This window comes from Hoplias malabaricus, chromosome X2 (assembly GCF_029633855.1).
Source record: "Hoplias malabaricus isolate fHopMal1 chromosome X2, fHopMal1.hap1, whole genome shotgun sequence".
Taxonomy (NCBI): domain Eukaryota; kingdom Metazoa; phylum Chordata; class Actinopteri; order Characiformes; family Erythrinidae; genus Hoplias; species Hoplias malabaricus.
In genome coordinates, this window is record NC_089819.1 from 10,441,213 (window position 1) to 10,562,869 (window position 121,657).

At 40.2% G+C, this 121,657-nt stretch overlaps 3 protein-coding genes across 4 annotated transcripts; all 3 read right to left on the bottom strand.

The window, feature by feature from the left end:
• Positions 1-238: 238 nt before the first annotated feature.
• Positions 239-36,236, bottom strand: LOC136677319 (methylcytosine dioxygenase TET3-like). 2 transcript variants are annotated; one of them, XM_066654833.1, is made up of 11 exons: positions 36,150-36,236; positions 35,254-35,313; positions 14,335-17,236; positions 12,157-12,247; positions 8,421-8,514; positions 6,531-6,739; positions 5,413-5,563; positions 4,376-4,465; positions 3,436-3,573; positions 2,888-3,236; positions 239-2,366 (listed from the first exon to the last, which is right to left on the bottom strand). In XM_066654833.1, the coding sequence occupies exons 3-11, from the start codon at positions 17,186-17,188 to the stop codon at positions 679-681; spliced, it is 5,664 nt and encodes a 1,887-aa protein (XP_066510930.1). In that variant the 5' UTR covers positions 17,189-17,236; positions 35,254-35,313; positions 36,150-36,236; the 3' UTR covers positions 239-678. The 2 variants fall into 2 exon arrangements, with proteins under 2 accessions (XP_066510930.1, XP_066510931.1); XM_066654834.1 differs by lacking the exons at positions 35,254-35,313; positions 36,150-36,236 and adding an exon at positions 20,318-20,558.
• A 24,991-nt stretch (positions 36,237-61,227) lies between these two features.
• LOC136676718 (AP-3 complex subunit mu-2) lies at positions 61,228-73,474 on the bottom strand. The gene is made up of 9 exons (XM_066653904.1): positions 73,380-73,474; positions 71,184-71,473; positions 70,092-70,263; positions 69,032-69,169; positions 68,604-68,689; positions 68,289-68,422; positions 67,355-67,562; positions 65,200-65,344; positions 61,228-63,725 (listed from the first exon to the last, which is right to left on the bottom strand). Exons 2-9 carry the CDS (start codon positions 71,454-71,456, stop codon positions 63,625-63,627), a joined length of 1,257 nt encoding a protein of 418 aa, XP_066510001.1. The 5' UTR covers positions 71,457-71,473; positions 73,380-73,474; the 3' UTR covers positions 61,228-63,624.
• A 663-nt stretch (positions 73,475-74,137) lies between these two features.
• On the bottom strand, positions 74,138-115,148 carry LOC136676477 (histone acetyltransferase KAT6A-like). The gene is made up of 16 exons (XM_066653536.1): positions 114,315-115,148; positions 99,657-99,765; positions 97,947-98,062; positions 97,690-97,771; positions 96,554-96,668; positions 96,009-96,349; positions 91,607-91,722; positions 89,363-89,478; positions 87,906-88,047; positions 86,406-86,567; positions 85,578-85,671; positions 84,043-84,274; positions 83,037-83,232; positions 82,223-82,918; positions 81,220-81,472; positions 74,138-79,701 (listed from the first exon to the last, which is right to left on the bottom strand). Exons 1-16 carry the CDS (start codon positions 115,011-115,013, stop codon positions 76,469-76,471), a joined length of 6,702 nt encoding a protein of 2,233 aa, XP_066509633.1. The 5' UTR covers positions 115,014-115,148; the 3' UTR covers positions 74,138-76,468.
• Positions 115,149-121,657: the final 6,509 nt, after the last annotated feature.

The following is a 121,657-nucleotide window of genomic DNA, read 5'->3' on the forward strand; positions in this document are numbered from 1 at the left end:
GTAGGTCATAGACACAAGCATGGCTCGCAGTTATGTGAAGGTGCCGTAGGCTATGGAGAAGTTAATGGGGGAGGAAGGCAAAGAGAAAGAAAATACAACACTCAACAAAAGCCAAAAAAAATCAAAATAAAAATTATGATTAGCTTGTTCTCACGTTCATATCGAACAAGCAAGACTGACAGAGACAAGGAAGTCCCTCATCATCAAGAGAGGAAAAGAAAAGGTAAAAAGCCCTCAAAACAATCATTGTAATAAAACAACATTGATGAAAAACAATACGATTAAAATAAAAAATAGTCATCTTCATAATATAATAACAATACCTGTAATATCAACGTCAACAGTAACAATAGCAATCATAATATTGATAATAGCAATAATAATTAGAATCATTAAATTCACTTAGGGAGGGTAAACTATAGAATCCCTCCCACGTTGGAGAGAACAAGAGCACCATAGGCAGCGTGTCCATTTGGGGGACTCCCAAACTGCCACCAAAACTTGAGGTAAAAAAAGAAAAGAAAATTTGAGAAAAGTGCCCCTCTTTCTCTCCTCTCTCCTGGGGGTCTGAGAGGGGATAAAAAGCTGGGAGAGGTTCAGGATTTAAGGAAAGGGTGAGCTTCCTTTTTCATTTGCCTCTTCTCTCCTGGCCACAAGGAGACACCAGTCTGCAAGAGCTTACATAAAGCGACTGTAGGGCCCTGTGAGCTGCGTGAAAGCATAGGGTGACACAGTGGCCGTGGTGGTGGTGTGCTGTGTGGGGGCCATCCGTGTCACCACTCCTTCCCGTTTGTCCTTGGTTTGCCCAGAAGAAGTACTTGAGGCGCTGTCGGCCCACTTGCGCTTCTTGGTGTAGGCCTTGATTTCTTCCTGCGAGAGGCCCAGAAGTGCCGCCTCCTGCTGCCTCTGCCTCGCTCGCTCAGCCAGCAGCTTCATCTTGGCTTCCCACAGCGCCAGGCCATGGCTTGGCTGGTTCAAATTCTTGTGCTGGTAAAACACTAGGGAGATACGGGTCGGATGACTGCGGTCTGGCTTCTTCAAGGGTGTGGTGGCATGTAGCTCCCGGCGGGCACATTCGATAAGAATGGAGCAGTGACCTGGAGCCACCGCTACTCCTCCGATGTTTGGGTCTAGGAAGTTGTGCTCGCTGTCTGACCACACCTCCTCCTCATGTTCTGGTTCTCCCTGGCTTTCCACCTCACTCTCCCAGCAAGCTTGCCCGTCCACCTTCTGCAAGGCATCTGGAAACAGACGACCCTCAGGAGCAGGAGATGGAGTGCTTCCTGCTGCTGAAGCTCCACCAGACTTCCAGGCCTTCTCCTGGAGCCCCAAGGGTGTTGAGCCTCGACTCTCTACTGCTTGGGAAAGCATCTTGTCTGGGAATGCTCCCACTGGGGTACCTTGTCTAAGTGCCCCAGGACCATAGCCTGCAGACCCTATAGGACCCCAAGACTTGGGCTGAGGGCTGGGCGCAGGGCTATCCCAGTTATGTGGGGACGGAGCTGGAGATGGGCCTGCTTTCAAGGCTGGAGAGTGAGAAGGAGCAGGAGAGGCCACTGGGGTGCCAGGGTAGGACCACTGCTGCTGTGGATGGGCATACTGAGGATGCTGAGGCTGGGCACGGTGCTGCTGGTGGAGCATTTGCTTGTCTGGAGTGAAGGGTGAATGAGCCAGACCTGGTCTGAGATTTCCATCCCAGCCTTTGGAAGCCAAGCTGCCGTTGGGCTTGTGCCCAGGCCAGGCATTAGGTTGAGGTGTGACACTAGGTGTGGTGGGGCAACTGCGGACTTGCCCTTCCGTCCGGTTTTCATACAGTGACATCTCCATAGGCTCCTGCTTGATGACTGGTGTGACACGGTGTTGCTCTGGAGGCGCAGACGGGGCACGATTAGGGGGAGCTGGACTCTGGGAAAGCTCAGACTGGCTCAGATACCCAGAGTTGGCCAGTTCTGCCACTTGTCGCTGTTGATCGGGTCGGTTAAAGTATGCTTGTGCCAGCCTGGCCTGGAGACCCTGGACGTCAGGTTTCTGTTCTGCTTTGGGCCAAGTGCCATTACGACCCTCACAGCCCAAGACCTCAGGGGGCAAAAGTGCATTGGGGGGGTAGTTGTAATAATTGTATGGCATGCCTTGAAGTTTTGGATGGAAGCCATTAACAGGGCTGGGTGCAGACGGTTGGGCACCACAAGGCAGGCCACCTCTTGCATAGGGACCAGGGAAGGAGTAGGCACCGTTCATCCCGTAGGGATCAGGACACATCTTGCCATTCCCAAGGGCTGAGTAGCCATCCAAGTCTCCGTTCATAGCCTGAAAGCGGCCAACCAGCTCTTTTTTGATGGTGGGCTTCACCTCTTGTTTTGGAATTGCTGAAAGGAGATGGAGAATAGTAAAATGAGTATAAAAACATTAACAAACAGGTAGAAGAAGATTTGAAGGAATACTGAACAAAGAAGCACAAGTGAAAAAACAAAAGACACCTAACAATCAACAAATGATTTAAAACTTTCACGGCTTATATTTATCATGATGCGCTCACAGATTTATTTAAACTAATTTATGGAAAAATATGCATCTTAACAGAACAATGTCTTGTATCTCCCATTAACCATCTATTAATCTTCAGTAACTTCATCTTACCCAGAATCATTTTGCTCAAAACAGGAACACACACTGGACAGAGTGGCAGTTCATCACAATTCACTCACATCAGGGGACAATTGCACAAGGCTAATCCTCCTGCTAATAGGTGTTTTGGACTGTGGATCGAAGTGTAATAACTATCTTCATTACTTCACTGGTTTTTAAGATTTACTCAGATGGAACTTCCTAAGAAAGTCGTTACTATTCCCTATTATTCCACATGCTTGTTTGTGCAGTGCATTCCTACCTTTATTGCCTTGCTGTGGGTGTGGGGAAACTGCAAGCTGTATTTCCTTCTTGATCATCTTCTCTGGTGTCTCTGCTAGCTGCTGCTTCTTGTTCTTCTTCTCTGATGCAGCCTTCTTGGCCTCTAAACGCCGCTGCCGGCAGGACTTGGCAGGTTCCGGGAGTTTGCGGACCTCTCGACGGAAGCTGTTGAGTACCTGGATGGCGCCTGTCTTAATTTTGAGGCGCTGATTCTCCTCGCTGCCAAACTCGTCCACTGGGGAAACCTTATAAAGCGGAAGCACATGAAGCTGCTCGTCGTCTGGGATAACCCCGATCTGCCGATTGTCCTCTTTTGTAAGAGTGCAAACCTGAAAACAAGAGGACAGGATTTAATAGGTTTACGTGGTAGCTGTGTTAAACCCTTACAATCTGTGGGCAGCTTTATTCTGAACTAATACCTTGTATAATATATATGCAAGGTATATACGATATATATACAAGGTATATATTGTATACATGTAGGCATTTGCCCACTTTTTCACATGCACACATACACATCATACATACCACAGTGCAGCCGTTGTGGAGGTTATGCTGGTCTTTGTGAGCATGGGCACAGAAGTCCATACATGCAGTGATGCCTGAAAAGGGCCTTCCTTCTTTCAGACCCAGCCTGCAGTCCGTTGCCACATCTTCATGTGCACACTGTTGGGGGGGGTAAACAAACACAAACCTAGATCAGAACTACTTCACTTATCGTATTCTTCATAACAACCTTATATTTTCAACATGTTTATCAAATAAAATGTTACATCTCATATTAGAGGTTAGATTCAGTATGACTTGAAACGAATCCTCATGGCTCTTTCGATTACAGCATTCATCAATAAACTACACGTGTGGTATTTTCTGAATTTCAGCCACTTGTCTCTGTGCTCATTTTCTCTTTAAGCTACCAGGGTGGCCTGCCTAACCACCCGCAAAATAGCCTTCAGGATACAACACACTGTGCTGCTGTGGCGTATCTAGATTTCCTCTATGGTATCATTTTTAACAGCAGTGCATAATTTCTGGATCGCAGATTACGCGTACAATTTTCCTACCAAACTATTGTACACTAGATTATGGGAGGGTTGAATAAATCTTCCATTTTTCAGTTAAAGCAATGGCTAGGAAAACAGTCACAAATATACACAATTAAATGCCCCTAAATATATAACAACGGAAAAAAAGTAAAAATGAAGGCAAACTTGATGGCTGGTACAACATATTTTAGCTAAGCAAGGAAACTTTGTCCATTTTTACAAATAATGGTATGTTGTATAATGTCCAAAACCACATAAGCAAGTCAACTTGTGTTGAAAACCCAAACGCAAAGTAATTATTGGTGAAATACATTAGCCATTAATTGTTAAATACAGTAGTCTCATACTTCCAAAGCCAAACTAACGTAGCAAACGTATTGGCTGATTGGCTACATCTGAGATAAGTGTAAATTGTGGCTTACTTGGTTGCTGTATGCCTTGGGGGCCAGCTTTTTATACACAGGTGCCACCCTGGTGGCCAGGTCCTGGAAGTTATCCCTGAGAAGCTCCTCCTGCATCAGAAAAATTCCATTAACATATTTGGGATATAAAACCAAAAATAGTGGTGATCAGGTGAAAAACTCATCAAAAGGAAATGTATAAGATTGCTTTTTGGATACAGAATTTTGTTGTAGCATTGGCAACATTTAAAAGTTGACAAATATATTTAAGATTGGCATGTACAAGCAACGAGTGTGTTAATTATATAAATTATATGTCCAAAGGTTCGTAGGCACGCCTTATAATTAGTGAATTCTGCTACTTTATATTTCACCCACTGTGAACACAGATTTAACCGTGGCTCTGCATAATCTCTGCAGAAAAGCATAATATTAAATGAGACACTCTCAAGCACTTTTCATATATGAACACAGGGGAAACTCTTAACAGCTTATCAGGTCCGTACATGTCCTGGAATGGTCCTATCACACATGTAATGCATAGCAGGAGATTTTCTGTATCAGGCATGTTCTCACAGAAGGGAAATGTGTGAAAGGGGTTTAATGTCACCATGCCCTGTGCCAAGTGTTGGCTAGAGAGGTTTAGAAATCTCCATCACTGAGCTGCAGAACAGTGGAATTGTGTTATCTGGCGTTAAAGAGCACCATCCAATACCTCTGAGCTTGAGTGACTCAGAACTAATCATCCAAAATCAAGAAGCAATTTCACTAATACTCTTGTGGTTGACTGCTGCCAAATCCTCACAGCAATGTTGCAAAATATAACAAAAAGCATTCACAGAAAGGCAGAGTCTGTTATTGCAGCAAAGAGAACCAGGGTACCTAATAATACCTGCCAAATATTGGATTAAGGGTCTACAAACTTTGGCTTTATAGTGACCCCTGAATACTTCAGATCATGCAAGATACACTGCACAACAATGTTTGTAATTTTACTTAAAGATAAATGCAACTTTATAATTTGTAATTAAGGTGCGATTCTTGCTGAAGTCACTGACCTCTTTGGGGTGATCTCCCTGCAGTCTGAACTTGCGGGGGTTCTTGCTGCGGGCGTATTTACAGCCATTAAAGTACATGCTCCAGGAACACCCGAAAGAGAAGGAAGCACCATTTTTCTCTGGGTCTTTCCCCTGGCATGCACACGTACGACTGTGAAGAAAACAAACACGATATAATTATACAAACCCAGTCCATTTTAAAACCAGAGCTGCCAGTTCAGTGGTTTCCCTAAACTTACAATCTTCACTCAGTGTCCATGAACTGATTTAGATTTGTTAGGCTTATCACCACAACTCAGGGTGAGAGAGATGTGAGAGCATGACCCCAGGTTAAATATATGAGCACATTATGAGGTAGCTAAACTAACCCACCCCTGTTAGTGTAATCCCAACATTATTCTCGGCACTGCTGATATTGATATTGTCTGGTAAGCACCACTTAGAAACTAAGAAGTAAAGATACACAAAAATGCTCACAAATGTATCAGTTTATTACTCTAGCTTTAGCAAATAAAACTAAAGGCTCCTGAATGGCAAATCTGTGTAAAGGTCTGCAAGTTTAACCCTGACTATTGCCTCAACCATCTGCGACCAGGTGTCCAATACAGCATAACTGACCTTATTCTCTGGGTGGGTGGCATAATGCAAGCCAGTGATAAGCTATCTTTTGGTAAGTTAACAGAATAGGCACTGAATATTAGCCAGTGTGAGTGTCTGTTAGATACAAGGACATGCTGCTAGCAACACGCTGAAAAGCAGTGGTGGTAGGCTTCAGAGAAACGATGCATTGCCCTTCACCCTCAGGGCTTGGTTGGATTGTGATTGTGATGGGGGAAAATAATTTTAGCTAAAGATATGTAGTTACATCACCTATATGCACATTGGACAGAGGGAGCTCCAAGTCAAGCTATAGCACAGTTTAATGATTACCACATCTTAGGTTATCAGCTTAGGTTTAAGTCAGGCTTTCAACAGCAGAAGCAGGTGTGTCAGAACTGGGAAAACTCTCAATTCTGCAGCTGTGGAGTTACTGAGTTTCTTTACAAAAGATTTCCTTTCTTGGTTTTCCTTGGAGTTAATTATTATTAGGATTTTGCAGCAAGTAGTTTGGTACTTACTCCTCGTTGAGGCCACAGCGGCGGCTGGTGGGGTTTCCATATTTGGTGATAGTATCGGAGACCTCTTGGTAGAGTTTGTCCCCCACGGATCGCGGGACACCATCCCAGGCCATGATGAGGATGATGATGACGGCATTAGCACAGTGGTGTCCTGCACGGTGCCGCACCAAACACAACAGCTTCTCTCTCTCGCTACTGCGCCTGATCACCTGCAGACAGAGTGAGTGAGAGAAGAAGAGAGTACAGATTAATCAATAATACTCACTACATCCCAAAACATTGTCTACCTGACCTGTCCGTGACTCAATATAAATGAGTGACACACTGAAATCCTACTATGCAAAGACTGAGAAAACAACACAGCGCTCTTCCCGTCTCCCGCAGTATCACTACAGTCTTTATCAGTCTAAAACAATTCATTTTCATTATTGTCTCAAAATCATTGTTATTACAGTAAGTCAGAATTGCAAGCAAAAGGTAAATATGCAATTTCCCTATGGACACAAACACAGAATGAACAAAGAAAAGAATGATCCAAAGATGCTCTATGTATGTGCAGGGAAATGTTTCTACTGGAGCAGTAAGGATTATCTACCATCAGCACATATGCTTTCAACCATAAACCCATTAACTGTGAGAGTGCGAGTGTGTGCTAAGAGGCAGTGTGGCCCCCTGCTGCTTTATAGCCTCTGGCTAATGATAACAGGTTGCCTCTCACTGAATGGGTCATTGCCATCTCCCTTCTCACAAACACACAACGGGTACATGAAAATACACATTGTACCGGTTCCTTCATGTTTAGCCCATATATCTATACAATCCTAATCCAATATGCCTACAGTTAACAACTTTGGCTATTTCCAGTTTTAAATAGTGCTGTGAGCGTAACACACACTTGAATAGATGATTTCCTTCTTTCAGAGTCAGTGTCTGACCTTGATCTCTTGCAAAATTTGGCTGTGAAACACTTTTAAAATTTTATAGGCAGAGAGATTGCAGCTTGTCCTCCATTAACGCATTTCTAGATATGAGTAACTAGCAGGTCAAAATACATAATGGCAATGTCTAGTGTTGACCCGTGGAGGGCGCTGTGGCAAATCTTACAGCTCAGACTTGCAGGCTACTGGATAATAAGGGTTTAATATTATAAATATCTGGGTCATCAGCAGCAAGTGGCAACATTGATTACAAGATTATAATTAACACTGTCTGGATCACATTGCTGGCAAAGGCACTCTACACAGCAGGGCCAAAGTTATTTGTCAACTGCTCATCCAAAAATCTACTACTAATAATAGCATGTGCCACCTGCTTTAGGTGCTTTAGTGACAGATTCTATTCTTCTAGGAAAGCTTTACACTAGATACATGAACATTGCTCTCAGGATCTGACTGCTGAAATTATGCACTGTTTTTGAATGATTCATACGGGACAACAATCACCACTCCAACTCATCCTAAAGGTTCTGGATGGATCTCCATCACTTCATAGAAGACCCAGTTTTATGGCAGGGTGCTTTAGACACTCCTAGCCCATGCATCGCGTTGTGCCCTTTGGTTCATGCAAAGGTGCCCTAGAGCATATTTGGTTTCATAATCTCTGTCAAGAATGTCAACCTGTGTGTGCATAGTTACCCATGATGGATATGGCATATAATACAGGTAATACAGACTTCCATTACTTGTTAGTGACATTAGCATAACAGCTCTATTACAGAACTAAATGTGCCCTCTAAGGATATTAGTTGGTTAGCTCACTACAGGAAGGAAAACTATATCCGACAGCTCAGTGAACCTATTAATTTAAGTGTAGTTGATATACACTGACAATGTGGGTAACAACGGGAATTTTGTTCATCTTGTGTCCTTTCATGGGATGCTTCATACTCACCCATTTCGCAATGGGACATCCTTGTGAACTCTTGCCTTCCCTCCCTGTGTACACAACCTTTTCTATACGGATGGCGTCCCCTTTCTCTCCAAATCTGCAATGAAAAACACACAAAACCGTTTACACCAAAAATGTTCAGCAGGGAGGGAATTAGCGGACTGGAACATGCCCAGAGCTTTCACATCAAGAGCTTTGTGATGGGGTCAGAGCAGCAGCTATTCAAACAATTAATCTCAACAAATTACCAGTGGCACAGTCATCAGCCAAAAAAAACTGTAGCTGAAACTTTTATTAGATTCAAATTGTGTGCTACTAATACACACACACACACACACACACACACACACACACACACACCTGTTGTTTTATGTAGCTCTCTGGTCCTGAGCAATGTTCAAATCTCCTGTTAAAACTGGGTGCACCCAGGGTATTCACACATTGCACAGCTTGTATAATCTCCATAGAAGACCATTAACTGAATTAGGACTCCCCGGAGCAGCTGCACATGAGTCTTAAGTCACTGATGGCAGCTTTGCGCTGTGGAGCAGTGGCATTGCATTCTTTGCTTTTTGGATGAGCTTGAGGGGCGTGTTGATCTAGAACTTATCACTCAATTTATCATCAGCACCAGACCTCACTAAAGCTCTCATGACCGGATACAATCAGTCCTTAGTTAAATATTCCAACGGACTCCTGAGTGGCACAACTCTTAGTGTTGGGTCTGTCATCGGGAGATTTAATTCTGTCCAATGCAGCCTTGTTTTAGCTAATAAGGAATATCCCCCAAGTACGTTCAGTGTTTAATAACATTGTTTGATGGAAGTTTGAAAAGAAACTCAGTGGAAGCATGTGCTAGTCTTCATCCCACAAGCTTAGGAAAATCATGTGATAGAGGGACAGGTGGATTTGGCCATGAATAAACTGGGAGAGAAAAACTAATAGAGGCTGTTACTGCAACAAAGGAGAACAATCTATTTGTTAAGTTCAGGTATTTTCTAAAACAAGTTTTATTAAAGAATTCTATTTACATATTGTTCAGACATTAAACGCGTGTATCTAAGTAGCTAACCCCTGACCTTTCTCATCAAATGACCTCCTTATTGGTCACTGCTGTCAGTGGTCAGAGCCCAGAGACTGTGAACCATGGAGGTTAAAAAACCCCATGCTAAACCCCCCATTCAGCTACAATCACACACTCCAGCGGAGACGCACCGCACTCCATGGGGTGGCCCTGCAAGGGCCAAAGGTCATATTAGGATGAGGCTTAGATTCAGAAAGTTTTAGTTCCTACGTCACTCTGGAAAACACAAACAAAGGGATGTGTCCCCCCTCCGCCGACCCCACTGGCCTGTTGAGCTGCGATGACTCAGCTGTGTATGGAAGCTTTAGAAACTCATCCACATTGTGGTTAATCACTCTCCCCCAATCAAGCCGAAAAGAGCGGGAGAGTGGAGGGGTTCTGCCGGAATGGAGGTGCTCAGAAAGTGTGTGCAAGCTCCCTGAGAAAGGGCTGATGATACTAGAATTTCATGACACCTTGCACTTTACACTGTATTCTGGAAGACTGCGGTAAGCATCTGATATCATTTAGCAACCAGATGCATTAATGTAGTCAGTTATTGATGTTGGATGACTAGATCTGAATCATAAATGTCACGCCAAATCATCCTAAAACTACTGACTAAAGAAGTTCAATCTAGAAAACAGTTCAACTGCTCCACAACTCAGTTTTGAGACCAGGCATGATGACCTTAAGCTTCTGTGCTCTTATAGAATAACATTAAATATTTTGCTCTTCGAAGGATTATTATAAAAATCAACCTGTGTCCAAAATGGATGCTTCTTAAAGTTAAATCTGGTTTGATCATGAAGGGTGTCTACAAATTTTACAAAACAAAAAATTAAACAAAAAGTAAGCTATAATTCTTATATTAATCAAACGACCAACAAGAAAAATTACACAGCTAACGATATCACATCACACAATCTGAGTGTGTGCTATTTCAGCACAGATTTGTTTGATCAGATTCTTTTTTTTTTTTTTTTACAACTTAATCTGCAATCCAGAGTTTTATGCTCAAATATTCACCTGATAGAGCAACCTCTAATCAAAACACCCACAGGAACACTCATCTGAAGCTGTGGCTGCACACAGTAAAAAGATCGCAGTCTTTCTCACTCTCTCTTACTCTCCATTACTCAGCTACTTTTTTCCCTTTGTTTCCTCCATTCTCCCTCTCTCCAGTGTGAATCAGATGGAGATAATTTCCTCTTTGCTCCTCTTGCAGTGTGAGTCAGGGATTGGATCACAGAGACGAAAGAGGAGGCCAAAAAGTGAGAGGAAGAGTAGGAAGGAGGAGAAAAGAAGTAGAGTAAACAGTAGAGGAGAAGAGAGATGCTTATCCACAGCTGTGCAAGTGTCTGGTGCCAGGATCCTCCAGATACGACTTCACTATATCCCTCACCAGAACACACACAGGGGTGAAGTCTGCACAGCCGTGAATGTTGCTGTATCCTTCCTCTGCCCTTTCAAGTCACAGCATTAGAATTTTTTATCAATTATTTCTCATGACTCACTGAAGTTAAGTGGAGTACTTCAGTGGAACAAAAATGAAGATTCTGTAAGTGCCATACCACATTTGTGTTTGTGAAATAGTAAGTTGAACGCGACAGAACATTTCAGTCCCAGGAAAACCATACTTTACATTTTTTGCAAGATGATTATCTTTTTTAAAAACAAACACATGGAAAAGGCTCGGCCTTTTAGCCAACACAACAGAAACGGACAGTAAGTTTTCATATTTTAGGGTGTTCCTGTGGCTTTGGCATTAGCGGGAGATCAAAAAGAAGTGTTGGGTTACTTCTCGTGTTGGGGGAAGTTTGTGCTAGCCTAATTACATTTAAATAATTCATCAATGTAAGTGCAGTGTATAGCAAAACGATGCTTACTAAACTTCATGGGATTAAAAATCAAAACAACAGATTGTCTTTCAGATGTTCATACTGCTTCTTGATTTTGTTTTTAATTGTATTAATGAGGTTGGCAATATGGTCTAGACTGGTGAGGTGTTAGCTTACATGCAAAATAACCTTTATAAAAGTGCATGGAAATCTAATGAGCTATCACTAGTGTTGATGCCTGGCTCAAAAATTCAGAATCAGCTCTAGATGCAAATCAAGGTGAAGAGAAAATTTGGTTTTGACTGAAATGGGATTTTCACTGCATCATTCTTTTACACTTACCTCATTAGTCATTTATTATATTTAAACAGATAACTTTTCTGAACAACGGAATATTGTGAGTACATTAATCTGTCTTATATGTCACCTCTGTCCAAAGAAAAACACGCATCTCCGAAATAGTAACTTTACAGGAGAAGTCATTTTGGAGCATTTTTTTTGGTACATTCATCATTAAATTTTCACACAATGTGAAGGACAGCTGTGTTCAAAATATGTAGTGAATAAACATCCACAAAAAATGAGATTATTTTCTCAGTATCCAGTAGTTAAATTTTCTATATTATTCCTTCATTCATTGTCTGGAACTGCTTATCCAGGGTCACAGTGGAATATTCAATACCTGACACATCATCTGTACTTACTGTGGTTGGTTAACCTTCTGTATAATAGTCACACACAACTACAGTTTATTCCCCATAAAGAAAATGGTCAAAACAAATAGGGACAATAGAAAGTGCATGAATGTTAAAGGAACTAGATTTGAGTTTCTCACCTGCTTTCCATTAGTTCTCTAATTGAAGCCACAGTGGGGCCTGATCCCAAATGATTGTAGTAGGGTCCTTCATCTTTCTCTATGATTTGCTCTGATGAGAAAATGAGGGGGGAAAGGAACAGGAGAAGGTTGAAATGTTACCACAGCTGTTCATCTAACATTTCTTTTGAAATCAAGGGTATTGATAGTGTTTAAGCTATTAGACCGCATGCATCCTTGAGAGTGATCTCATGTACTGATGATTGATGATTAGTTATGGATTATAAATGCCACTCCAACTTGCCCAACTTGTGCAATTGGACATAATATAAGGAGTGTGTGCTGTATTACTTGTACGTACTTCATTTTGGACACCATTTGTAGAAGATATTCTGAGCCTAATAAGAAACTAGACACACCCTGGTGCCAATATTACTCTAAGATGACATAAAGAAAATCCCAGATGGTTGTGTTGTTAGCTAGGCTTAGCTCATGAGAGCGTGAGTGAGTCAGAATGTCTGTGTGCAGGAGAGAGAGGGAGAGCGAGTGAACATTTGTATAGTAGAGGGAATTTAAGGTCATACTCCACTTTGGGCGTTAGTGGGGATATAGGCGGTGTTAGTGAAAGGAAATGACAAAATGAAGGATAAGGCTGCTAACGCAACCTCCAATTGAAAGTATTTCTAGAGGGTGAAGAAAGGAAAAGCAGGAAAACAAACAGATAGAAAGAGGCAGACAAACTAGAATAAGAGAGTGTGTTTAACAGCTGAGGATATAACATCTGTTAGCATGTGTTCATGCTGTCTATAAGTATCAGATTACACCGTGTGTATATCCCGAACTGTTGACGGTGGAATGTGTGGCCGGGTTTTACTATGGCGACTGGTTGCTGGGTGAACTTCACACTTGGTGATGGTTAAATGCCAACAAGTGTTCAGCTACAGCTGCCCATCCTCAGCAAACACACATATTTAGTGTATTTTGGTGACAATAAAGATGTTGGACTTGCAGTCAGAGCTTCTCTCCAAACTGGTGACATATAGGAGAAGTGGAAATTAATGTGTATAGGTTAAAATTCTGTACCATTCTCACTGGGCAACTGGAGTCTCCAAATAGTTTTCAAAAAACCTTAAAACGGCCAATTTGTGTTCTGATGTCAATAATATTCTGACAGTTTGCAGCAGATACTCTGTGTCAAAATAAGTACATTAGTACTTGGAATCTTGCATGCTCTTCTGCCTAAAGAAAAAAAGGAGGGCAAATGAAAGATATGTGGAGTAGGGGGAGGTTACAGTCTATCTCCTCTTGCCCTGTCCTCCCTACCACCTCCCAGTTTTAATGTCTAACCACTGTACACACAGCATCACATGATATATGAGCACAGTCACTTTATCATGTCCACAGCCCCTGTGGAGGCCCAGCCAGGTTCTGTGTTTGCTGCTTTGACTGTAAAACAGAGACAGAATGGCTTGGGGAGCACAGGACCGTCTGGCTGCCCCTGGTCTGACGCGACACAATGGACCCCTTCTGTAAGGGCCATTGTTCCTGCTGCCTCCCCCAGAGAGAAGCACTAGAGAGACGAGAGAGGGACCCTGAGCATGCATTCTCAGACGTGGGCCGGCACTGCCTGGACAAACGTGCCGAGGCAGAAATGATACAGACCAGTGAAAGGGAAAGGCCTGTTTTGATATAGGTCCATGCTGGTTTGGATGGTAATAATGGATTTGTGATAAGGGTTGTGACAATGTAGCAGCAAGTGAAGGAGCACTTCCCACAGCAAAGCTAACATGGAAACACAGGAAAGCTATTGTGAACCATATGTTGTCTTCTGTGTAATATCTTCAATATTTCAGTTATTGTTAGACACTTTAAAATCATGTTTCTAATATCAGTTAAGCTTCAAAATGGTGTGTAGGGCTTTGTTTTAAAATATCATACTTGTAAATGGCTTAATTACATATGAATGTAAGGTTTTCTGTGATGCAATGACTATAAAAATGATTGTTGTTATTGATGTAACTGTGATGGTATAAGGCTTAATTTACTTGGCACTTATCATATCTCGCTTTAAACAACCAACATCACATAAAAATGTCTTTAATGGTTCAGAGATGTTTCTGATGAGAAATAATGAAAACATTTCAATAGGCTGAGAAGAGGATAAGAAAACTCCAGGAGCCAGTGATCTACTATACTCACCGACACAGTCACAGAGGGGGAACTCTGCTTGGCTGTCCTTCCCTGGTGTGTCCAGAAGGCTCTTGGTTGGGGTATCCAAGTAGCGCAGCGGAGACTCCAGGAAACCTTTCAGCGAAGGGCCTGAGGGAAACCCCTCTTTCGTAGGAGTAGCTAAATCATCTCCTGGGGTGGAGAAACAGCCAGTGGTGGATAGCACCGTTACGTGGCCTGATGACTCAATTTTCATGCGTTTCGTTGGAGTTGTGCAGGACATGGTGAAAGGATCCTCTAGGACTCTGTGATGCTGTTGCTGCAGATATGCCTCCTGCATTTGGGACAAAAGCTGGCTCGAGGGCTTGACTTCCATGCACTCCTCAACTTCCTTCTTAATCGCAGGAACCTGGCTGTTGGACACGTCTCCTTTCATATTTTCAGCCTGGTCTACATCTGGCTGCCTTTCGTTTCCACCCTCTTGCATTGACTCTGGCTGGCTTGACATGTCAACGAGGGGTGTGTTGAGCTGCTCTGTGGATGGTGACTGGGGTCTGGCTTGTCCTGAGTTAGAGTTTTGTTGTGACTCAGTCACCACAGATGGAGCAGGGCCCTCTTCTGAGCCATCTGCAAGAGGAGCATTGGGCAGAGCATCCCCAAATTCCTCCTCAAACTGGCGAATCAGCTCCTCAAATTTTGGGTCAAGAGAACTGAGGCCAGCTAACGAGGGAGTGGGTTGGGATGTAGGGGTCTGAGGTGTGGAAGTGGTAGGCCCACCTGTCATAGCTAGGCCTGAGCTAGTCAATCCCTCCTGGGCAGGGGATGCAGGGACGGACACAGGGTTGAAGACGGCGGGAGTGTTTCCAGAGATAGGGTTACTACTGCTGTTTAAAATGGATTCCTGAGTATGGGCTGGAGCTGCCTGGCTCATAGCCACCTGAGAGGGGTTATATGGGGGTATGCAGTTGGGGGACCCAGCCTCAATGCCTGGTATACATGGTGTAAGGTGTGATATGGATGAGACACTCATTGGAGGGGATTTCTGTACTGTGATCTGGTTTTGTGGGAGGAAGATTGGTTGAGAGGCCTTCTGCTTATGCTTCTTGATGACGATCTGCTTAGGTTTAGGAAGAGGCGGGGCTAATGCACCTAGCAGTCCACCCATTGGCTGCTTGAGTATAGGCGAACTCTGTGCATTCTTTTTTTTCTTGGGTTCCTGTTTGATGGCTAGAGCACTATCTTGCACGGTTTGTGGCCACCACTTGCGTAAGGTTTGGCATGTCATGGGTGTCCGCGGACTGAAGGGTGGGGAACTGGAGAAGAGGTTACGTTTGTGATGAAGGAGTTGATGCAGTGCTGCCTGAGTTGACTGCTTAATGGACTGAGGAAGCTGCTGACCCTGGAATTGCTGTTGCTGGCCATTGACCATCCCAAACTGGCCCATTGTTACACAAGCCTGGTACTCCCCATTATCTATCTCTTGCTTGACATAGGGCATCACTGAGTGGCCACCCTTGTGGCTATCCTTCAGATTCTGAGGCAGCGCAGGAAACTTGAAGGCAGCATTGGCGTACTTTCCGCTGGTGTCTCCCAGGAGCTGTTTCAGCTCCGACATTGGATCACTGCCACTATGGGAAGGTTGTGGAAAATGAGGCCCAGGGTTCATCATCATCCAGGGGTTCCTAGGAGAGCTTTTCTCACAGCTTGCTCCAGTGCCCTGCTGCCATTGCTGGGGAAAGGGGCTAGCAGTGGATGATTGTGAGCTTGAGAATGAGGAGGAGCTGTACTGGGAGGAGTGGGGGGCAGAACCTTGTGACTGAGGTCTATGCTGTTCCCATGAAGAAGGGTCTTGTTGAGGGAAATGCCCAGGAGGGACAGACTGAGGCATTGGGGAGGCAGAGGATGTGTCAGGTGATGAAGACAACAATCGCATCCCATTTTGGGTCTGGGAAGGAGTCTGAGGGGAAGCATGGTGGTGGGAGTTCCCCCTGGCTGATTCACTAACAGACTCACCTAGTTGGGTCAGTGCCTCAATGGCGATAGCTGTCTGTAGGCTGACTTTCCTCTCTTTTGCAATAGATAACACACTTGGGGAACAGGGAATTGGTGCTGCAGGTCCATAGGGCCTTGCGACCATGGGCTGGTTAACAGGATCCTGCGACTGAGACTCTGATCCACAAGAGGGCTTAGCATCAGTGGATTGTGGTTGGGGATGAGACTGGTAGTGCTGTTGCTGTGTTGGTGGAGCACCTGACATCTTGCAAGGACCCTTGTCCTGGTCAGTGGCTGCCATTTTGATCTTTTTCTCTAACCACTCCAGGTAGTCAGGACACTCTGGTCCATCACAGTCACAGTTTGGTGGCTTCTGGCCATTGCGGGCTTGAGTCAGCGCCATCTGAAGGGTGTTCAGATCGTCCAGAACGCAGTGTTCACCGTCACCACTCCATCCTTTCTGCTTAGCATCATCCATCAAACCACCCATCTCCTGGATGAATTTCTCATACAGCTGTGCAGTAGGGTTCTGAGAGGGCTGAGACATGTTGCAAGTGGCCAAGGCATCTGCATTAGCTGAGAAATCCACCAGCTTCCTTGCAGCCTCCATGTCCACATTGTTCACTGAACTACTGGTGGTTTGGTCATTCCATCCAGCCTGTTGCTGCTGGGGTTTAGGGGCCCCATTGTAATGGCCAGAGCCCCAGCCCTGTGTCTGGGGAAGACATGCAAATGTCTCAGAATGATGGTGGCTCTGCTGATGCTGCTCACTGGCCAAAGCTCCACCTTCATTGACATCCGTTTCATTTCCATTTCCTGTGTGCTGGTTCACCCCATTGGTCTGTTCCTGGTTCAACACGCCTTTCTCCAGGCGGTCATGGTCAATTTCCATCTGGCCACTTCCTCTGGGGCCATCCACTGAACCCACCCCTGAAACAGTCTGCAGAAGATAAAAAGGGATCAAAATATTAGATTATAGGTTCATACCATAATTAAGAATATACACAAGCTCATGCAGGTATAGTTACAGGTGCAACTTCACTGGCACTTTTATGCTGCCATTCTCTCTCTCTCTGAGAGTAGCCTAACCTTATAGAGAAACTGAAATGGACAACATTCACGAATTTTGAGCATCTCACCTTCACTTCCTCTAACATCATGGTTCTCAAATATCTCCTGATGTCTTTTGAAAATGTTCCCAAGAACACTGGATCACTGAAAGCCCCCTTTTTTCCCCCTTCCTTTAAATGTTCACACAACTTGCCCAGTGCTAATTTGGATGGAACACTGATAAATAAAATCAGATAGATATGAACGTATGTTGTTTTTAATTCAATAGTTTTGAACTGGAACCCTGAACGTTTCAGACTAGTTATTAAGAAAATGCTTTGAAGCTTTTAAGCTTAGGAGCAACTTACAATGCTGTTTTTCAGTCAGTGTGTCCAGGCTTATAGCTTATACACAAGGTCAGTAGTACACTTGACCTAAATCAGTGCTGAAGTTTGCTAACGCACCTTATTTACACTGAATGGTGTTGGTAAAAGAGGCTCAGTCTGTGTTTCTATAAATGAACTTTTTGTCCTTGAGAAATTAACTGGTCAGTGGGAGTAAGATGGCATGGGGCTTTGCAGCTGCTGTTTTTTCTTCTTCTTTTTTTTTTAACCATGGTTTTAATGCTTTAAAAACATCATATTCACGAGTTACACCACACTATTCTGTGATAATATTTATACACATATCCACAAATTTAGGCTTGGCACAGAACGTTTGAAAAGCAGTTGTGGTTTCCTAGCAATGTTGTTAGGAACACTATTCGCAAATGAGCAAGAGTGCAGCCATGCAATGCAATGACACTTCATTATGACTCAAAAAAGCACTGGAGTTTGTCTTTAACATTTTCACATTATGAACATACAGGATCCAAGGCACGTCCAATCGAGCTGCAGACGTGGGGTGGGGGATTCTGAGAAAGCCTTTTGTCTGTAATGTGGAGAAGTGCTTCACGAGGGAGGATCCTGTGGCTGGGCTCTGAGGGTTTCAGAATGTTTACTGAGCAGTTTCTCTCAGTTCTCACAACACACAAGTGAGTCGTGCACTTCAGCTGACATTTAATGGCAGTGGTACAAGTAAAGACTTACTAGTGCTGCTGGAGCATGTGAAGTCTGTGAACAATTTTGACATTCAGTTAAACTTTCAAGCCTTTGTCCAACAGATCAGTCAGAGCAGACTAACTGATATACAGAAATATACATATACAAAATAATGTAATATTTTAAATATGCTCAAAAAAAGACAACCACAGTGATATAGATGAACATTAAACTAATATAAAAGTGATATATTCATGTATGTCAGAGTGCCCAATTACTCATTTACTAACCTCCCTTCATTTACTACAGATCACCAAATGCTGGGTTTGGCTAATCAGAACTTCTTTACCTTAAAACAAGTGTACTGGTGATGGATTTGATCAAATAAATACATTGTCCATTGCAGTGTCCATTTATTAAAATACTGAGGCTAACCTTGTATGTCAATTGGCTTTCTATGCAACAAAGAGGCTAAACATACGTGAAAACCCACGCGAGTTCTGTTCACGCTGATAGACGCTATAGTGATGTGCTCCATTAATGAGATGGGCCTCTTTGAATTCACCTTCTGTGCATGGTGTCTGCCATGGGGCCCATGTGATGGCTGCTAAACTGCGTCTGTAAGCGCTGGAACCCCCCACCAGTCACGAGTCCCTGGTGCTTTTGAAACAACTAAACCACACAACTCTTATGACAGGCTTCACACTTTCCTCTTTTTGGCGGCAGAAAGCTACGCAATACACATACACACACACATTTGCCCAGTGAGAAGTAATGCCTCAAGACAAGCAGCCACACATTGTAAATGTAAACTAGCTACTGCAAAGGTACCAGACTCTTTTCATTCTCTTGCTCTGTGTCATTTACGCACCTTTCCTGTCATTGATGACATCAACAGTGGAATACGTTTAAGGACACGTTTCTTGCTCGTTATTGCGTCTGCAAGATACAATTGTTCCAAATTTAAAAAAAGATCTGAATGGCTCGTACAGCTAGTGAATCATTCATTTCTGTGAGGGCATTTTGAAGAGTGGCATACCTAAAACTGAATAATATGGGAATGCAAAACTGAGGGACACAATATTTCAAGATTTCCTATTTTTAAACCTATGCACACCATAAAACTGATGTAACGAAACTCAGTTCTGTATGAGTCTAAGCAAGCAATCGGCGCATGACTTTTTACCTTGTCTATTTGAAGTTGTCTCATGGAAATAGTCTAACTGCCTTTTAAAAGACATGCATTCAAAAAGTAACTTATATTACTGCATAGTGTTTTGTATTTTTCGCATATCACAGAGCAGTAACCCCTTTGGTTAGTTGGCGAATTCTATTTTTTCAACAGCTAATCAGTACTCTGTACAGGAATAGACATTTAAAGCTACCCTCCCAAGCCCTAGAGCACGTGCTCTTCCAACTATTTGCGGCTTCTACTCTTCCACTCCGGCACAACCAAAACATCAACACGCCCAACCAGAAAGGGCTGCCTGACTCGTTTTACCTGGCTTTCATAGCAATTGCCTCTACACAAGCGTGAGGGGGAGCCTTTTAAACAAAAACGTGCAGGACACGAGTTCTGTCATGGAGCCAGGTCTCATAAACACATACACACAGGCACACACTACAATACACACTCATATACACACACAACAGATGCCTAGAAAAGATGACAGCACAAAGCAGAGGGAGAGAGAGAGCGAGAGAGACCGGCAGGGGGGTTGAGGTGGGGGTGCCTGGGAGCAGACAGCTGAACACAAATCCACACGAATAGACACACGACACCACACACACACACACACATACATACACCAACACCCCCTCCGTTGCCTGCAGTCCAGTGTACTGGATCACAATACAAGGCCCAGTCCAAAGAAGACAGCTGAAAACTGGGTAAAAAAAAAAGAAAGAAAGAAAGAAATCTGGTTACTTACGCAGAGTCTGTCCGGTCCGTATACAGTATAGACAGTGGAGGGTGGAGTGGACAGGAAAAGTGCATGGAACGACAAACAGTGATACAGTGCAAAGCCGGTAGACAATCTGTTCTGGGCTTCTTTTCCTTTTCTATTTCTTTCTCTCTTTCTCTCCCTCTTTCTTTCTAGCCTTCTGTTCTTCCCTCCGTCTTAGTCAGTGCGGCAAACACACACACACATACACACACACACACAAGCATACACGCACACACACACAAGCATAGACATGCACGCACACACCCGCACGCACGCACTCACTCACTCACTCACTCACACACACCTCCCCCACACTCGTTCATTCGCTTGTGTTTTCTTGCTCTCTTCCTCCTTTTGCCACCACCAATGCCGCTCGCTCTTACACTCTCTCTCTCTCTCTCTGCCTTTTCTCACATTATGTCTCAGTGCTCCTCCCTTCAATCTCTCTATATTCCCTTTTTCTCTCCTTTTTGTCGTTCTGCGCTTCGCCTTCACAAACCCCTCCTCTCTCTCTTTATCTCTCTCTCTCTCGATCGCTCACTCCCTCCCCCCTTCTCTTTCTCTCTTTTGCTCTCTCTCTCTCTCTCTCCCTCCCTTTTCCTCCTCCCCTCTCTGCTTTTCAGCTAGCGCAGTGCGAGAGAGGCCATTATCTGACTCACACTGGGCACGTACTATGGAATGGAGGAAAGCGCACACACGAACGAGGGAAGCGGGTGGACGAGCGCTAGCGGCAGACGCAGCTGAGGAGCGGAGAGAGAGAGAGAGAGAGAGAGAGAGAGAGAGAGACAGAGAAAGAGAGATATAGAGGGAGAGGGACATAAATCTCAACATCAATTTATGCTTTTTTTGTGCCCCCCTGCACATCATAGAGAAGATGAAACTAAAACAGCATTTTGCAGCTCTGTGACATTACGAAGTATGATTCTGTTACTGGTTTTCTGGGGTTGAATTTTTTTTTTTTTTTCATATGCTGCCTTTGGCTCAACAACATGGAGGCTGCAGCTGTTTTGCTGACTTCACTGCAGCCTACTCCCTCTCTCTACAAGCTTTCCACCACATTCCAGCTGCGATCCGCTAAAAATAATAACACAGAATCAAAGCTTTAATGCAATCGAGGCAGCGGCTCAAGCCTAAAAGCCCCTTAATTCATAACGTAGATATATATTCCTGTCTTTATTTTATTTTAAAAAACCTTGTCCTTTGTACGGATGCATGTTTCAGTCCTAACGGTAATACGCTTTACTTACAAGTACCACCGCTTATTTTTCCAATCGCATACTGAGAATTATTTGTCCGTTCCCGTTTCCGACTGTGCACGCCTTCATCTCGCTTAGTGTCAGCACTGTAAAGAAGGGCATTTTGTTGGAAATTAATAAAAAATATCGAGGCAGAATGGGAGCAAACAGAAGCAGAGATGCTGACACATGGCTTGAGTGTTTCTATCTTATATTACACAGCACATTCGGTTTGAGAGATCACACACACACTCTGGGTCCTACAGAAACAAGATGCGTCAGTGTATATGTGAGCGGTTTGGAGATGCAGAAGACAGGACACTGGCACAGAGAAAGTAGAGCATGGAACAGAAAGCAATGGGAAGAAAGAAAGCGAGATATATAGAGAGAAATAAAGCAAGAAGAGAAGGGTCTGAGTAACTGTAGAAGCGCAATCGGCACACGCACTCTTAAAAACAGAACAGTCCTCGCTTAGTAAGCCTGTCTTGTCCTCGCCACATGAGAGTGAACGAAGGTGGAGAAGAGACTAGTGGAGGAAGGAATGAGGGACTCCAGAGGAGAGAAGAGCAGGAGACACAGAGAAAGACATGGCGTATGAACCTTTCCTCCAAATAAAAACAACCTCCAGCCTACTTTGCTCTTTAAATGTTCTTTCCTTCCCAGTGCTAGGCTCCAAGAGCTCCAGCTCCAGCTAGCTGCCTGTCCAAGCTCAGTTTCTTTTCACTTTTGCTTTCTATCCCTCTTTCCTTCTCTCACCCTTTCCCTCCATCGCTAGCTGCTGGCTGGGTTTGTTCTTTCGGACTCCATAGCAGCGCGGCTCTCTTATTTACCGCCCGGCGCATTGCGGACCCAAATGATCTCTCACTATCTCTTGCTTTTCGCTCGCTCTTTCGCTGCTTCTTTCTCTTGATACTCTTTCGCTCCTTCTTTCCTGATGCTCTCTTGCTTTCTCTCCCTTCTTTTTTCCTGGAACTGTCTCGCTCTTTCGCTCTCTGCTGTGCCTGGTTTGGACAAGCAGAAAGACTGAGTGCGTCCTGTCACTCGGGTTGGCACAGTCAACGCTGGCATGTGTACAGCGGAGGCAAGGCATCTCTAAACACACACACACACAGAGGCAAAACTGCTCAGTCACTGTTGGTGGGTAAGTGGGTAAAGGCAGAGGGAGCATGAGGAAGCGAAAAGAAGAGAACCAGAAAGAGAGAGAGAGAGAGAGAGAGAGAGAGCAGTTATGACATCACAGTTACATCACCAGAATTCCGCCAACACCCCCTCCCTCCATCTAAAGCGAGTGCAAGCGGGGTGGGCAGATGTGTCATGCCACACAACACGAAAGTGCCCACCCCGCACACTCACACACAATCATTTGCTTGCTCTCCCACCTTCCTCTATATCTTTCTTTCTCTCAATCTTTCCATGAGTGACACAGCACTTCTGGTAATGTAGCTTAGCATATGCTTCTGGCTGCTAACAGCTAGCACATGCACTAATCACAAAGAACGTGTCTCACTTCAAAGATCATTTGTGATTTAGAGATATCAGTAGATAGATATTATCTGTGGCTCAGCATGATTTCTTTTAATGGTATTTCCGCACTGGCAACAATACTAATAACTGGTAGGAGATAAGTAGGCCACCTTACTTCTATGGTAGGGCTCAAAACACGCACACGCTTGATGTGTGGGAACTGCCATCTCCCAGACATCTCCTTACCCCAGCGTGAGAAAATGACGCAATTGAGATGTGAACCTGTTAGCACCTACATACTAAAAACAGCACCCAGTGCCTCAATGCACTAATACTAATACTCCAGCCCAAAGCTTTTACACTCCTATTCCTCCAACACTCAAGTCCAATACTCCAGTACTCCAAACTAAAGCTTGCAACCCATTAGCCCATTACCCCTACTTAATGCTTAATCTTATACTAAAATACCCTGCTCTATTACAACCCAATGTTGCAGTCTAAATGCAGCAAAGCTCTAAATTTGTGGTTTCCAACTATGCTTCTGTGGTATCCACTGGCCTGCATTACAAGGCTTTAAAGCTGGTGAAGCTTACAGAAAGAACACATGAAACTATGTAGGACAGGTAGTTCTCTGAGATCAGGTGTTGAAGAACCTCTACTTAAGCCAATGCTCCAACACAACACACCTCCCTATACACCAGGGCAATCCTCTAGGCCAGTGCCTCCCAGCCCTGGTCCTTGAGATGCATAATCTGCTATAACACACCCACTTCAAAGTCCAGTGCTATAGATCAGTACTCTTGCTGAACGCTCTAGTTTCAGATTTCAGTTTAATTCTTTATCCATTGCGCTAGCTCAGTACTCCAGTTCAATGCTCTAGGTCAGTGTTTCTCAACCCTGGTCGTGCAGGCACCCTGCCCTGCACATTTATTGCTTTCCCTTTTCCCAGCACAACTGAATCAACTAATCTGTTTATGAACAAGTCCTTTCAGAGTTGCAGTGGGTGTGTTAAAGCAGGGAAACCTCTAAAATGTGCAGGGCAGGGTGCCTAAGGTCTAGACCAATACTAGAAAGTCCAAGACTTCAGACTGGAATACAAATCTAAGGTCCAAAGCTCTAAATCAAAGTTCTAACCCAGTGTTCCAGTCTAGTATTTCAGTCTAATGTTTTAGTACAATAATCAATCAGCTCAAAGAGAACGTGTTTTTGTGGCTTCGCCAACCTTGTTATTTCCAGCGGCCACACAGGCAAACTCTGAAATATACAAAGAAAGACAAACAAATAAATCTGAAGCTACTAAATGTAAGAACCTGTTGGAAAATCTACCCTTATCTAAACACCTTATTGGAGACTAAGACTGACTGTTAAAACCGCAAAAGAATCATTTCAACTGAGGCCATTGTTGAGCTAATAAAAGATTCCTATGTATATTTTAATATCTCTCTCTATGTCTCATATATGCCCTGTGAAGGACAGGTGCCCCCTCCAGGGTGTGTTCCCGCCTTGTGCCCAATGATTCGGGGCAGGCTCCCGACCCACCGCGACCCTGAACTGGATAAGCGGTTACAGACAATGAATGAATGAATGTTTCATATATTTGTTTATGTCTCAGAATTCTCTCTCTCCTCCTATCGATCTGTTTTTCTCTATACTATGGCAGCTAGTTTTCATTTGTCTAATAAGAATATGAATGGGTTAATAAAAGTATTGGGGGTCACACACGTCACTGACATGTTTTAAAAATTATATATGACAGCAACTTTTCCAATAATTGCTTAGTTGTTTTGGAGATGATGTGTAGTGTTTTGGAAAATGGAGTTTGAACACAAATGACCAGAAAGTGTAAAACCCAAAAACAATCCAGCGAAATCAGGTGGACAAGACATTTTATGTGTCAACATAACACTCATATATACGACCAAAAACAGCCACACCAGAAAGTCCAGTTTCTACCTCACACATTAAAAACAAAACAACAGACCTAGCAGTGACATTTGCATTTCCTTTGAACAGGAGGCAATGCCAGTTCATTTGCAGAACTACCAGCTCAACCAAGTATGGAGATTAGGCAATAATACACAGTATAAGGCTGCGGAAATGATATTAAAAACAAGCAGGAGAGTTTGGATTTTCAGTGCTACTTTTCATATTGCTGACTGAATTTGCTTAACCAGTGTTATTACACGAGGAACTAAGAGCATGAAGTTCCTGAGCTTTTGTTCGATGTAAGCGCTATCACTGCTATACATAACTTGGCATCAGTTCAAAGCCAAAAGGGAACGAGATACATTGCTGTAAACGTTTTTAAGGTTCAGAACAAGTCTGAAAAGAAGACATGAAGGCAAATTCTAACACACGCACAGAGCCACAAACCTCAGGTCACAAGACTCTGTCACATTACATCATCAGGAGAGATGAACCTAGATGTGAAACCAGGTCTTTACATACTGACCTACACACACGGACACAGAATTCAACACATACAGACCTTCACACATAGGTTTCTGCTCTCTTTCTCTCTCTCTCTCTATAGCTGGGTTTCATTTATCTGTAAAAAAAAATTCCATTGCTCTTTTATGCTTTTGCACTTTAGCAATAACCTTTTAACCTTGTTTGAGTGTAAAACTCTCTTTTTTATATATATTTGAGAGTTTTTGTGAATTTTGGGCCTTTTCCATTCAGTTTTTAGGTCTCTCTCTCTCTCTCTCTCTCTCTCTCTCTCTCTCTCTCTCTCTCTCTCATGCACACACACACCCACACCTTCACACAAACATGAGCTGTCAAACTGCTATAATATAAATGTTAGTAGTAGTTTTTTTAGTAATTTTTATAATTATATTTACACCTTTGAACATCCATATTTAACATATATACATTCATACACACAACCAAAAATAAAAAGTGAAAAGCTACCAATGATGACTGGCATGGTAGCTCTATACTTTACTTTTAACTTCACCTTTCACATAAACACACACAGTACTAGAAACCTAAACAAATTTTTTACATGGTTGTTTTTCCTATTTAATTAATAATAAAGATACAAACAGATACAAACTAATATTAGTGCATTCATTAAAGTAACATACATTTCTTGTTTTAAAAAGAGCAGACATTTTCTAAGCTCGTCAGTTCCAGATATCCTGAATGTCCCTGGTCCCTACAAATATGTGGATGTGTTCAGTACCAGTGCAACTACAAATAATACCTCTGCCACAAGGAGACAATTGAAAACAGATGAAAAACACAGTCTTTATAAATAAATAAAGTCTTTACTATAACATTCCTTATGCACATACCACTGTACTTATCCTAATCTTAGTGCATTTAGTCTTTGTAATTAACACTAAAAATTAACACTTAAATCTTGCCAAATGTGTTAAAAAGCAGATATGTCTATAAAGTCAACCGTCATGTAAGACGAATATAAAACGTATGTACAATGTATATTAGATGTATATAAGATAGCTGACCTCGTGCAGTACCATAGTGACCTGTGGGAAGCTCTCCATCAGTGAATTCTCTGAAGTGTGTTGATGAGCGATGGCTTAAAGCTCAGTGTGTGACTATCTGTTTTTCTCCTTCAGTTTAACACTCAGTCCTGAGTCATCATCCTCCACTCATCTCCTCATCTCTCCCACACACACATACTGACACACACAAACACACACACACACTCTGACACAGCAAACACTGTCAACCACCTCCAGCCAAACCCACACACATATACATTAACACAAACACACACATACAAACACAAAGAACATTCAGACCACTACAAACATTTTTGTCAATGTAAATTTAGTCAAAGTACAGTGTGAGACAGTGCCAATAACAACATAGCTAAATTTAAGAAATAACATCCTCCATTTCCATCTGTTAGCCATGTCTCCCCCAGTCACACAAATGGTGCTTTTCCGCTGCATGGTACACGCTGTACTCAGATCTACATGTTTGGTTTCTGGTTGGTTTCCACTATACAGCCCCCTTCCCCAAAATGTAGCCAGTGACATCACAAAACACTGTGCCTAACGGCAACCGCAAGCTTTGGAAACAAGTGGTTATTTTGTGCTGGAGGTCTGCATTTCACAATTTAAAAAAGTCTCTCTCTCCAATCCGCAATGGTCACACATCAAGTTTAGTACCTACTTTGCTCGCTTGGCACCGTGATTAAGCAGGGACTAAAACAGCACCCATTTTCAGAGAATAGATTTGTCTAATGGAAACTCAAAAGTGCCAAAAGATATCCAGCTGGGAGAGTGAAGGCTAAGACAAGCTTTCTCTGAGACATGTGCTCAATTTTGTAATGTTAGCTAACAGAGGTCGGCATTGGCTAGCGCCACGGTGACTGATGGGGGAGAGGGAGGGCCAGTTGTGCTGTCTTGAACCCCTGGCTGACTCTTGCAGTGAGGTCATATTTTTGCTTACCTGGATTTGGATGTAGAGAATATCAATCTTAACATATGACTTCAGACGTGTTTAGCTACAATATACCAACACGGTGATGAATAATGTTCCTTTACTCTTTCATTCTTTATAATTTTAGGAAAATGTGCTGTATATTTTCTTCAAAATAAGGAATGGTCTGACCATAAACATTATGTAAATAACTACACCATTTAAAAACCCACAAAGTAAAAACAATATCAAGGTGTTAAGCTCAAAACTTGTTAAAGAATCTATTACACGAGACCCTAATCTTAACTGGATCACAAAACCTAAACCTACCTTACTAATATGTCATAAGTAATCAACTACATAACAACAAAGTATGTTAATAATTAACATCATTTGTAAATCATCTGCAAGGAACCATTAAAAAAATGTGATCAACACGTTGGACCAAAGAGCTGCAGACACAGAAATTAGGGTCAGGGAAGTAATTGGAATAAAGCTTTAGCTTTCCTTTCTTCCTTCTCTCTCTCTCTCTCTCTCTTGATTTTGTTCACTTACATACTATCCCTCTCACTCTTCCCCATCTAATCTATTGTTTTGCTATTTTAACACCTCCATCACTCTCTCTCTCTCAGCCTTTGTTTTCTATATGTTTTCACTTACTCTTACATTTCTTTCTATCTGTCTTTCACTCCTCTTTTTTTCCCTCAGGTTTTTCTTTTCAGCCTCCCTCTGGTACCGTGTATTCCTGACCTGGCGTGTTCCTTCTGTGTGTGTGTGTGTGTGAATGAGTGTGTTGCCTTGGCTGACACACGGCACGTGCGAGTCGGCACGCAGCACTGAACCACCTCCCAGCCCCCACTACACTACCCACAAAGAGAGAAAGAGAGAGAGAGAGAGCGTGAGAGAGAGGCAAACACTGAGATGCATACAGTAAGTGAGGTACAGAGGAAAGAAAGAGAGGGAGAAAAAGAAAGACACAGAGAATATAAGTCAAGCAGTGAGATATAGACAGATAGAGACAAATGAAAACAATAAAAGAACAAAAAGAAAGAAAAAAGAGAAAGGCAACAAGGAATGAAACACAGAAGAAAATAAAGATAGTAAGATATAGACAGAAAGAAGAGAGTAAGTTCGAGATAAAAGTAGTTAAACAGAAAACAGTAAGACACAAAGAGAAAGAGAAAAAAGAGCAATACAAAAAAATCAAAAGGGAAATGAGAAAGAACCAAAGCACATTAACAGACAGAGAAATAGAAAAAGATGGAGAGGAAATATAACATGAGAGAGAGACCCAAAAAGAAGTAGAAGAGAGGTATAGAACGTGTAAGACAAGCAGGAGAAGAAGAGGAAGAGAAAAGTAGAAACCGGTAGAACTGGAGACTGGAGAAAAAGGGAAAGAAACAAGGCGAGCCAGAGAGATACAGATATAGGGAGACACAGGAAGAGATAACGAGAGGAGCATGAGAGATAAAGAGCAATAGAGTGGCAGGAAAAGAGAGAAGGGAGATGGAGAATGAGAGAGGAAAAGGGGAGAGTAGAGAAGAAAAAAGAGACAAGAGGTGGAAAAGAGAAGGGGGAGATATACAAAGAAAGACTGAGAAAGAGAAGAAAGAAAAGGATGAAAACAAGGAGGGGAAAAAGATAGAGGGGCCAAGAGAGAGGAAAAAGAGAAAGAAAACAACAAAGGAGGCATAGGAGACAGAGAAAAGGAATGAGAGGAAAAACAGAAAGAGAGACAGAAGGAGAGAGAAAAAGGGGAACAGAAGAGAGGAAGAGAGAAAGAGGGATGGGGGAAGGGTGGAGTCGTTCTCATCACTCAGTAAGTCAGTAAATCGGTGGGACTGGGGGAGGAACCTGCAGAAGAGAAACAGAGTACAGTGCAAGACGAAAAAAAAACAGAGGAAATTTGAGGAGAGGGACAGGAGAGGGGGGAATGGAGAGAATAACCGGGCCAGAAGAGAGACCAGGAACAATGATGCTGGGGGCTGAAAAGAGGGGGAACAGAAAAGGAAGGATGACAGAAAAAGAGAGGATGGAAATGCAGCAGGTTTCCAGAAGGAGCACTGGGTTTAATTAACCGGTGTTTTTCAATGCAGCTCCATAAACGGAGGGATTACAAGTCTGGCTGAGAGAAAACAGAATACACGAATGGGTTAATCTTGATGACAAAAACACTCGAGAGAAAACAATGTTCAAAAAAAAAAAAACATTAACACCCAACTACGTCAAACCCACGAGCCTATTCTCCTGTTTCTGAATAAAGGAAGAGGCTGGAGAGTGAGACGGAGAGCTGTGCACGGTGGCTTGTTGCCAGGTTTCTCTCTCTCTCTCTCACCCTCTCAGGAGTCAGGCTAAGATTAGCTCCCCATATGTTCAAGTCAGACATAACCACATTTAAAGGGCCAGCGCCTCCACTCTCTCATCATTGCACTGTGGACTGCAGTATTGCGTGAGTTACAGACCCTCAGTGACAACCAATACGTTCCTATTAGGTCGCTTGATGCCACAATCAACACTAGAGGAGCAGGTGTCCTCAAAGGTTTGTAGTGAATGAGTCTTACAATGAGTCAACTGATCTACTTTAAGCTTCACCCACTGAGGATCAATTGTCATGCTCGGCTTGTATAATCTCCACAGAAAAGAACGAACAAAAAATGGGACGCTCCCAGGTCACCGTGCTCAATGCCAGCTGTCGGTTAGAGGAGTATGGAGCACAGGGCTGTGGAGGAGTGAAAGAGTACACTCTGCAGGAAGATACCTTTTGGCAGAGGTTATAGTGCTGTTTGTGACCCAGAACTAATCGTCTAACATCAGTATCTGAGCTCACCAATGCCCTTTTAGTTAAGTGCTATCAAACACGGCAACGATATGTGATCACGTGGCCTTCTCACTACATATACACTCGTTTGAGAGACAATTCTAATGCGAGTTGGCATCTCATTTGCAGCAATAACGGTCTCCACGGTTTAGGGGAAAATATTTAGCAACATTGTGATGTGTCTGTGGGAATTTGTGCCCATTCAACTGAATGAAGTGAACCTAATTTGATGAATGGACCAAGTGCTAAAGAATGGGGAACTTAAGCTCTGCATCTTCATGTATTAAGCAATGGCATATTTTTCATTTAGTCATTCATTGACTGAAGCATTTTGATCGCTTTTAATGCAATATTAAACTTTGATTCCTAGCTCTATTTATAAGTGACAATACTAATCTATGTACTTAATAGAAATGCTTCCCTAAATGCAGACACTCCATCGCTATCTGGCCAAATGATATTTAAGGCTTCACCCTGCGTGTGGGATTAATGTGACATAATGAGCAGTGGCAAGTAAAGTGGCACTGCTTTGCCACCCCTGGGCCAGCGGAGCCACGGAGACTCAACTCCATTCATTTTTCATTAACTGCGGCAATGCAGCCACACACTCCTGCAGGAACAGCAGAGCAGGGTGCCATCACGTGGACATGTGTGTGTACAAGAGGGAATGAGAGAGAGAGAGAGAGAGAGAGAGAGAGAGAGAGAGAGAGAGAGAGAGAATACTTAATACAGAGAGAATATGATTCTTAGGGGCACAGATAAAGAGAGAAAGACTGAACAATTTGGCACAGAGAAGGAGTGAAAGACAGAGAAAGACAGTGATACAGATGACACAAATACCTGCACAAAATTTGCTGACATTACTTAAATGGTCATTAAAAGTGGGACAGTGAACAAATTAGCACATACAGGTAATGCATGTGTGCGTGCACATGCACACACACACGCGCACGCACACACACACACACGCACACACCTGACATTTTTACACATTCAAAACAGGAAGCAGCGGCCCCTGTAATCATAAAAAGAAAATGCCAACAAAGAAGATTTCCAAGAAATGTGATGAGTAGTGCATCTTTGTGTGTGTGTGTGAGAGTGTGTGTGTTTGCCTAATCTGAGCTAAGATGAAGGCCAAATACAGTGTTTGCCATACGTAAAACGAAATATGTAAATTAAAAAATGAATATGGAGCAAACCAAATTTGCCATAAAGCTAACAATACAGCAAAGCTAGTGCAAACAACAATGAAATGAGTAGGGAACAACAATAAATCTACTACATAAACTGACCAAACTAAATAATAATGGATAGATAATAGCCAATAAAAAACTAAAATAAAATAAACTAAAATAAAAATAGCTCTAAACAAAACTACTGCTAACAGTGCAGTGAACAATAAAACAAATAGGCTAACAACAAATAAACCTAGATACCAAATTAGCATAGCAATCTAACAAAGATTAGCTTGCTTTAAAGCTAACAGAAAAGCTAATAACAAAACTTTTAATGACATGAACAGCAAATCTAACTAATAAGCTGCCCGTGAATGTAACAATAAAGGTAAAAATTAACCTAATATCAAAAGGAAATAAAAAGATAACAATAAGTCTGCAATACATTTTAACATCAAAGCTAAGCCCTCAGGAAAGCTACAAATAAGATGAAAATAAAAAACAACAATACAGGAAGCAATAGCAAAATGTTTGATTAATGTCAGTCAGGAGGATTTGAGTGTTTGCATATGTGTAACATCCTAATTCAATATCCTGTTTCTTTCAGGATCTAAAATCCTGCTCCTCCATATGTGATGTAATCAATAAAACATAACGCCAGATTAACTTCAAACTCTGGCTGTGACACGCTTTCTCAACAAGCAGCCAATGTTTAAAATATATCATGCCGGCGGACGGCAGCCCAACAATGAAACAACTTGAAAGAGCGGCTGGCACTTTAACAGCCTTCAGCAAAACCAAAACGGACGACTTCCTGCCGTTCCATTACCTTTAAACAATCTCATGCTCAAACAAGTTCCCCTATTCTCTCCCTCACACACATATGGCCGCTTGCCGTATCACATGACCACAGTCTTGAGGGCGGTCCTGAGCTATAATTACAGCCATGATGTCATGCACTACTCACTGTTGCCACAGAAAGTAGGTCACTATTAACCCTTTCCCATAATTCTGTGGGGATTCCTCACCAGTGCCACGCAAAAAATATTATGAAACACTTTCCACCGGACCTTTTTTATGTGGCTGTCGTTTTGTATTCACATTTCTCAAGTTCAAAAGCACTCCACTGTACTTTATTTGCTATCACACTGCCGGCTTTCGTCGCCAGACAACCTCACTGTGCTGGTAAATGGCAGAGAGGGGGATTTTAACGCTGAATCATGCCTTTTTTCATCAACCGTCAACCATACGGAAGGAAAAACGCGATACTGAAACACTTCGGTTTCAATGCTTTACAAAGCAGAAACATAATGACCTTCAGTCACATGTTCCTTTCTTCAAAGCAGTCAATCTGAAATCTAAAATCCATGGGAAAGTTTATCTCCACCGTAAACAAAGATAATGAAGGACTATCAAAGAGTAATTCCAAGAAAACTCTCAGAACAAATAGAAATACACTGTTTCTGGGGCGTGACCATAAATGGTATGTCTCCAGTTAACTTATAAGAAAAGAACTAATATGCAGATATTTACAGATGAATATTCATTTTATTGTACACATTGTTAGCGGACATTAAACCATTGTGGTACCTTTAAAGACACAAGGCCGCATTTTGCACTTTTAGAAACAAAAATGTTCTTGTGCAGTCTTTTGCACTGGTCTTTTTAAAGCACATGGGAAAGCTGTCCTCAGCTATTCCAGCAATGCTGACATTTAAGTAAACAAACACAAGCATTCAGTGTGAGTTAAAACCACAGAAATCGGGCCGTGCTAAAATAGACCATGAGAATGCGTGGGCTTGCAGGTCAGCCACAAACACCAGCTGACATTTCACAAAAGGAAATCAAAAAATATAGATAGCCTTCTGCATAGTATTTTACACGTGTAAATAGCCATGCTTAAATTAAAAACTTTAACTCGTTCGGCTGTATAATTAGCTCTCATAACAACAGCTAGATCACTGATTTTTATTTTGTTATTTTAAACTGCAAGAACAGTATTTGGTTATTAATGTTAAAAAAAGTTACATAATAATTACTGTGCAACTAATCTGTAAGCTACATTGATGGTGAGGAGCAAGAGTGTGTGGGTTTAATGGGTTAAAAGGTCAGCTACAAATGTTGGGGACAGTCCCTATTCAAACATCAATAAAGTTACATAAGTCATGGTCAAAGAGCAACGATAAATCAAAGCCAAACTACACAAGAGTTATTCTTAAAACAGGTCAGAGACACTTTTATATACACAGTTTAAAAGCAGATCACTCCAGGGATCAAAACTTGGGCTTACATTGTATTTGTCATAATAAATGACACGACATACCAAGCGAACAACACATTAGTTTCTACATAAATTTTAGTAGTTTCAACCAATCACAACATTCTGGTTTGAAGGTGTTAATAAAGGGTTAATAAAACTTTGGCCATAGTTATAAACACTGACCCTGTAGCATTCGCTTCTGAGATGGCCTCAAAGCCACAGCCCAGCTGGCCGGAACGTTCTGGGACGCGTGGCAGGGATCTCATGAGCTGTCCGATGCTTATAAAAGCCTGGATGGAAGGAAGCGGAGGTGTGTGTGCGAGCAGTGGTCAGTTCTAGAGTCTGAAAGCTGGATAAAGCGGACGAGCGAAACGCGGCAATTACGGCTCAGGGCCTGTCACTACTCTGCCCACACTACAGGTTACTCCAGTCCATAAACAGTGTTCCACGTGCTCCTACGCGCATGCGCATGAGAATGACCCACTCACTTTACTCCCGTTACCTCAAATGACCGGCAAAGTTCGGCAGCTCCGCCTCATGAGCAATCCAAGAGAGGCAGAGAGATAGAGAGAGAAAGAGAGAGAGAGAGAGATAGATAAAGAGTGTAAGAGAGAAAGAGTGAGGCCTCCTTCCCTTCTCTCTCTGCCAGGCATGGCTCACGCCTCCCTCTATTTCGCTCTCTCTTTCCCTCGCTTTCTCCCTTCCAATAAGCGGCGAGCGCGCGGCTCTTTAAACCCGGGCCGGTCCTACGCCTGCTCAGTCAAAACACACACACACACTCTCCTCTCGGCACAGCCGCTCACACTCATCCACAACACACCCACTACTACACCTGCACAGTATTTACAAATATCGCATCGTGTCATTTTTCATTTTTCTCTGGTACGTTCTGGATTCTGGTTCCAGAACTGATCCAGATTTTGGACATGATTCTGAATGGATTCTGATTCTGAATCTGGAAAAGATTCATATCCAGGCTACAATACAAGAACTGATTCAGATTCATTCTATAGTTGTCTCTGATTCTGGTTCTGATGTCGGCACTAACCTTGATTCTGGAACCGATTCTGATTCCAATCCTTATTACGGAACTAATTCTTATTGGCTGTAACTGACCCTCCTGTCCTTGTATTGTGTTTCTGAAGCAAGTGAAAAGAGGGAGAGATAGAAACCCAGCCAGAGAACCACAAAAGCCAAAAAAGAGTTCCACCTGCAAGTCACAGGTGGCTGTCTGCGTACAGCTGTCTGTCAGTCTCTCTCTCTCTCCTTCTCTTTTTTCTCTCTCACTCATTTCAAAGAAGCTTTAATGGCACTGCTGAATTAATTTGCACTGTTGTCAAAACACACAATGTCATTTACATTACACTTTATTAGAAATCCTCAGTCAACTTGTGTACACATAGAACATATCCACACAAACAAGTGTTCACGCCTCAAACAAATAAACATCCACTGAAACGACTGTGTGTTCTTTATTCAAGGGTCGAGAGAAACACTGGACATAGATGATGGTCATTTAATGAGACTGAGCTGACACAGACATGTAAAGACAGACGGACTGTTGTTCTCACCTCTGTTACCAGGCTTGGAGAAAAGGCGCAAGCTTTTATGGTGTCTTCACAATATTCCACCTTTCAGACAGAAAACAAAGGTAGAGATAGAGAGAGAGAGAGGGAGAGATAGAGAGAGAGAGAGGGAGAGAGAGAGAGAGAGAGAGAGAGAGAGAGGGAGGGAGAGAGAGAGAGTGAGAGAGAGAGAGAGAGAGAGAAAGAAATAAAACACAGAACAGATATAGAGCCATCTCTCACAGTTCACATCTGATGTATATACAGTATTTGCAAAGCAACAGTATAATTAAAAGCATTATGGCAATAAGTAGTAACAACATTGGCTGTAAATATGTACATTTACATACAGTTAAACAGTTACATCTATATTTCTCTGAACAAAAATGGAAACATGAATCATTTTCCTTTGCCCAACACACACATACAGCAGCCACAATGAAATCAGAAGCCTCAGAAATAGCCTCTTTTTTTCCTACAATTATATAACACTCTGCTCAATGACCTCCCCTCATTTACTCCATACTGAATGATATTAAAAATATACATCTGTCCCATTCAGGACAAGTCAATGAAAAAAAAAAGATAATAATGCATTACACACAAACAGAAATATATATTATATTAGGGTCAATGGAGAAAGCTGTTAATGTTAAAACAATGAACAAACAGTAGCCCCCTCCCCCTCATATGCACCGTCTGGCTATTCTACTGTTTTGTCTTTGCTCTATGACCCCCCCCTCCACTTCTCTCTCTCTCTCACACACACACATACAAACACACACAAACACACACAGTAAGAAACCGGTTCACACACACACACATACACACACACACACACACTGTAAGAAACCGGTTTCTCTGCTATAACAGTTCACTTCCCGGAGTTAATGAATATTTACCCTCTAGGTCCTGCTGCCGTTTTCTTCTAGCCACCGTCTAGTCGTATCCCCCATCAGAAGCCTGTCTCTCTCTCTCTCTCTCTCTCTCTCTCTCTCTCTCTCTCTCTCTCTCTCTCTGTCTCCCTCTCTTTCTCGTTGTCACTCACTCAATCACTCTTTCCCCCTCCTTTTCTCCCTCTCTCTCTCTCTCTCTCTCTCTCCCCCTCTCTGCAGTCTCTGTCCATTCAGGAAGCCATCTTGCGTGTTTTAATCCTGTTTAACATTAGTGAGCCTGTATGTTCACTCATTCGCTGGCCTCCTTTCCCTCCCCTCGTTCTCTTTCTCGCTCTCTCTCTCTCTCACTCGCTCACTCGCTCTCACTTCCTCCCCTTCGTGGATCGACCACATATACACACAGAAACACACACACAGAGGAGGGTTTTATTTAAAGCCCGTGTGATCACTATCACTGCTGCACTCTACACATAACCCCCCCTCCCTCTTTCTCTCTTCCCTTCTTCCTCCTCCTTCTTTCTCTCTCTCTCTCTCTCTCTCTCTCTTTCTCTCTCTCTCTAGCGAGCAAAAAAGCAAACTGCACACATGATGTAAATGTCCCCCAACACAAATACACACTGCCCCCTTCCACCCACCCACACACACACACACACACACAAAATGCTCCCCCACTCGTGCACGCACAGCTACGTCACGCTACACTGAGCACACAAAGAAGAGTAAAGCGTCCAATAGCAGGCCAGAGCTGAGGCTGCTGCTAGGGCAAAGCACAGAGAAGGAGGAGGAAGAGGGGGGGGGGGGGGAAGAAAGAGAGAAAGAGAGAGAGAATAAGGGAGAAAAGAGACGCACAAGAAAGGGGGGATGGGTGAAGAGAAAGGAGAAGGGGGGCACGTGCTGTGCAGTGTGTGTGTACACACCGAGTGTGCGGCTTGAGACGGAAGGTAGGCTGGGGGAAGGGATTCTCTCTCTCTAGCTCCCTCCCTTTCTTGCTCTCTCCCTCTCTCTCTCTTTTGCTCTCTCTCTAGGTCTCTCGCTCTCTCTCTGCTTGTCAATTATCTCCTCCAGCTTGCCTGTCCTAAACAATGCCTCTGGTATGTACTGCTATCACTGAAGACCATCTGTGTCTCGGCAGTTTGCAACAACCGGACTGGACTACGCTGCACTGCACACACACACACACACACACACACACACACACACACACACACACACACACACACACAAACACAGAGATAGAGCTTGTTTTTATAAAGATCCAGGACATGGCTTGTAAAATATATACACAAACAACACACACATACACATATACTGAAATTCAATAACAGCTCAATATAAGTAACATATATGTAATTGCCTATTTGCAATAACAAAGCCACCATGAGAGCCTCCCTCTCTCTAGTATATATAATGCCTTAAAAAGAAGGAAAAAACAACCAAGATTTTCTGAGAAAGCTCCAGAGAGCAGCACCTTCATGGTTATTTATATTTATATATGACATATTTCTATATTTATGATTTCTAAGAACAAGAAAATCCCTTGTAAATATATGACTGAACAGACAGACTGTGATTCTAACAGATAGAACGCAACTGCTTTTAGCACAATAACATTTGAGTAATTTCTGAATTTCTGTTACTGATGTGCCATTCCTGATCATGTCTGGACAGACCCTGCAGGTTTATAATCCAGCTGTTGGTAATGATTTACTGAAAGAGTGGTCAACGGCATGTCAATATGCACATGAAGCAGCACAGGTTTGAGGGACTCTGGGAGAAACTCCACTGAAATTTGAGAATGCCTTGTTTTTATTAATGTTCAACTGAATTTTCAAATTGAAATACACTTAAATGCCTTGCTCTTTAAAGCAAATGTATTTTGTGCATTATTTATTTCACATTTAATGCCCATTATAGTAAATATTCAGCATTTTTCGCTGCTATATCCGGTGTCCTGATATGACCCAGACAAAGGGTCACTGGGTACAAGTGCCAGTTCGTGGCAGGCAACGCTCGCATACACACGTACACACACATACACACACACTCATATACACACAGATTCTCTACTGACCTTAATTACAAACACAAGGCACACTCACGCCTCCATACTTCAAAACATTGAACGCATACAGGCGAGAAAAACAGAAAAACACAGTTTGTCTTGGTATAAGAATGCATGAAGTGACAAAACAAGACGGAAAACAAAACAGCATGACAGACAAAAACCCTGCCTCATCTGCCGCTTGTTTGCTAGCCATGCTAACATTTAATAAGTGTACGACTGGGCAACATCGACAGAAAAGGAGATGAGAAGGCGAGAGAGTCATGAAGAGATAGAGAGAGAGAGAGAGAGAGAGACAAAGAAAGAAATGAAGAGAGAGCGACAGAGAGAGAGATCGAGACAGTGCACTACGAGAAGACTGGCTTGGAGAGGGGGAAAAAAAGAAGGCGGTTTGGTGACGCAGCAGTTGTTATGAGCCGAGCTTACGCAGCGTGGGAACTCCGCAAACGTCATAGCAGCGTGTGTGTCTCTGCGTGTGTGTGTGTGAATGTGTGTTTGTGTGCGCGCGGTTACAGGAACCACGAGGTGTTGGAGTTTGCGCGGCAGAGCGCAGAGCCTTTTACTTATTTTCTTGCTGAAACACAACAGCAAAATATAAACAAAGAAATAAGCTCCGCATACACGTCTCTAAACTCAGAGCTGAAGCTCGGTCTCCAGGAAAGAACGGAATTCAGGGGCTTCTGCTGAGAAACCAACGAGTAGATGAGAGTTGAACAGCCTAGAGGTGAATGCGAAGTAGAAGAGATGAGTTCAGAGATGACTACATCGACAGAGAGTCAAAAAAAAAAACGTGCAATACTTACTGGATGTCATTGATCATAAGATTAAAATTAAGCATTTTATCACAACTCAAATAAACCTACATAAGCATCTCTTTAAAGCAGTTAATATTACCATCTGCTGGAAATGTTATTGCAGAATCATATCAAGACTAATCATAAAATACCTTAGGTGCAATGTAGCCTGACTGAAGTTTTACATACAGTGAAGTGTTACCAGAAATGGCATGTCCTCCATCCTTGTGCTATAGGCATTAGAATTAAAGCATAGATGTATCTTCTCAATGAGCAAATGCTAAATACCTCTAAAAATACCTCTAAAAATACCTCTAAAAAGAATTCCTTGCACAAAGCCTTAGAAGAACCACACTGGGTTCCCTAAATAACTTTTAAACAGAGGCTTCTTTAGAGAATCATTTTTGGGTGAAAGACGTGAGAGTGTGAAGTGCCTTGTTAAAGTTGATAGAATCTCTGCATAGTGTTATTCTTCCAACATCCCGTGTGAAGACTTCCCACAAGATTCGCTGTCGCTGCAGTTAAATAAACTCTAATTATAACCTTGAAATCAGAAATGCTGGATGAGCAAGTGTCCACAACTTTTTGGTCATATGGTGCATGTGAATAACGATGAAGAATAAATCTATTAATTAGATTTCACACCAAAATACACAATCCATGGCTCTGGAGCTGGGCACTGCTGTGTGTGAGTGTGTGGTTGTTTATCCCTTGTGTTAACAACTGATGTATTCCCAAAGGTTTCAGCAATTCCCCTTATGTTAGCCTGAATAGTACCATAATCACACACACACACACACATTTGCTTATATGGATGTCAGATCATAGTTTTGTGCCATATATATTCATGATCACACATGATCCTGCAAGAGCCAAATGAAAAGAAAAACAAACATTTATCATTATCAAATAATGTGTAATGTCTATATGACTGAAGGAATATATCATTACATCATGTTATAAAATAAAAAATGAACACAATCACAACCCTAGCCCTAATTATTATCTCAGAAAAAGAAAGTTTAACTCTTTCAGTTTAAAAACAAACCAAAAAAGCATTCATAAACACACCAACACACACATTCTCACACGCCACTGTCCTACGCATAGTACTGCAGAGGCTTCATTAAGGCTGCAGCACTAAACAATTGTGAGAACTTGCACCTGTATGTGTGTGTGTGTGTGTGTGTGTGTGAGAGAGAGGGTGATTGTGTATTGTAAGTACTGAAGCGCTGCAGAAATAACAGAAGAATTAATGATCCTAATTAACTCTCTCCGCCTCCTACTTTCACAAACAATGACCAGCTAAAGCAGCTAATCCACATACCTTCTTCTCTCTCACACACACAAACACACACACACACACACACACACAACTTATTTACTATTCATTGTGGGGACATTACATTCACACACACTCTGTAACCTTAACAATAATTTCTTGCCTAACCATAAGCCTCACCCCAAACTTAACAATAACTTTAAACATGCCTTCACCTTAAAATGCAGTGATTTATACGGTAAGGACAACCTTACAGTCTCCACAAAGAAAACAATCGCCACATTATGAGTATGTTGACAGTTTTTGGTCTCCATAACGTAAGGGAAACCTGGTACACACACACACACACACACACAAAATCACTCTTACAGAATTAGCCATGTTCTTAGTTGTTAAAACAAAGAAGTACATAATAAGCTTCACACAGCTTATTATTACAAGGCCCTCTTCTTCCACCCATCATTCAACAATGTTATTAATCAAAGACATCTGTAAGCTAATGGAACAGGATTGGCAGTTAGTGTTCTCCCGCAAGCGTGATGAGCTCTCCAAATTTCACTGCGTAGGATGCACATAGTTCCTAGCGGTTAGTTTGGGAGTATCTTCACTAGTGGATGGGACTGGTCGCATTGTTTAAACCAGTTAAGTTATCTAATGGTGACCTTTTGTGTTGTTTGGTTTCTTGTGTCATCGATCATCTAATTCTAGAAGACTCACAAATGGCTTAAAACTGGGCTTAAATTAATGTAGAATATTGTTTTGTAGTTTACTCAATATTTTTATGAGGTTAGGATTTTAATCCCAGTCATAATCAGTGTAATAGTTTTATTTATGTTGTGATATTGTCCATACAGACAAATGTACATATTATATTTAAAAAACAAAGATGCAATAAATAAATAAAAAAAATAAATAGGTTAGGACAGAGACTGCATAACGTTATTTTGTGTGTTTGCTGCAAAGAATATCACCCTCAATAAACAGGATATGTACTTCTTTCCATTGCTGGGCTGTACAAGTATCAGGTAGTGAGATACATAATCAACTAACATCTGGTTTATTAAATTCTGCGAATTATCATTCAGTTATTCTAGAGTTATACAAGTAAGGAGCAGAAAGAAATCTATACTTATTAAAGTTATAGAAGTTAAAGCACCCGCATGGATCATGTCGATTATCTTCACTTAGGTTTCATAAGAATATAGGTTTCTCATTAACTAGTAAATCAGATGTAGTAGTTACATAATAATAAGTACCAGTTATAACTGTCCTTATTACCTCTACAGTAATTCACAGACTTTTAAACAGAAAATTAAATTGCAGCATTTACATCAAACCTCTTTCATAACACAACAACAGAACAACAAGCCTTTGGCCTCTGCACACATCACTACTTCTTTTAGCTTCATTAGCATTATTGAGCACACAGCACGAGCGCGCTTAAAGAGACCGTGGGCTTGTACTGACTGTGTGCTGATTGGTGAACGACACTATAATGGGATGTGGTTGCCAGGCGACAGGGAGTCAGCTGGCGGGGGCAGTGCAGGGGTCAGCTGAAGGGGAGAATGAAATACGGCCTTTTTCTCATCACTACAGTGGCCACTAATGAGCACAGCTATTGTTCTGATCTGTTTGAGAAGCAAACGTTCACTAATACTGACCTCAGATCAGCTTTTGTTTGTAAGTCTTGTAATAATTAATTTTAAGTGTAAGATGCACAAAAACAGGTTTTAGATCAGTGTTAACTATAATATGTAATTAAGAATGAAATGAAATAAAATAATATAGCAGCATAATTATTATCTATAGAAAACTGATTTTGCTACATTTCTAATTAGAAGGAAAAACATACACTGATCTTGCATTCTTTAAATTCTCTGGTATATTATGACCCACATATGAGGGATGACCACTCTCATCCAATTTAAATACTGAACCCACCTACCGTCAGCAGGAGAGAATGACACCATCCCCACAATCCACATCCTTTATATATATATTCATTCATTCATTATCTGTTAGGGTAATTTATCCAACATTATCCAATTCAGGGTCGCGGTGGGTCCAGAGCCTACCTGGAATCATTGGGGTGGGACACAAGGCGGTAATACACCCTGGAGGGGGCCCCAAGCATTCACAGGGTATCATAGACACACACACACACACACATTCACTCACACCTACGGACACTTTTGAGTCGCCAATCCACCTGCAACGTGTGTTTTTGGACTGTGGGAGGAAACCCACGCGGACACGGGGAGAACACACCAACTCCTCACAGACAGTCACCCGGAGCGGGAATCGAACCCACAACCTCCAGGCCCCTGGAGCTACCCGCTCTACCTGCTGCGCCACCGTGCCGCCCTATATAATATTAACCACAGTCTGTAGTCAGGATGAGCATTCATTGCTCAGGTTTGTTTTTTCTTTTTTTTTTATCATTGCCAAACAAAAAAAAAGTCACCCAGATTTTGCTCTTCTTCATACATATGGAAAACACCTGAATAATTTCTGATTAAATTTATAATTCAAATGTTTTTGGACCATAAGCTCCCAAAAGTTGTAAGTGAATCTTAGAGGAAAAAATTAAATACAAGACCAATATACAATTTTTTTTAAGTTTTCATATATTTTGAAGTAAACACTGTTGCATAATTTCACTGTTACAAACTGAGCTAAAACTGAACTGAAACTCCAGAGCCCAGGTTGATGATTACTTAATAAGCTAGAAATACAAAATGGTGGAGTAATTGCTGACAGTATAAAATGGACCAGGTCTCTCTCTCACTCTCTGTGTGTGTGTGTGTGTGTGTGTGTGTGTGTGTGTGTGTTACTCTATGCCCTAGGTTCAGTGAAGAGACAGGGTGAGGGTGAAGGCATGGGGGAAGGGACTGCCTAATACGTCACACAAACCCAAACTCACATGCATCTACCCTGGACAATACACAGTTAAGACAGTCATGATAACTTATTACCGAACTAGATTTACTAAATAAAAATCAAAACCTTTTTAGCACCTAATTTATACTAGCACCACTGAACAGAACAACATGCTTGGAGGAGAATCATAAGACACCCTAATTCTATTATTTCAGCCTATAGGTGTTTGCAATGGATAGAACCATGCTGAAGGGCAAGAGGATTGGGATGGAGATCCTAGCCACCAAGAGACTGTGTGGCCTTGGGACTCTGGGGCTCAGATTTTAGTGGCATCACTGGGAAACCAACCCGCTGTTTATTAATGAAAGGAGAAACATTCGGACAGTTGTGTCACTCGGTAAAACATACATAATTGATATACATCAAAAAAGCCCTTCTTGCCCCTTGCACTGCACTGATCATTTCAGCCAATTTTTACTGTTTCTTACTCTACATCAGTGGATCACTCACTGTTAGCATTTCAGAGGATATATGGATGTCCACGTTTCCTGTGATTGGCAGCTCTACTTTACGCTGTTTTCTCTCTTTCTTGCACAAAACACAAAAACAGGAGACACATGTAGAATCATAGGTTCCTTCCCCCTTGACCCAAAAGCAACACAGCCTTCCTGATGCCTCTAACCCAGTCTCTTGTTTACATCCCACATTTTACCCTTTCTCTCTTCTCCCGATTCTATGTGCCTCTAGATCCAACAAAATTCAGTTTAGCCACTTTACTGTCACAACTACATGCCAGGTCTGCCCAAAGTGTGACTCATGGGCCAGAGCTATGGAGTCAAAAAAGGGTCAAAAAGATTTTGAGCTTGTAAAACAATACTCACAGATTTAACAGAATTTTTAACTGTGTTTGAGCAACTACATACACGTAAAATTCAAATCAACAAATGTATTGGAATGCTCAAATTTAAAACCCCCTTTTATGACTCCAACAGTTTATCTTTGGCACTGATGCTGTATTTAGCCGCAGCGACGCACCCAACTGATGACGTATTCCTGGCTCCCCTCTAAGCTTGTAGAAACGCGGGCCAGCTCACTGGAAAGAACCAAGTTTCCAAGAATCAGAAACGTAACCAGTTCAAGAACCAGGGTTATTTTGGTGGAAAAGCACTATGACTGCCAGCAACAAATTAGTGTTCTGATTGGTTAAACAAACCTCGTGATCTGAATGGTCCAGCTAAAGCTTTCCTATTGGTCCATTAATTGAGCGTCAAAACAGGTTAAAAAATCTGCAACTGCAAAAAGAGATTCACACAAGCATCAGAGAAGATGAATTTGTGAATTTTTTGGCACCTCATTCAAAAACTCCCACTGCTCTGGCACCTTTTAAGCCAATTGAGACTTACTGATTCACACATTCACAACATTTGATTTACAAATGCAAATCTTTTCAACACATTTAAAAATGATTTCTATACATTAGAAATATTTTTACCATATTTATAAATTCTAATTATTATTATTGTTGTTGTTTTAAATCTGAGCATTCCAATACATTTGTGGATTTGTATTTTACGTGTATGTAGTTGCCCAAATGCAGTTACAAATTCTGTTACATCTGTGAGCATTGTTTTACAAGCTCTTAATATATTTGACCCTTTTTTGACTCCATACAGAGCTGAACCTTATCCCCCTCAAAAACACTATGTTTAAATGTAAGTAGACACCCCTTATCATTAGTGCATTCAACTAATGTAAGGGGCAATAACTGTGGACACAGTAGTGCAATTCAGTTGTAGAACAGCATAACATGGAATCAGATGGACATTTTTAAAAGTAAAGGAAAAGTTTAAAGCCCCCAACATTAGGAGTGTGGAGCAGTGGAACTGTCTTCTCTTGAGTGATGAGACTCCATTATTTACATTTTTCATCAGTGAGATCCAACATCCTTATCTCTCAAAAGCTAGATTTTTCTAAAGTATTTAAATATCTCTAAATATAAAATATTTCTAAATAGCTAATAAAAAATGTCTCATTGCGTCAAGTATTATTTTCAAATCACTGTAAATCACTCAGGATACTAATCAATGCTGAGATTAGAGAATGGAGAGCAGAGAGAATAAAAATGTAAAAGCTGTAAATAAATAAGCTTTGTGTACAGGGAAGATGAAAGAAGGGCATTCTTTCCCCCACAAGAGTCACGGGAGTGCCTCCAAAAGTCAAAGGTCATGAAGCAGTTCACACAGAGCAGGAGGAGGAATTCTCCAGCGCTGAAAGAGTGACCCTTTAAAAACAGACAGTGCACACTCTAAACTGTTCAAGATGCCGAAGGAAAAGCTGGTTCACTTACTAAAACACACAGTGAATCTCATAAATATCAGGAAAATCAATATAAAAAATCAAGTCAAGACTTTGAAACACTTTTGCTGCTGGAACACGTTAAAGGCCCATGCAGTTTTTTTCTTTACGCTCTATTTCGCTGCCCCTGTGTAACATAATTAATTTGTACACTACCAATGCCTTTAATGGCATAATTCGTGAGGCAGCTTTTGTTAATGTGCCTTTAAAGGCAACGTTCACAACTGTAATTAAATTTTTTTTTTTTTTATAAAATTCAGAAGATGTTTCCACACCATTTGCTCTCCAATCTATCTGCATGCTCAAAACCTGTCTAATGTGTTTACAGAGGCCCCGTGTTTGTAAGTGAGTAAAAAAACAAACTGTTTGGTCAGGTATGCTAGGTTTTCCCTCTCTCGCTCTCTGTCATTGGGAGGTTTTAGACAACAGAGAGAATGCCAAACGTTAAAAAGCATGAATTGAGATGAGGTTATTGCTCTATTCCTGCTCCATAGTGGGTAATATAGATATTTTTTTTGGTGTTGTTGTTGTTACAGATCACTTAAATTGGAAATGTCTGCAAACTCAGGAGAAGGCTAACTGCATTACTGAAAGTACCAAAACAACTCGAGTTTTAAATGAGTTTCTGTGTTAAATGAAACACTGAAAACAAACCTACAGACTATATATATATATATTTATTTATTTTATTTATTTATTTTTTTATATAAAATATTAGCTAACATATTAGCTAATGTTGATCAGGCTCATGAGATTCCAAATTCATCTGCTCAACACCTGGACAGGAAGAACTCTCTGCTCTCAGAAAAAAAAGTGAAAACACATCTGGCTTGTTTACCAGATACAAAGCTGGACTAGGTCTAAACTACTGAAGGATTTTGAATAAAGAAGCTCTACACTGAAACTTTATCCAACTCTAGGTTTAATCTGTGTTTAGAAAGCTGGGCCTAAAATCCCAAATCAAGAGTCCTTGTAACTTGGAGGGTGCTTTTTGGTACTGTAACAACAAAGGCTTTGGATTAATAAGGGTCCTGCTAAAGCACACCATGTTTACCATGCTCTCTGTGAGTAACGAAGATCTAATCCTTTAGAGGCTGTTTCAGCAATTCTTCACTGGGGCTTTAAGTAGAAGAGCAAATGTGATTTAATGTATCTTTGCCTAATATAAATGCATAGTTCAGAATAACTCTGACTTAGCAACCACTGCACACACAAATACACACACACCCACACATCTCTTCCAAATGTCACTCAACAAACAGGTCAAAGCAAACAACCAAACAAAGAGCAGAACATCTGTTTCCCTGGCTGTTTGGTGGGCCACAAGAAAATGCTGAGTAACACAAACTAAAACTGGTTAATAACCATAGCCAAGGACCCTCACAAAAACAATGAATTCAGCGCTGGCTGAATTCTTCAGAGCATAAAGTCTGTACACACACACACGTGCCCAGTGTGTCTTCTAAGTGTAAAAGTAAGTAGAATAGATAATAAGTAGTCTGTCCCACATTGGGACAGATGGATTATGGATCACAACTGCCACTCCAACTCATCCCATTGAACATAGTGACTCTAGACATTCTGGTTGTCAGTGATATTCAATGGAAACTTTAGAAACTGTGTTTGCAGAGTTGATTGCCTGTGTTGTTTTCCCAACATGTCTTGAATGGTTCTTCTTGATGAATGGATGTTGACGGATGGTGTGAGTGATGAATGAAGAATCTTGCTGGTGATCCATTGTGTGATCCACTTCTTGAGTGTTTCCATGCTTTCTACCTTTGTTTAATAGATGCAGAGTCCTTCCTTTATTGTTGGATGCACTTTAAGCATGTGAGTCCAGTCAGAATCACAATTCAGATAGGCCAGTGCTTTTTACTGATTTGTTTAAACAGAAAGAAATAAATGACAATAAAAAGCAAATGTGTGAGTGTCTATTCATGCCATTTCAAGCTTAGGCCATAAATTGAAAAAAAAATCTCTCCATTGTTTGCCTTGGCAGATGTTTTATAATAAAGAACACATAATATGCCAAAAAATTACCTGGTTTGGCACAGTGTATGTGTTTTCTTAACACACCCAAGTACAAACGCACCAAAATGTTCAGAGCAGTATCCCTCAGGCTATGGGATTGGTTTAGCGTTTCCTCAATTACGCTGCAAGTTAGTCACAAGTTGGACCCTTCACTGGTTGCTTGTGGATGATTCATGTTTATGACATCAGGTGACTGCAGGAAGAGCAGGTAAAGGAGGTTGTGACAAATAGAGGACACCACAGGACAAGTTCAGACAGGACATGAGGAATGTGCCTAATCTGACTAAGCAGACTAGATCTAGCACTAGTACAATCCTAATTTATTAGGATTTATAATATCATTATTCTACATTCATATTATCTACAATTTTAGTTTTCAGTGAAAGTTCTCATAATAAAAGGGCATATATTTTAGGGAAAAAAACTTTCAGTTTATGTGTATTTAGGGATCTGGAGCCTACCAACATACAACCTGTGAAGTAAGACCACCCAATCGGTTTGTTTTTGGCAGCCAGGTCAGAAGGCATGGGATAAAATGATCTGATACCATTTTCACACTGCATCTTCACATAGATAGCAGGCATTATAGAGTTATCCCACTTCAACATCAGAATGAAGCTTTGACGCCATGACCCCCTTCTGCTCCTCACTCTTAGGCTCTCATGCTGAACTGAGCTTTGGCTCCTTCCCATTAAAAGGAAAAGGTGCTGAAACCAGTCTTTCTAGTGGAGAATGGTGCTGTGTTGTCTGATCCATGTGGTATTTTGACCACAAAATGTCACGGGCCTGTTATTAAGTCCCAGAACCGTGTTAACTTGTGGAAATTAATTATTGTGTGTACCATTTAAAGAAATGGTTGGGTGAAAGAAAAAAAAAACAGCTGTAATTGTAGTTGATGACAAGCAGACATTGATCGCTAATGTTTGCTTCTTTTGCTTTGCACTGAAGCTATGAGGCTAATACAGAGGCTTCTACACTCTTTGGAAACATGACTTCAAATTGATGTTATGAATATTCTCTGGCCCTGGAGCCTTTCAGTCCTATCCTGCTTTTCTCATTCCAGTGGACGTTTGAATCTTTTCTTTATCCACATCTTTGTATAATTACATTACTGAGATGTAAACTACATCATGCAGATGTGTTCGATGTAAAATGGATAATTCCTTTCATTGCAATGGTAAAGAAATCTGAGTCAGTATGCTTCTATTTACATGTACACCATTTGGGAGGACTTCTCACAGAGCCATTTACAGTGTTACTCATGTTACAGAGGTAGGTGAATGTAGATTTAGGAGTCTTGCCCAAGGACTTTAAAGGGCATAGTGTGTTGTGCTTGCCCAATTAAGGAAATTAAAACCTAATCTGCTTTTGTGGGCAGGGAGGGAGAGGGCATCACTATGCTAGCAACCAGGCAAAAATGTTAAATATATGTAAATATAAACTGTTAAGCATAAAACATATCGTTTTGAGTGATCTGGTTTGAAATTGTTCATTGTAGAGTAGGCTGCTGTCTTCAGGTTTTTTTTTTTTACAGTGCTGGTGATAAGAACCAAGGAGTCCTTGGCTTTTTTATGTCTACAACATATATTTTAAAAAAAATGTGGAATGCCTTTTTTATTAGCCATTGGCTTCTTTGATTTTTAGAGACATTCACATATTTTAAACCACAGTAATTAAATGTGAACCGCAAAATTACTTGTGGGAACACACAGGGAGATACTAAAACACTCCTTCTTCAATTAAGGCATGTGGTAAGATGTAACACTTCACAGTTACTAAGTAATTACAAACCTCCAACTGAGTAAAGTGTAGTTATTCATTAGTTATTTCCTAATCAGAGTTTCTGAACTATAAAAGTAGTTTGTTTTAGTGGGAGCAGAAGAAAACAATTAGCATATGATCTACTGCCAATGAACCATTTATGAGTAGAACCAAGGCCCAAAAGTTCAACTACATGTTAGAGCCTTTTACCCCATAAACTTGTACTGAAATTTTTGATTACTTTCAACCATGCATGCCAGTATGGAAGCAATGTCATGATGAAGGCTATTTTTATTTTACATTAAAACATGATGAGGCCTATAAAATGCATCTCTTAGCTCAGTAGTAAGGTTCCCTAAATAACATTAACTCGCAAATCTAAGGATGGGACGAATAAAAGTGCTACTAGTATGACTTTCTCTTTTGAGACTGATACTGTGGATACCATGATAAGCCCCAGAACCCTAATGAGTTCTGATGTTAAGACAAACATTTTTGATCCAGAGTGATGTAGAATTTAATCACATTATATATGAAAACAAGTTTAATGCTAGGTGTCTTGCCCTTGCTATAGGCCAAGTTAGAAATCAGACCACAGCCAGCAGAACGGAAGGCAGTGGTGTCGCCCACTATTCTAACCAATCAACCACCAACAAATAAAATGTGCATCTGAGTCCAAAAGAGGCAGCTGCACCACTACTATGCTGACACAACCCTACGTTTAGCTTTGTAGCTTTTTATACCAGCTGGCATCATATACAACCCCACTTCCACAAACCCTGTAAAATGTAAATAAATGTAAATAAAAACAGAATGCTATGATTTGAATATCTCAAAAACACACATTACTCAAAATAGAACATACAACACATATCATTTTAAAATTAAAATTTCAAAAAAACTTATTTAGAACATTTGGCAGCAACACATCTCAAAAAACATTTGACATTTACATTCTGTTTTTATTTACATTTTGCACAGCATCCCAAACTTTTTAGAATTGTTTGTTGTAAACAATATTATGACTTATATGACTACCATTTTTACTAATACCGCCACTTGCACTACAACTATTGGAATTACTACTACTACTACTAATTATAATAATAGTGTGTGTTAACATGAATGATGTTTTAAATATATTTTGTCCCTCTTAATTTTGTGATGTCATTATATTAATATTATTGGGTGAAGAAAGGAAAAACATAGGAATTTAACCATTCACAAAATTCATTACAGAATTTACAACAGTGTCTAGATTCAGTGATTTTAAATAAAGTCAAACTAATTGTTTCCATTTTAGTTTATTAGAGCACTCTGTCTTATAATGTACAGTATCTGAAACGACAGTTGCTCCTTATATTCTACGGTAATGTTTTGGACAGAAGCTAATATTAAGCCAATTTAACACTAGTCACACGTTAACACGCGGAAAACTCATAAGATATAACTCAATGTGATAAAAATGTCATGGTATAAATCTCAAGTATGTGTCTTCTAGCCATACTTCCAATCCAGAAAGTTATATATGTGGTTTGTTTTATGATTTCATTTGTTTCATTATTGCCAATACTGGTTCTCTACAAGCAATGACAGGAGGAGAACCAATTGTGGTTCCTTAAAAATGCTTTTGAATATGTTATGGTTCTTTATACACATATACACATATCTAACTTAGCAAAATCACTTTATATTGGCTTAGCATTTGAACTTCATCTACAATACTGTGATCTCTTGTTATCAGTGGCATGAAACACTTACCTGCCAGGAGTTCCTCCTCCTCTTCAGCTCTTCACACTTCCTGAGTTTGCAGATCTGATGACCCACCTTCCGGTTAAGGCAGTTGCTGCAGGTACCGCAGTTTTCTGAGCGCATGCATGGCCCGCAGATGCCGCATCTTTTCCTCTTCTTCTTGGGCCCAATGGGCTCTTGCAAGGTGAAGAGTCCCCCATGCTGATGCTCTGTCTGTATAAATTCGGCCAGCGGAGACACTATCTCTGCTGGTCGTGCTTTAAAACTTTTGCTGTCATCTTGGTCCAGGAATTCATAGCTATCTGGAGCTGGGAGACCAGCCTTTATTTTGTGCATGTTAGTTGCTTCTAACAGATTCAGAGGCAGCTCAATGGTCAGGGAAGGAAAGAGAGGGGTTAAAAACAACACAGGGTTTTCACAACTACACAGAGAAGTCCATAAAATATGTGGTGAAGTGGAGGGATCTATGCAAGTCTAAGGGCACTTGTGAGAATTTAAGGAAATAAAAGCAGTAGGGCCAGGTTGGGGTTGTACCCTACTGCAAACAGACAGTCCAGGTCATGCTAGGTCACCTTTCTGGACACAAGGATAGCATTTCCCTCATCCACAGGGCAGGGTGAGGGTCCTGTTTAACTCTGACGGCTTCAGGGGAGCCATTTCAGTTCAGAGCGCCTTCTGCCTCCAATGGACTGTAAAAAGAAAAAAGGACAAGAATAAGACTAACATTTTCATTTCATCCATTCCACCATTTCCAGCTAGAATTTTCGAAGTCAAGCTGTGAGGACAAAAGCTAGCAAATCCTTCCTCTATGACACAGGAAGTCAGACATTGGTTCTTTCCAAATTGCTGCTAACAACACAATTAAACAGCTCAACACACTTAGAAGAGAAAACTAATTAGCCAGTTATTTTATATCAGCTAACAGACACTTGCCCTGGCTAGCACTGTGATGTGTAACGGAGGGAGAGGCATGGCTATCTCTCCCACCAAGAGAGATTAAAGTCAACCGTGCTTTTTTGAAATCCTGGCCTCAGATGTCCGGGGATAACACCAGGAAAGGAAATCATAATCTAAGGGCAATTTCACACCTCAATGTCATACAAATATCTGAACCAAGCTTTGTGTTTTTATTACACTGTATACATTTGACCTGGTAAGTTTTGGTGTCACACTACAGTTTAACTAGTGAACTAGAGAACTTGGCAAGATATACACACATCCTGTCATCGCCACATATGTGGACAGCATCTCCCCAGACTTCCTTAGTGGACACACAGCTTTTCCGGATGGCATCATATGTCTTTATATATTGCTCCTGCAAGTGGCGTTGTTCCCTTGTCCTGTCATATTCACTCTATCTCTTCCTCTCAGACAATAAGGGATACATTTCAGCATTTTTATGTGTTTCAAGCTGTTTTTTCAATTGAATATTTTATTTCCTCCTCTCCACATGGGCTACCACAGCTCATGTTTACTTATGTTCTGTTGTTTCTTCTTCTATTGTTTACTGGGTGTCTCAACTTCCTGTAATTGGTTTGAAAGTCCACCCAATCCAAAAAGTGTTTTCACACTGCATACGACCTGAACCATGGTTCAGTTTGATCCGGATCGAGACCACCTCTTTTGGTCGGAACTGTGATCTGAGGCACCTGTCACACCTGCAATTTTGGTTTCGACCAAACTGAAAACCTGAAAGTTTTGACCAAACAAGGTAGGTGTGAAAACACCCTAAACATAACTGGGCCAATGCTTGGACATTTGTGCCAATTTTGAGTCCTGTTTTACTGAATTACGAAGTAAAACGTGTCCTCTACGTTGAGTCTAAATGTGGCGTTTTCTGTGGCGTTTACTAATCAATTTTAGTAAGTGCAAAGTAATGGTGTTCTAAATGTACAGAACTGTCTGTAGAGGATGAGTACTTCACTTAAAATATCAACAAACAAGGGTGTGTCAGAAACATCCTAAATGCTGTCTACTGAGGTAGTATCCTGAGGGAGGAAGGCCTTCCTGTGTATGTATCAGCCATAAGGTCAGTCATGTGATCAGACCTAAGCAAGGAGAGTTGCAACAGAGAGGGTGGAGTGCAAAGGAAATAGATCCTAATGTGTTTATTTTGATCCATTGTTTCTTTCTAATTACAAGTAATGGGTTAATGTCATTGTGTGACCTGAATTTACATGTTATCAACCCTCCATGTGAGTATACTATGCAAACAATTCCCAAGCATCCTTGCCTGGGGGTGTAAAGGCACTACCTTAAATCAACACTGTTGATGTTCATTCAAACTGTAGGAGTTAATTCAGTGCTGTAGGTGTTAAATTTACCACCTAAGCTGTGGTTTATTATTCTAGGTGTTTTTTTCCAAACTAAATCATTCATACATTGCAAACAGCTAATTCAACACTACAAGTGAGAGATTTAACACTAAAGTACTGAAGCAGTTCTTTCAACAGTAAAAGTTAATTCAGTATTGCTAGTGTTAAACATAACACTGTAAGTAATTAGTCTGTTTACACACATTAACATGTCTTTCATATGTGCACTGTATCTTCACGTACCTCTGTGGGATTCTGTTTACACTTGTGTCTCCTGTGTGTACATGTTATATGATCCTCTCAAGGTGTGTATAACTGTGAGCTTTGGTTTGATTAAAGTGAAGTTTGAATGTGATGTAATCACCAAAACATTCTAGGTTTAATTCAGTTCTGCCGGTTCACATTCAACACACAGTGACACTAAGTTTAACACTGTAGCTGAACTGCATTGTTTCAATATAAATAGTATTTATTCAAAGCTGTGTTATGTATCTGGTTTTAATATTCGCAGCTGTTAATTCAACATTAAAAGTATTCAATGGAACACGTATGCATTTATTAATGGAACACTATATTTTGTTAAACATTGTTTATATTAGTTTAACATAGTGGGAGCAAATTTTACACTGAAATCAAAGACATCTGTTAGAGTTTGTTGATTCAACAAATTGTTAAATAATCAATAGAATTGTTAATTTAGATAAATGTGGACTATTAAGAATTTCCATTGGTGTTTCACTGTTAACACAGCAGTTTTAGTCAAACGTAAACCTTCGTCTGGGAATCCAGCTTCAAAATAGTTAAAATTAGAACAATTAAATAGAGTTAAATAGTCACTACATCTTCATTCACTGTTGGGAAATGTTCTGTAAAGACATGCGCAGTAGTGTGTTGTGTATTACGCAACGTTATATAGGGAATTTTAAGTTGGATCGTTGCTAATCCTCAGCTGTGAGCTTCTGATTACCACAAAACAATCTGCTGCTGATGCCCTGCACACACACCCCGTCTAGACACACACACACACATGCGCGCGCACGGCTACACACACATATATATTTATACACACACACATGGGCGCGCGCGAGCTACGTGCGCAGTGTGAGCGGGGGCGCGCGGATAATGGCGAATCTCTGCGCTTTGTTCGGCGCTTTGCATGAGAAAGGTTTGTCCTTTGTTCGTGACTCCACTAGACCGAAGCGTTTCTCTCGGTCTCTAACTCACACACACACACACGCGCGCGCGCAAAAACACGAGAACGCAGACATGTGGGGCTAAAAATACTCCTGCTCCTCCTTTATTTCTGTACGGTAAGAATAAGGTTACAGCAAAAATAAAAATAAATAATCTGGGCCGCATTTTGGGCACTACGAATCCCAGGAGGAACCCAGTTCACTGAAACTGTGAGTGGATGTGACCTTATTACGTGGTTATAAAGAATTACAGGAACCCTGAACTGATGGGGCAACGTATGCAGAGCAACACGTGGACTACTGTCTGTTATTGTAGAATTACAAAGTGCACAAACATGGTAGTGAAGCTGAGTTGAAACAATGAGGTCATTTTAATATTGTGATTGGCGTTTGCTTAGCGTTTGTTCAGTGTAATAATCCAGCCAAATTCACTCTACAAACCTGCTGAGTGAAGCTGTTTATGACCTAAAGCTTATATCACACGCTGCATGAACGGTCTTTCTAGAAAACCTGAAATCAAATGCAACTGTCTGGAGCAGCTGTACATGCTCAGTGCCAAGCGCTGGCTGTGGAACTCTTCACTGGAGAGCTGAAGCTCCAATCAACACTTTGGGGATGAGTGAAGATGTGATGCAAAATGGCATGTGGGCCATAGTGCCAGACCGTCTGCACTGCTTGATTGTGCCACTGTCTCTGGCGAACACATGAAAGCCATAGCTGGGATGGCGCTGTTGGATGTTATTTCATTTTTTTTTACTGGTACGCACAAGTAAGCCTGATCGTTTCGCTTACAGTTACGTCACACGGTAGGTATGAACCAGCAGCACAGTCAGAAGTTGACCATTGGGTGGGCTTTGGCAAATCCGGCTGAGCCTCTCCTTGCACACTCCAACTTCAAATCCGATTCGCAGAAATGTGCATGGAACAGCCAGGAAGGAGAGTATTTCTGTGTATGTGAAATCCCATACACAGATTATGCTATGGCTGACTGGGTGGCCCTTAGTCCTCTTTGGGCAAGACCAAAATCTCCCTGCCTGTGACATTTGGTCCCTCAAATGCATCTGCATTTAAAACAGGCGTGATTCTGTGATGGATATGACCGCAGGCGCTCAGGAATAAGGACTGTTAGTAGTTTACTGGGTCATCCTTGGATGCAATTTATGCAATATGCATAAAACAAGACATTGGGCAAACATTCCCAGACATGCTACTGACTTTTATAAGCCCTCACCTGAAATAGACTGATGGTCAGTGGAAGTCTGTATTGTGTTGTGAGAAGGCAATTATGCCAATGTATTTAGCATATTATTAAGCTGTGTTCTAAGAGCCAAAAATGTTTATTTTTAAATTTATTGAAGAAAAATAACATTTTTTTAGTTTAGGCATTCAGTGAATGATACATAATAACTGTACATTTAAATATGCATAAGTGTGCTAGAGTTACTGGTTGTAGTCCACCTGTTGCTCTGCATACTTTGCTAGCACCCTTTCATCCCGTTCTTCAATGGTCAAAACCCTCTAAGAGCACCACAGAGGAGGCATTGTTTCGGTGGGGGATCATCCTCAACACTGAAGTGACACTCATGCGGTGGCACATATGAGCGTTTTGAGTCTGTTCAAGTGTGGTTTTGGAGTTTTTAATCACCTCAGTGTAACTGCCTGCTCTGTGGTGCTCCTGACAAAAAACAATCAGATATGGAGAACAACACAGTCTGTTATTATAGAATTACAAAGCGCCCAAAAATGATAGTGTATCTGATTTGAAACAAGGAGGTGATTTAATGTTGTGGCTCTTCGGTGAACGCCTGACAAGAGTTTAAAAAAATAATTTTATGTCAGGAAACAATAACAGAAACACTGAAATTAGCCACGGTGTATCCTTGGTTTGCCAAACATGGCTTCAACTCAGTATTAGAGCACATTTACCACAACCTATCCAACCAATATGGTAATATTTCTCCGCTAACACGTTTAAAACGTCAAAAAAACGCAAAACAAACGTTGTGTTCTTTTTTTTACTCCAGAACGACCAAAAGATAAGTGTAGCTCGCATGTTACGGTGGTGTGGTTTGTTTTGAAGCACGAGGCGCCACTCTCGGCTGTGCACGCGAGCCCTTCCCCTCCACACTCGGCTCTATAGTCCACACTGTTCACTACTGAACACGTTTTTCTGATGTTTCTGAAACACTTTTCTGATCTCACCTCGGACTCCCGCCTGAAGTCGGTGGGGCTGAATGTTAGCGGGGCTCTCACACCGAGAGCACGTGGCTTGAAGTTGCCTCTACGGGGGGCTTTAACTGGGAGCCCCCCTAGAGGGTGAAAACGGACTATGTCCTGCAGTGCAATGTGGCAGATTACAGCAGCCACGTTAACTACTGTTTACAGGTTGCGTTCGGATGGGTGAGAAAAGTGCACCCCCCTCTTGTTTTAGCTCCAGGGTGCATGTAAGATAAAGGCAAAGCCAACAGGGGAATACACACATTTACACTAAAGGCAAATACACAACACTGATGGACCCATATGAAGGAGCAGGAAAGTTTTGTTGTTGTTGTTTTTTTTTCCTGTTGTGGAGGGTGGTATGCATTAAAATAAAAGCACGCAAGGGACTCACCTAGGTGTGTATTGGAGGGCTTGCATTGCACGGGCAGCGACTAATCACTTTCATCACTCTCCCTCACTCACAGCAAAAACGCACGCGGAGCTCTTAAAGGGGACAGCATACAGGCGCGTGCACAACTTTGCATACCACTGCTCGAGTGGTCCACGGACATTCTATTGATTGTCTCAGTGAAAATTAATACACGTTGGAAATGTGTTTATAGACAAATGATTCAAAAGTAGTGCACCCTTTACAGAAAATAAACAGACATATATATAAATATTAGACTGGTAAAATTAAGCAGAAATCTTGCATTAGAATGTGCAATAAAGTGTGCTTCCAGAGTATGGGCTAACTTCTAACCACTTGAGCTAAAACTAGTTCTAAAACTCTTGCACACAGCTCTACCACCCTATAAACGGCCAACAGTAAAGGACATTAAAGGGAAATCCGTGTGTAAAGCGACCTACCGAGATGAAGGAATCTTCCTGCTCGAATGGACACATCCTCAGTGAGTTCAAGAGGTACTGTAGGGTAGAAGCGAATAAAATAAAGCAAAAGAGAAGGAAATGTGTCCTTTAACAAGTGCCGGGAAAAAGAAAAGTTGCACTCATGTAAAGTAAGGTTAGGAGTTCATAGGGTGGCTGCTGCACATGTGCCAAGCGTGACGCTGCAAATTCAGGAAAGCAAAAGAGCTAAAGAAAAAGATATCCGTCCTGGTCGGATATATTAGAGTTAAAAAGACCAAAAAAAAAGAAGAAAGGAGGAGGAGGAGGAGGAGGGAGAGGACGAAGAGGGTGTCAGGTTGCAGTAAACTGTGGAGTGGAGTGCAGTCTGGAGTGAGAGGGTTAAATTCTTGTGTTGACAACGAGGGTTAAGATTTGAAGCAGCAGGGATAATGAACCGTTAATTTGGTGAAACGGCAGAATTTAAAAATGGTTTGAGAAACGGTCAGTATATATATATATGTATATATAACTGAGGTATATGTTGCCCTTTTAGATAGTGGTCCATTAGTGGACCAATGTTGTTAATAATAAGAAGGTACAAAGTGAAAAACATACAAAGAAACATGTAGTTTCTAATAAAAGTATGTGCCAAACTCATAATTGGTTAAAAAGTGGAATTACTACTAAAATCAGTGAAACTGAAAAACTATCATTAACATTCGAACACAAAGTATCAGGTAACACTCAAGTAAAATGGTTTTTTTGTGGGTAGTTTTATCATATAACTGTGGTTGCTGTGTTTTAATGCATAAAATGTGCAAGGACTGGACTAATGTGCAAGAGTAAAATGAAAACAAAGGCTGTTTCTCAAGCCCAAGAACACAAAGACTAGACTGTTCTCCAGATGAACGTTCTTGTGGAGTCATTTCGATGGAGCTTATTCGTGTAATGCTGCAGTGAACGATGAGATTTTTAGGCCGTTCTTGTCAGGTCATGAACTGAGGCATCCTCGTTATTTTGGACAAAGCGAGAAGAAAAGTGTCACTAATGGAAAGTGCCACTTTTATGAAGCACCAAAAAAATTGAATCTCCTTTCTCCATCTTGTGGAGAATCTTCAACCTGCTAAACACGAGTGAGTAAATAACAAAGCAAAAACAAAGCAAAACAAAGTATATATTTAAGCCATTTTCATTACCACTTTGTTCACTTTACCAATTAACAAATGAAGTATAATTTGGGACCAACAGGAGGTTATATTTGACTGAAAATAGAAGAACATTGTTATACTAAATTCTGTTGCTCTGCTGAGAGATGTTCGAGGGGAGATGTTTGGTGCAGTTCTGGAACGTAGCACTCAGGTTGTTTTCTGAAAGCTACTTTTAGGTCTACTTATCATGTCACTGCAGAAACGCTATTTTTGCTTCAGTAAGGCTTTTTCCATTCCTGCAGATCACTGATAACACTGATCCTCTTAAGTGGTACTTCTCCTCAGGTATATTTGTGAGGAAAGGAAAATATATATATATATTTTTCAGTACCATACATGTCCTTTCACATTTAGCTTCCAGATGTTGTTTTAAAACATTCTACCAGAACAAGCTTACTTGGATACAGCTGTGGACAAAGTACAGACACTCAAAATAAAATATTACTCCAGTAAATGTCATCGCTTTAGATACCACTTGAGTAAAAGTACAAAAGTATTTACCATCAAATGTACTTAGGTATTGAAAGCAAAGATACCATGATTTAATGTTTCTAATGTTCATTATTATGTACAATTATCATTTTTGTAACAAGGCTCACGCACAATCAACGCATTGTAGGTGAAAAGACTGTAGTGGCACTCTTGGTTCACCAGTCTCTTAATAGAATGTCATGAATTAGTCTGACACTGATGAACACAACAGAAACAGCCAAAGATGAATTACAATGAATGTTATTTTAACATTTTCTCATTCTCCCAATGTTTTTCCCCTCCAAACCAACAGAGGTCGCTGTTTCCACGTCGTAGCCTGACTCTCCTCTTCAGAAAAATAACTAACTACGCGTACTAAAGTCTCAGAAAAAAAACTCACAAAAAGGTGCGGAAACACACGGAAAAAATGTGCCTTCCCTCTTCCAAAAGTGCAGTTTCTGCAGTGCTGAGCCAAGAGTAGCTTCCTCAGAGTCTCTGCTCTCCCTATTACAGCTCAGTGAGTCATCAGTAATTTTGAAGTTGTAATATTAAGCTCTCTGTTTTGTTATTGCAAAGTAGGCCTATAGTTTGAGCTATTTCTACAATTCTGAGCCTTCTGTTTCTTAAATATGGTTTTATTTTTTCCCGACCTTTTGTCTGATAATCGATTTTGGATTTGCTTTATTGAACCTGCAAATGATTCTCACCCTCGTTTTGGAGTGATTCCCCAGACAGGGAGCACATATCGGTCCACTGGCATAAAAAGGCTGGTCCACCATCGGACCACTCAGATTACTGTCCTGTACAGGATATAACTAATGTTTAATATCCTCAAACAGATTTTAAATTCACAGAGACTTTTATTCTGGAAAACAAACTAATACAAATATTACCAACCACTATCAGAGATATAATGAGTAAAAGCCTGATATAAAATGATTATGCTAAAAATGTTGACACTGTGCTGGATTAAAATTATTGACTAATCTTATTTATAAAGAATAACAAAAGAACCCAATGAAGGGGAAAATGTAAATTGGACTCTGAATGGAAAAGTGCTAAAATGTGATTTTGTCTAAAATTGTTTAATCACCAGCGGCCCGCCAAGAAAACGCTGTGCAAAACACTAGTGGACCCCCAACTTTACCTTTGACTTTGTCCAACAGTGGTCAGCCGTCTCCTTGCTATTATATGAATGAAAAGTAGTCACTGCTGACTGTAACTAAACGGTTCTAAGATCTGAAACAAGTGATTACTTAGTCTCAAATACGCACAACAGTTAAAATAAAAAGTCCCCCTTTCTTATTACTTGGTTTTAGGTGGAGAAACCTGATGTTCTCGTTTTAGAGCTCCAACTGTGTCTTGTCTGTCTCCTAGCAACGGTGCCTTGGGGAGAGCTGTGCAGAGCCGAGAGATTTGTTTTACCCACATTTAAACCAAACGGAAGGGCAGATTTTCATAATGTAGTGGAGTAAACAGTAAGGGAGGCACGGTGGTGCAGCAGGTTAGTGTCGCAGTCACACAGCTCCAGGGACCTGGGGTTGTGGGTTCGAGTCCCGCGCCGGGTGACTGTCTGTGAGGAGTTGGTGTGTTCTCCCTGTGTCCGTGTGGGTTTCCTCCGGGTGCTCCGGTCCAAAAACACACGTTGGTAAGCTGATTGGTAATGCTCAAAAGTGTCCATAGATGTGTGTGTGTACCTAGCCACTGCGTTGCAGCGCTGGTCCCAGAGCCCGGATAAAATGGGAAGGGTTGCGTCAGGAAGAAGAAAAAGTAGATTATAAATGTAGTGTAGTGTAGTGGATTTAAAGTAAAAAGTCACCCAAAATGAAAATACTTAAGTACAGAAAAAAAAAAACTTAAGTACAGTAACGAATACCATTTACTGAGTTACTGTCCACCTCTGCTTTGGATAAACCAAAAATTACACTCTGTTCAGGTCTTTTATTTTTGAACATTTTGTAAAACCATTCAGAAACAAGAAGAAACAAATCATAGAATCTTTAAAAACTGCAACTGTGATCATACAGGTAATATAAATGAACATAAATAATCACAATAATCCCATGGACATTGGAATCTGTTCTTTTGGTCCATAACACCTTGAAACTAAAGTGGACCTTTGATTACCAATAAAATAAACGTGTTTCAAAAGTTCATCATTAGCTGCATGGTATGACTTTATGCATTAATTCAAACAATAGTAAATACAGCAGTGGATTATTCTGAGGTCTGAAATGTGGCACTGATATACTGATGCAGTTTTGATAATGGAAGTGTCTCAGTAGTGTAACCATTTGTTTTAAATGACCAAAAAAAATTATAAAATGAATATAATATAAGATGTAATATAAGTCATCCAGAGTGGTTTGAAGGGAAATGCACTGCATTTCAAAGGGTGAGATTTTTTTTTTGTTTTAAAAAGTCATGATAGGATCCATGAGTCACCACGTATGTGACACAAATATTTACAATATATGAGTACTTACATTTATTTTTCAGATTTTACCTATGAATCTGAAAAAATACAATTAGCCTTACCTGCATTACAAGTACCAATCTGCAAGGCATTGTTTTTAAAAATACATTTATGACCCAGGCCTTATCACCAGACTATCATAAAACAATAAGCCAGACATCAGGCGTTTACAACCATTTTATGTAATAGCCTTCTTTGTGGCGCTTCTAGAGGCAGGTGATTTAGATAATCTGATTCTTATCAATTTTGAGTCTTTCTAGAACACATTTTCTAGAACAGAGCCATTCACATCAAGCAACTCTGTAGGACTTTACCTCTCAACAAGTGAATTAGACAGAAATTTAGAAATGGGGGTATTCCCCATTAAAGTGCATGATTGATGGGAGAGCAGCACTATTTCATCATTTTAACTGGAGCCATGAGTTATCCCTTCCCTTGCTCTTTTGAGGAGGATGAATATCAGAACACAATGAAAAAAGAATAAAAAACAAAACAAGAAGGAAAAAGTTTAAGATGCAAACAAAAAGAGACGGTTTCTAAAGCACTATTCAAATGGATTAGTTTTACAGAGAGGTTTGATAATGCAATTATTAGCAAATTATCTCAGATTTTAGACTTGCTCCAATCCACCTTAGACTGACTGTATGAATAGAGGAAATATTTACTGCTAGGTAACTGACAAATATACCTTTAATATTAGCCTCTATACCTGGTTGGTGGAGGATGGTGGGTAATCCCTGGCTTCTTTGCAGAAAACTAGCATTTGATTCCCTGTGTATGTAAGAACACCATGCTACAGCAACAAACAGTCATTGGACTAGACTCACAACCCTACATATGCCTACCAATGTAACATAATTCAAATTGAAATTGGCTATGGATAAAAAGATGGAAAAATGACAAATTCTGTCAAACCTATAAATCAATGGGATTTAAAGGGGTGTAATTGCACTGTAGAACATGATAGGACATTCTGAGCTAAAACTAGCTTTTAAATGTTGCCAATTAACATGCACTGCTAGTTTTTTTTTTTTTTAAATGTAACCAATAGAATAAAACACAATGGAACAGATGCGTCTAATATCTCAATGCTCAGTGTTAAAAACTGGATAGAGGGGTTTAAAGCCCCCAGCAATGGACTGTATCAGTGTAAACTGGTTCTCAGGAGTGAAAGAGAATATTAATGCAGAGCTAAAAAATATTTGGAACAGGCATTAACACGGGCATCAAACTGTACTGTGCCCTCAGCTTAATGCCGTTTATCCAATATCTAATGTAAAGCCTTCACAGAACAGTAAATGCTGTCCCTAAAGAAGAGATGAGACAAACTCTCTTTAACTTTTGAAGAGCAGGTGCTACAACGTTTGTATTTCTGTGAAAAACATTCCATTTGAATAGAACGCCTTAGCATGATAGGACATTTTGGTAAAGGATTCAACAGTAGGACTGTTTTCAGGCTGTAAATCACAACAATACACTGCCACTTTCTGTGTAAGCAGCTGCTTTTCTGACTGCGTACCTTGGTTCCCTCAGTTGAGAATAGGGGCTGTGCTAGATTAAAAAGGAATTCTTCTACCTCAGGAATGTGAAAATTTGGAAAAACAATTAATGAAATCTAGCAAAGGCCAGACAACATTATCAGGGTGAGATCATGCCAGCTGGGACTGATGCCATATCTCATAAATTGTTAGCATTTTTGGCTGAAGAATTCCTTCAATTTCCTGAAAGGCGTACCCACTCAGAACGTCCAAACTCCAAGCTGTCAGTTTTCAAGCCCCTGTTGTTCCACTGTGACCCCCTGGTGTATTTCTGTTGTGGTCGGTGTTAGCTGGAAGCTGCAGGGCGGTCAGCCTCTAGGTCCGGACCTGGAATTTGCCAGCCTTAGTCATGTACTTAATGCCTTTGAATGGTTTGTATTTTTCGCCGTACATGTCCAAGCGATTTACCTTCAGGCCTTTGGAACAAAGAGAAAAGAGACCACGTGTCAGAGGAGAATCCGTACTGTACAATATGTTTCCATGGTGACTCTTGTATAGGTATGTGACACTTACAGGCACACACTGAACTGGGCAAACCTCATTTGCATGTGAACCCATAGACCTGTGGGATTAGGAGCTATGGAGTAGTACAACACCGTACACCGGCGACACCTCGTGGTCAAACAATGGTATGTCATGAATGCACACTAGTGGGGTTTTATGATTGTAATAACAGTATTCTGGATGGGTTAGGCCATTCAGTCTATCAAATGACTTTTGAAGAGTATTGCTTGTATTTCACAAATTAAAGCACCAAAGAACATTTGAGCACTTTTTTGAGGTTGAAAAATGATTACTGCTTTTGGTAATAACCCTTCCTCATGCCTTTGTAATAGTGTAATACCCACTGAAGTTCTTAATGTAAACCAGGTACATAGCTCATATTTATATTCATTTCGTGTACATGTATTTTTTATGCTTGTTAATTTAACTTTATTAAGTAGCTCTGTACATTTCCTTATTTTAGGCAAATACATGTGTCTGTGCAATATTTTGTGTTACGTTTATGCTGCAACTTACTTCAGGATCAGTACAGGGTTGTGTTATCTTACAAAACTCCAATTCAGTCTAAACCTCAACCTTGTGCTTTCATTCCCTGGCCACTTTTTAGAGCCTCCTACATAATTATGTAGACACCCCGTGTAATTAGTGAATACAGCTACTTTAAGGTACACCCATCCCGGACACACACACATTCAGTTGTGTACACACAACTTGCATAATCTCCACTGAAAATTTCAGGATGAGATGGGGTGGCATTTTTGATTCAGAAATAATCATCTGCATATCAGTACACGATCTCACCAAAGCTCTTGTGGCTGAGTGCCATTAAATCCATTAAAACATGAAATGTTTTAATTGTTGTGTAAAGTCTTTTCTGAAGAGCTGAAACTGTTACTGCAGCGAATAGGGGACAAACCACCTTTGAATACCCATCATATCCAAAGTACCCTTTGATGCACAAGTGTCAAACAAACTTTTGCCTATATGGTGTATACTTTAATGTTCCATAGAGTTGACTTATGTATTGATTAATTATTCATGCTGCTGTAACATCTGTAAAGACATAACATGACCATATATATTTTGCTATGCATACTTGCCTGGTTAGTGTAGCTTTTTTGTCTAATGTATTTGCCATGTATGTTTATTGCCTTGTGTATTTATTCAACAGTGTTGTTTTTCTGGACTTTATGTAGATCCTGCGTAATATTCTGTTGTTATTTATTATTTATCTAATATACACTGAGGAATGGACATAAAATTTAACTTGTGATTTCAGCATGAATACATTACATCTTGTCATTAGGTTTAATAGATCTGACCAAAGAAAGTGAAATGCATTCTGTTTGTCTGTGTATAAAGCTGGTGGGTTTGTTAATGAAGTACCTGATATGGCAAGTTGCTGGATTTTGAACTGGATGTTAATTGTTGGGTTCTCGTCTGGTTTGGAGGCTCCGGCCTGCAGGCTCATGGTACCCTTCAGACTGGGCAATTTCTGGGGGTTAATCTTTCCCACGTCCCATGTCAACAGCTGTACAAATAAACACACACAAACCATCATTACATTAATATTTACAGGTTTCAGTGCTGTACGTTTGCCTTAGTGTCACTGATGATCTGTTACACACTGCTGTACAGGATGTCTCAAAATAGGGAAACAGAAATGTGAGAAAGCACCTGTATAAAGTCAGGTGATCAGATTATATTTATATTCATTCATTATCTGTAAACACTTATCCAATTCAGGGTTGCGGTGGGTCCAGTGCTTACCTGGAATCATTGGGCGCAAGGCGGGAATACACCCTGGAGGGGGCGCCAGTCCTTCACAGGGCAACACACACACACACACATTCACTCACACCTACGGACACTTTTGAGTCGCCAATCCACCTACCATCGTGTGTTTTTGGACTGTGGGAGGAAACCGGAGCACCCGGAGGAAACCCACGCGGACACAGGGAGAACACACCAACAGTCACCCGGAGCGGGAATCGAACCCACAACCTCCAGGTCCCTGGAGCTGTGTGACTGCGACACTACCTGCTGCGCCACCATGCCACCGCAGCGCCACCCTGCTGCCTATATATATTATATATTATATTTATAGTTACATTGAAATACATTTGCCCTTTCCAGACACTCAATGACACTTTGCATTCAACATTGCACATTGCACAGAATGGAAGGAAATGGAGGAAACCCACACAGACATGAGGAGAACATGGAATTCCCCCAGATTGGACTTGATTCGAGATCCAAGATCCCAGGGCAGAGAAACAAACATGCTAACTACCAAGCCACCATGCCACTCAATTTCAGACACAAGCTGCGGGGGAACTTGTACTACCTAACGTGTATAAATACAGAATGTGTTATTTCTGCTTTATTGTGTTGATGACAGTTTGTGTTACAACTGTAACATAATTAGGCCTTTGTTAAAAGAGGGATTACATATTAATCAAACTTTGTTGTCACACAGTGTTTAGTACAGTGCACAGCAGCCTTCCAAATAGCAGACAAGGGTTTAACTCTCTGCTTGGGCAGGAAATCACACTATAACGTTAAGTAACAGGGCAAGATTCATTTGCCTTAATCTGTAATGTTTTTAAATATCCCAAGATGCTCTGGCATCTGTCAAATGCAGTAAGTGTAATTAAATAGATTTTGATGGGGTTAAATATTACTGAGTGCACATACCACATAGTACACTCTCAGTAATGTACTAATTAGGGGTGGGAGTCACAGGGCATCTCACGATACGATATTATCGCAATACATTGCCCACCATGATGATATTGTAATACTGTGATTCTGTGAGACTCTGTATATTGCTTGACAATTGTCTATAATACATCACAGCATCTGTGTAAACAAAGAGGGTAAGTTACACTGAAATATGCAAATACCTGGATTTATGTATTTATTGGTGTCAGTTTCACAGCATTTGACAACCAATATGAAACAATGTACAGCATAGCTTAGCTTGTTCGAGTCTCTCTAACACATACACTGACGGCAACCCTTAGAAGTGTGTCACCATTCCAATGTTATATATAATAACCATAAACGGTCATAAATTGGAACAGTTCTGCTGTTAAACTGTCTAGGCTGAATTTGATTTGCACCACCATGTGAAGTAATGTAGCAGTGAATTTAGTAAGTCAAACTGGAGGGCGAGTCTTAGGGAGTTTAGAAAACACGTCATATTTGACGCCACTTATTCAAAATGTATTGCAAACGAAAATGATACGATATATCGCAGAAGCAATATTTCGTCCCACCCCTAGTACTAATAGTGCATTAATAATCAAGAAGTATAATTTTACTAAGTAACTGTAATGACGGTATATTCATACCTGGCAAAAAATCATTGCAAATGTGCAAAGGATGTTATTTCAGAAATACAAAATTGAAAAAAGGACAAATTTCAATACAGAATGTAAATCCAACGTAACCCATAATGGCCAGGTTATTGTGCTTCTTTTGAAATAAAACAGCCCAGTTTCAAATGCAAGCTCCAGGTGTGTGGGTCCATGTGTACCTTGGTTACAGGGTCAAATGTGTAAGTGCCCTGTGAGGGGTTAAGGCTGGTGTTCAGAACTCCACGGGGCAGCTGACTGCTGACTAACACAGACTCCACCGCCTTTCCCATTGTTTGCTTCGGCCCCAGAGTCAGGTCAAACCGGCCCTGAGAACTGCCCTCACGAAACGTGATGTTGTGCTTCACATAAACAGGAATGGCCACCAGACTAGAGACATAAACATAGACAGAGATTTCAAAACTAAGTTTTACAGATACCAGCAAAAATAAAGACAGGAGAAAGAGATTAGTTTAGTCATGAATACCTTGATGCTTGGATTTTTAAATTAACATGGTACAAACCTTAAAATGTAAATATGTAAGTGTGCAATTTATCATTCACTTTTGCACAAGCCCAATGTCATGATGTGCTTTTAAACAATCAGCAAATTAAGAGTAATTGTGCATTAAAATATGCAAAATAGTGTCCTACACAAATGCAGGTAAATGGTTTTGTGTGTAGGATGTGCATAAAGTTTATGTTGGAAATTGACATTTGCTTGCTGACGCTTTTATCCAGAGCGACTCACAAAAGTGCTTAGTGTTCACACAGAATATGTAACCTAGCTAGTACAAATAGATATGGGTCCAGATTTCCTCTGAGCTCAGATGCTTGTCAGAACAAGGGCCAGTGCTGAGACATAGAAAGAACAAGTAGTATTAATGTAGTAAGTGCAAAACACAATACAATCGAGTCAGTGCTCAAGCCTAGAAAGAAAAACTAGTCAGCGGTGCAAAAAGAGTCTGTTACAGTCAGTACTTAGATTAGTTTACAATACAATATAGTAATAGCTTAACGATGAAATCAATTCACTTTGAAGCAGTTTCAACGCATTAAATAGAATGTAAAGGGGTTCAAATGGTTAAATAAAGTAAGAGAAGCATGATATCTCACTTCTGTGAGCTGACGTGGTAGGAGAGCAGACGGAAGTTTCCATCTGGGGGAATAAAGGAGAGAATCCGCTCGGCTTCCCAGCGCTTAAACCGCACACATGGGTGGAAACTCACATCATCCAACAGACGGGGATTCTGAGAAAGGTGACAGAGAGGAAGATTTAGAGTGAGATATTAAGTGAAAAAAGATAAAAAGAGACAGAATGGCAGAGGGAAAGTGATGGAGGGAAAAGGTTAGAGAGAACAAGAAGAGGGAGAGAAAAAAAAGAAAACGAGAGACAAAGGAACTGAAGACTAATACAGTGAAGAAACTTACCATAAAGGACAAAGTCAAATCAGGCATCCCAGTCAGTTTCACACAAGCATCAATCACCCCCTGGATCTCTGCAGTGATAGTAGAACCTACAGAAGATATAATGGAATACTTATAGATATGGCAGTTTACACATAGCTTTAATGTAAAAAATATATATATATACACAATAATAAACATAATAATATAAAGTAATTTCTACATTTCATTTTAAAGCAGTGTGAAGTTTGATACAGCAGATTCAGACTGGGCTAAAATTATGGAGAAAGTCTGAATGTGAATGTACGCTTGCACAAATCCATGCAAACGTAGTCATATATAAATTGTACATTAGGAACAATGTCCAAACTTTCAACTTGGCGTGTCCAAATATATATAGCAAAAAAACGTGTACACACGATTTCAATTCCTGAACGTAACGGTGGATTTACCTGACTTATCAATAATGGCATCGATCTCTTCCACCACATCAAAATAAGCTTCATTGTTGGTGTATTTGACTCCAGTGCGTCGCCATGGCACCACAGAGAGCTGACCTGTGGGCAGCTGCTCCCCAACATTAGTGCTTCCTGTTTTACAGAGAAAACACAGCAATAAAATATCAGACACAATGTGAATCGAGATTTTCCCTACAGGAACAACTATCCACACACTTCTATTGCTAAAAAACAGGTGGTATTTTTTGCCAAGTTGCATTTCTTGAAGGAACAGCAGACTGTTAAGTGACACCAGTTTTACAAAATACTCAGAAGTCCATGTATTGTGATGGTTTCTCATGCAGTGCAGTCTGAGGGCTTGAAGGTCATGCTCATTCAACAGGGGCTTCTAGCCTTAGCCTACAAGGATTTTCTGAGATCAAGAGATTTCTCTGGGTTTCCTGAACCTTTTCACATTATTATGTAAAGTAGATGGTGAATTACCATCTTGCGCTGAGAAGTATTCTTTTTATAGCTTTGACAAATTTCTCAAACCATCTTTACCTAAAAAACCTTATATGTATGCTCCTTTTATAAAAAATCATGATAACCTTATCAGCTGTTATTTCACCTGCTTACTGTGGAATGTTTCAATAGTATGTTACTTTAATATTGTGTAAACATTTCATTCTTATTTTGCCCCCGTCCCAACCTTTTCTTTGGAATGTGTTGCAGACATCATACTCTAAATTTGTTTATATTTACAAAATACAATCAAAGTTGGTTAAAAATGTTCATTGTACTTTGTTCAGTTAAACAAAGTTTAAAGTGAATGGACAATTCAGATTCTTGTTTTTATTTTATGTTACAAAAATATCTCACATTTTCCAGAAATGGAATAAAAAAAAAAAGGTTTTGAAAAGATGTTACAGTGTTGTACCAAAACCTATATCTGTTTTCCCTATTTTTATTAATTTTGCTTTTTAATGCCACTTGGCCTTTTTGTTGTGTCAATATTTCATCATCATTAAGTGATGTTTTGTCACTAAACAGAAAAAGAAAAGTAGTAAATGACCTGTGATGGTGTTAACCACAGTACGCAGGATGGTGGGAGGTTTGATGAGCTCTTTCAGGATGTTGGACTCTGTGGCCAGAGGGAAGCCATTGTCCAGCATCTCCTCCAGCAACTCATACACCACAACCACATTGTCTTTGATAGCTGCTTCAGTACACACACCAAAATAGTCCTGAGTGTAAAAAACAGGTAGAAAGTGGTCAGCATTTGAAATAATTCTGTATGCACTTTCATGATACACAACATGTATCCCAACATTGTGATGTAGTTCACTAGTAGTCCTCAAAAATGGTTTTAGTTCAGTGTTACCCAATACAACTCAACAAATCAAAAATAATCATGCTGTTTGTTATGAAACAACATCCAGCTTAATGTGTTTGTTATTAAAACCATTCTCTAATCCTATATTTTTCTGTAAGTTAAAATACATATAATCAGTATTTTATTCAAATAGAAAATGCTTTAGATTAAATTAGAAAGATTATTGTCATTGTATACTGTCACAGCAACACAACAAAATTTCATTGGCACTTCCAGCCCAAGAAAAGTATTCAAAGTATCAAAGAATAATCAAGTAATGGTCAAGTAATAACTGACATAAAAAGAAACGCAACATAATAACATGACAGTAATAGTCATCCAGTTGTCCCTTCTCTGTACTGACTGATATAAGTTCATATGATTATGATCAATAGCTCCAAGCCCATATTAATCTAGTCTAGTTTCCCTTACCTATCACAAAAAATAAAGAACAGAATTCTTATTGAAGCTGCTGAAAACTGGTTCAAACATGACTCAAGAACATCACCCTATGTGTGCACACAAGTAAAGTATATGTCCAAAGGTAAGAAGGCATCTCTTGTAATGAATGATTTCAGCTACTTTAAAGTGCAACTAGTGTAGACTCAGACAATGCTGTGTAGAGTTTGTACAATCTCTACACAAAAGCAGTCAATAGTTTGCACTCAACATGCACAATGCCAAACACAGGGTACATTTTTGGCTGTTTAATTTAACTTGAAAAACTGCTTAATCATTTATGCAGCAGTGTTTCTCCTTTCAGAAGCTTGTCTGAGATGTAACTAAACAAACCTGAAAAGTGTCCACGACGCGATGGAGAAACTCGATTACGAAGAGCGGAGGGACCTCACTCTGGATGACAGCCACAAAGTAGATGCGGTGGCGGAGGACGCTGATGAGGTAGTGATGAGGGGTGGGGATGACCGGGGGGACATTCTCAGGTTCCGTGGCACGCTCCTGAGCCTCAAAGAAGTAATCACATACTGAACGGCTCACCACACTCTTCCAGTGCTTCTCCAGGAATATGTCCCCCGTAGCGTTCACGAGGAACAGACTATGGATCATCTTTACAGCTTTGCAGCCTGGTATCACAAACACAAGAGAACACTGTTACACCTATAGGAGTATGAAAAATATAATGTTGAATTTTCATTCATCTTCTGTTACTGCGTCATCCTGATCAGGGTCACGGTGGGTAAAGAGTGTATCCCAAGTCATTGGGCACAAGGCAGGAACATACCCTGGACAGGGCCCTAGTCAACTGCAGGACAACACATACTCACGCATTCACTCACACTCCAAACAATCACTGGATTAGAAACAACTGCCTTGTATCTGCACTCAGTTTTCATTTTATCAGCTCCACTCTCCATACCGAAGCACTTTGTAGTTTTACAGGTACAAATTGTAGTCCACCTGTTTCTCTGCATACTTTATCTTCATTTCACCCTGCTATTTAAATGGTCAGGAAACCCAGAGGACCACCACAGAGAAGGTAAGATCATCGCTGTCCGATTAAAACCACATACATCCCAAAATAGCTTTACGAGAGAAGAAAAAATATTTACATTTCAATGAAATTGAATGTAAAAAAAAATTATTCTAAGTAATTTCCAGCATATCTATTGGTTCATTCATCATTTAATTTTCACACAACATAAATAATAGCTGCTACATAAAAGGATGTAGTAAATAAAAACCAAAAACTTTAAAAAAAAAATGTAGATACATGAGTTTAATTAGGGCGGAACGGTGGCGCAGTCACACAGCTCCAGGGTCCTAAAGGTTGTGGGTTCGAGTCCCTCTCCGGGCGACTGTGTTCTCCCCGTGTCTGTGTGGGTTTCCTCCGGGTGCTCCGGTTTCCACCCACAGTCCAAAAACACACGTTGGTAGGTGGATTGACGACTCAAAAGTGTCCGTACTTACTATATAAAGGTATAACTGTGATTTTTAAGTCCAATTGTGTTCCCTAAAAGTATATTGCATTCTTTTCTCTATTATTGAACTGCAAAATAAAAAAAACACATATAAGTCCAGGAGATAAAATTGGGTGCATGAAATAAACACAACTTTAAAATGTAAAATTACCACAGAATATGGTACAATCATGTTCCCTAACTAAAGGAACTGAATGTGTGGTTTTGAGAGTACAACCACAGTCACAGTTTTTCTGAGTGTATCTAGTAATAAATCTAGTCATAATTCTTAAATCTTAAATGCATGATGAGTACATTTATTTGGCCCTAATGTAGTAACTCTGGTGGGACAGTCGTCTCTGTTGTGCAAGAGGAAACTTAAACTCCCTTATTTATTATTGAAGAGCATCACATTACCTTTGAGGTGGACAGGACAGAGGGCAAGCACCTGTGTCAAATATATTTCCGAATATATATTCATCAACAACGGAAAATAATCCACTTGTCATTATTTGTCCAAAATCAAACAGTCACCCAAACGAACAAAAATACATTTCCAAAACGTCCCTTTACAGAAGAAGGAAAAACTGTCTTTATTTTTAATGTAAACAGATTTTATCCAAATTATAATAAATTTACTTGAATGTCCTAAAGGGAGACACATACTCATCTTAATTAATAATCCACAAACCTCCCGTTTTTTCTACATCCATTTTCTCCTGCCTCTGTTCTCTCCATCACAGGACCGTCTTGTGACTGTTTTGACACGGAGCTGAGGCCGGCATTTTAGTCGCCACACTAAATTAAAGGTGGCTTTTAAAGTGAAAAGGCGGATACGGAATAAAGCACCACAGTCAAATCTATGCGATAAGAGAGTGAATTTCGGATTACGACTATTAAACTGTAAAAAAAAAACAGTCCTCAAACATGGAACCGCTGCACCATTTAAGGTGGAACGGGCAGATTTGAATAAGGCACTCACCAATTTCACTGATTCGACAAGCATTTAACAGACACCTCCATACACATTAATCCTGAACACCAACGTTTCACAAGAACGGTAAATGCTTACAGTATTCTGCGGTGAAAAGCGTCCGCAGCTTTCGCTTCTTCTCAATATTCAGCGTAATGTTCCCCGTTATTCAGCCCAGTGATTGTCATTTGGACAGACCAACAGCAAGACGCGTTTCTTACTTAGTCCCGCCCCTCCAAACAAAAGCAATTGGTCACACAGGCTTTAGCAGTCCGTTTGACCTCACAAGAAACACGGGCTGTGATTGGTTACACAGCTATGAGCCATTGCTGACATTTTGTCTGCTGCAGAGAAACCAGAGGAGTCCGCTGACACGGCGACTGAATTTCTTAATACAATTTAAAGTCAACAATTAAACACAAAGTATTAGTTCACCAAATATGCATATTATTTTCAAGACGATATGTCTAAATGTCTTAAAAGTGGCGTTTGGATAGTTTTGTCTTACGTGAATATACATGTGGTTCAGATTCATTTCCACTGACCCCTTCTCTACTCGTCTGCATCGTAAAAGCCCCACCCCACACGCTGATGTGATTATAGCTCCTCAGGTTTATGACAACAGAAACTACTCAGGCTGTCTGAATTCACACAAATGTAATTTGAAATATTCAATGATTATTATTTGAAACATCTTTAATATCTTGAAAGAAACAGGCAAGTTAGATTAGGTGTGGGCGGGGCGGGGTCTTATTCTCATTAAATATATTGGTCCAATCCTACATCATCCACTTTTATTTACCTTTCTGACACTTTAGTATGGTAAGAATAATACAGAAAACAAGTGAAATGGCTCAACATAATTTATTTTTGTTTCATGTTAAAATGTACAGAGTTCTTTGAAAGTACTTGCTAAGAAATAAAGAAAAAGAACAAATAAATGGAAATACATACAGGGACGAAATAGAGAGGAGAGATGATGGCAGGTGTCCTGCCACTGCTTTGCTTTCTCTCCATCTACCGCGCTCTCTCTTAGCTTACAACTCACCATGTACAATTACAAAGGATACAAAAAGGGAAGCAATATAAACAGACAAACATACTGAGCTCATTTTTACATGCCTCTTAAATGTAAGGAAGTCATCCTATACACACACGGAAATAAAAAAAAAAAAAAGAAAAAAAAAGAAAAAATTAGGGGAAAACAAAAATAATGACGAAATGACCTTTAGATATTTGTCGTTTCCTTTTTGTTTTAAAATAGCATTAATATACTACACAAAGATAGAAAACTCTAGAGATGAGATGGAATGGAAAGGTTAAAGGCATCTTATTCACTAGAAGTGAGCTGTAATTTTTTTAGTTTTGAATTTCTTAATAATATTACCCCAAGAGTTGAGCTAAAAAATATGTATTGTTTTTTTTCCTGAAACAGAAGTGAAAAAAATGACAGTACCAATATCCATGTCAGAATTTTTTGTTTTATATTATAGAAAAAACATTTTCTCTACAATAAGTTTGCTAAAGTCAAAAAGAGTCAGCTTGTGTCATAAAAGAAAGCTGCCCAGTCTGATAAAATTCAGAAAATTAAAAAGAAAAAAAGAAAACAAAATTCCACACAAATAACATATGAAAACATCAGGTCTTCAGAAATAATCCTCATACTGACATTGAATACTGGACACTGAATACATAGGCAATTCACTGCCCCTTGTCCTATACTGGTAACCGTCCCTGTACGACATGCACTTGAACTGAGATGTTGGCGCGTCTTGTGTGCGCCACAGGGAGTCTTCCACATCTCCTTCATTGCTAAAGGCTAACACCTCCGTATTCTTAGCAGAAGCGTTGACAGTCTGACTTGTGTTGTGACTTTAAGGCCCACTCCAGCCATGGTCCACTGCAGTGCATTACACCTGCAGTGTTATTAGGGCAAAAGGGGCACAGACATAGCGGTCATTCTAGCATGGTGGTTGTTTTAAAAGAGAAAGGAAAACAAAACAAAGAAGCAAAAAATCCCTTCCACCGTGTAAAAGAAAAAAAAAAAAATAATATTAAAAATAAAATGTAATTCTCCCTTGATTCGACTGCCCTCTAGTGGAGTGTGACAAAGGGTGCTCACGTTACAGTTTGGGAGTCTGTGCTGTGAATCAGGAAGTACCAGAATATTTACATCTAGGAGTTTCACAGGCGCTCTTGCCCAGTCCGCCAGACTGAGTTTGGGACTTCCTCTCATTACATAGGGACATACAAATACACAGCAGAACCTCTGTGTTCTTCTGCTGATCTTTACTGAACCTAATTCATGCTGTCCTATGCTGAAAACTGGGAAGACACGGATTACTGGATGCTTTTCATGGTGTCTTTGTGATAGTTCTACATCACGCACACATAGAAGTGCCTCCACCTTGACTCTGAAGTGGCTATAGAAATGTGTGCGTGTGTTTGTGTTCCAGAAGTTTGATAAGAGCAAAAAAAGTGTGGATTCCCCAAAGGTATAGCCACACACATATATATTTATATATATTTAAACTTAGCATGAGGCTAGACTGAAACACAAGCAGTTCAACTGTCATTCAGAGAAAAAAAAAAATAAAAATAAAAAATAAAAAACAAAACCAAAAAAAAAAAAAAAAAAACCCAACATATTTAAAAATAAACAAAGATGGTGATAATTAATTACTTAATAATAAAAGAGCAAAGCCCATCTACAACTGTTTTGTCATTTTTTTTTTTTACGTAAGGCTTCCTATGTCAATTCCAAAGACCGTGTACATGGTTCAGTACACATTATGTCAAATGTAAATTTGTTTCTCCATTCGAAAATGTAAGTCCTCCACACAACAGCTGTTTCTTCCTCTGCTCTGCAAGTGGATGCCGTTGGAGGAGAGAGAGTGCACCCCCTTTTGGTACATCGCGATACATGTTTGCTGACACCAATTCCCTGGCCTGGTAGGCTCAGAGCGTGGCTCATAGTAAACCAAAAACCCCCTGGACAGAATTTAATACCACAACGCACACCCTGCAATCTCCTATCCCGCCACAAACCAGCTCCTGTCGCCAAGGTCATGGGAAGGCTCTGAAAACAATACAAAGTGTATGCGAGTCCAGTTCCTGCATGGGGGAGGGGGTGTTTACTGTCTTTTTAATCATGATCTCCTATCTCTGCATGTCTTCAGTTGTCTCGCTCATCTACTCATGTAAGGCGACTGTTTGGGGACTCCAGCATAGCTGTGGTGCGAGGGCCCAGCATACATCATGTTGCCATGATGATTGGGCTGCATAGGCTGCTGGGGGTATGCCTGGCCTCCCATCATTCCCATTTGCATCTGCATTGGATATTGGGCGGGCTGGTTCATGTAAGGTGGGTTGCCATGGTAACCACTGTTCATCATGGGCTGCGGCATGCGGTAGCCAGCCGACATTGCCGCGTTTAAGGGGTTCATGTTCATGGAGTTGTAGGCAGCCGGAGTTGGCATAAGGTTGGGCATCATGCCACGCTGCACAGCTAAAGTCCTTGGGGAGCCCTGCATGGCCACAGGGCCCGAGCTACGTCCATAAAGCTGCTGCTGGTGTGGAGAGCCGGCAGGTATTTGGGAGGCTTTGGAGCGGATAGAGATGTGGCCTTTCACTGTGGCCATTTGCCCCTGGAGACGTTGGGCGTGAGGTGGCGGAGGAAGGCCAATATTCGCTCCTGGCATGTTGCACTGGATTAGAGGAGAACCAAGGTTCATGGAGCCAGAGCTGAGGTTTGGGGGCGGGGTCATGGTGGCCTGGGCCTGTGGAAGTGGTGGGTGAGGGGAAGAAGCGAGCTGAGCCAAACCAGGGCTGGACAGAGAGACACTGGTGGCATAGGAAGTGACAGCAGCTGAATGAGAGTAAGGCATGGCATGGGGGTCCATGATTGTGTTGGTTAGCTGCTGGAGCTTGGCTAGACTGAAGGTGGCTGATGGCTGGGCATAGCCTCCAGCACCGAAGTCCTGGCCCATTCGGTCATAAAGGCTCCGACCACTTCCGCCACTCCCTGCACTTTCAGGGATCTCCATGATCATTGGTGTGGAGGCGAAGCCGTTTCCGACACTGCACTGGGATAAAGGCTGTTGCTGGGGTGGCGGGGGAGGTGGGGCTGAAGGTGGTGGTTGGGGCTGAGGGTTTGTCTGCTGCTGCTGTTGCTGCTGGGAAACTTTCTTCTGCTGCTGTTGTTGCTGGCTAGCACTAGGAGGCCTTTCAATAACACAGCTCTGGGGAGACTTAATGCCACAGCTTGGGGTGTTTGATGTTGGTGGAGGAGGTGGAGGTGGAGGCTGAGGGACAGTGGCCGCAGCAGCACTGGAACCAGAATTGCCACTGTTTGGGCCAGGAGCTGCTTGCTGAATCAAACTGCAACTGCCCATGGCTATCTGTGAGCTTACTGCGGAACTGGAAGATGACAGTCCCGGGGTGGAGACAAACGAACAGCTGTTGCCTTGAGAGGAGGACGAAGATGGGGTGGAAGATGAAGAAGAAGCAGACGACGAAGCGGCAGCTACAGACACAGACATGCCACCTCCGCTGCCTCCACTACCTCCACTGCCCATGGTGGAGTCATAGCTGCTGGGGTTGTCATAGTTTTCTGTAGTGCTCTCGATGCTCCCTAAATCGCTGAAGCCGCTGTCCACTACCTGTTGCGAGTGATCTGAAACAGAAGGTACATCCATCATGGGCGAAGTTTCCATGTTTTGCAAAGATGGCGCTGAAAGTGAGCTAGGGTGCTCCGGAGTTATCTGGGTATATCCTCCCCCATTTCCCCCTCCAGTCCCTGTAGGTCCAGGCACCCCTGTCCCTGTCTCCATAGGGCCAGGGGTCATCCCAGGGCTGTTTACTGACCGTACTGACTGACTGGCTAAAGGGGCTATTGGCGGGTTAGGCATGGGGCTGTTATGCTGGGAAGCGCTGCAGTCTTCCACCATTGCAAGAGCTTCTTCTTCTCCCTCTCCATGGCTGTAATTCTGCAAGGTACGACAGGCAGCTAGAGTTTCTTCACAGTCCTGGTAGGCACCATGTTGTTCTGCTTCTTCGTCCTGGGCCTCTCCTTGCGTGAGAGACTGGACGGCCTGTACGGTCTCCAGGTCCAGCTCACTGCTGTGGTGGTCATGCTGATGGTGGCTACTAAGCTCATCCTTGAACTCAGAACTAGGGTGTGGGTGCTCAGTCTCCATCATCAAGACGGATTTGTCTTCCAATGGCTGAAGGTCTGGTGGTTCGGAAGGGACCGCAATTGAAGTTACAGTTTCTACAGCAGCAGCAGCAGCAGCAGATTCCTCCTGTTCCCGTCGTCGCTGTTCATCTTGGGAATCAACAGACCGTGTTTTAATTTCCTGCACCTCCTCTGCGTCATCTTCCTCTTCCTCCTCCTCGTCTTCTTCCTGCTTACTTACGTACTCCTGCGTCGTGCTTGTCTGCATGTCTAAAAAACCTTCCCCAGTGGTCTGGGGTTCCTCTTTCACAGGTGGTGACCGAGCAGGGGATGACTGTTCTTCCTCTTCTTCATCCTCCAGCTCTTCATCCTCATCATCCTCAGATTCCTGGTTCTTTCTACGTTTGCTGCTGCTGTCACTTTTCTCTTCTAGGTGACCATCGCCTTCATCATCAGCATCATGATCGTCACTCCTCCGGCTGACGGGGGGCGCTGCTGTTCTTCTGCTGACTGGTTCCCTGTGATCCTCATCATCTCTCTCCTCAAAATCTTCAGTGTCAGCCATATCCTCATCTCTGCTCTGAGGAACTCTGGAGCTGGAAGACTGAGACAAGGCACAAGAGGGTGGACGGCTGGGCTTTTCCTCATTCCACTCTTGATCTTGATCCTCCGCCTCCTCTTCTTCATCCAGCTCGGATGCCTGTGGAGGTTTGAGGACCGGAGGCTGAAGGTTCAAGTTTTTTGGTGGCCTTCCTCGCCTCCTAGGCTTGGGCAGGTCTGATGTTTTCTGGAGGAAATCATCTTCGTCGTCTGAGTCTTTGTGCTTTTCACTGTCCAGGTCGGACATTCTTCTCTTGCTGGATCGGTCCTCAGGTGGAGGCTTTTCCAACTGCAGCTGAGCCAACCTACCGTGTTCCAGCTCCTGCCTGGCAGCCTCCTCCTGGGCCCGCTGCAGGTAAAAGCTTCGAGGCTTCCTGCCAGGTTTCCCCTTGATCTTTTGAGGTGGTGGGTCCTCGGTGGACTGTGCTGTCAGACTACTGTCAGCAACCTCACTGGACTCACTACCAAGCTTTTTTCCAGGACGCTTTGTCCAGTGTGGTGGCTTGCGGCTCTTGCCCTTAGGCCAGCCTTTTTTCTTCTTCACCGGGGCCTCTGGGGTGACAACAGGTGGTTCCATCATCTCATCTTCCTCTGTTGGCTCTGGCCTCCTCAGGCCAGCAACTGGTTTCAGCACAGGAGTGGGATCTGGATGTAGAAGAAGAAAATTAAGTTTATTAACAACCGAAGTATAAAAATGCACTTAAACCAGTGGTTCAGTCCTGTCACCCTGAACGTTTCCTACTGGCATGCTTTATTAAGATAAAAGTGTGCATCTATTAGTTAATGATTTGCAAGAGATGTGTTAAGATGAGACAAGAACAAAAATGTATATAGTGTGTGCTTAAAATCAATACACCTAAATAAAATAATACATAAAACATACATCATCTTGCTATTTAACAAACATTAATGACTACACAAAGTAAAATAAAAGTTACTGTAACTTGTATTTATTCATCAAAATTTTAAAAATATTATGCAAAATATTAAGGAAAATTTGAAAGGCTTATATATTTAAAAACATTTCAGCTAATGATCAGTGCAGCACAAAAATATGTAACTTTAATATATTTAACATATTAAATTGATTAATTCAGGTTTTTCCATGCCCAAAATAAATTATGTCAAAGTATATCCGTGGGATTAAGGCAAACAGATCAACATGAGAAGTTCTCCCTCCGACACCAATGTACCAGTGTTTTGGATTACTAACTCTTATGGGTTTTAGACAACAAACACAGGTATTCTGGTATTCTACTGTAGACTTTCCTAAGACAGCTTAGAATTAAAGCCAAACCAAAATATTTTAATGCAATTTGCATTTAGAAGTGTTGAGCGTTAGTTAATTTGATTAAGTATATTCCCCTTATACTGAATGCTTAATGGAATTTGTATTTGACTGAATATAATCTGTTGCAACAATTTATTTTGAGGTAGTGTTTGAAATTTGAATAAGGGGTTGAATGCAATGTTTACTGCAGTACCATTTAGAGTAGAGTCAAAATTTCTGAATATTTAAAAAGTTGCTGAATAGTTTAACTGATGTATCCAATTAAGAGTGAAGGAAAATTAAAATAGGAAACAAATATCATCCTCATCCAGGAGGATGTCAGTGGAGTTTGATCAGTGTGTAGTATCTATTGACACATTTTTTATCATCATCATCATCTTTTCCACTTATCCATATCAGGGTCACTGTGGAAACAGTGCAAGCAAAAATGCCCAGACGTCTCTGTCCCCACGACTTCCACCAGCTTCTCCTGGGGGATCCCCAAGTGTTCCTAGGCCTGTCAGGAGATATAATCCCTTCAGCGTGTACTGGATCTACCCTGGGGCCTCCTTCCAGTTGGAGGCGTCTAGGAGACATCTTTATCCGATGCCCAAACCACCTCAACTGACTACTCTCAACACGAAGGAGCAGTGACTCTACTCTGAGCTCCTCCCTAATCACTCAGCTTCGCACCCGATCATGGAAAGTACGCCCAGCAACCCGTGGGAGAAAGCTCATTTCACATGCTTGACACGTTTTTAGCTCAGTATATTTGATGTAAATTTTCATATTTTCAAAATGTTACAAAGTGATGATATAACATGTAGAAAATGCTGGATAGATACATACATATACAGGTGTATACCTGCATAGATAAATGTAGGTTAACTTACCATCTTCATCAGATTCGGAGAGATTGGCAGGGCGGACTCTTTTTGGGGCAGGGTCTAAATGTTTGCGGGCAGGAGGGTAACAACGGAGTGCATTCCCAAATGGAGTCTCCTCCTCTAGTCGGGGCATAGGCCTCTCGGTGTCTGAGTCCACAAAGGGTTCATCCAGAACTTCTGTGGTCTCTGATATCGTTTCTGTCACCACACTGCTATGTGGATGACTGCGTTGCCGAACACGTCGTTTTCTCAAGGGTTTCTGGGAAAGGGGAAAATAAAAATGAATCACAAAAATATCTATAATTTTAATGCTGAATCCATTTGAAAAATTTAGTTATTCAGTGATAAAGTGAATAATAAGCAAACATATTGACAAGTTCTCAAAAAAGCTGTTAAATCTTTCAAAATCTGTTACTGAACTAACAAATATGTATAGCACTTTTCATATATAAATGCAGCTCAAAATGCTTTACAGAAATTTTTTAAAACAAAAATGCTTAAGTATAGCCCTATTTTACCTTTGGATGTGAGGTAAAGTAATTATTACCAGAGTTTCTCAGTAGTTTTAAAGATTCCAGAGCCTTTTACCTAATGTAATATGTGCAGTAAATTTAACACCAGGTTGTAATAATCCTGTCCGAACTGACATGTGAAATATATTCATTGCACCATATCCCGGGGTAAAAGGAGATATTTGCGGGTTCCCTCAAACTGTTTATTTCATCACTAAACACCTCCTCCATCTTCTCCATTCTTAAGTTCAGCGGCTCAACGAATCACCATGATCAAATCCACAAAAGGACCTGAAGTATCACTCAATGAAGAGACATTTCTGCAATTTTAAAAATCTCCGGTTCTGTCTGTGCTTCTAACTGCACAACTGTAGCAAAAAAGCACTCAATCTATGAGAGTGATTAAGTGAAATGACTGCCTATATTAATGGCTACCCAAGTATTACAACTCTAGAAAGGCAAACGATTCAGAGGCCTGCTGAGATATTTCCTTTTACCTTGCATTTGAGTCCTAATGTTGGCTTGGTCAGTACAGGTGGAGAACGAGTGCCCATGTCTTCATCATAATCATCATTCTCCTCCTCCTCCTCCTCCTCTTCCTCCTCCTCCTCCTCCTCCTCACTGCTCTCACTGGAACAGGACTCTTGGCTTGGCAGAGGATCATTAAGTCTTGTTGTCACAGGCAACAACGGCATGTCTTCCTCCCCATCATCACTTAGCCTGCGCTTTGGTCCCCTCTTTTTTCGTGGGGGGCGCCCTCTGCTGCGCTGGGGCGTGATTGCTGAGTGCTGCAGGATTTCAGTTGTCTGATCTGATGCAGAGTTTGGCTCATTGTCTGAGGTGAACAACATGGGGGGAGAGGTGGATGATGCAGTCACTTTATTCGCAGGAGATCTGTATTCCTCGTCTTCATCTTCCTCAGGTCTAGTTTTCCTGGGCCGCCCTGGACCCTGCCGAGGCCTGTCTTTGACTTTCCCCCATGGCCAGCTTTTGGGAGGGCGGCCACGCCCCCTGCGCTCCCCGTTTGTCTGAAGGGGAGAATGCTCAGGACTTGTGAGGCTATTGTGTATGGGGGAGGAAGGTTGAGAGCTTTGACTGTGGGAGAACGATGGGAAGCACTTTTTGTCTTCGTCTTCCTCCCTCTCTGCTCTTACATTCCAGGGTAGTGGAGGACTTTTGTGACTGGATTTCACCTACAATGCACAAAGTAAAGCAGTCGGGTCAGGTAAAGCCTGTTGATTTAACAGTGATAAAACTAAATCTAAAAAAAAAAAAAAAAAAAAAAAAAAAAAAAAAAGTTTATTTACTGACCTCTTTGCTGTTTTCCTGATCTCTTTCCTCTTCATCATCATCATCATCATCCCCTTCCCCCTCAGACACTACCGTGTTGGTGACAATGACAGGAGTCCATCGTAAACAGTCGGGATCAACTTCCAGCAGCCGTGGACGGGCCTGAAGCCTCGCCATGTGATTTGTCACTAGCTTCTCCCTGCGAACCAACACCAGCCTAAAATAAAATGAAAAGAATGAAACAAAAGGATTTTTTTTAATGATCATATATTGGTAAAAACATATTTATTTCAATTAATCAAACACACCCCACCCATACCCCTAAACTCCATTTTCATGTGTACAAGGTGCTATATAAAAATACTGTTTATTTCCATTCATGACTTTCTTTTGCAGCAGAATGTAACAATATCTAGTCACAATAAATTCACAAACTCCATGAAAAAAAAATCTGTTTTTCTACATTTTTACAGATAAATATATTTACACAGTGCCAGAAATCAAGTAGATTCAAACACATTTTTGCTGAAATTATTAGATGCAAAAGCTGTTATCAAAATATTACTGAAGTCCTTTCTCTCAAACATGAGGCGCTACAAGGTTATCACATCCTGATTATCCACATACTTGCTCTTTGCTCAATCAGGTGGTGATTATACAGCGATCCTGTCTTTTTTAAATAAATGTGAACCCAAGCATTTTAAAGCACATAATATTCTATTATTCATACTGAATTTATATATTTATTGTTTCCCTAAATGGCTTAGGAATTTTTCCTAAGTCAAATAGGAAGCGGGGTATATTTAGTCATTTGTCACATAACTTTGACCTCTGCTCTGAAAAATGTGCTAATTGTTTGACAAAGTTTCATCATTTATGTAGTGGCTTTATAATGTCTGTAGCTCACAACACTGGGACCATAGAGGTATTTGAGATTCTAGACAAGACTGTGATAAAATTATATTAAATTATCTTTTATACTGTAGAATTTTACTTATGACATATGCACTTGTGTGCATTCTCTCACCGGCCCCCTCTGTGCTCAAGCATGTTGAGATTCTGCAGTGTTGCTGTGATGTCTTGAGGGCAAATGCCAGTGATCTTGCTGAGTCGGCGGATGGTAAGCTTCTTGTCTTGCACTTCATGTAGACATTCAAGCACAACACTGCGCCAGTATGCCATGTAGGACAGCCGGCCGAGGTCAGACAGAGGCTTTTCCGGAGACCCTGGCTGGCCTTCTCGCTTGGACAACAGGTAACCTAAAAACAATAATAATTTATCAACCCACCACTGGCTAAAACTTAGATTGACTTAGAAGACTACCCCTTAATGCAAGTGACAAAAGCACAATCTCATTCTTTCTCGGCTCATTGAAGAATTCAACAACATTTCTTTCACTTTCAATCCATATCTCACTTGTGTTTTCAAGTGAAAAAGGAGATCATTTTTAAATACAAATTGATTTTGATGATGCTACTGTTAAGTATGCAGTTTTGTGGAAGGAAATAAACATCCTTTCTGTTCTCGCATTGTATGTCAAAACTGTAATTACGTGATTATAAATTTATATTCTGGCAGTAAAATTAACGTTAACAAATTAAATAAAGTAACAATGGATTCACCAGCATGTGTCATACATGCATTTACTCCTTAATGCATAGAAACAACAACCACTAGGTGTCAGTTTTAACAGTGGTAATCAATCCTCAGTGACAGTTTGCCTCTTACACAAGTGCATCTGAACTAGCCAATTAAAAGGGGGGGGGGAAGAAAATTGTTGGTTTGAGCAGGTGTTCGATATCTACATTTGATAAACAGAAGAAAATCTATTTTTAGATTATAAATAATTTCTCTGGGCTTTTAATCAACTTGACTTGTACTGTTTACCTATTTTAAACCATGTCAGTTAACTTGCATCTCCTAATGTGTTATCTACCATCACAAATTACATAATGAAACATTAAACACACACACACACAAGATAGAAATAGAGAGACAGCAAAAACATGTTCTGTGGTAAGACAAGTCCAAGTTTCAATTTGTTTTGGGGGGGAAAGAAAAAAATCCAGGACGGTGGATTCTTCATGCCAAACATGAAAAAGACTAGACCTAGATTTGTGGAAAAAAAAAAAAACAGAATCTCTGATGGGTAGATTATCTGCATATATGGGAAGGTAGAATTGAGGCAGAGGTTATATCTTTACTTTGGAGAAACGTTATGACTCTGTCTATGAAACCATGCTCTTGTAATCTGCTGATATAGACATTGAGTCCCTGGAAAAAGACCATTTGTGTGCTTGACTGGCATGCCTGCCTTTGTCCCCCTTTTTCTTGTGTTTTAGGTATCAATTTCTAAAAAATTGTTTTTAATTTCTAAGTTAGAATTAGATTTGTCACTGAAAACTGTACATTTTTTTTGTCATTTTGTCTGGGTCAAGTCAAATAAATTAGACATTTGCATTTTTACTGCATTTTTAATAAGAGTCCCCACTTTCCTGGAAGAGGGGTTTGTATATCCCTACTTGTCTACAAAAAAGTGAAGACATTTTTTGTCAGACTTACTGAAGTCGATGAGGAACCGTCCATAGCCTTTGCGCTGATACTGTGGAAGAATCATGATGCAGGACACATTGTACTTTTGTTGGCAATGCTTCTCCTGTAAAAAAGCAAGAACCACACAGGAAATAAAATAATGAGAGAGAAAATATATTTTTAGCCAAGTCCATCCCAGGAATCATTCCATTTGGAAAAAAGGTAAAGAAATACAACTCATTACTAGGCTTGACCATTTCACCATGATCTCTATTAATAAACTAAGTCTGGGGTGGATGCAACACTGTCTGCAATACTCAACTGAGGTTTTAACAAAAGATTTTTTGCCAGTTCCAGTTATTACAGAACTTCACAAATCCTCTCATGCACATTTTCAATACACAGAATGTCTGCCATTGTGATTACTTATAATACAGACCTCTAAATCCAGCTGAACCTTAAATTTCCTAGGGTGAGTGTGACTGTTTACCAGGCCTTTTCACATAGCATAAAGCAGGCATAATCAAAATCTACCTGAACTTCAAAATCCTGTTGTGTCTGTGTCTGTTACAGAGGCATATAGAGTAATTTATATAATGATGAAAAATGTAATGTTACTTGGATAACATAACAGACTCCAGAAAGTAAAGTAACCTCAACATTTTTGAACAGAAGTATAAAACACAACTGTACAAGTACTGTACATATTCTATAGAAGTAGAACGTAATTAAAATTCTGTACATTCAAAACAATCAACACAGGCTATCTAAAGACGAAAAGAAAAGTAACCTCATAACATCTCTTGTTAAATACCTCGAGGATAACATACAAGTAATATACAGGCAGATCGAGCTCACCTTGGAGAAGTATCCAACAAGATGACAACCTTTGGAGTCATTTTGCGTGAGCACATAAAACAAGAAGGGCTCCACGTCATAGTAAAGCGTTTTATGATCCAGGAAGAGCTTGGCCAGCAGACAGAGGTTCTGACAGTAAATTGTACTGACATTGCCATCCACCTATGGGAAGAAAAAAAAAATTATAAATACATAACCACAAATATTGAAAAAGGCCAAAACAGAAATATTCATTTCTTAAAAACAAGATGCAAACACTAGCCTGGCTGCTGATATGCTCTTCAAACAAGATTTTTAAAATAAATTTTACATTATGTAGTTTTCAATTCTGTGTGTCTATATATAGTCATGTTGAAGTTAATTTTGGACACATTAAAATAGGAGTAGTGCATAACACTAACATTTATTGGTATGATGAATGATATCATGCATAAAAGATTTACGTTACGTTAAAGAACTCAGTAACAATAAAGGCAACATAAAGCAGCAGAGTGCTTAGCTACTATTTTGTTCATGTTAAAATGTTTGTTTCTGAAAGAGGAGGAATCTAGATTGACAGTCAGAAACTATTAAGATCTGCACTGCTTCCTTGCCAGAATCTAATCTGAAACTTCTCAGAAACCAGCCTGAAGGAGGCAACACAAATAGTGTCTAGTGTGTGGACACCTTTATTGGAGGGGAAAAAAATGTAATAAAAATTGTTAAACTCACCTAAATGACCAGCGCGTAACAGTTTTTTTTTTTTCCCCAAAATTTCCTTACCTAACTTTTTCTAAATTGCCTGTAATTGTGAAATGGGAACCGCTTACATTTAGACAGCATTTTATTATTTTTTTCCCCCCCAGAAAAGGCTCACAGAGCTACCCGTGTGTCCAAACATTTTTGAAGTCTAATTTCAGGGGACTATATTTCCACTTTATATTAGCTCTCCGTAAGCTCTGACAAGTCAGAGAGAGTTTAATCTCGCAGAAGAACAGGATATGGGCGTAGGCCAAAAGACAAGCTCACCATGGCTGTGTTTATTTGTTCAGACTGTAGTTAGGCACTGTGTGTGCACGCATGTTGTACATTTACACAAAAACAGGGAAAACCCAGACTACACTATATCATCAATAGCTCTGACAAACAGAACTGTAAACAACTTTTTAAACAAGTGATTAATGTTTCTTTAAAGCAGAGTATCAGGAAAAAATAAATAAATCACCATATCTGTGCTTTTGCTATATCCGACCCATTAAGAGAAACCAGTTGTCTATTTCTTCTTCACACACAATTTAAAAACAATCAACTTGAATTATAACATATTCAATTAAAAAAAAGAAAGCCATGCTTTGGAATGAAAATGTTTAAACATTTGTTTCAAAATGCTTCAACTGACAATATTTGTTAAACAATGGTCTGCCCATTCATTATATTCGTCAAAAAATTTACAACGCTACACTGTACAAAATCTTACGTTTGTGTGTGGTTTGTGGCCAAGAGTAAGTCTTTAAATCTGACCTCAAATACAGAGACATCGTCCTTCCTGTATATCTCATTGGCAGGCGGATGAAACCAGGTGCACTTGCGCATGTGCTGGAACAGAATACTGCGGCTTTTCATGTAACGCAGGCAAAACTCACACAGATAGAGCTTAGGAAGTCTGGGGGAGAGAGGAAGAGAGAACGGAAGAGAGAGAGACAAAAAGAGAGGAAGTATGTGGGTGAGGGAGACAGCAAGAGGAGAGCATAGTTATTACTTTAAGTAGTTATTTCAGCACAGTAATACAGAAACACTGGAATTAAAATATTAACCTAAGCTCTAAAGGCCAAGCACAGCAACAATGCCTACAATTAAGCAAATATTTGCAAAGCAAACATGTTCTGAAAATCAAAGCCTAATTAAAGCCTATGACTTAACACATTTTATCTATCAAAAATAAGCTGCCACAAATAATCAGATAGCTATCAGATATAATATGAATAGAACACATTTCAACCAGACAGCTAAGTCACACAGAAAGCTGTTGAAATAATCATTTTGAAGTGTCTTGATTAGCTGGAGTGAAACTAGGGCTGCAACTAATTGATTCAATCTATAAATACTGATTAAAAAATTTAATTAATGATACATTTCATCTTGATTAGCTGGTATATGTTTATTCTATAGCACATAATCTGTCAATCTGGGTATGTACAACTGTTTTGTTGTAGTTGTCTAAGTGTTCTCACTTTAAACATAAATTGGCATCTCCATGCCACAAGGGAGCAGTGCTTACAGTCACCAATCTGTGCTCCAACGGCCTCTCTCCCTCAATTTTCATACAGGCTGCTTGTTTAAAATCCAAGAATAAGATGCTAAAATGGCCACGATTAACAAAGTAAACAAAAAATTTAAATAATAAAAATTAATTTAAAAAATGATATTCACTCAAGATATATTTGGAGTTTCTGTGCTGTTAAATGTAATAGTGATACACACACGTCTGAGTGAGACCAATGTGCTTCTCTCTTTTTTATCCTTAGAGTACACATGATTTTGCAGTTATTTATCTTATTTCTCTCATTGTAAAACTGGTTTTCTTTTCACTGTGTGCTTGTGTCATCGTTTCCCATGACGCCCTTTTCAATAAAAAAAAAAAAAAAAAAAAAAAAATTATATATATATATATATATATATATATATATATATATATATATCTTAGAATCTAATCTTACAATACACAGCAAATATCATATCGGGTACCGAGCGCAGCATTTGCACGCACTGCTATGTACTATTCAATACTTTCATTCACACTTACTGCTGGACACTTCAAATTAGTAAATATCCTTACAAAAATAAATATATTAACATGTGTGCAAAATGCTTTCAGTAAATTTGTTCTAGGCTGAAATTTGACAAACAGATGTAATTAATGTAACTTGTCCAGGGTCTTCTACATTTCTACACACACTATGTGCATATGTGTTATTTACCTGCTGTATTCCTGTGGGTATGGCGATGAATACCACGTCTGAATCTCATACTTTCCAAATTCAATCACAGACGGACAGCGCATCTGAGGGTCTGGTGGCCCAGTCACACCAACTTTCTACAAAGGGAAGGAAGGAGATGAGAAAGAAATAAAAACAAAGGAGAAACAGAAATGGCAGCTCAGTAAGCAACAGGCATTACACTTCTACCCTGAGCTTGTAATATCACTAATAATATAAGAGTTTTATTAGAATCCTATGACAGAGTTTTAGGGCCACAGCACTGAAAAATATATGCTGAGAATAAATTCAGAATTCTGAGAATAAAGTTCGAATAATTCTGAGATTAAAGTCAGGATAAATTTGAGAAAAAAAGAATAATTCAGAGAATGAAAACAGAATATTTTGCTGCATGTATAATAAGGCAGACAACCCTTTGCAGTGTAACTGAGGAATGCAGTGTATTGTTGACATCATACTATCGTCTAGATTACAGGAATAAATACTCAGTCCTCTGGCACGAGGACCAGATTGTTACTAGCATCTGAAAGCTGAAGAGGTTTCACAAAGACATTAATAAACTAAAGCCATATGCATCGCAGTCAGAAGATGCACTGACGTGTTTAGTTGTCATGTCATGTGGAAGGAAGCATATACGTTTCTCTAAATAATACGAAGTTATTCTATGAAAAAAAAAAAAAAAAAATTATTATTATATATATATATAAATTATTTCCGGAATTTATTTTTTATTATTTTCTCAACACTGTGGGTATAAAATTCAGTCACAGTATACATTTAATAAATATATCTAATATTTAGTATCAAATCTAAAGGCACTGAGCCAACATACGACAACAATTTCTGTTTTTACACTTAAATGTAAAAAAACTGAGCAAGCACTATATATTACTCTACATTTTTCCTTCCATAATTGTTTACAGAATTCTATAAATAACTATAGAAATACATGTGCAATCTCCCACATCCAATTTTATTTTACTGTAACAGTACTTTAAGTTTTCACAACACTACCTGCACAACACTATATACCATCTGCATTTCAAGTGGAGCAAAGTAAGTATAATTTTTAAAAGTTTGGTGTGCGTATATATATTTATAAGACCCTCTCTCTAAGATGCTTACAGGATTAGGATTACAGTAGCTCAATGGTCTCAGTCAAATGGAATCTTATGGCATCTGCCACATGACAGACGGCCAAAACCTTCTCACACCACAACACACAGGTCATTACAATGATAATATTATAAACATCCCAAGCAAACAATCAATCAAAAAATCTTTAACATTCTTCATCATCCTCATCTCTTATCTATACTGAGCATTTCCCACCCTCTAATTTGATTTACATTAAATATTACTTGACATAATTGTACATACATATTTGAAAAATGTATGCCTGAAGGTCCTTTTATTACTAAATTACTTTTCAAAAATCAGAACTTGGAGTGTAATTTTATTTGTATATATCAATAAATCAAATGCTTTGTATTAATTTTGGTGAAACCACAAAACCATTATCATCAGGTTATATTTACAATAATTAAACAATTTTGGTAATGGGCACTTTAAAAAGTGACTAAAAAGTTCGATTTGAAAAACGTGTTTAGATTTAGACTCAGGAAAGCTCATAACACATGGGCCAGGTGTGGACTTTTCTTTTTCTTAAACAATAAATATTTCTGTGTTTTCTCTTGTTGAAATAGTGCTCCTGTCTACCAGCTGCTACAGAAATTATCCTCATCAGAGAGGTCTTTTGTGGGTTTTCTGGTGAGAAGTATTGCTTCAGGCAAAGACAGATGACTTATAGGCTCAACACACAGCTCCATGAATGTGTGTGTGTGTGTATATGAGTGAGGGGGAAAAAAATATCCTGCCAAAAATCTATGACATTAGGAGCCTTCATATCAATCTGGCACCATAAAGCCAGGCTCCCCTCAGCCCTTAATACTCATCTATGGCACTAAACAAGTTTCAATAAATAAATAAAAACAGGCTTTTTAGGAGAAAACATTTATCTTACACAAATAAAATAATGCCAAGGCAACTTCTCTAAAATTATTAGATTATCATGACAGGAACCAAAGGACAAGTTAAGGATATAGGAAACTGAAAGGTGCTTTGTTTAGCTAAACTAGCACAAAACAGTATGTGAAAGTTTCACATTCAAAATAACAACCTAACAGTGAAAGCTGTTAATTTAACCATAAAATTCATCCCACCAACCTGCAGTGCTAGCTCCTGGATGTGTCGGAAAAGCTCTAGATCCTTTTCTGTCAGGTTTTCGTGTCCTGGTATCTTCTCCTCATCCTCTCGCCAGTCATCACCACACTCCTGATTGTCTGCATGTGTAAAACCCAGACACAAACATGAAAAAATGGTGAAGAGAACATGACCAAATATTTTTCAGGTTTCATCTGATTAAAATAATTTTTTTTAATAAGTTGTATTAATTTTATACAGCTCAAAAGCAATGATTAGATAAAATCTAATAACCAGTTTCCCCTCTTATCCTAAAAGGCTCATTTGTGCTCAACGTTAAACACAAACTATCAGCCTTCTGATAGTAGTCTGTTTATTTCACCTGTATGCTCTGAAAGCGTATGGATGCGGACAGAACAGAGCAGAACTACTGGAAATTGTGGGGGCAGTGTAGCAGACAGAGCGACAAGTGAAATCACTGGTATGTAGGGCTGGGCAATTAATTGAAAACGACTATCTAATCGACATAATCTTGTCTATATTAATTATTTTCATTCTGTTATGTTCCTACTGTGTGTTCATGTACTCTCTTTAAAACCACACCACCAACCTGTAGTCATTGTGATTCTGCCCCTATCTGCCACATGGAAGCAACCTAAACTCAGGCCAGCCGAGCCACTCAAGCAGCTCGTACCAAAGAAAAACACCGCTTGTGTGGTTTGGACGTTTGGAGTTTTGACTATAAGTCAGACAACACTAAACAAAAGGAAAAAAAGTTTCTGTGACCAAAGCACCATCACATACCAAATACTAACAATGCTCAAAAAACGAGAGGTACAAGCTCCCAGCAACATTAGAAAACAAGCATCATCACTGAAGTATGAGGGCCAAAAATAAAAATATTAATGCTGTGATTTACTTTATATTCCATACGTTTACACAATGTTTTATTTACATGCACTTTTCTCAGTGTTAAAACACAGTTAAGCAGCTGCAATAACATTTAAGGTGGAACAGGAAATATACCTAAAATCCTGGGGTGAAAGTTAATTTCACCATTTTTAACATTAGTTATCTGCACACTAGAGCCAGCAGCTTGTCCTGATGGGGCGGACGCCATTGCCAGCAAAGTGCATCGCAGTAAAAGAGCTATAAACTCTGTCAGATTGTGTAGTTCCACAGCCACACTTTAGTTTCCCAGCACTTTACTGGCGATGGCGTTCGCTCCATCAAGACAAGCTGCCAGCACAGCAACAGAACCAGTTTAATTTAAAGCACAATTTAAGGTGGAACGGAACATCAGACTAAGACCCTGGAGAATAAGGAGCTTATTCAGATTCGTTACTGGGTCGCTGCAGCTTGTCCTGATGGAGAGGATGCCATCGCCAGCAAAGAGCGACTGTGGAACTACGCACTCTGATAGAGTTTATAGCCCTTTTACTGCAATTGGTGCCGAACGTTGATCTAAAAGAGTTCACTATAAAAGGACTTTGTCAATAAAGTCAATGTTTTACACTGAAAATTGCATATAACGTGAGGGTTCAGTGGTATTTCTCAGTCAAAAATGAGGAAGGTCTTCCGTCTTCATTGCTATGCTGTCAGTCATTAAATACCATGCCTCTCTCTGCTGATGTCCCACCAAAACTCTGAAAAACTTTAAATTTGTTAAAATATTTAACACTTATTTTAATTTGGAATATCCTGTTGTCTTCAAGATTTGAACCTTCAGTTTCAGATTTTTTTTTTCAGCTGAATAAAACTTTTGACCCTCAAATAGCTCCATATCTACCCACTTGTTACCATCAGTTCAATAAAAAGCAGTGTGTGGTTACTCACACGCTACTCATTCAGAGTTATTCCAATTAGGAACCGCTCATTGCTGGCAACCAATAAAACATAGCTTTTTTTTTTTCCCCCTTTTAACCCTCATGTTATGTTCATTTGTCAGGAACAGCAATGGTGTCAATTTGACTCGGTGCATGTTTAATTATCCAAAAGATAATTGTGAATATGTAAGTGTGAATATTTAATTGCTAAGTCCATTACTAATTATTCAATTAATATTTAGTGCAGTGGTGTTCCTTACCTCTAACAGGTAATGGTTCAATTAGGATCATTCACTCGTTTTGCATAAAAAAAAACAAAAAAAAACAACTTTTTTTTCACTACTTTATTACTTTTGAAAGACTGGCTGTCGACTCATCCTTTGACTCTTATAGACCCCAGCCAGGACGAGGAGCCCCAAATATGCATCTAAATGTGTTTAACTTAATGTTACACATATATAGTGCCTTTCTAGAAACCCAAGGACGCTTTACAATCAACACTGAACATTCAAGTGTACCCTCGACCAGGAACGACCGGCCACCTGGAGGACTGCATCGGGCACTAGGGTTTCACCCAGGATAGAGTGCCAATCCATATCTGGGCACATACACATTCACTCACACATACAGACATTCTTTCACATACACACTCATTCACTCACACACCAGGACATTTATGAGAGAAGCCAATTCACCTAACTTCCATGTTTTGGGATTGTGGGAGAAAACCAGAGACCCCGGAGGATTTGTCATTCATTCATTGTCTATAACCGCTTATCCAGCTCAGGGTCGTGGTGGGTCTGGAGCCTACTCAGAATCACTGGGCGCAAGGTGGGAACACACCTTCGAGGGGGGAGTACTTCACAGGGCGACACACACACACCTACAGACACTTGAGTCACCAATCCACCTACCACCGTGTGTTTTTGGACTGTGGGAGGAAACCGGAGCACCCGAAGGAAACCCACGCAGACACAGTGAGAACACACCACACTCCTCACAGACACTCACCTGAAGGAAACCCATGCAGACACAGGGAGAACACACCACACTCCTCACAGTCACCCGGAGCAGGACTCAAACACACAACCTCCAGGTCCCTGGAGCTGTGACAGATACACTACCTGCTGCGCCACCAAGAAACCCCAATATCAGAATCATGAGAATCAGAATTTAGCTCAAGATAGTCTTCGTCTTTAGACACATCCTCCTCCATTTCACTGTCATGATCAATGATGATTTCCAGAGCCTCCTGGACTGTCATCCTTTTGCTTCGGCTGCTCATTTTGTAAAGGTTTGCCTGCCATAGTGTAATGTTGGTAGGTCTCCCATGCAGAGACTCTTATGTTTTGCCCTTCCCCTGTTGAGTGTCCATTGAATGTGGGTGGAGTTTTCCAGCGAGAACATAAATGGTTAATATCAAAAGTCATAACATCTGCACCCGTGCGTGCATGCGTGTGTGAGAGAGAGATTGGGGTGAAACATGTCTCACAGTTGCAAACGAAGAAATATGCTGACATTTCTGACACCCTTTTACCTCCAGTTTGACTACCGGGTTAAATTGACCTGAACAGTATCTATGTGATATAAACATGCAGAGGGTGGTTGCAAATATGTGAGAGGATCCATTTTTATATTACATGTTGATTACACTAATTAAGGCAAGCAGAAAAGTTTCATACTAAAAAAATACTTAACTATTTTTCCTAGATCTTCAAACTTTAAAACGGGTCAATTTGACCCGCAACATAACAGGAGGGTTCTGTCATTTTTACTGTACTCAATCATAAAATGCCCAGGGTGTGCCATTAGAGATTAAGGAAACATGTTAAGCTGAAGCACAAGCAACTCATTGCTGCAGCCAGTATGATGTTCTCTGATGAGTCTCTGTTCGATTGAATGTGAACACCCTGGGTTGCCAGGTATGACACACAATAGCAGATTTAGTGTGCTGTGCCTATGGAACACAGCAAGAAATCAGAGACAATGTTAGATTCTCCTGGATTTAAAAGGCCTTAGCATTAGAGTTGTAAAGTACTATGGTAATTCCAAAGATTGCAGTATTCAAAAATGTGGACTGCATCTCAAAATTATTGTTGTGTCAAGTATCTGTTCTCTTACTCATGTACAAAGCCAAAGAATCATTGAAATTTGCTCTCTAAGAAAAAGGTTTTATCATTTTCAACACAGGTGTCTGCGTGCACTGTTAGGTTGTGCCTAGCTGAACTCCACTTTGCTGAAAACCCTTTACTTGACCCACACTCGTGGGGATATGAGGCTCACGCAGTCGGACATACTCAAATTCTCATCTTGTGCTCTTTCGCGTAGGTGTACTTTTGAAACTTGGCCACCTGCATGAGCTTTGCGACTGGGGAGGAGGGAAATGGGGCAGACAAGTCTTTCCAGTGCTTTGAACCTATATTGCTGTTGCCAATTTAAAGGCTTACAGGTTGGTATTACAGATTGCTAAAATATGTAAAAAATAATTTTTTGAAGCAAATTTAAAATCATGTTGGAGAAAACTGAAAATTTGGTTTCTCACCTTAGATCCTAAAGGAGAAAAAAAAATAAAAGAAACATCAAACTCCTCCATTTCTCACCTCCTGTCTTGCCATCTGAGTCCCTCTTCTTCTTGCGGATGCGGTATTGCTCTGAGTAGTCCACCACTTCGGTGCGGGCTTTGCGACCATCCGGCGAGGGTGTGAAAAATTTGGTGAGGGCATCGATCAGACCCTTTGTTTTCTTATTGAACCGCAGGCCACCCTGGCCGGAGTCGTCATCTCGGTTTGAGAAAAGCAGGCTGTCATCACCAGGGTAACCCTCACATGATGAACTAGAGGAAGAATGTGGGGAGGAGGAGCCTTGAGAACACTGATCCCCAGCCCCACGCCTCCGCCGTCCACGCCCACCTCCCCGCAGCTTCTTAAAGGGGCGACCCGGTCTGTGGATATGAGATTTACAATTGCATGCTGATGTTCTGAATGAATACTTTTGCCCTCTACAGAAAACATTTTTAAACATTAATTAGCAATAATATATATAAAATAGTAATAAGTAATTATAATTAATTTACTGAATTTTACATTTTTGGAAACAAATCATGATAACAACCATAATATTAACTGAACTAAAATCTTTACATTACCTGCCCTTCGGTCGCCCTAGCGGTGCATTGTATCGCCGTTTGATTTGTGCTGCTTTTTCATGCAAAAGCTTTTTTCCCTTTTTCCTTGGGCTGCAGATCTGACAGATCCACATACCTGTGGAAGGGGGAGGGGGGTAGTGAAATATGTAACATGGATTACATAGGAGAAGTGTTCATCATGCACTTGAATATAAATGGCACATAAACTTCTTGCTGTGTAGTGGTTTTGTATAGTTCTAGTTAAAGCATGTGACCTCTATTGGTTTAAGTCGTAACTCTATATTTGTACGAGGTGTAAATAAACACTAAATATGACGGAGTATGTCAGTACTGTCAGATCAAAACTTATATTTGTGTATATTTTTTTATTATTTCTAATTCATCTCTTTTATCCTATTTTGTTTTCAGTTTATTTTCCAAGTATTTTAAAGGGTGCATTAGTACTTTACACGTGGTCTGTGTTTACTGAGGTTTGTGTTCACTACGCTTTCCCCACATGGTCACGTTTCTCCTTGAAAGCACATCTATATATTTCTTTTGTTCAAACTTTTATCCTTCCCTGACATCCACACCATGTCTGAGGAAATTTTCACCATGAATTTGCTGCTGTGTGCAGTCTCTATAAATGTGGATGAGTTCATGTTTCTGAACTTCTTTGATTTAACTTAAACAATGTCCATCTGATTACAAACCAATCACAGTCGTCGCAGCACGTAGTTACATTTCTGGAGAGATGTCAGAATATGCTGTAGGTCCACATCGACACATTGCCTGCGGCGTAGGTTCGAAACAGAACTCTAAATTGGACTTTAGACAAGTTGCTGTGACATGCTGATTCAGTTATGCTATATTTTGCATGCATACGCTTCCCTTAAAAACCAAAGAGACACAGAATTTCTTCTTAAAGACTATAAAATTGCAAAAGGTTCTTCCACAGAGTAGTGCTATGTCACTGATGTTGCACTGGTCATTATAAATGTCATTTTGCTTTTGTTTCTATTGTTTAACGGCATTAATATGTACGCATTTCCCTGTACTATTTTTATACTGTTTATAATTAATAACAGTGATATAGTGGCATGTGAAACTTTGTATGAAAGAATATGGTAGCAAGAGGGAACAGCTGCTTCCTATACCTTTTGGCATTCGCGTCAGTGGTGGGTCACAGCACTCCATGTGAAAACCTCGATCACAGGAGTCACAGAACAACATGTTTTCCTGTATAGAAATAGACAAACAGAAGGTTTACATCTGGAATTTCCCTCCAACAATACAATCTATAAAACATGAAGTATATGCTCCATTTAAAACATATGCACAAAATTTAACCAAACTGAGCAAACAGGCAACTGTACAGAAAACGGAAATAAATAAAAAGATGAACAAAACACACTGCATTTTTCCCCTGGTCCTGGCAGCTGCTGCAGGTTTTGCATTCAATGCACTGCCACCACAGAGCCTTGACCCGCGCTGTCAGCTCTGGCGAAAACTTCAGACAGGATGGGTGGCCTACAAAGAAGAAAAAAAAAGCAGGGTGTTGGGGGGGGGGGGGTAAAAAAAAATGAAGCAAAATATTCCAATGCTAAAAGAAATTGAAATTAACTTTAAGCATACTGTACTGCATTAACACTAATCAGTCTGTACAATCAATCCAATACTGCCCATTTTCATTTCCAATTGTCCCTAAAGCACACAATAGTCTAAACCTTGTAGTCATTATTTTAAGAACACAGGGTAATGAGAAGTATCACTTACATCATTAGAGGGACCAGCAACAAAAACACTAGACATCCAGTATCATTACATTTTTAGACGTCAAGCATTGAGATTGCCCACTACAATCCCTTATGTTGTAAAAATAATAAATTGCAAAATGAATGATTCATTATGATTGTTTTAACGTTTTTTTTTTACAGATATGCTAGGCACAGACAGATCTGTGGAACATCTTTGCAAACATTCTTTTTATTTGGAAAAGCTGGACTCTATGTTGAAACACGTCATGGGGTGTGGGTGTAGGAATTCATTAATGGCAGCGGACGAAAGCATTTTAAAGGCCACTTCAGTGACCTTCAAAAAACCCAATCAGTAACTGAAGTAGGCTCAATTTAATAGCACCGTTTTGGGACAGCTACACAAATTGTCATTGGACAACAAAAATAACAGTTAACACTGTTATATTGTTATATATATACTGTTAATACTGTTATTATAAATAAATCATTTACAATGGTTGATCTGATCTAGAGCCATTTCTAAATGTTGCTCAGTTACTTATTGGGGCATTCAGTTCATGACATTTGTTGTTAAACCTCTACAGCAGTGAAACTAATTAGTAGTGCTGAGCGATGAGCGCAAATCAATATCACAATTAACTGTACATTTTACTACGATTACGATTAATGAACAAGTATTTTGTTTTTGTATTTTTGACCCTCATAGTTCAGTGATGAGGCTTGTACTGTAAATATGCTCCAGTGTTAAATATGGGATATTTCTCCTTAGGTTGCTGGGAGCTTGTTGTTACATTTGATTTCATTTTGTTCAGTGTCTTAATTATAGTCAAACACATCATGTCTAAACCTCAGACGCTGTGTTTTTCTTTGGTACTAGCTGCTCAAGTCGCTTGGTCTACATTGGTGTTTAGGTTGCATCCATGTAGCAGATGGGGCAGAATCATGTGACTGCAGCTTGGTGGCGTGATTTTTAAAAGGGACAGTACATGAACACAGTGGGGACATAGCAGAATAAAAATAATCTATACAATCAATATAGACAAGTTTATGCGCTTGTATATCGTGTGCAGAAGAAACATTTCCTGTGCCGTTCTAACATGCGCTGACTCGGACATTACCCGAAACATTTACTAGGGCCAAGGAGAATAAAATGAAAGTAAGGTCGAGGACAAATGTTGCGAGTGGTGGTGTTCACCCATACAGCTCTTCCAGGTAAAACACTGGAACATTTCAGGATTACCATGCATGTAGGGCATATTTTACCTACTACTAAATAATGTGTTTTTGAATGCAGGAATGAAACGTGAAATTTGTGGGACCTGTTCAGATGTTGTTAACCAGTAAAAACCATAAAGTCTAAAACTCACCACTGTTGCCACAGTCAGCACAGGAAATGAGCTCCTCTGGTTTTTTGTCCCGGTTCTGCTCTTTGGTCCCCAGACAGAAACTACAGATGGGGATGGGCTCGGCCACAGGCTGGAAGGAACAAAAGAGACAGAGAAACAGACAGAACGATGAAAAGGGAGCAGAAACAAACATGCAGAAGCTGAACAGGCACATTGTGGGCATTAAGCAGACAGAGCAGGGTGCCAATAGATCTATAAACACTGACTACTAACATCCCAGTCAGACTAAATTACTCCAAACTGAGTAGAGTTTGTTAAGAGTGTAAATCACTTTCATACAGCTTCAAACTCCTGCTGGGGCTTCCATTCATGTGCTATTCAATATTTAGTCCAGTCCATGGAATAAAGCTAAACAATGTATTTTCACAAAATTCTGACAACTATTGAATGTGGCATTTCTCAATTACAAAATATTAAAAAGAAAAAAACAAATGCAGGGATACACAAAATGGATACAATATAACAATACAATGATAAGCATTAGAAAATTAAAAACGATTTCTATAGATTTCATTGTGAAATTTGGGCATTGTAAACAGTAGCTGGCAGATAAATATATAGACAAAATTCTGCTTCAGCAGTCAGAGTATGTTTTTTCTCTTGAGAGGGTGGATTTAGTGTGATGGCCCACATAAAAAATCAACTTAAGGCAACTTTGGCCTTAAATATTCCTTTAAGTATAGGGCCAAGAGTACAGTCAAAAGTGGGTAAAATAAGAGCTTGCGTGTGTTTAGAAGTAAAGTCCCGCAGCCAGTTGCACCTGCAAAGTTAAGATGGCAACTTTGCACCAGCAAAGTTAGGATGAAGAATTTCAATAGCAACACAGAGACTTGAGCTACATATCAACTAGTAGTGCATGAATGGCAGGAAGTTCCAAACATTGTCGTATCAAATTTTTTTATTTAGTTATTTATTTTAAACTCTCTGCAAAAGAGATTCCAAAGTGCCCATATGTTGTGTGTGTTCATTCTGTCCTGCTGCCACTTTAAAGGTTTATGATATTTAAACGGGGATATTCACACACATTTTAACAATTCTATCAATTAACTGTCAGCAACATTAGCAAAGCTGCGACAAACAACATCACTATTTCTATTTGAGAGAAGTTTACATCATACTCAAACCAAGCTGAGAATTATACACACAGTCCAATGAGTATGTAAGTAAATAGGGATCAATACATAAATGGTATTTAATTTTGAATGTTGGCCTTTTTCCAGGTTTTTCATGCACCTTTTCATAATTTGCAAAAACTTGGAAAACCCACTTATGTCCATGTACCTACCTCTTTTTCTTTATTAATCCCCATGTACTACCTTAAACACAGATTATATTAAATCAAGCTGATGTTTTGATATGAAGTGTTGTTAATGTAAACCACCCACTCAGATCTTTCTCGCCCATTGTTTCAATGCCATCCCTGATCACGGGGGCCTACGTCATCTGAAGTTTATTTGCAAAAGTACAGTGGGTGGAAACATGACTCATCTAGCTAATCTTTTCTGCCGATATTTCTTTATTATGCAAAACATTTACAAATGTTTTGGATGGAAACCCAGCTATAGAGCGATAAACAGAGTTAAACACTACTTTTCATTCAAACAGATTTACTATGGCAGACCTTAGACATAGTGTAGGGTATGTGTAAATTTAAATTATAAGAGTATATTGAAACTATTTTACTTTGTGCATCTATTTAAATGTTAGCAGCTCTCAAACTATAATATAACAGTAGTTAACATTCAAAGTAGGTTATGACAGAACTTGCGTTTAGTTGGTACAATCGGCTACTAAGAGTATGGTTATGCGTGAAATGTATTTGCAGTGTATTTGCAAACAAGTTTATAGGAATTTCTGTCTTGTTAGTACTGATTAGTAAACAGGTCCAGACATGAGTAAGAAAAAAAAAGCAGTGCATGCATGCACACCAGGTCATTGGACAGAAGGGAGTCTGTCTGTGTGTGTGTGTGTGTGTGTTTGTGTGTGTATATCATGTTGGTGGATAAAGGGGCAGGTGTGCATGAGTTCATGTGTGTGCGCGCTAAACAGGTCCAGGCAGGGAAGAGACAGGCCACAGTGTGTGATTTAGCCGGCTCATTTCTCTGACTTCAGAATCTTTTATTCACTCTCCGCACACACACACAGAAGAAAAGTCGTTGCAAAGACAAGTACATCATGACTAAATTTAAATATTTAGCACTACAATAAAAGAGTGGTAAATATATAAATATAGGTTATCCTAATAAAATAAATTGTCAGCACGCAAAGAAAACGACAAGCAACAGAGTTACAGCTTTTTATGCAGCGAAAACACACCTTGAGTTCATAATACTATAAAAATACTCCACCTTGTAACTAGGGCTGTCCCGAATACCATTTTTGGGGCTTCAGAGCATAGGGCAGGATATTCGAAGAATATTAGAATATTCAGGGAGTGGGGTGCTGTGTGTTCTTGTCATTAACAAAATCCACTTCCAACCGTTGCTTTAATATCCCTCTCTCCAGGCCGCGCTGTGGCTCACAGCATGGCTTCGCTTGCTACCTATGCTCACTAACCTGCTAACTAAGGACACAGTATACACAATTTAACCAGTTTGAGCAGCAGCGTTCTAATTTCAGGCACAATTCTGATAAAATATACTGTGGTGTTGCATCGCTTCGTTGTGTGTGTTTTTTTTAGCATGTTAGGCTGTTTTGTAAGTTTTAGAGTTCATTTGCACAAAGACTTATGTTGATGAGCCTGAATATGGGTGAAGTGCGAAAAGCACTTACACCTGAATGTGGTGGAGCATTGCCTTTATCAATAACTACATTTATCCAAAAAACTGATTAGAATCCGAATACATACCTAATGAACAAATATCGGAATACCCGAATATTTGGAGCCTGCCCTACTGTTCAGAAAATCAGTGCTCAGCACCCACTTTAAAATTAACGCTGCACTGCGGCTCCCAGCATGGCTCCATCGCTGAGTCACTGGCTAACTTGTGCATACAGGGTGCCACAAAGGGCACAGTGTACACAAATAAACCAAAGCTTCGTGGAGGTGTTCTAATTTGAGATGTAAAGCTGATAAAATTAATTGTAGCTTTGACATGCTTCGTTGTAAGTAGGTTGCCGTAGCCTATTAGGCTGTGTTGAAGAGTTTTATGTTAAGTGTTAATCGCCACATTCATTGAGAAAAAAAAAATTAAAAAAAAAAAATCCAAATCTCAGATTTATAAACCGAATTCCTACCCAACGAACTTATATCGGAATAGTGAATTTGTGTGGCCAGCCCTACTTGTAACCAACATTACTTACAGAACAGCGGATTTTAAAACGTTGCATGACAGTTTATACCAGCTCTAGGAGTAATATACAAATGGTGGGGTTTTATTCTTTATAAAGACTAAAAACAGCTAAGCACAGATGTACACGTCTCTGCGGTTATTGTTTGCGCTGCTGTTTGTATAGATTCACAAAGAAAAAAAAACATGTAAAAATGGGTCATGGATATGAAAATTCTCTCAGTGCTGTCTCTACACACTGCAGTGGGAGCTGGAGATTAGGAGAATAGAACATATGGCACTTCTCCACCGCACAAAACCTGCAAGACTCTACTCGACTCTGCACGGTTCTTTTGCTTTTCCACTGGCCAAATCTGGTCCCTGGAACCGGGTAGGTTTTCAGTCCCAGCTCAGTCCAGGAATCCAACCGTGCCGAGTAGGTACTAAATGGTGACGTGTAAACCCTGCAGAGTGCTGATTGGCCAGGTCCACGTCAATCACCACAAAACGCAAAGCTCATTCAAATCCAGCACAATCTCACTACTTGTAAAATCTCTTAAAATTACAGCAGCATATTAATTTTTAATCAAACTCACTTTACCTCAAGGTGTTTTGAAGAGGTTTATATGCTCCTTGGGTCGGTGGCCGAAGAAAATGTCCAGTGAAAGCAGAACGTGCAACAAGGAAAAATGAGAAATGGGGTTGGAGCCATTTTCAGTCCAAAAAATAAAAACAACACGCAAATGAGTGAACAGCGGCTAACTTTCCCGCTTTCATTGTTGCGGTTTTTGAAAAGCCAGTGAGTCGGTTAGAGCCGGACACATGCGACAATAGTTGCGGCTATGTTCCACTTTAAATGGTTCAGAAACTGTGCTAGCGGTAGTGTGCGCCAGTGTTGCATCATTTAAGGTGGAATGGAAAATTAGAAAACAGTTGGAATAAAGGCTGTAACGGCGTGTTTTGTGGCTCACTATGTTCTGCTACAGGTAATACTCGTTATTTGGGGACATGTGCGTCCAACACCATGTAATATATTTTAGTTTTACCGTTTAATCTGTCCACTAAAGAGGTGAAGGTGCAAGCACCTATATTTACTATCTGTGCTCTGTTCTCATTGGCCATTGAAGGGACTCATTCAGCCTTGAGTTGATGGAGAGTTTACACTATGCGACTACTTCCAAAGTCAGGTTGAAAACATCAAATGTTTGACATGCTGCAACTGGTCCAAAACGTGATTATGGGGCAAAAATATTTAGAATCCGGCTAAAAGTCGTGTTAGTGTAACCCCAGCTTAAGGAATGCCGAAGAAAACTGACTTCATTCAAGCAACCACAAAGAAGCACGCTAACACAGGTCAGCAGCAGTCCTTAAAATGCATTTCACAGTCGTGACAAAAATCCCCATGACAGTGTACAAAGCTGTTCAGTCACCCTAGACTATGTCTTTCTATTTGTACTTGTTACTGCATGGTGGAAATATTTATTTTTTCATGGCAGTGAAACTTTAAAATGATTTATGTGCAGTTAATATAAAGTAAATATTGTTCATTCAAGCTTATTATATCTTATTAGCCATACAGAACACTGCTTTAACTAAATAAAATCTGTAAACATAGCAAGAACTTTCTGGATTTATAGGCACCTATCTAGTAATTAAGATTAAGAGTTGGTATCGGTGCTCGGTATCGGCAGATACTTGAACATGAAATATCAGCAGGTAAAAAGTGGTATTGGTACATCCCTATTTAAAAATTCATTTTGAAAATGATGAGGAAAAAGGTGAAAAAATGAGAAGAAAATGTAGAAAACAGTGAGAGAATGAAGGCTGATACTTTTAGAAAAGGGTAAATAGGCAGAGAGAGAGCCAGAGAGAAAGAGAATGACACTTACTGTCCTTGTCTCAGCTTCAGTCAAGGTTCTCATTAACATGAGTAACCATCTCTTTCTCTCTTTTTGCTTTTTACTCACACATTTCCTTGTTTCCATTTGTCTACCTGCTTGCTAACCTTTTACGTAAAGCTATACCCTAACACCTCAATACATAGTGTGCTCATCTTTGTAGAATGTATTTTGCATAATGTGGGCATTCTGAGAAAACAACAACAAATGGTTATTATTTAATTTGAATAGCTCTAAAGCACAAAGTTGTGTTAATTTTGACATTAACTATAGAGGGAGGCATATCAAAATGACAATATGTTGTAATGCAGTTCACAAGACTGGTATTTTATACTCTTCCATCACTTACACATGCGCACAGAATGAGTGGAAAATGGACACGTCTACAGTAAGACTTAAAACCTCACGTATGTGAAATACAGCCTTAGTCACACTGAACCATTTGGATGAGGTTATGGCCTTTTCCACACCCCCCCCCCCTTCTTGTTTTGGCCTTAGAACAGTTTTCATTTTAACTGCAGGGTTGTCTTCGTGTGTGGCATCTGACATTGCTCAAAACACAACTAAATTACACATCTAACCACACTTCTTTCACATAGCCAGTGCTTTCTTTCATTTTTCTATTTCTGTTAAAAGGAGCTGCACAGATTTCTAACTCATCCCCAAAGTGGACATGTAGTAGAGGTGGGAAGGTATGCTAGCATTATAGTGAACAACACTGCGACTTTTGCCTCTTGACAGAAATAATATCCACCATAGACAGCACTATGCAAATATCAAATATGTATATCCTTCACCTTTCACTCAACATTCCTTGAAAGAAAACATACTCATCTTTCAGCAGGTATTTCAGAGGAAATTCAAAATAATCCTACACTCAGTTTGCTACTGAGATCTCTCAGGTCATGAAAAGCACAAAATACAACCAAATTCTAAAACAGAACTCTTGAACAAAAGGGCAGCACAGTGGTGCAGCAGGTAGTGTCGCAGTCTCACAACTCCAGAGACCTGGAGTTTGTGGGTTCAAGTCTTGCTCAGGGTGACTGTCTGTGAGGAGTTTGGTGTGTTCTCCGCATGTTTGCATGGGTTTCCTCCCATGGTCCAAAAAACACTTTGGTAGGTGGATTGGCAACTCAAAAAATAGATAAATAAATAAAAAAGTAAAAAAAAAAAAAAAGTGTGAATGTGTATGTTGACCTGTGAAGGGCTGGCACCCCCTCCGGGGTGTATTCCTGCCTTGCGCCTGATGATTCCAGGTAGGTTCCAGACCAATCACGACCCTGAACTGGATAAGCGGTTACAGACAAATACTGAATTAACTCTTGAACAAGACCAACATGAAGAAAGAAAACTATTATAAATCAAAAGTAGGACATGAGAAGTACTGAAAAAAAATACATATTTTATATTTAGTTGCTGAGACTTCCTGGTTATAGTATATGAAATATTCAACATTTTTGGTAAAATGATAAATGCTACTAATAATAATAGAATACAATTAGGGCTGCAACAACTAATCGATTAAATTGATTAAAATTGATTGTTAAAATAGTTGGCAACTAATTTAATAATCGATTAGTTGGGTCTAAGCTATTATACACATAGGTACAGTTGCTACACGTGACGAACTCTGGAAGAAGGGTTTGAAAAATGGCGGAGGCGGTCACAGCAGAGGATAATGTTAGCACAAGCTGAGAGAAAAATGTACGACCCAAGTCATCAAAAGTATGGGAGCACTTTATATTAATGCTTTCAAGGAACAGCGTTAGGTGCAAAATGTTCTCGCTGATCTCGCATGGCACAGCAGCACACCATCACTGCATGAGGGCCTGAAAATGAAGCCTGTTGGAGCTATGTGTGAAAGAGATTAAGTATAGTAAGTTAATTCTAATTTTTCTCTCACTAAAATGTTACTAGAGACTCCTAGAGTAGTTAAACAACATTTGTTTTTCTTAGTACATTGATATTACACTCGCGTTTAGCGAACAAGCTTTAGCATCCCCCCGAGTTTTCTCTTCCACCTTAAATGTGTCAATGCTCGACCAGCAGTTCCAAAACAAGCCGTAGTTTTAGTCAAGCTAACGTTTGCGATGTTAGTTTTTCTCTCACTCAATGTCACTAGAGCCTGCTAGAATAGTTAAACGAGATGTCTCATTTTTAGTAAATTTATATCACTCTTGTATTTAGCGAGTTTTCCGTTCCACCTTAAATGTGGCGGCAGTTACATTCAGAGTTAAAAAAAAATCCAAACATTTTTTAAAATAATATATTTAAAGCCTTTTTCAAGGTCATTTCTGACTGGCATTGCGTGTTAGTGTTTGAGTATCACAGCCAAGTGTGTATTACATTACATACACTGTGTTAAATATTGATAAATATAAAATTAATGTAATGGTTCGGTTAATACTTCATGTAAACGCTAATTTTTAATAATGGTAGGTTGTGTGTTCCTTATAAAATTACAACATTAGTTCTCTAAAATCTTAAATATCTTAACGATATCTGATCATATGTGTTAGTTGAAATTCCCTTTTATTCTCAGCACATGGCAGCATCACCCAATATCCATTTATGTAATTTCAATTTGCCTGCATTGTTGTCTGCATTTTAGATCAGTAGTTATTAACTTAAAAAAGGTGTATGTTCATATCTACACTTTCTTTCTCACCTCAGATAAAAACAGCCCAGCATTGCTGACTAGGTTTTAAAGAAGATCTGCACACTACAGCAAGCAGCTGTTCTCACTGATGGTATCCTGAATATGCTAGTAACAGACAGGAAACCAAATTTGGCTTGTCTTCCGTTTTATCCGATTAAGAAACGATTAATCGAAAAAATAATCGACACATTAATCGATTATCAAAATAATCATTAGTTGCAGCCCTAAATACAATTCATATCATGTAGACAGAGATTGTGATTCCCTCAGTGTGTTAAGACGGCCTCACTGTCAAGATTCTACTAGTTGCATTATAATTGGCTATCTGCATATATACATTTCCATATATCGTTTGGTACCAGTCCAGCATTCCTCTTTCTACACATCATACCAAAACAATTTGTGATTAGTCCTTCGCAAAAATCTATTTTCCTGTAGGAGGCAGTTCTTGGCCATGTTAAGGGAGAAAGACACGCAATGTGAGAATACGAAAATCATAACATGATAAGTTTTGAATAAACCAGAATATTGTCAATGTGACACACAATAGCATGGCCTTGTGCAACAGTCTCCAAATGCATGTGAGGAAATTACACCCTTATGGTGCAATATATATGATGTTGGCCCTGTTTATGGGATGTACTGCATCCTCCCAGTATAATCAATTTATTATGTGGATTCTACATCAAATTTGTCCAGCTTTTCATTTTCATTAAGATGGCCCAGGTGGACCTGAATTCCATTTTTGACCAAGGCAAATTGTTATTTAAGTAAATCACTATATAACATATCACGGTGTATAACGGGTCAGTCGCTTGATGAGGAAGAGATTTGAACTAACTTTAAAACCCAGCTTTTATACCCACTGAAGTTCAGCATGACTATCACAAACTGCAAGAATCTGTGCCATTGTTCTGATGTGAAACCAAACAATGAGTTATGCATCAAAACAGTGCTAGACCTCATCTTTAGAATGTCAGTACAAGGCTTTATTTAATGCTGTAATTTGAAACAGTGGGGTCTAAAAATGCAAAGAAAAGCAAAATGTGTTTCACATCTTGACAAACAAGGATGCTAATCGGTTTATGCTCCTGAAGGCATAAGAGTGTGTGTACATGTGGAAGAGTGTGAGAGATAAGTGGGACACGGTACATTAAATGTTAGCACATTCTGACGGAGATTTGAGTCCTACAGACGTTTCTACTCATTCAGCGGCTCTCAGACAACAGAGCGTAACCTACACAACTAACATCAGGAAGTAATGAGCCAGTGAATGGGTGGTGTGTGTGATCATGTGTTCAACTGTCAGCATCAAATCTATCATAGAGCATGGGTTCATCTAAAGGTCTTCGCTGTGTGAGCGCATGTTATAGGCTCATTCTGACAATGTGTGTGTACATGAGACAGAATAAAACAAAGCATTATGTGACAAGCTAGGGCCACTTACTGACTCTATAATATCAGCCATAATAAATGCATCTGTGGGCAACTACTGATGAAAATTCTTCCAAATTAGCATTCATGTTTAAATTTTTCATAAGAATTTTTGTTCTAATTTGAGTCAAAAGTAACAATAACTCAGATATCTGCATAAACTTTGGGAGAATGGGAACATAAAAATAATTTTGGACATTTCTGACTGGTAATACAACCAACAATAACCACCACCACCACCACCACGACTTCTTTCACCATATTCAGCAATATGACATCCCAAAGATGTTAAATAACCTGCAAAGGGTCTAGAGATGCAATAGTGCATAAACACTCTTTGGTGTCTTGGTTGTCAGGCGACCCTAAGGCCAATCCTGATCCAATCTGACCCTGAAATGGCCATGGTGTAGCAAGTGGACAAGATTCGCACAGGGCACATAATCAATGCACAGAGTCATTCTGTATTCAGCTCTTCTCTAACCTCAGCCCTCTTTCACCTTGAGCCAGAGTAAGAAAATGAAAAGAGGACAAGAACAGCAGCAGTGGCTGCTGGCTAGGAGCTGCTGAGCATACGTACAAGCAGCGTCAGCAATTAAACGGCTAACAAGACCAGAGGGATAAACCTCACACAAGCTAAAAAACAAAAATATTTTATTATTTAGTGATAAGGCAAAAAATTGTTTTACTTTGTACTGTGAGCATCATCACCATGATTCCATTATACAAAATATGATATTACTAATTTTCTAGGAAAAACGGAAAATCATAGATTTGTTTGCATTCAGCCACAAGAACATTAGTGAGGTGAAGCAATGACGTTGGATGATTAGATCTGGGTGACAAACACCACTTCCCAGAATGCAGTTATACTGCTCCACAGACAAATGCATCTGGGATTCATGTTGTGTATGCGGATCTATCCAACACTCTAGCAGACACTTGCCATCAAGCATGGACACCTTAAACACATGAGCAGTTGATTCAAAGCCTCGCTATACATTTCGTGGTGTTCTAAGGAGCGCATACTAGCTGTGTGTGAAATTGAACGTCTGTGTCCACAAAAATAGCCCGATCACATAAGACTGCAATGTGCATACAACTGTAGCCTACAGGTTGTAAACGTAAATTGGCGCCAAGTCCTGATTTTCTCACGTCCGAAGGTTGACCCTGACAAAAAGGGGCCACAGGAACTGCATTTTCAATCCTGAAACGCCTGCAGCTGTGAAAGGGCAAATGAGGGGTTACAACTGCTCCCAATGCTGACTCTTACATCATTAGCTGGAACCCCACCCTCTTAATGTGTCTCCCACACAGACATATACGCCTGCTACCATTCCCAAAAGCAATGAGATGTCCAATCTATGTATCCATGACCTCTGTTTGACTCGGTCCCCCCCCCCTTCGCTCCCCACATGTGCCCTGGCAGTGAACCCCTATCAGAGATGGAGAGTGTGAGCGAAAGTGTGACTGGGTGATCAGGCTTGAATGGAGAAGTGTGACACAGTAATTCGGCTGTTGAGTACACTAATCGTTCTGCACTGAGCTGAGGTCAAAGCATGTGCTTATCCATTTGTTTTGCCTTTTATCGTCTTCTCCACTTGTGTCTGCCTGAAAGTGCATGAAAAGGCATATGGTACACTTAGTAGGTAGATAGCAGCCAGCAGGGTTTGGCAATATGATACTGTATAATAATTGTTATAAATAACATCACATTTCACTGTAGACACACTGTGGATATTGTCAGGACTTCAGGAAAAGCTTTTTCAAACATCACTGAAAAGAGCATACTTCATTTTGTTTAAATAAATTGTGAGGCATAACATTTTAAACATTGAAGATAAAAATCATTATTATAATTATAAACTTGATAACATTTTAAATGCATTAATGAGATTTTGGAATTATGGCAGAAAAGGTTCATTCCTGAGTATTCTCAAATCCTAAGTGTACATATACTAACTGCATTTGTAGCAATAAAGCAGCAACTCTATTCATGTTTAGTTTCTTATAAGTCCAGATGATTGTATACATTACATTAGGAATCAGACATCAGTTTGTTGTCCGTTTGTGGTATTACTAGTTTTGCAGTATACTGTATCACTACAATACTGATATCAGGACTGATATATATGTAAATATACACTGAATAATAATTGAATAAGCAATATGTCTTGAACCCTAGAAAGCATATCAATATCAAATGGTATGGGTGTTGATATTGTGTCACCAGAAAATGCTGGACACAAAAAAATAATCTAATGAAGCTGGGGTAGTAGACTGCCCGCAACTTCACCACAAGCAGACCTTGAACTGAACAAAATTGTACAATCTGCAACTTCTTTTAAGGGCAAAAAGCTGCTAAAAACTGTAGAGGTAGTAAGCCAAAATGTAAGTCTTTGAATTTTTTTGATTGTTTAAGGGATACTTTCATATAGTGGCAGAAACACAGGCAAATTTTAGATTTGTTTAATCTTAGCTGATGAAACATATTTGTGGATGTGGGAGGGAATATATTCATTTGATTTTTTTCAATGAACAACTGCTTTAAAGCCTGGAGCTCTGAAGCTCCTGATCAAAACACAGACTAAAGTAGTCCACCTCATAATGAACACTACACATAGCATCACAATGACAGCAGACACCCTGCAGCCCACATCCTCATTGCCATGGCCCAGATTTGACATGATAAGAGCATGCATCTTGAGTGTGCATATTCTTGTGTGTTTGTTTTGCCTCTAGGGAGCAGAACATAAGGCAGGGCTGCTGTTTATCGGGTTACAAAAGTGGGTGTGTACTGGGCTTCTCTTGTCGCCTGCGAGTCTGCCAACGCCTTCTTTCTTTCTATTTCTCTCTGAGCTTAGCAAGAGAGAGCACATACACACTTGGGTTGCATAATCAACAGTTCAATGCTTTTTCAAACCACATGGTAAACAATTATTTCTTGAATCAGTCTATGTTGGTAAACAATATAATTACTTAACGTTCAATATCTTATTCTCTATTTAAAACAAACTAATGTTAAATGTTAAAGAAAAATAAGTCAAATACTTCCAAGTATTTATGTAAATAATCTAATACTAGATGGTAATTTAAAGCTACTACAATTAAACAGTCAAACTTTCACAAATTTCAATAAGCGTGCAATTTGTGGAAGATATCCAATTGCTAATTATCTGACCAACATTTGCAACTGTGATTTTAATACAATTATATTATCCATTTTTTTCCATTAGATTTTAAATAGCAAGACACTCTAGAGGTCTATTAAGGACTGACACCACACTTAGTATCAATATCAAAGTAACAATTCTGGCATTGTGACAACTGTATTAATGTACCTCCTAACAAAGGTGCCATATGCCGAACACAGTTCCATCTCAATGACACACTCCTTTTTCATCTTTCTAGGTCTCACATTGTCTCACTCTCTTTTCTGTAACTACACTCTCTGACAGTGAGCAGTCCTGCAGCTGGTGGCCAGCTTCAGCAGGATGTGAATAATCACGTGACCCTCCTCACCACCACCACCTCTCGTCTTTCCCCTCTTCCTTTCCTTCTTTCTCTTAGTTTCCATGCTCCAGCCCCACCAGTGTTTCAGCTGCAAGAAGTGACTAGAAAACAGGCCTGGCAGCCACCTTTGCCTCAAAGCTTAGCTGCCTTTTTCTCTCTTTCTTTTTGCCACTACCTGCCTAACCGGACCACTCTACAAAAACCACACAACACCACAAAATACCCCCCCCCCCACCAACACACCATGCATCACCACATAAAAACAGCTCCAGATGCACCGCAACCATACACTGGATAAGAAGTTACAGACAGTAAATGAATAAACGTGAATAAAGGATTATATTTAAATGTGAGTGAATGGGAGTTAGATGTCACATGAAGAAATGCCCTAGCTATATAGAAGTATATTAGAATCTGGCCCCTGATGGCAGCTATTTTAGATGTGTTTTCTTTTAAATTAATTTTAAACTACTATGCAAATCTAAAATAACTGCCAACAAAAGGTGAAACTGACTGACATTAAGGACGATATTTTACCTTGGGGGGTGAGGGTTGATAAACTTTACCATAACAGGACTGAGCCAACATCTGGAACCTTGCTCTAAACTGCTTTTAACAAAATCGTTTGTGTAGTGTTTTTAAGTGTTGAAGACACACATTCTCAAAACCCTGTATCTGGATCATTTACAGTGACTGTAGGCCACATCACAGGTAAGGCTATATTGAAAATGAACAATCTAAAGTACAATTAGGATCTGCAGAGTATGTGAACTGATACCTTAAAGACAAGTCATTCTCTAGAGATGCTGTCAATCAATTTCATCTTTGTTTGTTACTGGCTGTAAAGGCGGAAGTCAAAGCTGGCACAGGAGAATGTGTGAAAAAGAAACTGAAAGTTTCTTAATGATTTAACAACTGTACACCAAGTATTTCTGAATATTTTAAGCTAAGAAGGCGTTCTGTAGAGAAACTTGCTAACTAGAATTTCTTAGTAATAGTCATATTTACTATCCAAATCAACCAGTGCTTCTACATTGGTGAACCTACTTCTGAATTGTTATATATAAATTTTGTATCTTTTACACAGGCTAATATGACAAAGTAAAAAGAATTTAGGCAACATTAAGTCCTTGTTAACTGTATTAGCCCTATTGCTTCAAAAGTAAACTCCAGATGTCAAACATGCCATGCCCAATCAGCTACAATTAACAAACACTACATTTTTCACTCAATTTGAGCTTTAAAGTGAGACTACTTCATCACACACAAGATACAGTCCACAGTGGACTATCTGTTCTAATAGGCAAGGATAAAGTCAAAGTGCAACTGTATTACTGTATAATATTAATGCTTTAAAGTTATTCCACACCTCAACAGTCCAAATTTTAGCTTTAACACAATCTGGGGAAAAAAATGTCAAGTAAATTGAAGGAACTATTGTGAACGAAAAATACGTCTAGAGCAGTGTTGCCCAGTGTGAATGTAAGAAAATGTCCAAAAGCAGGTTTGCTCAGGAAGGCATTATTTAAGTCAATATGGTTATGGTAATGTACAGATTAAAGGAATTAAGAGTATTTTTTTTATCTACAGGAATATCAAAATCATATTGGCATCTGCTTATATTGACTCAAGAGATCTGAAAGATGTTTCACTCAAGATATTTTAGACAAATACTCAATTACATATTTACTACATATTTTTGTGATGCTATCTTTTACATTTTGTACCAGTTTCAAGACTTTATCCATGTTTCTACCTGCTTTTGGCAAAATTCAGATATCAGCAATAAACCACCCTACAGTAGGGAATGCGCGTGTCTTTTTTTTTTTGTGTTTTTAATTCTCCTTACCCGATCCTTCTCATGTGGCAGCAGACGGACAGGAGGCAGTGAGTCGAGTGAGACGCAGCCAGTGCCATCATTCTGTGAACTGCGACTCACAAGCCTAAACAGTGGTCCTGCCTTAGACACTCGTCCATGGGCTACGGCCCTCTTCAGTGCCAGTCGCAGCTGCTGGTGGAAGAGACCTGGTCCCATAGAGCCACTGCCTGAGAGATAGCCAGCAACATCAGCCTGGCACTTCAGAAATCGCTCAATGCTCTTCAGGGATGAGCCTCCTGCCTCGTGGAGCCCATCCAGGGCCCGTTTTATCAGCTTGTTCCAGTCCAGGCCTGGCTTTTTGGAAGAACTGGAGGTGGTACTGCTTCCTCCTCCTCCACCTCCACTACAACTACCACTTCCGCCCCCGCCTCCGCCTGCACTTCCACCTCCACCTCCACCTCCGCTTCCGCCACGAGGCTTAGGAAGAGCCAGGCGGCCTGGATTGTCCGGATCTTTGTAGGAATTCAGGCCTTTATTTGAGACCTTGAGAATGGATCCATCTTTAACGCTGAGCTCAAGGTGCTCCAGAATCGTTTTCCGGTCCAGGCCATGTGACATAGACACAGCATTGCAGATACGCTCCTCTGAAGGCCTTTGCTTCTGTTTCTTGACCTTCCGGATGGCCTCCAGGATCCAGGTGGTGTAGAGCGGATTGGCAAGCTTCACCATGGCTGCAGTCAGTTGTGCACACAAACACTCAAAACAAACACAAATATACAGGAAGCACCCAGAGGCCTCAGCCCTGGAGCTGCCTGTTCTTCACTCTACTCCTCCTGCTCCACGTCCTAGGAGGCTATCCTTTGTCCCTGGGCCGTGTGGCAAGTCTCTCAAAGCCTGAGCAAAAGCAATGAGGGAGGGGGCTGATCACCATAGCATAAGCTTTTTCTTCCCCCCCCACCAACCCCCCAGCCCCAAAAACAAATCCGGCTACCCCAGCAACCCCCCTCCCTCCACGCTGGGTAGCACGAGAGCAAAGAGAGAATGCCCAACAGCGGCAGGAGTCCAGGACAATTCCAAAGAGCGTAAACTCACACCACGTCTTAGCCTCCAAATCAGTGTGTGCAAGAAGATGTATTATCCAGTAAAGTTAGAATGCATTTTAGGTAAGCTGTGAATTTTTCAGTCTTCCACAGAGTGCATGAGGGAAACAACTCCACAAAAAAAAAAAGACAAAAATAAACAAAAACTATTCAGAGAAAAAACGTGGACTTCATTCTGAAGTTCTCTTCTGTTTTCTTGCTTCTTAATTTATCCACAATTCTGACAGTTTGCACTCTTTTTCGTAAGTGGTCCAAAACAGATCCTTTCACTCAATAGGCAATCCCCCTCATGCCAAAATACTCTTCAGCTGCAGAACCCTGCACACAGAAAGAGAAAAATTAGTGAAAGACATAAGTCACATGTAGTTTAGACACTGTAATTGCTTAATTTCTCTTAAATAAATCACTTAAATGTTCTTTAAATTAGAAAGTATGCTGCAAACGAACTTAACTGAACTTAAGCAAAGTTGCACTTGGCAAATACACACATCTGGACAGGTAATGCAAACTGGAGAATTCATTACCATGACAAAAAGATTGAGATGTAATCTGGATCTGTCAAATAAACAAATCCAAATAAAAACTAAGCATTTGCAGTTTGGGATGTAGGAGCTATCAACATCTATTCAATCTTCAAAAGAGCACTGAAGCTTGGGGGACGATTTATTTTGACAACTTAAAAGATTAAATATATATATATATATATATATCATCTTCATAACTCCACTAAGCATAAATCCTATCCACTACATACAAATTCAAACAGGTGTGTAAATAAGCTGAACTACACTGATGAATAGGCATTAAGTGTGTGTGGAAAAGAAATAAATAAATAAATACATAAAAAAGAAAAAAATGAGACAACGTTGTAAAAAGAGAAATGTCTGTTGGTTATGAGGTGTCTTCTTCATTTTGTCCATCTAAGCCTTAGAAACCTTTATCTGTATTCTAACAAAACACAAGAGCATCAAAATAAGAAAGAAGGAAGCCTTTCTACACTTTTTTGACTTGGTTATACCTCTTAGACAGAAGGAAGGGGGACTGAAGTGCAATATTCTTTTCAAAGGAGCTTAACACAGGATGTAAATAGCAATGGTCAACAAGTCTGTGACAAGCAGTAATGATTCTGAGGGGGTCATAAAACTGAATTGGATGTTTCACAGCATATCACCAAAGAAAAACTAACACAAGATCTCAAACTTTTAGCAAGACCGTATTTGACTTAAAACTACAGTGAAAACTTTTTGGTGCTACAGGAGAAGAAAGAAAAAAAAATCTTTCTCTTTTAAAAAGAACCACTAACAACCAGTTTCCAATCACAGAGTGAAGAAAAATTTAACCAAGCAAAGAAACTTTTATGCATTAAAATGGCTCTGAGTGTTCTTGCTTATTTTCTAGAAACACTTTACAAAACCCTTAAAAAGAACATTTTTTTTGACAACTTTTTGGAAATCAACAAGTGAAAATGAATGGGTGCCCAAACAAAACCGAACCAAAAGTTCAGAAACAGACCCAACCTTAAGTTGAATTAAAGAAAATATTATTCACTCTAAAGTCCAACATTCCACACAGATGGACCTTTCTTCAAACACCTAACAGATTATTTGGTGATCATAATTGCCTTGTGCTGACTTTATAGTTATAATATTTTCTCTTAGAACGTGTGTCTGAGCTGTCACAAAACAGACCAGGTTGTGTGTTTCATAGTATACTGGCCTACAAAACAAAACTCTTGCATTAAGAGCTTACACACAAGCTATTCTGGGGATATAAACAGCACGAGTACCGACCAAAACAAATGCCAAAGATCCCAGTGCACATGTAGTTTTTTTACGTTGTTCATTTTCAGCAAAGCTACTTTTACCTCACCAGTTTGAAGTGTCAAACTTTTAATGTACTATCTATTCAGACTGGCTGCAAAGTACTTTCAAACAACTATTAGACCAGTCTTTCTATGACAACAACAACCTTAAAAACCGAGAGATTGTAAGGCTACTGAACAGTCAGTTATGGTCTAGACTTAGCCCACAATAAATCCAAAAACATAAAACTTAAAGCAATACAGAAACGTGGTGCAAAACATGAAGCAAAAACTATAAACAACAAACACTTTGCTCGCTACTTCAGACTGAAATAACGCACTGGAGACTAACGTGCACATTTATACAATTAAATAATAAAGTCAATGGGTTCATAATAAGACCCAGAATATTCATTTTCATGTAGTTGTAATTTTAACCAGAGTAACGTTTTACTTTGGTGAATAACACAGAAGCTAACTCGCTACAACCCTTCCCGCTTGGTTAGCTTAGCACCCAAAAAACAGCCAAAAAAATGAAACAGGAAAAAAATCATGAAACGGAAACATTTTGTCCAAACGAAACGTAAAAGATTAAGGAGTTCATCACTAACAATAAACAACGGCGAAGCACTTACACCGAAATGAAAACTAATCTATTTTGTATCCGCGCAAGCAAAAACACGGAGAAAGCTTCTGTTTTCTACGCGCTGCTACTGTTAGCCTAGCATTAGCCTTAGCGTTAGCCTTAGAGCAGGTAGATTCCAGAAATTCCGGAGTCGACTCCCAGCCAGATTCAAAACTATGGGAGTCGGTTCCTTCACATTGCTGGAAGTCCAAAACACAAGATCTTTAGAGGTACAGCTGATAATCACAAGAATCACCCTAATCAATTATATTCACCATAGTAAAGAAAGTCTGGCAGTTTTAGGACATTTAATTAACTGATCCTCTATAAACCACTACATAAATTTAAATCATACTGGGTAATCTGTATTACATTCTTCTTTGTAACTGTGGGGAGATATTTGTGCACTAGTTTAAGTCTGTTTTCATTAAACATATTACATTTTACTCTGGTTTCCACATTTCCAATTTCAAATAACTTTTAAAGTTTATTGTATTATGTCCATTTGGTGTTCATTATGTACTGGAAGATGGATGAGCTTTTCCTATTTGAAACTGCAATGACTGTCAAAAACAAGCAGATTTAGACAGCCAGGGTTTAATCAGTAATAAACTTAGGGAAGCAATAAAGCCAGCTTGCAGGGCAGGACACTGAATGACTTAAATAGTTTAAAAAATTCATCATTAGGGTAATTACATCTGGGAAACAACTTGTAAATACATAACTTTGGCAAACTTGTGAGTCCCAGTAGAGGGATCTTAAAAATCAGACAGGTCAGCTGAACAAAATGAGGAAAATACCTAAGCTACATTGTAAATATTAAACCAATATTGCCATTGCAGACATCACAAGCCTTTTTTGCCAGTCTTGGACACTGAATGTAGTATGTTACATCAGCCAAAATATAAGTTAGGCCAAATACAACTTTTCATAGATGTGAAATTTGTACTTTTGTGACGAAGAGTTAGGACATTTCTATAGTGTTACTTTTATACTGGCCATTAAATGTTTCTTGTATTATGTCTGTAAATAAACATGTTCTTCACCTTGAGGGCACACTATTTTACGTAACTGAAACCTTAAATATGGTTGAAATGAGAAGTCCAAGCCTAATTCTAAGAAATAAAACTAGACATTAGTGCTCAACAGAGTCTGAAGCATCCGAGTCAACTCTGGATTCCCGAAACACAGGACACGAGGAGTCGATTCTTTGGGGCTCGCTACGTTAGCTTTAGCCGATCTCCCACTGAGAGAGAGCCGCGGCCTGTGGAGACACACAATGCGACCGAGCCGCGAAGAGAATCGGCGCGATTTAGGCTTAGATTCTGTAATTATACCTCACAAATACATAGTTGGTGTCCAAGGTGGTAGATACTGTATATTTAAACGACCCCAAATAAACAATACGCCGCAATCACGAACGAGTGGATTATTTTTAAGAGGAAAACATCCCGATTTCTCCCTCCTCCTTCTCCCTCCTTCCCCCACTAACATTTTTACGCGGCCTCAAACCTCAGAGTAAGCGGTAGAAAATGCTTTCAAAATAGCTTTGTACAACTCTTACAGCACTGAAAGAGCTATTATTTACCTTTTTTTAATATCTTGTTTTGTCCTTCGCGGCTTTCCTCGGGAATAATCGCAATCTCCCAGTAACACGCCCTCCGTACGTCCTCCAGCACATAGCGGTGCAGCGCAGCAGTCGATGCCGAGGGAAGCGACGCGGGCCTTGGCTGTAGTTACCCGCATTCCCCGCGCTCGTTGCGCCCCCTGCCGGTCGTGCGTGCGCCCGCGTCTCTCGGCTTCGGGTTTGTTTCAAATCGGGACAGACCCTCTCCCCCTCCCTCCATAAAAATAATAAACAAACAGAGAGAAAAGCGCGCTGTTTTAGCGCGGGTGTGCTGACCGTGTAAGCTCACCGGGGTTGCGAGGTCTTGTGGCCGCGGACGGAGCGCTGAGGAGCAGTGAGAAAAGCGCACAGCGAGCCCGCAGCAGCGCAGCCAGAGAGACGAGCCTCCGGAGCGAGCGCCATCTTTCAGAGAAACAGCAGCGAGGGGGAGGGGGAGGGGCGGCCAGCGGGGCGCGGGGAGCGACAACAAACTCACTCACACTCCTCAGAAACGAGAGAGAACCTGTGTGTGTTTGTGTTTCACAACAAGGGGACAGGGAACGGCAGCAAACTCACTCCCTCTCCTCAGAAACGAATATGAACGCGTGAGAGGAGTGTGGAGTGAGGGTGAGGAAAAGCAATGCAGTGAACTGAGGTTGCCTTAGGCACTGTCCTCCAACTAACACCCATCCTTTAATAACGAATGAAAGCATGTTTGTGTTTGTGTTGGCTACAGGTAAGCCATGGTACATGGCTTTAACATGCATTTCAGGTGGTTTAGCCACATATAGACAGACAACAACCGAGAATGCCTCTCAGAAGCAAAGTGATTAGTTCATTAAGTATATGCCTACACTAACAGATGGCAAGTCACTAATAGACATCTGATGTCATGTCTGTACTAGGAGCTTTGAGTGTGAACAGATTTTTGTATGTTTTTATCTGTCACATCCTGTGGTAAATAAATTGTTCCAAATCTTATAAGTTTGGTCCTAGGTATATATTTACTACAAGTGTCATATAGCATCATCTAAACAATGAGTTTGTTTAGTAGTCCATCGCTATATGCTGTGAAACTGTGAAAAATCAGTCAAAAATACATTTGTGAGCAGAAAGGTTTTTAATTCCACACTAAATTTATTACAGATGTTTGAAACTTGTAAAAATACATTCAATTATTTTGAGGTAGTGACAGACACAGTAACATAAAATTGACCTTGTGGCAATTTAAAAGATTTTCCTTCATTTAAAGATTTGAAGCACTTGCTTCTGCTAGCCATTTGTGGGTAAATACATTTTTCTGTCCCAGAGTTGTAATGATGAAACATTTATTGCATGCTGTTGATTGACCTCCACCCTGTGAAATTTGCTTCTCATTTGCATCGACTTGGGAAAAGATAGAATTTTCATTGCTCATTCCACCAGACCTCCTAGCTCTAATTTCCACAATCCTCTGAACATAACTAACTTACTACAATATTATGAATATTACTATAACATTTACACAGATTATATACAAGTTTGATGATTCCACAAAATAATAATAATAATAAGACCACAAAGGACCTGAGACAAATAATATGGTTTCTCAAGTGTTCTTTAGTAAAAAAAAAATGGTTCTATATAAAACCCTGGACACACGAAAAACCTTATGCGTGATTAAATGTTTTTTGCATCATAAATAAGTTCCTCAGATCGCTGGAGAATGTTCTATAGATGGTTCTATATCTCATTATTAGGTTATATATGGCACCAAAAATGTCTTCAATTGTTACAATGTCAAGGATTTTATATAGAACCATTTCAATACTAAATAACCTTTGCAGAACCATAATTTCCACGTGTGTAGAAGCAGTAATAGTGGTAGTAGGGCATGTGTGTGGTTGTGGTGGTGTGTGTGTGTGTGTGTGTGTGTGTGTGTGTTTGGGGGGGGTGGTCAGATCTGAAGGGCGACATGACCCACTGTGTGAGTGTGTGGACAAGAAAGCGGGAAAGAGATGTGCTGTTCTGCTGCCAAGGCACATGGACATGAAGCATAGTAAGGGAGTGTCTGGATTTTATACATTACAGGTGACAGTGGAAGAAAATCAAAGCACCACCAGTGATAGTGAAAGGATGTGAATAATATATCAACGATGTTCATTCTGTGTGATTTCAGTGCATCTAATGATTCATTTTCAATATAGTTTATATTTGATACACAATTTTAATTAAATTTTGCAACTATCCAATTAGGGCGGC

Coding starts and splice junctions, on each gene's coding strand:
- LOC136676477 (XM_066653536.1), bottom strand. CDS start 115,013: ATGGTGAAGCTTGCCAATCCGCTCTACACCACCTGGATCCTGGAGGCC. Junction 97,772..97,946: donor AGGACCAGGGGAAAAATGCA/GTGTGTTTTGTT, acceptor ATTTCTATACAG/GAAAACATGTTGTTCTGTGA. Junction 91,723..96,008: donor CTCAGATGGCAAGACAGGAG/GTGAGAAATGGA, acceptor TTACACATGCAG/ACAATCAGGAGTGTGGTGAT.
- LOC136677319 (XM_066654833.1), bottom strand. CDS start 17,188: ATGGAAATTGACCATGACCGCCTGGAGAAAGGCGTGTTGAACCAGGAA. Junction 8,515..12,156: donor AGAGAACTAATGGAAAGCAG/GTGAGAAACTCA, acceptor TTTTCATTGCAG/ATTTGGAGAGAAAGGGGACG. Junction 3,237..3,435: donor TCCACAACGGCTGCACTGTG/GTATGTATGATG, acceptor TCTTGTTTTCAG/GTTTGCACTCTTACAAAAGA.
- LOC136676718 (XM_066653904.1), bottom strand. CDS start 71,456: ATGATCCATAGTCTGTTCCTCGTGAACGCTACGGGGGACATATTCCTG. Junction 70,264..71,183: donor GCGTCGTGGACACTTTTCAG/GTTTGTTTAGTT, acceptor TTTTACACTCAG/GACTATTTTGGTGTGTGTAC. Junction 63,726..65,199: donor CCAGCAACTTGCCATATCAG/GTACTTCATTAA, acceptor TTTGTTCCAAAG/GCCTGAAGGTAAATCGCTTG.